The sequence below is a fragment of the Thermobia domestica genome, chromosome 15 (genome assembly GCF_964235325.1).
Source record: "Thermobia domestica chromosome 15, izTheDome1.hap1.1, whole genome shotgun sequence".
Classification (NCBI taxonomy): Eukaryota; Metazoa; Arthropoda; class Insecta; order Zygentoma; family Lepismatidae; genus Thermobia; species Thermobia domestica.
In genome coordinates, this window is record NC_137468.1 from 69,085,361 (window position 1) to 69,212,831 (window position 127,471).

Sequence of the window (127,471 nt, forward strand, 5' to 3'; positions counted from 1 at the left end):
GCGATCGGTAAGGCGAGAAAGTTAGAGTCGTGAGTGCCACTGAGTGGACAACGGCTAACAAGAATCGCCATCTGGAAGGTACAGTTCCTTCAGTGTATACAATGTCTTGGAAGATTTTCAGAATCGGATTGTCACTTCTGGTTAAATATGGATCTCTTACGACTGTTGTAAATGGTAAGGAATGAAACGTAACCAACGTCTAGAATATTGTCGGAAATCTACCCTCTACCCGAAGATGTTGCTACTGTTACTTTGAACGTGATCCATCATGTCTTTCTCCGCTGAGGTAAAACTATCACTGTGGATTTTTATAGTACTGAATTCATTACACTGCAGCATAAATATGTCCGCAAGCATCAATCAATAGTGAACAGACATTACATCCTCATGTTGTATGACAATTCATGTCAGATGTCGCTCAAAGGACGGTACAGACACTTCATTACTTACAATATGCAACTCTTACTGACTCCCAGTATATTGCAATATCCTCTCATATGTGTAAACAATAACATGTGCTTCTCCACGAGGATCGTCAAGCAGCCGATAGAAACCACTTACAAATATGGACACAGAGTCACGGAGGAACCCTACAATCCCCCCCCCCTTCACACACACACACACACAGGCTTAGCCTCCTAAATCGGCTATAAAAGAGCACGTCGAGGGACAGAAGATGTCTCAGCTGATCATTCCTACATTTCTCTTTGCTCTGCTATGAGCGGGAGAGACTCTCTAGCCTATCTTTGCACTGTTCTGGGCAAGAGGTTCCTAACATATATCCGCGCTGCACTGGGCAGGAGACACCATTCCACCTTTGCGTTGCTACGGGCAGGTGGCTCCTAACCATCAGCCTTAAAGACCTCGACACTGCCACGGCAGGAGATCCAATCTCATGGAGAAATGACTGTTACGTAGAGGAAACTACTTATTTGTAGCATAGTGTACAAAGAACTTGTATAGGACTTTTGTAATAAAAATGTGAGGAAAAAGAAATAATCGTGCACCGTCTCTACTATACATTACAATTCTGGTGACATTTCGCCCTTCGACTACCACCTTTTCCGGCATCTCGCACACTTCTTGGGAACGAAAGTGTTCCCTAAATATTGGGCGGTGCAACATGCGATTGAGGACTTTTTCGGATCGCAGACCCCATAATCCTTTTGTCACGTAATTCAATCGTGAGTGGAGCGATGACAAAAGTTCGTTGTTGCACATGGTGACTATTTTTATTGAACTTTTTTTGACTATCGTAATTTATATATATCGTAAACGAAATCAGTATTTCTACATATGCACAAAACTATTTTAGTACCGTTACTAACCATACCTCGTTAAATAAATGGTAGGCAACATTCACTCTTGCTTTAAGCATACAAGTGCTGCTGCATTGCTGGATGTACGTACTTCTTATGTTTCTCATGTATAACCTGCGCACTTATTTTTTTAAATATACTTTCAGAAAACGCGCAGCTTACCAAGAATACGGCGGACCAAGTCATGTCCTACATTTAGTTCGTAAGTTGGCCTAATTTATATTTTAAGTAGGATATTTTCTCTAGATGCAAGGTTGGCCAACTTAGACCACTCTGAACAGTTAAATGTCGGCCGTCGTAATTTCTCCAAATGTCAGTGGAAGTGTGAAGTGAAGTGGATTCAGTCAGAACTATTATTACCTTTAAGCTGATCAATTTAACAAGTTCTGTATTTGCTGTCAGATCGACGACCAAAATATGACAAAACATTAAATATGGTTAAAGAAAAAAAAAACAGAACAACACCAACAGTCGTAAAGTTCGGAATTGTTGGTTCGAATGACAAGTTAGCCCAGAAGTGTAAAAAATATCCATTTCTGTGACAATGTGGCTTATAAATTTATCTGCAGTGTTCGTAGCTTGAAGAAAATTTCCCTAACCTAGGGAAATTTCGTAGGTAAATTAAGCAAAAAGGGATTTTTTTTTTTACAAATCCAGTGAAATTCTCGCACTAAACGATTGACCACTATAAATGCTTAAACTCTTCTTTGTTCTTTAGAAATAAGCCAATACAATAACAACAGTTTGAGTGTATGTGATGAAAGTAGAACATATTGCAACCATAGTAAGCTGTTTTGTTAAAAAAAAAAAAAAAAAAAAAGTGAAGGAGAAAGAAAAAAGTAGAATCAAAAAGTAAATGAATAAACAAATATGGTTGGTATTTCCTTTAATATAGCGAATTAATCTTATTACATAACTTCTGTTATAGGAATTGGACACACAACAAACTAGGGAAAATTTGATGAGAAAAGATAAAATTTTGAGCCAACTGTGGAAAATTTTCTTAAGGAAACCTATGAACACTGCTTATTGACTGGACCCTTTAATATTGTAGTGCCCATGATATACAGAATCAGCCTTCTTACAATTTAAAATCAATTTACAATATGGGAAAATTTTATTAAATTAAAACTATAATAGATAGATTACGAGGTAATCCTTTATTGATATACTTCATATATACATCTCAATGATACAGTTTTAAATCTTGTAGGGCGTTGATTTCTCCGAGATATGAAGTGCTTTTGACTACAAGAGAAAAATAAACATGACCAAAGTTATTTATATAAAATATTCTAGAGCAATATGTAGGCATTTGACACATTTCTTTAGGACTAAATTGTTGCCCCCCTCTTCTAATGAGTGTCTTGTAGCGGAAAGTGTTTCATATGCTGTAGTTCTGGATATAGCAATATTTTTTATTAACCAATTTTTCCTTTTATTTTCTTGTAAAATGCAACAAAAATGGTTAATAAAAATAACCTTTATTTCTATTTTTATTTTACAACATAAAAAATGGCTGGGGGGCGCGGTGGCTCAGTGGTAGAGCGTTCACCTCCGCTGCTTGGGGTCCCTAGTTCGATCTTAGCTCGCGCCGTGTGGACTTTGTGGTGGACAAACACCGTGCTCGTGGGTTTTCTCGGGGCTCTCCCGTTTCCTCCCACTTTCTTCATTCCACCATTTCACACATCTCTCATCATCACCGTCTCCTTTAGCCTAATCGGCATAACTGTGGGACGTAAAACTTAAAGATTTATTTTTAAAAAATGGCTAATAAATATCATAGCTATTTCAAGAACTATATGAAATAGATTTTCAGTAGTAAATCAGTCATTGGACCGTGTAACAACTTAGTCCTGAAGAATTATGTCAAAGGAATGACACATTTTAAACTATTATCAAATAAAATTTTACATTCTGATAACTTTAGTTTATTAAATTAAGGGTTAACGAAATTTCTAACAAAACAATTTTTAAAACTTTTTATCAATACTAGTAATTCTGAAATGTTGAATTGATATAGATATGTTCCACCAATGATTGTTAAGATTGGCATGTCATTAAACACTGTTCAACATCTATTTAAGAGACATGACCATTTCACTAATATCGCTATAAGTTATCGTATTAAGCGTCTTCACCTCAGAGAAATGAAACTATCGCTAATTTTAGAGTTTTTCTGTAATATCTGCAAAACAAATAAAAAGAATATATTCGCAAATCAAAGACATAGTGCACTAGTCAATATTATTTTGCATGTGATACCGTTATCAGAACTCATCTCTTTGCTTTCGATTTGCAACTGTCGATTGATTTAGCATTTTTTTTCGGGTTTTGTAAATAGCTGCACATCAAAAGCAGATATGTGAGTTCTGGTAAAGTAATCACATGCGAAATGATAGTGTCTAGTGAACTACGTGTTTGCTTTTCGATTATTTTTATTTGTGTTGAAGATACTAGAGAAAAACTAAAATTTGCGGTAGTTTAATTTTGCTGTGGTGAAAACTCTTAAGATCATCATCTAGCATAACTTAACGTAACTAATATATGACGTTTAACAAATGATGAAATTAGCAATAAATAAAATTAAAGCAGTAAGGACATCGATAATTAACAGTGCCGAATACTTACGCACGCCATCTTTGCTTTTATCCCATTTATTTCTATGGGAGGGGGGTATTTTTTCTAATTTCTTTGAAATGAACTGGAACATTTTATGGATTTTCGGATTTTTAAGATAAATTTTAGACTTTCAGTCAAGCAACCACTGAACCATCACATATTTATCCTAGGATTTGAGTTCGTGCCTCATTCTCTTCAGAATAAAGCAACCTTCCAAACGGTACCATTCACATGTCCGTATCATATACCGGAGATTCGAAGGAAATGAGGAAGGAGAATTTTCAAAAGTTTACAGTACTCTGTACTGGCTCTATATTAACGTTCACATCTCAAAATCACTTTTTAAAAAAATACTAAATGTTGTTTGCAATTCGCGTGCAAAGTATCTGATACCTTGAAAGCTAAGGAGGGGGAAAATATTCCCCTTAGGCATAACAAAAATAGAACATTAGATAATGCAGAAAACTAAGGAGGGAAAATAATTTCTCCTTGTGATGGTAATTAAAATAAAACATAAAAACATATTCGTCATCATTAACATTTTATCACTAACAGAAAATACTGTATGCTAAACGTAATCAGTTGAACCTTCTTCCTTTCTGTAAGTTTGTGTTTTTACAGAGAGTGAATTTTAAACTGAAGACTAGTGCCTTTAACTCAAAGCAAAAAATGATAAGGAAATTGTACAGAGGAAAGAAGAGAGGAAGAAGGAAAGAAGTCATAACACGTGTACTCTATCTGCTGGTCATATCGACGACGTATATACAAGGGCCACTATTTATATTTTGAGCCTTGGCAACACTGATTGTAGTTAGGTGCTATTTTTTTGTTTGCATAGAAACATTTGACATTGTTGACCATAACGTACTTCAAATGTTTTGTCAATAGCTTTATTTGTGTTGTTTACGTTGACTTGAAGATTGTGTGACGACAGAAAAATGGAATTAACTCGTGAAAATTTTCGTGCGATGATTTGTTACAATTTTCGACGTGGATTATCAAGACAAGATTGCATCGATCAACTTACTTTCACGTTTGGCACTGAAGCCCCATCCTGAACGGTACACAACTATTTGTTTGCCGTAGGTCTTCGGTCAAATACGGAAAACAAAGCGCTGTCGGATCATTCTTCATCAAGACAATGCGAGCTCTCACACATCTCGTCTAACAACCGACTATTTGAACACTCAAAAAATCGAATTGATGGGTCATCCGCCGTACAGTCCTGATTTTGCACCCAGTGACGACTTCTTGTTCCCGAACGCCAAGACTAAATTGCATGGACAACGATTTTCGTAGGCGGAAGAAACTGTTGATGCGTTCAAAAACCATATTATGGAGGTGTCTCAAGAAGATTTGTAAAATGCTTTGACAAATGGTTCGAACGAATGCAAAAGTTTATTGATCATAAAGGAGAATATTTCGAAAAACAATAAATCAATTTTAAATGACAAATTACTGTTTTTCATTGTTGGGTTCAAACTATAAATGGTAGCCCTCGTATTTTTTTCTCGAATCCCATAAAATCTTTCAGACAACATTTACAATAGAATAAAAACCAAATCTTTTTTGTTGTGCTCTTGAAAGCCAAACAGATGACGTTATGACTCCCATCAACTCAACGAGCTGCTTCTCAAAATAAATGTAATCTGTTTCGCAATGCATGTACGACTGAACAAAAAATCCAGCAGTAATAGATGTTAAATAACGTTTTAAAACATTACACACGTATGATATATATATATATATATATATATATATATATATATATATATATATATATAGAGAGAGAGAGAGAGACTATATATATCATAAATCCCAAAGAGATTAATCATGCACTTTTACTGATTTCTTCTTCATGTCTAGTTAAATGTCCCCTCCTTTTTTAAAATGAGTTACATTTTTCCATAGAATACTCCATAGAAATAAATGAGATAAAAATAAAGATAGCATAGGTACTCAACAGCGTTAATTCTTAATAGAAAACCATTTCTACTTAAAATACGAGGTAGGTCCGGAAAGTAAGGTTACAACGGTTAGTATTCATTAAAAAAAAGGAATGTAACAAAATAATTACTAAATCGTATTGTGATACAGGGGTCATTTGTTAACATAATCAAGGCGTTCAGAGCACAAGGAATTCCAGTCGAATTACCAAAGTTGTGATTAAAAAAGATGATAAAGTTTGTATGCCCCGTTTAAATACATGGAAAGTGAACACTATCTTTTGTTCTAATATGAGTTATTTACAATAACTGGACATCAATCTTTCAAGTACTAAAAGGAGTTTCAGGTAGATATCTTAAATATGAAATATCTCCAAAATAACCAAAAGTGGATTGGAATTCCTTGTGCACTGAGCGACCCGATTGTTGCTATTGTCTAAACACTTGTTAAGTCGGAGTACTAGGTTGTGTATCACACAGTCTAGAATTCCAGTGCCTACTGCTGGAGTCGCTTTGTTCTTGATCTCTTCATCGTGGAAGAGTTGTCCAGCAAGATGTTTCCATAAACAGGAACAAGTCCTTTGTGAATATCAACTGAGCACTTACCTTGTGCGTGGATAAAACCTATGATGGAATGTTGAATCGATGTAGCCATTGTACACCGATGCTGCTTACACTAAACTCCACATAGCATTGGAGAACAGCCGCGAGAGGAAAGCAGAAAGCTGTCAATTAAAACCAGTATACCCAACTTAGGCAAGAAAATATTACTTGTCCACCTACAGGGATTGTAACCTTACTTCATGGATATACCTCGTATGTCTAGCTTCTCATCTTTCTTTTCTTTTTTCTTTTTACCTGCTCCTTCATTTCCGTCCTGCATCGTTCATAACCTTCGGCAACCCAAGAAGAGAATTAATAAGCTCCGAATTTCTCTTGTGAGGGCAACCATTTTGATCACCGCGTACTAGCTGTAATAACCACGTTGCCAGATCCTTGTTATACTGTAAAAAGATAACATCTAAGTTGAAAGCTCAGTTCATACGACAAATTTTGTTTACAAACTCAGTTAAGCCACATGAGGATAAGATAAATTATTCATTGGAGATCGTCCATCCCATACACTGAAAGAGATTATTTCGGTCATTGTGGATCAAATAGCATGAAAACATACAGAGTGTAATCAAAGCGCCCGCCAAGTGTGAACTAAGTAATGCAGTTCAATTTCTCCAGGCAGCTACTGAGTTCCATGAAATTCCAAGATCAGCCAGTTTAGAAATTCTAACCTACGTCTTTCACAAACAACATGATTTACTTGCCGCCACAAAATTCCGCCATTGAGTACTCCCGTCGTGTACATCGGTAAGTCTCTCTTTAAATTCTCTGCAGCGCTCGAGTACACAACCATCACGTATGTAGAGTTTTCCGCCGTAAACCTTACTCATAATTGCATCTTGTTATGTCCTTCCGCCTGAAGAAATCGAATTACATTGTAGTTCACATTTGGAGGGCGCTTTGATTCATTAAAGTATTTTTTTCATACTTGCTACTCCACAATGATTGGTTAAACGACAGAATCTGTCTTTCGGTGTGGGAGATGGTCGATGTCCAATGAAAAATTATCCTATCCCCGTTTCATCATCTCATATGGTTCTAATCTGGTAACATAACGGAGACTGAATTGTATATATATAGTGAGAAAGAGAGAGAGAGTTAATATATTACACATTCATGAAAAACATTTTCACTTTTTAAAAAATACCTTAACATGGTCTGAATATTTGCTATAGCATGATTCTGCTCTAAATCTCCGTCGTTTATATACGTATTTCTTGATAAACTTCTATGATCCTATCACATCAAACATATAGAAAATAAGTGTTATCTTATTCGAGGAATATTTTAGGCCAGGGATGGCCAACTACGGGCCCGCTTGCCACATGCGAGGTCTCCTCGTGCGGTCCTCGACAAGATAATTGTTAATATTTTATGTATTTTATTACGTACATAAAAATTTTAAAAATAATTAAAACATAAAGACTTCTATACATGATACATGTTTAGATACATGATCTAAAGTAGATACATGTTTTAGGCGCGGAAACCAAAAATAAATTTAAGGTTAAAATTAGTTAGATTAGTGTTTTATTTCGTTTATTTGGGTGTGTTGGGAATCTAATAATTTAAGCGTGCAATTTTTGTTCACGCTGTAGCGTGAAAAATGAGTGGCTGTGAATATTTTTAAGCGTCAGTACCATTGAGGGTAGGTATATGTTTTTACTTGCGATTTAATATTTTTTTTTTTTCATTTCTTACATATGTTTTCATGTTTGAGAAATTATCCAAGATATTTTCACCCAGCCTTGAGAATGTAAGGGTATTTTTCGAGCAAAAAGAGTTTTATGACTCGTTGAAGGGATTTTGTCGTTGAGAACCTAGTAACTCTGAGCCTGTGTATGAGATTAATGCATTACATCGGCATCCTTCAGAATTGCAAGGTGTTTCCTCAAGAACTAAATTATTTCGTTTTTTTTTTTAAGTCGGTGGCACTTTAGTATGAGTAAGAAAAGGAAAATTAGTGATGGAAACCGAAAATTTTAAGATAAGTGGGAAAGTAAAGTATCATAAGAAGTTGCGGCCCTCGATACATAGAAATTTCTATAATGCGTCCCCTTAGTTAAGAGAAGTTTGCCATCATTTTCTTAGGATACCCAATTAACACACTTCGTCAGACGAAAATCTTCGGCGAAAAATGAATTCCTGTTTCGCCGAAAACTGGTTGAAGGGAATTTATTATACTTAAGAAGGGCTTTTCCGCATTACCTTTCCATTTTTTTGTAATTTGATTTGTGTAGTGTTGACAATTTTCGTGGAACGCTATTCTGATTGACGAAGGTGTTAAGTACTGAATACATTTTTTTCTTTCTACGAAATTTCTAAGTTAAAGATTACTATCTTTGGATTAAGTTTCACCCTTAATTAACTTTCTAGCATCTCATTGCAAATTTACATTTTTATTTTTCTCACTTTTTCTTTTAAAAACAATTTCTCGGATTAAAAAGACAGTTAACAATCAAACAAATTTCGCCGAAGATGGTTAAGTGCTCCAACTTTGTGATAATTAGATAGCCTAAGGAATTCGGCGAAATGGGAATAAACCAGAAAATAAACTTGTATAGAAAAAAAATGAAGAGTAACGTCACAGCTTTGTCCAATGATGCCCGTACTTATCTAGTTGACGCTTACAATTTCGGATCTTACGATTACTCAAGTTTAACCTCACAAAATGAGCACCAGTTCGGATTAATTATCTGAGCGTGAGTTCAACTGTTCGTAATGAAGGATTAGTTTTTAGTTTGATTTTGAAAAATGAAATGAAATCTTTGAGTTTTACGTCCCTCGATTATGCCGGCTAGGCTAAAGGAGACGGTGATGTTGAGTAATGAATGAAGTGGTGGAATGAAGAAATTGGGAGGAAACGGGAGAACCCGAGAAAACCCACGCACACGATATTTGTCCACCATAAAGTTCAATTGGTGGGATCGAACCAGAGACACCATGCACCAGAGGTAAACGCTCTACCACTGAGCCACCACGGTCCCCGGGTTCAATTTGGAGTCTAGCGTCTTTTTCAGCTGGAAGGCTATATAAGACATAGACTTCAGCTCTGACCGGAAATAAAACCGAGGTCTTTCGAACCAAAAGACGCATATGCTAACCATACAGCTAGAGCTCTGTACGGATATGAATATCCTCAGTATATGGTTCTCCGCGGATTTTCTAGTTTGCGGATGGCAGATAAAGTTGAAGGTACTTGTGGAAAGATGACGTATTCATTACCATTCTTCTAAATGCTATTAATCATTTATTGATGAAATGAAATCTTTCAGTTTAACGTCCCACGATTATTACCTTTAGGCTAAGGGAGACGGATGATTAAGGTAAGTGAATGATGGTGGAATAATTGGTGGAACTGAGAATTTGGGAGGAAATGAGAGTACCCGAGAAAACTCACAGACACGATGCTGTCCACCACAATCTTACTTGGTCGGGGATCGAACCAGGGACACCACTCACCAGAGACACTCAATCACTGAGCCAACGTGCCCCCCCCAATTATTTATTGATGCCCTGTATTAAATTGTGCTTTTCTTTTTGGAGCAAATAACCACCAGAGCAAAACCATGTTTTGGTGCATTATCTTTCTTCTTTTCTTTTACTTTGTTCTCAAAACCTAGTAAATATGAAGTGGTAACGTAATATTATATGAGTTTGTTCGGGGTAGCTCACTCGTATTCTTGTTTCTTTTATCTCCATTTCACTTCAGCGTTCTAAACAAAGATGCTTATTTCTTATAAATAATAAGATTAGAGATTTTATTTTTAAAAAGAAAGAAAGAAAGTAAGTAAAAGAAAAGAATTTGTTCCGAAATTAACTAACACATTCGATATTATCAACTTGACAATTTTCTTGTCATAAATATGCTTTCGATGTGATCTTAAATTTGCATGTTTTACATTAATTTCATTGATTTATTTGTACATGAATTTTATTCCATTTTATTTATCATAATTGACTTATAATAGGAAGGAATCTTAATTAAAGTTTATGTTGACATTTGTTGGTATCACATCGTAGGATATATTTACAATTGTTACGCTAGAAACTATTTTTAAAATCATAATTGTGGTCGAACAAAGAAGTTACACGCATTTGTTATCTTGTAATTTGCGGGTGCGGATGCGGATTTAGATAGAAATGTCATGGATACGGGTGCAGATTGAGATGCTGGGCATGCGGATTCAGACAGGGATGTTATGGATGCAGGTGCAGATCGAGATGCTGGGGATGCGGACACAGATAGAGATGTTATGGATGTGGGTGCAGATTGAGATATTGGGGATGCGGATTCAAATAGAGATGTTATGGATGTGGGTGCAGATTCTGCACCCACATCCATACTGCGGATTCAGATCCAGATGTAATGGATGTGGGTGCAGATTGAGATATTTGGGATGCGGATTCAGATAGAGATGTTATGGATGCGGGTGCAGATTGAGATGCTTGGGATGCAGTACGGATGCGGATGCGGATCTTATATCATCGCAGACGTTGGAAACTTTGAATTGAGCGTGATGTAGGATTAAGATGAGTTTGATGTTGGAATGGTGATGTGAGTGTGAGTTCGAAGTGGCGGGAGCGTGAGTTTGAGATAAGCTAAGTCAAAGTGGTTATCTTTCGCTTTATTCCTTCACTCCAGGCATAGACTAGGTCAAACTGGTTATCTTTGGCTTTATTCTTTTCACTGCTAGCATATTTTTCACTAAGGCAATGACAAGTCTTATTAGGAACATGAAAGAACATAGACGATTAAGTATTATATACTTGCATAGGTTTTCTGATTTATTCAAGTTATTTGTTATTATGTTTCCTTAAAGCAAGACTCTCGAGAAAGGGTCCGTGACAAAGTGAAATGAAATGAAAGTCAATGTAATTTTAGGTTGGTTGGGGAAAATTAAATTTAAACTATGTAGCAACTAAAAATATTTTTAAAAAGTAAAATAAATAATACTTATACACAAATAATACGTTTTAATGAAGTATGTGCCCTAAGAGGGTGGTCATTATGGATCAAAACCAAAAAGAAAATTTAAAAATAAAATATATATTTCTGGTATCTAGATCAGCAGTTTTCTAATGCGTAGATTGGTCGGCGAGGTGCTGTAGAATGAACCCCTCCTTCCCCTGACCCAACCCCATTCTGGGATCAAGCAAAGTCTGTTATGTATGCGGTGATAATTAAGGATGTTCAGCGTCTGAAGAAAGAACTTGTAGACGCATGTTTCAACCTTACAGCCGACACTTTGCGCAAGATTTCACATGACTGTTAACTCAGAATGCATCTGTCATCGACCGGAATGGGGAACACATTGAAAAGTCCTGTGACAGTGCGTGCTTCTTGCTGAATGACTAACTTCTTTTGTTGGGGGAACAAGAAAAGAACTGTGAGGACTTTGTAATGCTTAGCGCCAGAGCAAAAAATAACAGTGGCATTCAATTTCCTACGAAAATCTACTATTGAAATGGCATAATAGATGTTATGTTTTCCATTTAAGACAATTGCGTACAATTCAAGATAGAGGACGTCATCATTGTGATGTGCCCGCAAACATTTTCGCTCATCCCAATTTCCCACTCACATTGTTACTTCGGTTGTATTTTGCAGCGTTTATCACTTATTGAGGTGTTTCCACCCTTTTGGATCAATCTGTATATACATATTAGGGTGTCCTATTATCTTGACTTCCCAGCTTTTTGATTCTCATTTCTTAAAATGTTCAATATCAGAACAAAGTAACCCAAGAAAATAATTAGCTCAATCGAGTAATATTAAATGGTGCCCCAAGCTTCCTCAACCTTTCAATGCATTTTCAATATACAAAAAAAGGTACCTTATACGATTCTAACGGTAGAGGAGGTAGGTGTAATATAAGTAGAACCACATCTATTTTTGTATAATTCCATTATGTCAGCCATCTTGGATTCAGGTTCATATTTTTTAATAGGAAGGGACAGAAACGTGCAAAGAAATTTATTTCGCTGAGTACAAATTCAATATGAGGATAAATTATATAAAAATTGCAATATTATCCCTAAAATAAGCTAAATTTAAATTTACAGAAATGTCAGGATTTTGGTCGAGTAATCCGGACCCCCAGAACACATCTTTCTATATATTTTGCAGCGTTTACCACTTATTGAGGAAGTGGGTCATACGATAATCATTTCGGGATAGCTTTTCACAACAAATACCAGTACACGTTATTTCAAACTTATTTTCAATCCTTTAAGGTGCGTTTCCCTCCTATTCTATACTGCAAATGCATTAAAAACTTGAGGTCGATTGGTGCACCATTTAAGACTATTAAATTCAGCTAACTTTTCTCATGGGTTACTTTGGTCTGATATAGAACCATTTTAAGGGGTGGGACTCAAAAAAAAAAATTTGAAAGTCGATAAATAAGGACACTGTTGGCTTTAGCGGACCCAAAAATTTTGTAAAATATATAAACACTAAAAGATACAATAAAGAGTAAATATATTTCCGGTTCCCACTATTTATATTAATAATATAGATAAATATCGCCTGAGACAATTTATTTAACAAATAGCATCAACCACTACTGTCTGTAAAAATAATTTCCTACTGTCATTAATCAATCAAATTTGTGTATGTATCATTTCCCTCCGGTTTTATTCACGCGATTTTTTTTTTATTTTTTGCTTTTTAGTAAATGAAAATGAGGCAAAAGAAGGATCCCTTATTTTACGTCGAATTGCAGACAAAATTTTCTTTCTCATTACTGTATGATATAATTAGATGAAACAGTGCGTGCCTACTTATACAAAAGAAGTAAACAGAACTTCGTTAGCATGTCGTTTCCTTGTAGTATGAGATGTGGCTACCAGATGGCAATGAGTGCCACCTCTGTGCGCTATTTTCGCATTACATGAGGTAGTGCAGTTGATTTGTCAGCCAAGGAAGATTGATATAAGGAAAAGAATGAATAACGAATTTAACACCGATATTATTGCAGAATTTTTGCCAACGATGTGTTGTAACTTGACTTACCTTGTTATTCAAATAATGTATTTCAATTTTTTATTATTATTACATTTTTAATATGATGTAATGAATAATTTCTCTAATGTTCTAATATTAAGAGTTATCTTTGGCAAGAAACTAGACTAAGATAATTCTGTTTGTATGAGTCAAATAACTTTCTTGCCTTGGTATTGGGGGTATGTCAAGTCTATCCTTCAGAAATTATCATCTCATCTGAATGAAGCAAAGAAGCAAAAGTGATTGTAAACTATGAAACGTTAATTAATTAATGTTGTTTAAATTCGTTAATCAGAGCCTATTTCTCAAAACTATCAGTCTTGTAGTCAGGGACATACGGAGGGTGGATACTGGGGATCCGGACTGCCCGAAATCCCGACTGTTTTAAAATTAAGTTTAATAATGAGGGTGATTTTGCAAATTTTAATATAATTTATCCACATAGTGAATTTGAACTTCCCGAAAAGCCTTAGACCTCCAAAACTGTTTTCTACAAATCGTGTAGAAATACCAGAATAGCAGTAGAAGTCATTTCTAAACACTAATGCAGACACCTTCGATTTGTCTTAATTTTATGGTAGCTATATTCAATTATAAAATATTTGATATTGAAAAGTTTTACACTAGTATTACAAAACTAATAGTGTTGAGAAATAGGTCTCAGAAAACACAAATGACATGCCTTTACCCTCCTCGATTCATTGATCCATTTTCTAAATAGTCAAGAATATCAAAGTTCAATATTCAATACTTAATACAATAGTAAATACTTACAGATAGTTATCAAAATAACGGAAATGCCTTAATAAAATGCAATTGACTAATATCTAAGCGTTGCACCACATCTATCCTGTCATACAGATACTTATCAATCAAATGAAAACACGTCAGATATCTGGGTTGACAATAGTCAGGTGGTGTGTTAGGGTAAACTCTGTACTACATAAAGAGCAGTAGAACGGCAGTTTGAAGTGAGCTGAACAGATGATGTTAGTATAACGTGGACGAACTCTCAGATTACCAAAGAGAACAAATTGTTGGGGCTTGACTATGTGATGCGAAAGTAACGAAAGTGACAAGTGTGTTAGGTATGTTGCGAGGGACAGTACCCAAGGTGAAAATGGCCTACAAAACTCACGGCGAAACCTCATCGGCAAAGAGAAATGGTGGTCAGAAGATAACCAACAGTCAGAACCGACGGCGACTGAGGTGCAAGTGACGGAGGAACTCAAGCAGGACCTTCCACAGCTTTGTTGACAATCAAAGTCTGCTGCGAGTTACGTGACATGGACATACATGGTCGGGTTGCAAGAGCGAAATATTTGATAAGGAAACATCACACTTTAGCACGACGACAATGCTACCGCGAATATGGCACATAGACTACTGATGACTGGAAACGCGTAATATGGTGGTATCAGTAATCGTTATCTTTATTTCAAATTACAGTCTGAGTTTATCTGTACCAGACGTCCAAAGAAGCGTACAATCCGCAGTGTCTGTCCAACTGTAAAACATGGCGGTAACTCTGTTATGTCCTGGGCTGCAATATCCCGGTCTTCAGTGCGTCCTGTGTTAGTTCTTACCGCTCGCATCATTGCTTGTCATTATGTAGCCATTTTAGGGCAGGGGATCTTCTACATCCTATGGTTCAGATTTTTACAGGCAACACGTAATATTCCAGGATGATAAAGTGTCCATTGACCCAGCTGGAGCGGTTGCATCATCGTTTGAGGAACATCCAGATGAAATTGGAAACCTCCCATTGCTCACTTAATCTTCAGATCTGAACGTAATTGAACATGTGTGATCCGTTTCAGAAACATGAATCCGCCACAATGTACGCCTCCATCCTCTCTCACGGAACTGAATGATGTACTGCACGCAGAATAGGGTTATATGCCATTTGCTACTATTCACGACTTCTATGATTCCATTTCACTTCGCAACTTGATCCAACGCCGTATTAATTTGGTAAGTTGTACTTTTTTAAATAGATATTTCTGTTAAGTTGTACAAATTAAAGTCAACTTGTATTCATTTCGGGTCTGTAGCATTATAATTTGTTGTATTCAGAGACATAGTGAACTATTGTTCTTGCAGCGCAAGACAGTTGCGTCAGAGATGATGGAAGAAAAAATCTGCGCCTAACTACTGCTCTAACTACTGCTCGATAGAATGCTTCTGGTCACGTAAAATGTCCACTTAATAGCTAGTAGTAGTTACTCCTTTGAGAGAAACAAGAAGGGCAATGGAATGACCTGAAATTGTGACCTACTTCAGTTCATAGGTGCCGCCATATTTAACGGTGGGGAGTAGACAGCCCGGAATTTGTGTCTCTTTGGGCGTGCGTCATGGATAAGTTAGCATTGTTCTTGGAAAACAGGAGAAATATTGCTCGTCTAACCGTATTACAAATTTCAAATCATCGGCGATCCATTTTTTGTTTGTTTATTATTGTTTATTACCCGTGCTATCGCGTTGGTGACGATTATCAGAATTTCGAAACTATAATCCATATGAGGATACTATGCAGCTATTCTTGGACTGTGATTGTCGCACTATTTCTTTCTAAATGTAAATTGAGTTCTGTAGTCAGTTGTGCCACATTAGCTCTATGGTTCTTTGTGACTATCCTGTTTAATATTCGTCAAACTCTTTAACCTAGGATTAGTTTCCATGTACCATTCCTGTTGTCTGACTATGTTTTGCAACAAGTTCTATATGCCTCATCATCTTCAACACTGTTGGTGTGGATACACCTGACATATGGCATCATTGGGTGACACTTGCTCCAACTAATCACATATCCACAAATCGGACTCTTTGAAAATCAGCTATTGCTCACACTAATCCGTACTACTCCACCTCGCACACTACTATCACAACACAATTCTAACACAGGATAGTAGTATTGCACAAATGTTCAGTGTTATCAACTCAGAAATATTACGAGTTGTAATTAATTGGCGCTTCTATTATTTTGGTAACTATCTGTATAATTTTAAAAATGGATATGTTTAAAGTCTCTACAAGTATAATAATAATAATAATAATAATAATAATAATAATAATAATAATAATAATAATAATAATAATAATAATAATAATAATAATAATAATAATAATAATAATAATAATAATAGTGTTGTAGTAGTTAGAATCTTACCTCTCTATCAGCGTATTTTTCTTCATAAAAATCGAGGCAGGTAGCAACTCGCAGAAAATATAGCAGCAAAATGATGCATGTAAAATTTCGCATTCCTAGATGAAGCTGTGGATTAGATAGAAAAAGCATGTTATTAGTTAAAAATAAGAGATTTGGGGAAAATTGTTCCATTTTATTTATTGCTTGTATTATTTGTAATTCAAGGATCAGACATAAATCTTGCAATGTTCTGGTACACAGTATACCAGTACTTATTACACTATAATAAAAGGAGAAAAACATTTAATGTATAATCCTCTAGCGTTGGACTGTCTGCAACCACCATCCTGCCATTTACTTGATTGCAGGTCAATACTACGTTTTGTGTCTAGAAGAGGCAAAGAAATCGGTCATTGCATCGGCACCTTAAAATATAGGACAACGTCTCATAGAGCCTCGGTGCTGAAAACTCCAATAGCCCAACAAACCAACTATCATATTATGTATACAGTAGCCTACTTGTTTGGAGAAGTTTATCAAAAAAAAAAAAAAAAAAGATTAAAGAGCACATGATATGTAATAGATATCGAATTAAAATTAAAACCAACCAAAAAAAATGTCTGCATCAAATTAAAAAAAAAAAAATGCGACAAGTAACGCCGTGCAATTAGGCCACCCAATATACACTTTCTTATCCCATAATCGTGTCAGGTAAAAAGACCCCCTCTCTCTCCGGATAGGTGCTGATTGCCACGGGTGCTGATTGCCACAGCCAATTATTGGTGCTGACTGCCACGACTGTCGCTGATTGCATATATGAAGGTGCTGACTGCCACGACGGCGTGCTGACTGCCACGAGCCTGGGAGAAACTGTATTTGGAAAGAGAGGAATTAATCCCTCATACTAAATTTATGATTATTAATTAATTTAGTAGGGATTAATTTAATAATCATCACAGCAAATCTATGCGGCATTCTATAAGTTACAAAGTTGCTCACTAAGTGGAACGACATACACTTGGATGTTTATAAAGTGATTGTCTTTTCTGTTATATGTACAATTTGCACATTTCATTGTTTATATTAATTGTTTTATTGTATTATTTAATGGATATGATCAGTGGCGTATTTACAATTTTGATTCGGGGAGGCCTTTGCTAACTTTCGGGGGGGGGGGGGCTTTGCCTGAAAATGTGAAAATTCTGCAAGATATTTCATATACTTTGCCATAGTAATTAAGATTTCGAGGGGGCTTAAGCCCGGAAGCCCCCCCTAAATACGCCACTGGATATGATGGTCTGAAACCAGCTGACAAGGGAAGTTTGGGAGAAGCACTCGCCTGCAGAGAAATAAGCATGTCATTTGAAGGACCAATTCATGCTGATTACAACAGGTAATAGAACTCTTGTTCGTTGAGAACTGTTCGAGATATTCAGCTTGGAAATTTATATGAGAAAATGAGTGGATGCACGTTTCAATGCGTTAAGTATTCTCACCCATGGCGAAGCCTGATGGTTTGAACTTGCTATTGCTTGATCACTGGGGTCCATTCACAGACAATTTGTCTATTACAAGTTGCATGACGGATGACAAAGACCTAATGGTTTAGAAGATACCAAAGAATTGCACACGATTTGTGCAACCATTTGATGTGTTTTGATTCCGATCAATCAAAGATTATGGCAGGAGATTTGTACATAGTATGAATCTTCTTCATCTGGACGTTATAATGTACCAACGAAACAATCAAATAAAGTTCGTGTCCATACGAATCACTTCCGATCACCGCTATACATTGGATTGTTTCAGTTTGCGTTCTGCAAGGCAGGTTACGAACAAATTATAGGCCTATAACTTTTGAATCACTTGTCGAATTTGCTTTTTGCTTTGGTTCTGCGAACTGTTCTCTTGACGGATACAACACAATTACACATATAAAATGTTCATGGTGCAAGGGAGTATTTTGCCTGCGTCATTTCTTCATAAAACAGAAGAACAACAGTGATCAATTTTCATCTCTAACGTATGATTATTGTGAACAATGTAATGACTAATTGTATCTAACAAACCCGTTAGTTATTGCGAAACACTTTTTTTCTGTTACTTCCGATAGCTTTCAATTCGTATGTCAATATTCGTTACTAATTACGTTGTACTTAACGTGTATAAATGCGTATATCCTCATTTTCTCATACAAATTTCCAAGTTGAATATCTCGAACCGTTCTCAACCATACAGGAATTTTATTAGCTGTTATAATCAGCATGAATTGGGACTTCAAATGGCATGCTTAGTTACTCTGCAGGCGAGTGCTTTCTCCTGAACTTCCCTTGTGAGGCACAGCCAGCAGTGCTTTTTTGATGGAACTTTCAAGAGCTGCTCGAAACAGTTTGCACGGCTGAACACAATTCATGCTGACATAGGGAGTTCAAGTGAGAATACATAAATCGTACCAATTTTGTACGCTCTGCTCCCTGACAAAACTGAAAGTATACTCATGTCCAAAATTATTGTCGCATATCTATAACTGTCTTCTTGTAAGAATATAATTTGATAATTTTGCAGAGTACTTTTAATACTTATATTATGTGTATAATCAGGAAATTTATATTTGTGATAAACTTCATAGGAAAAGAATTATAAATACGAAAATTATAATGAGTAAAATAAAATGTAACTAAATGGACAAGAAAATTTTATTTTCGTTTTATTGTTCTTATTTACTGCTCTTTTGACATGAAATTTAGCACATACTAGTCTTTGCCGATTATACACATACTAACATTATAAGAAATACCGGGCGAATTCGTTATCAAATTATATTACTAGAACAACATATTTATAATAATATGACAATAATTTTGGACATGAGTGTACATACAGAGACGTGTTTACTTTTGTTAGGTGTTGGTCTGAACAACACGATCCTAAGGATCATCTAGTTTCTTTCATGCTTCTTGGTGTCCGGTAATGTTACATCTAGCAACTTTCTCTCAGGCTCGTGGCAGTCAGCACGCCATCGTGGCAGTCAGCACCCCACCCTCTCTCCTTTCTTCTCTCCCATACTAAAATTAGCTAACAACATGAGCGCAATTCTAATTTCAAACCACACATGTATTACTTTCGATAAAATGAAATAATAAAACCGGGACAAATGAAGACTACGAAAAATTGAAACCAATGGAAGAGATTCAGAAATGAGGCAGAGAGAGAGGGGGAAGAGAAAGAGAGATTGAGAGAAGAGGAGAGAAGAAGGAAACGAAAAGGGAGAACAGATAAAAATGTGGAATTCAAACATAGTAAGAAAAGAACCTAACATTATAAAGTTCCGTTTCCAGAAATCCAACAGTAATATAGAAATAACTTTTGTTTTACATATTTTTTCAGAACTATTCGAATATATAGAGGATGCTTTAAACATTCATTAAGTCACTTTCATAAAGAATAGCATACTCAATTTGCAGTAGAAATGTACATCTCCGAGACACATCTAGGATAATGTTAAAAGTTTAACGCACATGCTTTGTTTCCGCGTGGTTCGATTGCAAATTCGGTAGTGTTAATTGAACGCACTGATCCAAAATACATTCTAATAAACCCAGTAGGTAGCATTGGTCATATCCTCCATTTCAGACTACTAATGCAAACTGAAAAAAAAAAAAACGAAAAGAAAAACAAAGAAAGAAGAGAAAATTGAATGAGTGCTATTTCACTGCTAAATTTCTATCAGAAATACCCTAAATTAAAAGTCCAAACTATATCGTAATGAAAGGTTACAAATGTTCGAAAGGAAAAGCTTATGTTCCTCATAGATGTAGCATGTTTCAAATTTCAACGTGAATAAATAACCTTAGAGGTTACCATTTCCTAGTCTTTTCCGAAGATTTATCTCTTCCGAACATCCAGCATCGATTTCCTCTCTTGCGGATATAACGTAATTTGCACAGATAGAATGAACACGCTAGAGCTCAAACGGTTATCGTGTCAGTCGGATGATGTTTTTTAGGTTATAGACCACCTCTGGGTCGAGGATTCAAACCCGTAGTGATCCGGTAATTCAACTGAGACTCAGTAACTCAGAGGTAGAAAAGAGATTTTACTTATTCCCTTGCGTTTAAACAATATTTCTGTCAGAGGTGACCAGGACTGGAGATGTTATCCCCAGAGCACAAAACACACGTTGCCGGAGTTTCCTATTAATGAGATTTTCTTGCTCCGTTTTAACTTTGGAACACGGAGTGATAGAGAGAGAGAGGAGGGGAGAAGTGAAAAATACAAAGACAGGAAAGGGAAACGTCAAGAAAGAGAGAGGGGAACGAATATAAATATGAAACATACTTATCATGATGTAGAGCGCACACACTGTTTAATCGAATTCGCCAGTGATGCCTTGTTAAGCTCTCCAACAGAAGATGAATCTCTGTTTGCAGCCATTATTTTATGCGAAAAAATTCATACTACTGAGGGGGATTCGAACCAAGATTTTCCGTTTGGAAGTCTAGCACTTTTACCACGACACCACCGATTGCTTTACCCAAACTTTGTTTAACAAGTGATGTAGTGTTTCTTTCTGAGAACGAGAACCCGTAAAGTGTATACCGGTACTGCAGATCAATGATGTGTTTGGAATGTCCTAGTAATTCCCTTGCTCTTTTCCAACCAACATTCGTAAATCGTCTCTATCATGATACAGTTGTTTGCTTCCATATTCTTACGTATTGCTTGTCCAGTATAAGAAGTCGATTCTTCACAATCACTTTGTAAAAAATCAACTTTTTCGTGAACATGATTTGAACCTATACTAGATAGCTGTATTATTCATAAGGCCATTACGTTACCCCTACATTATCATACACCTTAAATTATGAGTCAAATATTACTTACTTTCGACCTGATCTCTGGTGCGAACCGGTTTCTTCCTATAAGGTTATTTGCACCAAAGTACACAACGAAATTCATTTATTCGACGGCCTAGAGAGAAATTAGTGCCCACTAATAAAGGAAAAACATGCAATCCAGGAGACATTACAGAAATAAAAACATATTTGGCAGTAATTTCGCAGTGCAAGTTCAAAAGTACGTGAATAATAATAATAATAATAATAATAATAATAATAATAATAATAATAATAATAATAATAATAATAATAATAATAATAATAATAATAATAAATGTTCACATTCACAGTATAGTTGTCTATTATTATTATTATTATTATTATTATTATTATTATTATTATTATTATTATTATTACTAGCACAAATTAACGCTTCGCTTGGTTAAATTTAGAAAAAAAATAGTAATATATTCAGTTACTCTGTCACCTTTTACTATTACTAAAAGCGCTCTTTGATATCGGTCATTTTCAATGAGTTTTATATCCCCTCTCCACCGTATGTTGTGGGGCACAGCATCTGCAGTGTCATTGTTTATTTTAGCGAGCCGGAAAGCTATTAATTCGACACTCATATTGGTTATTTCGATAATTTTTATGTCTTTCCCCCTCGAAGTTGCGTGGCTGAATTTGAATTTAAACAGCATCAGATGTGTCACTGTTAATCTCAGCGACTCCAAAAATTTTAGATTCGCCACTAATACCGGGCATTTTTCGTTCTTTTTAAAATGTCACTCCCCCTCCCCTTCCCTTAAGTTACACAATGAAATTGACATGATAGAAACGATCTCAGGTTCGAACTTCATCTAGGTTGGAAATTTGATCGAGATTGGATTGGTGATTCAAGAGTCATTAAGTTTTATTTAATTTTTTATGTCTCCCTCACGCATTCCCCTCCCCAACTTCTCCCGTGAAAGTAAAATGATATCTCAGACTTGAACCTCATCTATGTTAAAAATTTGATATTTTTTTTAATGTCCTGGTAATTCCCTTGCCCTTTCCCGACCGACATTCGTAAATCCTCTCTATCACATTAGTGGTGTTTGCTTCCACGTTATTAAGTATTGCTCGTTTAGTATGAGAAGTCGATTCTTCACAATCACTTTGTGACAAAAAAGCAAGTTTGGAGCGAACAGTATTTGAACCTATGTTAGATAGCTGAACTATTCATAGGTTCATTATGTTACCCCTACACTACCATACCACCTGCAACATCAATCCAGAAATTACTTACCCTGCTTATTATTATTATTATTATTATTATTATTATTATTATTATTATTATTATTATTATTATTATTATTATTATTATTATTATTATTATTATTATTATTCACGTACTTTTGAACTTGCACTGCGAAATTACTGCCAAATATGTTTTATTTCTGTAATGTCTCCTGGATTGTATGTTTTACCTTTATTAGTGGGCACTAATTTCTCTCTAGGCCGTGAAATAAATGAATTTCATTGTGCACTTTGGTGCAAATAACCTTACAGGAAGAAGCCGGTTCGTTCCAAAGACCAGGGCTAAAGTAATTAATATTTGGCTTATAATTTAAGGTGTCATGATAATATAGGAGCAACGAAATGGCCTTATGAATAATACAGCTATCTAGTATAGGTTCAAATCATGTTCACGAAAAAGTTGATTTTTTACAAAGTGATTTTGAAGAATCGACTTCTTATATTGGACAAGCAATACGTAAGAATATGGAAGCAAACAACTGTATCATGATAGAGACGATTTACGAATGTTGGTTGGAAAAGAGCAAGGGAATTACTAGGACATTCCAAACACATCATTGATCTGCAGTACCGGTATACACTTTACGGGTTCTCGTTCTCAGAAAGAAATACTACACCACTTGTTAAACAAAGTTTTGGTAAAGCAATCGGTGGTGTAGTGGTAAAATGCTAGACTTCCAAACGGAAAATCTTGGTTCGAATCCCCATCAGTAGTATGAATTTTTTTTGCATAAAATAATGGCTGCAAACAGAGATTCATCTTCTGTTGGAGAATTTACAAAGCCTCACTGGCGAATTCGATTAAACAAGTTGTGCGTTCTACATCATACACTGTAATGATAAGTGTGTTTCATATTTATATTCGTTCCCCTCTCTCTTTCTTGACGTTTCCCTTTCCTGTCTTTGTATTTTTCACTTCTCCCCTCCTCTCTCTCTCTATCACTCCGTGTTCCAAAGTTAAAACGGAGCAAGAAAATCTCATTAATAGGGAACTCCGGCAACGTGTGTTTTGTGCTCTGGGGATAACATCTCCAGTCCTGGTCACCTCTGACAGAAATATTGTTTAAACGCAAGGGAATAAGTAAAATCTCTTTTTTATCCTCTGAGTTACCGAGTCTCAGTTGAATTACCGGATCACTACAGGTTTGAATCCTCGACCCAGTGGTGGTCTATAACCTAAAAAACATCATCCGACTGACACGATGACCGTTTGAGCTCTAGTGTGTTCATTCTATCTGTGCAAATTACGTTATATCCACAAGAGAGGAAATCGATGCTGGATGTTCGGAAGAGATAAATCTTCGGAAAAGACTAGAAAATGGTAACCTCTAAAGTTATTTGAAAACAAAATTTTATTTATACTAGTTCGACACAAAATTTGTTTCCATCCTATAATTGAATGTGTTTTATTCACGTTGAAATTTGAAACATGCTACATCTATGAGGAACGTAAGCTTTTCCTTTTGAACATTTGTAACTTTTCATTACGATATAGTTTGGACTTTTAATTTAGGGTATTTCTGATAGAAATTTAGCAGTGAAATAGCACTCATTCAATTTTCTCTTTCTTTCTTTCTTTTTCTTTTCTTTTCTTTTCTTTTTTTTGTTCAGTTTGCATTAGTAGTTTGAAATGGAGGATATGACCAACGCTACCTACTGGGTTTATTAGAATGGATTTTGGATCGGTACGTTCAATTAACACTACTGAATTTGCAATCGAACCACGCGGAAACAAAGCATGTGCGTTAAACTTTTGACATTATCCTAGATGTGTCTCGGAGATGTACAGTTCTACTGCAAATTGCGTATGCTATTCTTTATGAAAGTGACTTAATGAATGTTTAAAGCATCCCCTATATATTCGAATAGTTCTGAAAAAATATGTAAAACAAAAGTTATTTCTATATTACTGTTGGATTTCTGGAAACGGAACTTTATAATGTTAGGTTCTTTTCTTACTATGTTTGAATTCCACATTTTTATCTGTTCTCCCTTTTCGTTTCCTTCTTCTCTCCTCTTCTCTCAATCTCTCTTTCTCTGCCCCCTCTCTCTCTGCCTCATTTGTGAATCTCTGTGTAATAGACATCCATTGGTTTCAATTTTTCATAGTATGTATTTCAGTTTCTCCCTATATCAACTTATGAATCTTCTTTTGTCCCGGTTTTGTTATTTCATTTTATCGAAAGTAATACATGTGTGGTTTGAAATTAGAATTGCACTAATGTTGTTAACTAATTTTAGTATGGGAGAGAAGAAAGGAGGAGAGAGTTAGAGGGTCTCTTTGCCTGACACGATTATGGGATAAGAAAGTGTATATTGGGTTGCCTAACTGCATGGCGTTAGCTGTCACAATTTTTTTTATGCGGAGTGTAGAAGTGTAGGAAAAAGGAATAACTAAAATAAAAATTAGACTACTAGAATTGATTGTTTTAAAATTAAACTTAAGATAAAAGTCATTCTCTTAGGAATGGTTGTTATTTGCAACTAAAATACAAATAAAAGATACTACTTTTTGGATCAAAAGATCCAATATATTTCAGGCAAAAATGTTCTTGCAGGCCTTATATCTCGAGAACTACATATAGTGTAGTCAAACCAAAACTGACAATTTACTCAGTGTGGTGTTCTTATTCCGTAAAAAAAAAAAAAAAAAAAAAAAAAGAAAAAGAAAAGAAACTCGATTTAAGAACCGTTCAAAAATTCTGTGGCCCCTCATCCAAAAAATTCAATATATTTCATAAATGAAACATTTTCTTGTACGGCTAATATTTTGAGAACTACATATAGTGTAGTCAAACCAAAACTGACAATTTACTCAGTATGGTGTGCTTATTCCGTTAAAAAAAGATATGAAAATTGGATTTACGGTCCGTTTAAAGATAAAAAAAAATCAATATATTCTTTCAATTAAACATTTTCTTGTACGCTTTATATCTGGAGAACTACATATACGTATATAGTGTAGCCAAACCCAAACTGTCACTTAACTCAGTATGATGTGCTTATTCCGTAAAAAAAAAAAAGAAAAAAGAAAAAAAGAAAAAAGAAAAAAGAAAAATAAAAAAAGAAAAGAAAAGAAAAGAACGAAAACCCGATTAGGAGACGTTCCAAACTTTTGTAGGCCCTGATCCAAAAACTAATTATTGGCCAAGATCGCAATCTTTTGATGTATTTTTTGGATCATTCCTAAAATTCTTGTGTGTTTAACCATTAGAAATTATCTTCTCGAATTATTAAATTATTAAACTAAAACTTAATGAAAGTTTTAACAAGTGAGAGTAATAGTTAAATTTTAATTGTTAATTTCCAAGTATGCTGTTCAAACCCTGCTTCCGCCAAGTGAACTTTGTGGGTGGCAAACACCGTGTGCGTGGGTTTTCTCGGGGTTCTCCCGTTTCCTCCCACTTTCTTCATTCCACCATTTCATTCATCTCTCATCTTCACCTTCTCCTTTAGCCTAACCGGCATAACCGTGGGACGTAAAACTCAAAAATTTCATTTCATTTTTCCAAGTATGCTTAAGTATCTCGGCAACATCTCAAGCAACAAAATACTAAAATACTAATTATTTCCAAAATACTAAAATTGATTCATGCACCATCTTTCTTGATTATCGATCATTTTCATATTTTTTTACATTTAATTTACTTTGATATAAAATAATTATTTAATCGCATTACTTATTTAGTGGTGTAGGTGACTGGTTCTTAGATTTACACATGAAGAAAAAAATCTCAATTGAAGTTATGAAAGAAGAGAAGAGGAAAACATACAAGATAAAGGTCATGGATATTTATTTGGTCGTGCTCCTCGGGGCAATAACCGGTCGGACTCAATAGCACAGAAGCAATATACATTAAATTAATCAATAAAGTTGTACATTCTTCAAGGGAATACAATTATCGTATCACATTAAAAGAGAAGAATTTTACCAGGTCTTGTTTTCAGCTTTAAAAGCAATCTTTGAACGATAGTTACTACACTTCCTGGAGCGGCCATTTTTGGTCCTGTGCTTTCTTCAACTTCACCAGAAGCACGATTTATTGTTTGTTAACGTCTTGTCCAATGTTTCTCTTTATCGTCCGTTTTCCCATATTTGGTATAGCCATGTATGTATCTAGCTCATATCAAGAAAAGGGTTTCTAATGCAACATATATTGGATTTTTATTTTTAAAGTTTTCTTTATAATATATCGATAGTGCTTTTTACATTATTACTCTGACCGTATCAATAGAAAGATTGTTTCGGAATGTTGGCCCATTGCATATACTTCCTAAAGGTAACTTTCCACTTATGATGTGTATAAGGATTTAATGTGGATGATGGATTAAATTTATTTCATTGTATAAATACCTTGTAACGATTTGATTCTGTTCTCTGGTATTATTGACCTTTCAGACAAAAATATATACATATGGTCGGAATGTTGGTTGACCCATTGGTTCCTGTTTGGATGTAATTTTCCACTCATTATACTATATTAGTAGGGTATTCTGGACGTATGGGGGAATAAACTCAAAATGTGGTTTATCAGTAACAGTACGTATGCATTTTAAATGATTCTAATTCTTTTATTCCAACGGCAACTTTGACTCTAGTTTCAAGACTATTCTAAACAAAATTTTCCCAGCAATATGTTTAGATTCTTAAGAATGTGACTCTGTAGTAATATGAATCCGAAGTCATAAACATAGGAACACACCAAGTGTGAAAGTAATTATGTTAGTATACTAATACTTTATTATTTCGCCCACCCAGCGAACCTAGTAGCAAGCGCTCGCGCCTTTGGTGCACAGGGTTTCGGATTCGATTCCTGGTGGGAGTATTAGAGTGGTTCGGATTTTACCTGAAATTTTAGATCTACTTTCATTTAGCTTCGGAGTTGTAAAGGGACCCCTAACTTCAACAAACAAAAACAACCAATCATATTCTATTACAGTTCGAAATAAACCAGATTCAGTTCAGTGTTGCCACACTTGGTACAATTGTACCAAATTCAGCCCTTTTTGTCATTCAACGGCCCGTTGGTACCACGCTGGCATTTTCAGCCCCTTTTGTGAAAAAGTTGGTACAATTCTAACCAATTCAGCACTATTTAGCAAATACTTGTCACATTTTCAAAAGTGTCAGTACTATTATCCTCCTTCGGTTCGTGAAATAAGCAAGAATAAGATGCAATAATTTATATTTTAACACACGAACTCGGAGATGATTGACTTGTTCCTCGTTTTATAGGCCTATATATTTTTTTCATATATGACTATAATACCGTTTTGGTTTATTGGTCACTTTGAAATACAGGCGCGTTTGGTTTCCTCACAATACATACCAAAGATGGTAACAGTTTTCCCTTTTAATTTGCGGCCTCTGTTATACTCTCTACATGCGAGAAAAGTTTCATCTACTTCCACGGTTCTTCGGGGTCCTCTTATTTGGATGTTTCTAGAAAGCATTTTTTTGAAAAGAGTAATTTCTTGATTTTGACTCTTGGAGGGGGGGGGGTGAGTGTTCTAGGACTTTATCTCTTTTAGTTTCGTGTTATAAAGAAGCCATGTATTACATTGGTATAAAATAATGAATTCAGCCCTTTTTGTTTCAATTTGGTACTATTTTTCAGCCCACTCCAGACCTAAGACTGTGGCAACACTGATTCAGTTTCACATATTGCCAAGTTTCTAATGGACGTGACACATGGTCGATTTATGGTGGTTGTGTTTGCGAGTACTGGACCACATCACACTTTAAGCAGTACGTCCCTCCTTGTATAGCCTAATGCTGAAAAGTGAGTTAAACGTTAATCAAATCAATCCCATTCTCTAGTGTTTGTACAGTAAAATGATATATACTAGTTTTCTCCTCAAACTTTCGATTCGCTGAACATTTTAAGTTAAAATTGTCCTATTTTGACATAATTAAATTCAAACAACACAGGTTTTAAGTTCCAATTAAATCTGGGTTGTTTGCATGCTAGCACTATATATTGGCGCTAGGCAGATAGCAACACCTATTAGGCCGATTATGAACTATTAGGAATGAGTGTTACACACAGACTGAGACGTTTTTGTATTATAATAAGAATTCCTTAATCAATACGAGAAAAAATTCGTACGTAAATTCATACTCATGTTGGGTTTATTACCGCCGGGAACAACAGTACAAGGATTACCCTTGGTTAATAAATATTACATTTCTTACCAAGAAGAAAACTCTATTCCTGGTTCGAACTCAGGGTATCACCGATTATCTAAATTGTTCGTTTTAGATTAATGTTAATACGATTTTTCTCAAATCGTCCCCTTTATTAAACTTTAATTAAAAAGAGCCTAATTACATATACGAACTATTCCTGATGACTTTCCAATTATCTGATAATATTGAGTGAACCCGTCCACTAAGATTATCCACAAGACGAAATGAAACAGATTTCTCGTGACGAGATACGAGACAAGTGTAGCCCATGATACGCAATGAGACGAAAATAAGATTTTTCACGTCTCATCTCGAATTTTTTCTCGTTTTGTTTTCTAAATTCATCTAGTGTTAGAAGTTATCATAATCCTTCCACGCCATAAAAGATCCGCGGAGAGTGTGATTGAAACCATATTTAGTATTGGAGTGTATTGTATAAGGACTAGAGTATCTTTAAACGTTAAACAATGCTCCACGTTGTGTTCGTACAATATCAATTCATAGTTGTTGTTTTTTTTTTAATACTATGAATCATGTAAAACTAGAACAGTTGGGTGAAACTAATGTTCTCTACGAAAATCGTGAAATTTCTCGTCTCATGGGTAACTATATGAGCAGGGGCGTCATTTAGGGGAGCAGGGAGGGGCAATTTCCCCCCCTGAGATTGAGTTTTATATACATTTTATCAATAGAATAGTAGTAAATCAATGAAAGGCGCGAAATGTTTACTTATATCAAGGGGTCTTAATCTCCCCAAGCAAACTCTGAAATGACGCTCCTGTATATGAGACGAGACAGAGCTCTTTCAATAGAAACAGATACACTTTCCGACATTAGACATCAATTTAATGACATCTTTTTTTCTTTTTCTTTTTATTTTTTTTGTCTCGTTTGCAACCCTAATCTTCACTGGGAATCAAACTCAGCATCAATGATTTAACCATTGAAAATGAAGTGGGATTTTTTTTTATATCCCACAAATTTTCTCTTTACTTAAATAATTAATACTTTTCTGACCAGAGTATATACTTCTTTCTTAAAATTAAAATAAGTCGTAACAGTTTCAATAACTTAACATTATCTTCATCAGACTTTAACTGGCAGAAATATCTTTATACCATTAAATTATTATTGTTGTATAATTTTGTTTTATTTTATAATTTATAATTTTTAATATAATGTAGTGAAAATTTTTGTACTGTACAATTACTACTTAGTAAATACTGAAATTTTTAATATGTAACAATCAGGTATTGTTATAATTTACTGTTTCATTTTAAATTTTGATAACAATTGAATCCGTAACTTCAAAAAATCAATAAAAAACTGAATTTTTGTTGGAAATCTGAACTTGGAAATCAGACTTTTTTTTAAAAAAATACTTACACTTTGCTGAATAACAAATGCCACTAAATAAGTATGAAAAAATTTCTGGATTCCAAGTTCACATTTCCAACAAATATTCAGTTTTTATTGATTTTTCTCAATATTTCTTCAGCTGGACTTGTGTGGTTATGGAAACCATGACTTCAACTTTTATAATCGTTATTTTCACTTTTCTCTTTTATTATTATTATTATTATTTTAATAAATTATTTCAAATATTAGTTAATCTCAATTCAATGTTCTATTATATAGATATAATTTTAGTTTTATTGCTTCGCTTAATAATTTTTCATATCCGTGACTTTTATCCCTCCATTCTTTTTAACAATTTATTCCATAATTCACATATTTGAAGTCCATTTGTACAGTTCATTAATCTTACACTTCTTTCCATGTTCTTATTTTTGTTCTATTCCCTTTTTCTAGACCTTGGACATCTTCCTAAACTATAATATATCCTGTTTCTGTGACATGATTGTATTCGTAGCGTTATTCTCTCTTTTAATTTTCCCTTTAGGTTAGAGGAGCGGATAATTAGTGAAAGTGAAACGTTATAAAAACATTAGTGTAATGACAGTGTAAGAGAAAACGGAAGAGCTTTGAGAAAATTTACGAACATGATGTTCTTCACCAAAAGTTCACAATACTTGGGATTGAACCAGGGACTACTTCCACAAGAAGTTAGCACTCTACTACTGCACTACTGTGCCACCTCACCCTAACCATTTATTACACTATCGATCGATCCCTTGTGAAGTCACATAATAAGGTGCTGAAAACGAATATTTAAACGTAATCAACAATGAATATGCAATTTTCAGTGATGTTTGACTAATGTATTAGTAGCATAAAACTACATTTTTTTCGGTTTCGTTTTTACAGCAAATATATTTCTGCATTATGGTTTATAATTAGTTAATTAATATTCTGTAAATTTAAGGACAAAACAATATATGTAATTAAAATACAATTACCTCATTCTGAAGTTTAAACGCTACATAAAAGACGTTTATGTTTGTAACTGAGATTTAATTAACAGCTGGAGCTCCTCTGTGGCTAAGCGGTTAGCGTACACGCCTTTGGCGTAGGAGACCCGGGTTCGATTCCCGGCGGGAGCTCATGTGGTTCGGATTCCACGTTAATCAGTAGGTCCACGTCTCATATAGCCTCGCTGCTGAAAGAGACGCTAAACTAATCATTAATTAACAGCTTGCTTCTAATGTTGGGAAGTATTTACGTAAAGAGAAAATCTAAGAAAAGAAACAAATGGAAATTTAATATTAATTGTTTGGCCCCACTCTTTTCCTTTAAAATACTTTGTAATGCATGGGTCGTTTCGTTTCCAAGGTTTCCTAAACATAGTTTCGTGACTCCTTGAAAATGTGAATTAAGCAATAACAGCCTATATTTTTTTTGCGCTCTTCTTATGAATACTTTTCTTTTTTAAAAAAACAAAAAAAGAGTTGTAAAATATATAGCAAACTTCGTATTTTAAAGAAATGTGTTGCGAAAAATAAGTTTGTAATTCCTATAAATTTAGAAGTGTCAAATTTCCTATTATTTCATTTTCAAGAACGTAAAAACAGTCATTGTGGTATAGAAAATTTTGCAAAATTCTACGAAACGTTTTTTTTCTTTTATTTATAATCATTCCATTATTGTAAATTGACGTTATTATTGGTTTCAAACATCATACGTTATTTTCGTGGGTGGCTTCTCCTGCTACCAACTGTTTGGTAATCATATTCGCGAAAATATGAATCATCATATTGTGTTTCTTTTGAGGATGAGTTTCGGGAATTTAAAGTTGTCATTACTACATTCTTTTTACAATTACTTTCATGTATTTCCTCCTTTTTTTTAAAAAAAAAATCATAATATAGCAGTCAATATTCATCCTGATATTTAGTCAAATTGGATATTGTAGTTGAGTAGCATGATTTCTTTTTAGAAAAGTAGTAGTTTTTATCTATCATTTGATTTGATTTAGAGTTTAGCGTCTCTTTTAGCAGCGAGGCTATATGAGATGGGATCACGTGGGATCCGAATCATATGAGCTCCCGCCAGGAATTGAACCTGGGTCTCCCATACCAAAGGCGTGTCCGCTAACCACTTAGCTACGAGGGAGCTCTCTCAGTCATTTGAATGGCACTCTTCTGAATAATAACATAGATTGTTTTTTCTTTCAAACATTAAAGATCATCTTTTGAGAGACATGATACACCACTATTTCAAAAATTTGCTTGTGTTTGTTGCAATTTTCCCTAAAGGCAGTGATGACCAAATGGTGGAAATATGTATGATTTGTTCCTTCCTTTTATAATTCCACGAGTAACAGGAGGAGTTTAGTTGGCCACTGTAATATATTCGAATCGAAATTTGACTTTGTGTGAAAATATTTTATTTAACCTTTTCGTTACCAAGTATATTCTGCAAGGTAAAACCGTTGGTAGTTGGTACTAGGTAGATTTATTATTATTATTATTATTATTATTATTATTATTATTATTATTATTATTATTATTATTATTATTATTATTATTATTATTATTATTATTATTATTAAACGTAGAATTCGTAGTTATTTCCGCAGCAGAATTCATAGCTTAGACCTGATTGGCGTAAACCCACGAAACACGAAGCAGGATACATAGACTGGAACAGAAATTCAGAAAATGTATAGCGAACTATCGCCTCAGGAAGGATGGGAAGAGAAAATGGCCTCCCAAGTATGATTCTTATTTCCCTCTGGCTCAGAGTGCATTACAAGTTGGTCATCAATTCTCCGTGGTGTATATATATTTTTTTTTTTCTTAAGAGGAAATGTCTGTTGATTCTCCGTCTTCTTTTTCAATCATGTGTTAGAAAGCAAATGTTAATTATTATGATGATGGTTACTTCCTGTTTCACAGAATGCCTTATCAGTGTGCAACGTTGCCAAGTTTACTCGTTCCTGTTTCGCAGAATTGCTTGAAAACTTTGGGTAGCATCTCAATATTAGAAGTATTTGGTGATAGGAACAAAATACCAACATGAATCTAAAGAAGTGCAGCTCGCAATAGAGCCTTGTCGCACTAGTGCAATCGTGATTTATTGCAACAAGAACAAATTACAAACACTGAACAATAATAGCATGGACCTTAATACATTTAGAATACAGGTGCGACTCTTAATATCACCTTGTCTTGATTGGATTGTAATTTAAATATCCAAACGAATGGAATGAGATACTACAATAAAGTACGGAATAAGGCCAACCTCGCCACATCTAAATCTACTCTTAAGAACCCGAGTACGACTGCCTAAAAGTCTCCACAATCTTCTCCGCAAAGTCGTATTGCCTATTTCCAGCAGTCGCATTCTCGGACTGTTCTTGCTTCGAAAGTAGAATGACTCTGTTCTATAGGAATGATTTATGTCTACTTCCTATTAGACTTTAAATGCTAAACCTCGGCATTGTTCGTGCTTTTTTTCCGCTATTGTTGTCAAATTTGTTTCTTATTGCCCTGAAACTATTACACTAGTACAAGGTAAGGAGTCAAATAACAATCCAATAAAAAAGTAAACTTTTAAATATTGCTGTTTTTACGGGTGGAAGGTTGTATTCAGTTTGCCAACATAGGTATCCAGCAAGTACTGGTACTCTAGGAAAACTTGTGCCTAAGAGATCTAGGATGGAGCCATTATACGCCATATATATATATCTGATATGTTCAATTGCTTCTGTTATGTCTCCGCGTTTTTCATCCGGTATTTCTTGCTTTAGTATGTATTTACAGTAGTTTCGGGTTCATATCACTTCTAAAAGGCTATCGTAAATCTTTCTTTTTCGGAAGAGTCCAGTTTCCTTGAGCCAGGCATTTGGTTGCCTATGTCCGGAGAGTTCTTTTTCTTTCCATTTCCTATGCTTTTGTTATTATTATTATTCGACGGTAATGATTCATATACTGAAAACATATATAGTTTCAAACCATAAGTAGCCCTATAGGTGTTTAAATACACATTAAAGGGAGGGGCGCGGTGGCTCATTAGTTGAACGCTTACTTCCGGTGCTTGGGGTTTCTGGTTCGATCCCAGCTCGTGCCGTGTGGACCTTGTGCTGGACAAACACCGTGCTCGTGGGTTTTCTCGGGGTTCTCCAGTTTTTCTCTCACTTTCTTTATTCCACCATTTCACTCATCATTACCATCTCCTTTAACCTAACCGGCATAACCGTGGAACGTAAAACTTAAAGATTTCATTTTCATTTTACACACTAAGTTAAATTGATTTATATATTATGAGGTACAGAAGAAAGTAGAAGTTGGTATTTAGCGTTACTATTAAATAGAGGTAATCTTAACCTAAAAATAGAAAGTGTTTGATTTGTAAAACAGTCAGAACGGTTTCTGCTTAACTAGCTTTAGTAAATTTTATTAAACTGATGTGTATTGAAAAAAAAAGAAGAAGAAGAAGAAATTTCCAGGAGGGAATGCTCGCAGACACACCTCCTTAACTTTAAGACAGTATAGTCCATTGTAAACCATAGAGAAAAATCATGTTGATACCTTAAAAATAAATGAATGGTGTAACATCTCAATTGACAAACCTTACGCTTTTAATGAGCAAAATATATATATATATATATATATATATATATATATATATATATATATATATATATATATATATATATATATATATTACGGAAATTGCCGAAGTCCTTTACATTTCAAATACTTACGATCTGAGCAAAATCCAATTAAGATGGTCTGTTGCGAGAATCGAACCCGGGTGTCCTGGTTGCAAAATGAGAGAGTGCTAACCGTTCACCTACATCAACGAAATAATTGGACTAAATTATTGTAATTTTTCTTGCCATTTAAGGCAAAACAGGAGATTCAAAGTGACTCACTCTTGGTGATGGTGAAAGAGTTTCATGGCCAGTGTAATCACAAGTAGACCTATTGCCAACGAGACAAGACTATACAGAGTAGGACACAAGACTGAGGTTTTGAAATAGAAACACATATACTTTTTTGAGACGACACAGCACTTTCACATCTTTTCGAGACGAGACAGTCCCAAATCTCGTTTCATGGGCAACACTAGCGATCACATATGATTCCAAGAGCCATAGGAATCATCCACATAGGAACCAACAAGCAATGTTGGAAGGATATGTCACATTAAAAAATGTTTTGAATAATTTACAGAGGCAAGAAAAATTTAGACGAGGCAGATGGTTTAGCTATTGTAATGTAATTTCAAACACAAGAATGTATATTAAAACTTCTGAAATTAAAAATAAAATTTACAAGCTGAATTTCCATAAACAAGTTCACTTTCAAGGAAGTGAAATCAAAAGAGAAAGTGAAAATGACAAAAATACAAAAAACAAAACAGGGGACTTATACAGGTGGAAAGCCAAAACAAGAGATATTTAAACAAAACAATAGGTAAACAAATGGTCAGAACACGCAGAGTTGTCAATAGCGCCGCAATAGTCAAGTTAGTCGACGATTAGGTTGGAAACCTTGTCAAGATGAAACTCAGCTTGTATATTTTATTTTTAATTTCAAAAGTTTTAAATGCACATTCTTGTGTTTGAAATTGCATTACACTATAGAGCGCTTAGCTCTAGTGAGAGTTATTTGTAGTTCAATCCCAGGTTATGTTAGTTTGTGGTGCAGAACATCGTGTCGTAGATTTTCTCGGGGTTCTCCCATTTCAGTTCCTTTTGTTATCAACTCACCATGTTTTTCATAATCACCAGGGCCCGGATCTTGTTGACCTAAAATTTTGTAAAAAGTGACCTATAAAATGACACTAAAATTCCACTAAAATGACCCTAAAATTCACAAAAAATGACCTTAAAATTTGTTTTTTAAAACGTTTATTTCCTTAAACATTGTCATTTTTAATATCTATTAGATTTTTTTACAGTTTCTGACTCATTCTCAAGTTTTGTTTCAGTTGCAGTCTATTGATCAGTCCATTGTACGTACTGAAAGCATCAATTCACTCCCGAATTGAAACTAGGAAACACACTTAAAGAATAGAAGTTCGCAAGTGTAGACTGTATACATGAGAATAATAGATAAAAACTCCGTTTAAAATCTTTGTACGTCTTCTAATCCATTGTTAGTTATTCACGTGATCACATCCTTTGTGGTCAATGATCTAAAATCATCTGTTTGGCCACCATCAACCCCTACCCCTACTCAACCAGCTACAGCTTAGTGTTCATTAGCTTCTTAGGAATGCAGTTTTCTACCCCAATAATCAGGAAGTATAAAAAACATAAGTGACCTGGAAGTTAAAACATTAAAAAATGACCTGAAACTTCAAGACGGCAAAAAGTGACCAAAAGTTGACCCTAAAACAATATACTTTGAGAATCTTGAGTTGACGGATAACGTTTTTACTTGAAGTTGCCTAGTCCTATGCGTAAGAGAAAAAAGTTGACTTGTCAATAAGATCCGGGCCCTGATAATCACTCACTTCGATTAATCATCTGTTTTCTTTGCGTATAGCCTAAATGGTATAATCGTGGAATATAAAACTAGACATTTTACTTTATTTCAAGAAAAAGTTAGGAAAGCATACTTTATAAAGATTCCTTGACTACAGATCTGTGCAATTGAAACTCAAGTTAAACCGAAGGTCCTGTCTTACATAGACTCGATACTGAAAGGAAAAATTAAAGCCCAAGTCAAATTCAAAACAATGATTTAATTCTTGCTCTCACTGAACGATTAACGTTCCTCCTCCGCATAACGAATGTCTTGAATTCGGATACCTCTTATTACAATTTTCGAAGATTTTCCATATTCATGCAAGGCATTGTAAGGTATACAAATGAAACGATTTCCTTCTATGTATTTCTTTCCAATACCATCGCTAATATTTTCAGTGTAAAATTTGGTGCTGGTTTACTTTTGACGCACCACATTTTGGAAGATTTACATGTAATATTCAATACTTTCCATGAAAAGACATAGTATTTATAAAGAACAAATTTCTACAGGTGATAGCATTAAATACAAAGTAATACACCAGTATTTTAGGTTTACAAGTATATAGCTACTAGTGTAAAATCATTACAAGTACTTTTCGACGGATAAAATAAATGTGTATATATGAAAGATGACTGTATTAGATACTATTTTCCACCGGCATTGTATTTATGCACACTGTATAAAAGCTGTATTTCATGTATACGAGTGGAACGCTACTAGTATGAAACCATGACAAGTGCCATTGAAACTCGTATCATTGTCAAAACCTACTTGTTTTCACTACCCTCGTTTACGCGTATGCGTACCGTCGCTGACGTGCTAGCTATCTTCGAACCCACCCTTCGCTGACGCTAGGGCCCCCTATCTTCGCCCTGCTCTGACTTAGATGGCATTCGTGCTTTTTAATGATCACCTCGCACAGATTGGTTTGTGTTTTTCGACCGTAGTTTTTATGTTACAGATCCGGAATTCGTATTTATACGCAAATCGTAAATGAATAGTAAATTTTCAACAACTACTTGTGGTGACCAGTTTTAATTTTATCTATGCCAAGTGAGATATTTTTATGTAGCCCAGCAGAAACCTTTTAGGGGACAGTAAGGAGGAAATTAGTGAACGGATTACAATTAGTTTTTCAGCAATTCTTTCTAGTAGTGCGCCAAAAGTAAACGAGAACTTAAAATTTGATATTAACTCCCTCTAGAACTCTGTTAATTAATATTTAAAAAATAACTAATATTAAAATATATAATAAACCAGTCTAAGAGAAGTTGATCTCAATTGTATAGCACTTTGTCCGCCCACTCATCCATGCTACCACTTACTTGGCTATTTACTGATGACAGTTAAGTCTGAATAAAATATAACTTTAGTTAAAAACTCTTGATTGATAACAGATTCTACAAATAAATTAAGATACGTGTGAGGCTTAAGTTATATTCATTAATTAGAGTATTCGTGTGATCCACATTTGAATAACATTATTCCAGCTTGACAAGTTAATTAAAACAAGATGGGAGAAGAAAAACATGGTGAATATCAATAGTACATATCCACTTAGTTTTGAATTAAGAAGGCGTTTGAACGGAATGCTGTTCTACGTGAAATGAGAATCAGAAAACTCGTGTCTGAAGATTTTTATTTTTTAAACTGGGCTCAAAGTGTGAACACATATATCTTTCAAACTATGGATAATCTAAATATTTCAACCAGTCTTTTTAAATCCCTCTTACTTTACGATTAAATTCAACAGGAGGTCTTTACCTAATTTAGAAAGTGAGTTTTTGTGTACCTTTTTTTTATTTCTTGAACTTCTAGTGTAATTTGAATACCATAAGACTATTAAGGATACATAGTGAAGAAAAAGATAACATTCTTGAACATATATTTTTTTTAATTATTATTTTCTTTAGCTAGCAATTTAATTTCCGGATTATTTTAGATTTTGATTTTCTCCTATACTAGCATATATTACCCGCTTCGCTGGGTTGAAATGAAAATTTAAATGCACAAATCCGTATCTCATGTGTTTAGTACCCGCGAAATATGCTGTTTTCGTTTTGAATGGCATCGATTTAAAAGGCATCGGAAAGATCATTGATCATGTCGGCGACCCCGAAAATCATGAATTCGACACTATTATTGGTCATTTCGAATCATTTTATTATATCCCCCTCTCCCAAGTTGCGGGGCTGAATAATTTGGTTTTAAACAGGATCGGAAGTGTCACTCTTCATCTCAGCGACCCTAAACACTACGGATCAGACACTAATATCGGCCATTTTGATCATTTTTATATATCTCATCCTCCTCCTCTACCATGTTGAGCGGCACGGCATCAGATGTGTCACCGGTCATCTCAGCGACCTCGGAAACTATGGATTCGACACTAACATGGGTTATTTTTGATCAGTTTTATGTATTTCCCTTTCCCCCTCCCCCAAGATGCGGGTCTGTATTTGGACTTAAACAGCATCACAAGTGTCACTGTTCATCTCGGCGACCCCAACAACTATAGATTCAACACTAATATCGGTCATTTTCAACCATTTCTATCCTTGTACGTAAAGGATATAAACTCTCTGTTTTTTTTTTTTTTTTTTTTTTAAGTTTGTTGTAAACAGAGCCGGCTTGTCCATATAGACAACCTAGGCGGCTGCTTAGAGCGGAAACGTTTAGGGGCGGAATGGCAGCCATTTTTCTTACGTGTGGTTTAACAGCGTGAACCAAAACGTACATGCGCCAGAGCGCTACTCAGGTTAAAGACAAAGGCAATTTCCCAAGGTTTTTGAAAAATAGAACATTTTCTGATGTTCATTACAAAAGACTTCCGGAATGGAGAAGAAGCATACCGTGAGTACCTTCAATATGCAAGATCAACAGATAAAGTATTCTGCTTTTGTTGCAAGGTTTGTGGTATCAATGTTTCCTCTGCATTAGCACAAAGTTGTAATGATTGGTACGTTTCAGCGTCTCTTGACCAACACGAAACACCTGTTGAGCATCTAAATAACTTTCAGAAATGGAAAATGTTGAAGAGGGTTCAATCATTGACCATGTACATGAAAGGAAAATAAAAGAAGAAGAAACCTATTGGCAGCAAATTTTGGAGCGGGTAATGGCTCTTCTTAGAACTCTTTGCTCACAAAACTTGACATTTCGAGGTAGAACTGAAAAACTGGATGCTCATGATAACAAACTTTTTCAAAATTATTGAATATTTGGCACTGTTTGATCCAATTATGAATGAGCATCTATAAAGAATCAGAACTGATGATAAAAGACATTACCTGGGGGAAAATATACAAAATAAATTGATGCAATTGTTAGCTAGTGCCATAAATAGAGAGATATTGTTCTCAATTCAAAAAGCTAAATATTTTTCAGTCATATTGGACTGAACCCCATACGTTAGTCACACAGAGCAAATTACTATGGTCATTAGATTCGTGCAAATAATTTCTTCTGAGGTAACGTCAAAAAATGAATCTGAATTTAATCAAGTTCTGGTGAAAGAGCAATTTTTTAGGGTTTATGTCCCTGCAAGAAGGTACTGGAGCGTCTATGACTGAGGTAATTCTTGAAAAGATAAAAGGTATGTCATTACCTGTCGAGAATATTCGAAGACAAGGTTACGACAATGGCAGTAATATTAAAGGAAAGGAAAGTGGTGTTCAGGAAAGGATTTTGGGTATTAATTGATGTGCATGTTGCTCACATACTCTAAACCTCGTGGTCAATGACGCAGCTTCATGCTGTTTGAAAGTGATCATCTTTATTGATGTGATCCAACTAATTTATGTGTTCTTTTCAGCATCGGCATGTAAATTGGAGATTTCACGCCGTCACATACTATCTTCGACTGTAAAACCCTGAGTGATACTCGATGGTCCAGTCGAATTAATGCACTTACGCCTCTGTGTTATTAGTTTTCAAGTACAAGGTCTGTCCCAAAAATTAATTCCCCCATTGCTGCTTGCACGGAAGGGTGGGTGGAGTCTTGGGAACACAGTGCGACCAGTGCCAGTCGGCTCCGAGCTCCTGAAGAGTCACAATGCCTGTTTCAGTGAACTCTTGTGTGAGTGCTCGGTTGAAATGTTGTAAGTGGTGACGAATCTTGGATCTTCGAATACGACCCAGAAACAAAAAGGTAGAGCGTAGAGTGGCACACGACGTGTCCACACGCCCGAAAAGGCAAGAATGAGTAAATCGAAGGTCAAAGCGATGCTCATTGTTTTTTTTTTCGATTCCAAGGAAGTGGTCCATTTTGAATTTGTTCCACCTGGCCAACCAGTCAACGCCAAATTCTACGTCGAAGTACTAAGAGGCTAAGACAACGGGTTAACCGCGTCAGGCGCGAGATCAAGAATTCCTTGAAGTTGCAACATGGCAATGTTCCCAGCTACACCGCCTTTAAGACGACTGACTACCTGACCAAAGCCGGCAAGGTCCCAGCGCTCAACGCTCCCCCAGCCGCCTTACAGTCCTGACTTGTCCCCGCCCGACTTCTTTTTGTTTCTGAAGATTAAAAAAACCCTCAAAGAATATCATTTGGGGACCCTGGAGAACATCAAGGCGGCTACGACGAGGTTACTAAAGGCCATCCCTGTGACGGACTTCCAGGACGCATATAAAACATGGAAATCGCATTGAAACAAGTGTGTTGAAGAAGGAGGGATGTATTTTTTCTCCATGTAATATTCAGTATTTGTACGAATATTAATATTGAGTAATTGTGCGAATCGGTTCAATAACTTTCTTAAAATAAAAATGGGCGCATTATATTCGGGACAGACCTTGTATGTGTGATGCTTTCGAAGAAATATCTGCAGATACCTCTCTTACAGGCTCCAATGGCATTAGAACAAGGCAGAAGCACTTGGGTTACTTAGAAACCTTTCAGACTTCAAGTTTGTGGTTGCTTTAGTCACATGGCACAACATTTTGATTCAAGTCAATTTAGTCAGTAACAAAGTATAAGAAAAGGATTTGTCTCTCCAAAGAGCAGTTAGTCACCTGAAAAGAACAGAACAGTATTTAATCAGTGCTAGAAGTGATTTCGAATTCTAGAGAACTCTGGTTGATACTCGTGAAGTAGCAGAAGAAGCTGGAATAGAACCATTTTTTGAGAAAGAGAAGGCCCGTATTCGAAATAAGAAGACAATGTTTGACTATGAATCAATAGATGAATCTCCAAATGTTGCTGACCTCGTGGAAAATTTCAAGAGGTACATTTTTATTTTGCTGTTTTAGACACGGTTGTGAATGCAGTCAAAGAAAGATTCTCCCAGTTAAATGGTGTGTGTGTGTGTTATCTTCGGATTTTTGTACAACATTCATAATCTCAAAAACAAAAAAAAAAAAAAAAAACACAGCAGAGATGGAACTGTTGTGTGAAAACTTGGAAATGGCCTTAATAGTTGAAAATAAAGGTGTGAAGGAATGTGATATTAACGTTTTAGGACTGTGTTTTGAGTTCAGAGGTATTTGTCATCATCTTAATGACTCAGTATCAACTCCTGAGGAAGTTCTAAGCTACATTTACCACCATGGTCTTGAAAATGAATTTCCTAACGTATGTGTACCTCTTCGTATTTTGCTCACGTTGCCAATGTCTGTGGCTAATGCAGAACGAAGTTTTTCCAAATTAAACCTTATTAAAATATCTTCGTTCTACAATGTGCCAGAAAAGACTAGTAGGTCTAGCCACAATTTCTATTGAAAGTGAGTTAGCAAGACAGACCCAACAACCCTAGTGAAAGAGTTTACAAGTATGAAATCAAGGAAAGTACCCTTAAATAAAGGTTATAAATGCTGTTGATCAGTTTATCTCAAACAGTGAGTGAGAGACATATATAAATATTAAAGTGTACTATCCCAACATCACGAACTTCATGTTGTATTTTACATTGGTGCAAACAGAACTGATTTTTCTGTTATATTTGTTGAATGTAGATAAAGGTACTCCAATCAAAAATTACATGTGATGTAAGAATAAAGTTTCTATTGCTTTAGTTGGGCAGCTAAATAATCGTTCAGAATCAAGCACAATTACTATTAAACTTACACTGGTAGTGACATCTTGTGTTGGAGATAAGAACTATTTGCATAATGTTTTGCGAACCATTCGGAGCGAGAGGTATTCAAAACTAAAAGATGTAATTTAATATATGAACCGCTTGGATGCCACATGGTCCAACTCCAAAATTGAAAATTTTCAGGAGTGAAATCTGGAGTTAAACATCTCACGAGCAGATCATATTTTTCTTAATTTGAAGTCAAAACAATAACTTTGTAGTTTACTACCGCAAAGAAGACGCAACCTTCTAACGGTTGCTGGCTTATCGCCAGCATTGGGAACGAAAAAATTGTAGTTTATGGTCCTGTAATTTACTGTTTATAAAAATCTTCTATACAGTAATTTACCATCTTTAAAAGTGAATAAAGGCATTAGCCCATTTTTATTTATTTTATTTTATTTTAGTTATGCCACTTGGCATTCAAGCGGTCCATATATTACGTAGTGAGCCTAAACTCGGACGGGATTCAATGCTAGATTATCATCAGAAATAAGCACGCAATTATTTTCTTTCTTATTGAGATCGATGGAAAACAGTAAGAAACTGATTCAAAAAAATAACAGAACAAAATAGAAGGACCAGGTCACCGCACTCAACTTTCTCTCTTTCTCTCTCTTTCATTTCTTAAATTACCCCAAGTCATGTCATGCTGCAGTCAATTCTGAAGTATTTATTTGTGAAATATGAACAGAATCATCTGAGTAGTTTTCGAGCAAATTGTCCGAAAATAAACTTATCCCTACTAATAAACTGTCCCATGAGGATTTTTCAGGAGAAATGGCTTAAGACTTAGTCCATATCGTTGGGTTGTTAAAGAAACATTTATTTATAAAGTATGATCCAAATCTTTTCGATAAAACGTCCCAAGACCATGTCCTTTAGGCTAAGGGGATTAAGGAAAGTGTCTGACGATGCAAAAATTGGTGGAATGAAATGTGAGAGGAAACGGAAGTACTCCTAGAAAACTCACGGACACGAGGTTGTCCAATACTTGAATTGGGATCGAACCAGGGACCCCATGCCCCAGAGGTAAGTGCTTTTACCTCTGAGCCACCGTGTCCTCTGGGGGTATGATCCAAATCGCCTGAGTCATCTGTGAGAAAAATATTCGGAAAGGACTTAACTTCAAGAGCAAACCACCTCCTTTGAGTTTTACTTAGAAAAATTACTCATAACATTTTATAGTGCTGCTAATGAATTAGGACTATTATTTGAATTTTGAAATATAAATGAAGTCGTTAGTCACTTTCAATCGTTAGAGTCTCTTTTGAACCTAATAAATTACCCTTATTTTTGGAGGTAGGAAGAAAATGAAAAACAGAAAAAACAGACAGAAAGAAAATACAGAATATCATAAAACATTAAGTTCAAAACTTGGACCGGATACGATGAACGATATGACCTTCTTGAAGTGTATGCAGATATTGGAATGAATGGATGGGCGAACAGACGTCCAAGAGTCACTTTTCAAACAAGGAAGGGCTAAAACCTGTTCAAATCTCAATTCTATTTCTCCGCGATTACCATTTTCCCCCCTCCCATGGTTGCTCAAAAGTAAAAACAGAGAATAAAATAAAAATACAATTATTTTTGACGTAATTGGAGCATAGAGTTTAAGAAAAATTGAATAAAATTTTATTCTTATAAAAGAGATAAGCAAGCAGCATCCAAGACAAAAAGAAAATCGTTAGGGTTTGAGATGGGGTGGGGTCAGAAACAGACAAAATAATGTAATGGAACTGGGATTACATACAAGTATTACTTGTATTTGATTTGCATATATATATATATATATATATAATTAGCAATGTTCATAATCATGTCTAAAACTATAGAAGTGAATTTAGCAGAACTTTTAGAATAATCCAAAGAAGGTTTTGAGCATAGCAGTTTCAAGACTTTGTCCGGTGGTGTTAGACTGTAAAGGGGTTATTAACGAATACTCTTTTTGCTTTCGAGCCACGATAGGAAAGGAATTAATGTAATCCTTTAAAAAAAAACAATTCGAGGTTTCAACGGATTTAGATGGTGCATGGCTTCTACATACCGATGTGATTTCTGGATTCTATATGTGTTCATCCGTCCGTTCATCCTAAAGTACGTGAATTCGCTATATCTTTCAACTGTCCAGTCTAAATTCTAAAGTTAATATGTATATATAGTAATAAATGTAATTTATTTGAGGGTGAAAATCGTTAATTGAATTATTTATTGCATCACATATGGTGATAGGTTGAAATGTTCATTTGGACCATGTTTGTACGGGCTACATCGCGCATTGCTGTTTCAACCCAAAAGCAAGTTTCCTTGAGGACTGTCAGTGCTGGATTTACGTTTGGTGGGGCCCTAAGCTACTGAAGGTAATGGGGCCCTTTATGTGTCCAGATGAACGTAGGCGTCCTATATACAGAAATGAAGAAACTAGTGATATTTTAAATAAAATAGGCTAGCAATAGGAGGCCCATTACTTACACAACACGAAGCACTGTTGCTATATGTAGATTTTTATCTTATTTACTTTTCTCATATATTTTGGAAATGTAAATTCTTTATTTTGGGGGGCCTCCAAGAGAGTAGGGCCCTAAGCTATAGCTTGTTTACCTTATATGTAAACCTGTGCGTAGACGACCACTTCTTGAAACCTGTAATTTCACTACCATCTACCAACCGCACAGTAAACTTATTACTAATATTCACTTCTCTGACAGTGTATATTCTGCCCTTTTTCATGAGAGCTCTTTTTTCTACCCCAAAAACACTCCGTTACATGGTAGATAAGAGTGTCCCCGAATAGGATACAAGTGCGTGATTCTTATTCTGATTCGAGAAGTTTTCATAGAATAGAAATAATGTTTTTACATTCTTGGAAACAGTGCATTTTCTCTTTCGAGCATTCCGCTCACGATACAACTAAACCATTAGTGGTTTGTTTTTCAAATTATAAATGAAGAAAACAGAAACTGATAGCTGCAAAATAGTTCCTGCACAGAAACATGTGGGAGTTAAAAATTTTGCACAGTGGCGTAACTAAAGACTTGGGGAGCCTTCCCGCAGAAAGCGTGGAGTGGGGCCACTTCTCTATGTCCCACTTCACGATTTTGGGCCACCCTGATAGCTTGGGCAACTTAGCAATGCGGGGTCTGCGGGACCCTTATTTACGCCCCTGATTTTTCATGAAGTCAATACATACAGGGTTTGTATGATAAGTAATGAGACCAGGTCTGGAAACATTGTTTTATTGATCTGATCTGTACAGGGACTTAAAAGCTTTCGAAGTACTCTCCTCTTGCGTCGATGCACTTCTGCAATCGATGTTTCCACGCTGCAAACGCCCCCTGGAAGTCAGCAGCCGGCATGTCCTTTAGAAATGTGGTCACGGCTGCTTGGATGGCTGTGACGTCTGCAAAACGGGTTCCTTTCAAGCGTGGCTTCAGCTTCGGGAAGAGGAAGAAGTCGGCCGGGCTCACATCTGGGCTGTAGGGTGGTTGTGGAAGGACTTCCACCCCAATCCGGGTCAAAAAGGAGGTCACTAAGAAGGCGGTGTGGGCAGGGGCATTGTCGTGATGCAACTTCCACCGGCTAGCGATCGCCGGTCTTTTCCGCTTGACGCTCCTGTGCAGTCTCTCAAGGACTTGTTTGTAGAAGGCGGCGTTGACGGCTTGTCCTTGGGGTACAAACTCCTTGTGGACCACCCCCACATTGTCAAAAAAAACAATCAACATTGTTTTCACCTTTGACTTCGACATTCTGGCCTTCTTGGGGCGCGGGGACGCAGGAGTGTGCCACTCCGCGCTTTGACGTTTCGTTTCAGGGTCGTACTGGAACACCCACGACTCGTCACCTGTTATGACGTCATCTTCAAAGTTAGGGTCACTGTTCATGAGGTTCAACAGTTCCTGACAACAATCAACACGTCGTTGCTTTTGTTCGTCAGTCAACACTCGCGGCACCAGTTTCGCACAGATTTTTCTCATTCCCAATTGTTCCGTCACAATCTTGTGCACTGTTGTGTGGTTCATATCGAGTTCATCAGCAATCAATCTCAACGATAATCGACGGTCTGAGTTCAGGAGATCCCTCACTTTTGCCACAGTTTCGTCCGTAGTCACTGTTGTCGGGCGTCCAGCCCTCTCCAGATCCTCAACGCTTTCCCGGCCGTTCCGGAACGCACTGTGCCAACGAAACACCTGGGCTTTGGATAGGGCTTCCTCTTTGTAGGCCTCCGTGATGAGAGAAAGCGTCTGAGTAGCCGTTTTCCCCAGGCGAACGCAAAATTTGATCGCATAACGCTGTTCGATGGAACCCTCCATGTTTGTTGATTTTCCGCCGTGACAAGAATGTTCACAAGGGCTTTGTCCAAGGCTTGTCCGCGCTCCACTAAGGCTCGGAGCCAACTGACGCGCGGTGCGTTGCTTTGCTCGGACCCCCCCCTACATCCTCCATCACCGACAAACCCGCTCCAGCGACACGCGCGCCGCGGCGCGGCGAGTCTCATTACTTATCATACAGACCTTGTAAACCTGTAGTGTCATTTTTATTTGTGGCTGGATTTTTCGTGATTCAACACCTTTATAAAAGTGGACCCTGTGTAGCATAGTCACCAACGCTCTTCCCTTTGATGTTTGGGTTTTCGTTACTCACATCAGGCAAATGCCAGGATTACACCAAACATACAGGTCCCAGGCCGATTCCTCCCTTTTCTTTCTTCCTCTCCAATTCCCTGGGCAATGTGATCGCCGAGGGCCGTCATCCCTCATACGTGACGGTCTAACATGGGTATAGATGCCAAAAGCCTAGAAATCCACTTCCCAAGGGCTCCGACTTCTCTGTAAATTGGGGGGGGGGGGGGGCATTCAGATGCAGAAGGTATATATATGAAGATTTTAAGACAAATTGTACTCAAATTATGACAAATATTGTATATTCATAAATACAAGAGGGGGCCCACATGAGCTTTGGGGGGCCATGGCCCACTTGGCCCCCCAGGGTCGGCGCCCTTGCTACTTTCTAATCCTAATTCTAGATTTATAAATCTTTTTTCGCTTTCCCTGTGTGGATAACATTTTCTACATAAGCTAATCGTCAAAAACACAATTCAGTGAGTACAGATCAGCCAACTGCAGCGCCCTCAGTGCAGGCAACTGTTTCAGATTGAGAGCAAGAACAACTGTAGTCCTCCTGGACTTCGGGTGTTTTTGCACAAAACAAAATCAGTTGAGAATGCTCCAAGAGCATTGCCAAAACGAACTCAACCCTAAAATACATTTTGATGCCAATTGGCATCATACTGAATCATTAACAATAACATTAATAATGACATTCTTAAATTATGTAAATTAGCGAATAGGGCACGCCGATGCCATGTGGCACCAACAGAGTTAAGATCTCTACCATACAGTTTTCATCTAGTGGCATAGGTCGGACAGAATGTGTCAGGAGAGCGTCAGAAAGCATATAGAAAGCACAAAATGTGCACATTTCTTACTTGTAAATTTTTTCACAAAACTTTTTTTTGTTCTCTTAACATTAAAAAAATAATTGTTTCACAATCTTCCATACCACATGGCTTCTGCTGATATTGACACTAAACTGTTTTCATTAGTATAATACAACCATGACATCTATCCTGTAACTTGACACCCCAGAAGTAAAAAAATAAAAATAATATTATTGGATATTATTTACATTTATTTACGTAATGCATAAAGAAAGAAAGAAGAAAAATAATTTCTATACGACCAAAATTAATTCCTGCAATAAAGGGTTAAAAAGAATTAACTTTTCTTATTAACTTCTACAGACTTTATACTAATTGTTCTATACACTTTATTATTATACTCATTAAACAATTCTTCCATTTATAATTTCCTTCAGTACTATTTTTTTCCCACATGTTTTGTTTAATAGTTCTGTTAATATGTTCTACAATATGTTGTTTTACGAAGACATGCTCAAAATGGGGAGCTTAAAATTGAAAAATTAGCAAAATATAATATCCATATGACATAAGTACGGTTCCTGAGATATGGCTCTCTAAATCTCCTGAAATCCGAACTTTTTTGGCCAATATCTCTTTGGGAACGGTAAGAGTAACGCGAAAAATTCTGTCACTTCTTTAGATAGTTTTTGATGCTCTATCGAATGGAGGATTCAAAATTGAAAAATTCACAAATAACACTCACAAACATAGAGAATTCAGCAACGAACTTTTAAAGTTCGTTGAAAATCGTATGTTGAATTTGACGACAGGGAATCGTAAGTTTGGTTACTTTTTGTGGTTAAACTTGTTCATTAATACCAGAATTCTTTATCGTTCAGAATTTCAATTTGACCAAAAGTGGACTTAAGTTGTTTTTGCAATAAATAATTCAATTAACGATTTTCACCCTCTAATAAATTACACTTATTACTATGCATACACATTAACTTTAGAATTTAGACTGGACAGTTGAAAGGTATGGCGAATTCGCGTACTTTATGGAACACCTAAATCCGTTGAAACCTCGAATTGGATTTTTTTTTTTTTTTTAAGGATTACATTAATTCCTTTCCTATCGTCGATCGAAAGTAAAAGGAGTACCGGTATCCGTTAATAACTCCTTTACTGTCTAACACCACCGGACAAAGTCTCCTTGAAACTGCTACGCTCAAAACCTTCTTTGGTTTATTCTGAAAGTTCTGCTAAATTCAGTCCTATAGTTCTAGACATGATTATGAACATTGCTACTTATATATACAGTATATACGTATAATTATTATATATACCCCTAAGTTTTGGAACCTACGATATTGCGGAACGTGAATATATACGGAATGTTCCGAGAGGAAACCGATAAAAAAAATCGCATACATGTTCTTCACATCAAAACTAGAAGAAAAGTTTGTCTTCTCCTTTACTCAGACGCATAGTTACTCAGCTATGGACACAGAGATTTCTGTTGGCCGAATACATTATCTTAAAAAAAAAAAAAAAAAAAAAAAAAAAACTAACCGAGAGGAAATCAATAAAGTTTGGAGACATATTACTTACACCAAACTAATATATATAATATAATATCTACGTGTTTACGTGACTATACCTGTATCTGCGCGAGAGGTGCGTTGGTACAAAAAAAAAAAAAAAAAAAAAAAACTTTTTACACATGTTGCTCGCATCAAAACAAGAAAATTAATTTCATATCGCACTTTGCTGAGAGAGTATAGTTATGGAGATATGAGTAAGCGAAACAGTGAGATTAGTTTTCAAGATTATGCATTACTTAATTGGCATAATTATTGATTATGTTCTTCCAATAAAAATAAGATACACTTTCTAAGTCGAGTTGCACGAGTCTTTTTCGAGAAAAGACAGCCTTCGCTCTTGTCTCCTAGGTAAACCTATTCACTTATAGCTTCCCAACTATACATCCCTCTGCAAAGATGAAAGATAACATGATGTGAGAAGTATGTATGGAAAGTTTTCGATTTGCTCTCTCGGAATACTCTGTATTTATTTACGTTCCGTTTATATCATTGGTTGCAAAGTCATGGGGTGCATATAAAAGAATACTATACTTAAGAAAAATGTGATTCTCACAATTTTATGATTACTAATATACACACCCAACTACTATATATATACACCCCGTTTTGTGCGGAACAGGCCGGGTTCAAGGCTATTGTACTGATATTCCGCCGGTTTACGCTTTGTCCCGGTTTCCAGTCGTGACAATCTTTTCACCTTTTTTTTTTTTCTTTTTTGTCGAGCTATCTTCATTGCATTATTCTAAAAAAAATATTTTTGGTATTATATGCAATAGGGAACTACGCAGGGTAGCTGGGTCCGGACCCCCTCCCAGATCCCGACTTTTCTGTAAATTTATTATAATTTTAGGAATAATGTTACAAATTTTAATATAATTTATCCTCATATGGAATTTGGACACCCTCGAAAAGATTTGGATCCTTCGAAATAAATTCCTGCGTAAGTCCCTACTTGTATTAACAGCTACAAATTAAACTTAATTTATAGTACGTTTGATAATTGGTAACACGTGCCACGTCACGGCATACAGTTCATTATAATCTTTGGGAAAAATTGAAATGAAATCTTTAAGTTTTATTTCCCACGATTATGCCAGCTTGGCTAAAGGAGACAGTGATGATGAGAAATGAATGAAATGGTGGAATGAAGAAAGTGGGAGGAAACGGGAGAACCCCGAGAAAACCCACGAGCACGGTGTTTGTCCACCACAAAGTTCACTTGGCGGGGGCTGGGATCGAACCCGGGACCCCAAGCACCAGAGGTGAACGCTCTACCACTGAGCCACCGCGCCCCCCTAGAGATTATATTTGTGTTGATCAATACCTAACAGGATGATGAACATTTTGGTAACCGGTGGCCAGGGTTGATTAACCCATCTGGAGGCTCGGGGCTAGAAAAAAATATGTGGCCCCTGCTGATTTCACCTAATACATTTCTGTGAAAGTATAGTAGGAAAGTTAAATAATTATGTTTCATATTTTTGATCATATTATATTTTATGATGATGATTGAATCTTCCTGATCCTTTTTTAGATAGCCAGTTGAGATTTTGATCAGAGTGGAGGCCCTGGGCTATACCCCCCTAAGCCCTGCTTAATCCGGCCCTGCCGGTAGCCACAGGATATATCTGCATTTTCAGTATATATACGGTGATAAAAAGTGACAGCTCAATATAGCTAATTCAATAGATTCCCCAACACACAGGTTGCAAATATGTAAGTGTGTTATCTATTGAATTTAATCAAATATATTTAATATATATTTTCATATAAGTTTCGAAAAAAAAAAATAATTCTTTCTAATTTCGTTTTGGCAATGCTTTTCGAGCATTCTCAACTGGTTGATTATGAAAATGTATTGGGAATCTGTTTTTACATTTTTTTTTGATACGATTAAAAATATAGTTATCGATTATGTTTAAGCGATTAGTCATAACTTACCTTATTAAATGTCTTCGCGCAGAAGGTGTATATAACTAAAGTGTTGAATCAGAGCCCTGTTGAAAGTGAACTAGCTGGAGGTAAGGAAGCGTCTTAAGTACCTGATAAACAGACCACATTATTCGAAACAAACCAAGTGAAACTAAGAAGAGAGGCCAGGAGGGGAGATATTTTAATAAGAATGAACATTTTCCCAGTTAGTTGACAACATAGCTCTGGATCATATTTTAACGGCAATTCAACTGTAAACAAAACAGCGGGAGACAGTCATGTTTCATCGACAGCAAAATCGATTTTGTAAGAAGGAGGTGGCATTTTCATCTGCTTATTCAGGATTCACACGTGACGTAATTTCTCATTCCTTTTCTTTCTTCTTTTGTCTACATTGTTCATTTGCTTTCCTATGAGCTTCCTTTCGTCTAGTGTTGCCATCCTTAACATAAAACTGCTAACCTTAGTACTATTTCCTAACTGTAAGAAAGTTATGTCCACTTTGAAGTTGGATGAACAATTAGGGCAATTGAAATGTGAGGTAAATATATAAATACAAAATGGTAGGAAAAAAAAGCACAATTTTAGGGCAGTTTTCCCTCCTATTCCAAACTAATTTCAGAGGAGGAAAAAATGTCGATGTGAAGATAAACGAAAGCATAACAGTAAAGAAAGTGGAATGGAATGCTAAATTATTTCCTGTCCAAGTGGCCTTTCTAGCTCTTCCTTTTCTCTCTCTCTCTCTCTCTCTCTTTCTTTCTTTCTTTTTCACTAGCGGCTCATGAGGGAAGTCAGCACATCGGTAGAAACTAAAGTTATATTGCTAAGTCTCGTCTCGTTTCGTGGGTAATACTACATATAATGTCCCCCAGAAATCCTACAACAAAGGCGTGTATGCTAATCATGGAAGGAACTTATATTTTTTTTTTTATTTTGTGTGGTGAAAAAGTGTATTAAAGACAAACATAAAAGAGCATAAATAGGGTGTCTATCAGCCACGAAAGTCACAAAATAGTCAAGATATTAGAAAACGGTCATGAAAGTCAAGAAAAAGACACGAAATTTAGCCTTCAGGTCACGATTTTTTTATCTGTACAAATATAAGTAGAGACTGGAAAATTTTGTTCTATAAAACGTCAAAATTCACCACAAAAATGTCTATGGTCGGATTTAGACGCTACCAAATCGCAAGCAAAGCACGCTTCTATTGTATGCATGAAAACTCGGTCTAATTCGCACCCAAATTTGCTCTTGAGATTGTCTTTCGGCTGTCATCATTGAGCAGTGGCGATGCAAATGGCATCGGAAAGTCTAAACCACCTACGTGTCTAACCACTTCATTCAGGTGTAAGAAGACACCGATCTTTTATCGTTCCAGGGAACAAACATCCTTTGAAAGTAGAGAGAAGATATATATAAATGATCAAGGATAGAAGGTACTGTTATTACTTATTAGTTTTTGAATGTTACGAAATTCTACGGTTTTGTAAACAAAAGGTTACGAACAAATCACGAAATTTCAACTTGGAATTTTAGTAGACTCACTGAGAAAAAATGTAGGTGGCGCACTTAAAAAGGTAGGTTACATGCGTAATTCCTGTAGTTTTTGGATTAAACGTACAACAGACGTATAACTGAAAACACATATTTTATAATACTTTCCGTATAAGTGTTCCATCTATACATACTTTCAATATGAAACAATATAGGCGGTCAGGATCTCAACACAAATGGACGTATATAACATTTAACTGAGGAATATAACATAAGTATAGGTGTATGAATGTGACATACGGAAAATTGTTAGATGTCAGTCATCCTGCAAGGGCATGATGTAACATTTAAATGCAGTGCGTATGTAGCATATGGATAACGTATGCACCATACTGATTTCTTTAGTAAACAAGAGAATTCCGTATATTTGTACAATATACCGCTGTCCGGAGAACGGATTTTTCTCAGTGCACTCTGATAAAATCGCTGAGAGTGGAATGCATAAACCAATGGGGTACACATAATTTCGTCAAGGAGGGGTTCAAACCCGAAGATTAATATCGCTTCAGGATCCTATGCACGATTTTTGAATTCATATCTTATCATGGTAGATATTTATCTTACCGTAATATATTGTAAAGGTGGAATTGAAATCTCATAACTCCCCATTCGCGTACTCCACTGACGGAAACTAATACACAGAAAAAGATATCGATAATGTCAGAAAATTTCCCCTGCTACCTTTCAAAGGAAATTTGGTAGAAACAATAGTTACTATTTTATCTGGTAAAATCTTCTAAGCTTTTAATTCACCTTGGGCACCAAGAATTACTTTCTAGAAAGAGAAATGGATATAAAAAAAGGGATGACCAATCTGTTTCTCTCCCTTCACATACAAAGATATTTAGACACTCATTTGATAGCATTGGTTTTTATCTCTTTGCAACTCTCATCAAATTTCGTCTACATAAACATCCAGTTATAGTTTACTATCAGTGTCCTCTAGAGGTAGAAGGCAGTAGGGCCTACTATTAAAATTATTTGAATATTTGTTAATTGAATATGTCTCATCTAGTCTTGATTGTTAGTTCAAGCAATTATTCATTATTTGAATATTATTTATTACTTGAATGTTCGAATTATTATTTGAAATTTAACAGCACTTATAGAAATCCCAGCTTATCATAGATTCGTGCTCTGGTAGATGTAACGAATGTGTTCTGAAGGATAGCAAAAACTGCATAATTTTCGTGCTTGTAATTAATTATTATTTTTCTCCTAATATAAAACGATTTGCAATAGTTGGCAATCCTGTTATATAGTATCAAGTGTGTGTCTAGGTTACCAGTGTGTCGTCTGTTTTGTGCGTAATTCATTGAATCTCTAACAAAGAACATCTTGTAAGATTGGAATGGATTTTCTTCGTTATTTCTTTAGAATTTATATCACTCTATACGTTGACTTGCGATTGTTCCCTATTGCATAATTCGAAAGAAGGATTCTTTTATATTATTTTTCATCTTCTCAGTGTGATTCTTAGATGTAATATCCACATAGGGAGAGACAACTGAACCATGCTGTGTGGAAGAAGAAAGCGACAAAATTAGAACACAAATACGAGTATTTGGGTATTGATATTGTAGATGAGAAACAGTAGTTTCATTCAAGATCTCTTAGGGTATAAGTACTCTATGCTATTCAATTATTTCAAAATACGATATGGATTAAACTCTATTTTGGTTGCTGAGCTCCCTCGTGGCTAAGTGGTTAGCGTATGCGCCTTTGGCGTGGGGGATTTGAGTACAATTCCCATAGCGGAGCTTGTGTGGTTCGGATTCCACGTTAAGCTGTAGGTTTACATCTCATATAGCCTCTCTCCTGGAAGGGGCGCTAAATTCAAAATCACAATCCAATTTGGTTGGTTGGTTGGATTATAGCTTATCCTCCGTTTCAGCACTGAGGCTATATGCAGAGATAGCGTGGGGTCAATGAAAACTTAACCCATAACCCAGTGACTTACACTGAGAAAAAAATTGTAGGTGGCGTACTTAAAACGGTAGGTTACATGCGTAGGTTTTGGACTTAACGTACAGCAGACGTATATAACTGAAAACGCATGTTTTAAAATATATTCCGTATAAGTGTTCCAGCTATACGTACTTTCCGTATGAAACAATATAGGCGGTCAGGATCTCACATACAAATAGATGTATATAACATATAGCTGACGAATGTAACACAAGTATATGCATGTGATATACGGAAAACTGTTAGATGTCAGCCATCCAGCAACGGCATGATGTAACATCTAAGGGCAGTGCGTATGTAGCATATGGACAACGTATGCTCCGTACTGATTTCTGTAGTAAGCAAGAGGATTCAGTACAGTATTTGTACAATACACCGCTTTCCGCAGAACGGATTTTTCTCAGTGTACTACCCACAGTGACCCACTACCCACCGTAACTCACTCTGACCGATGACCCACTATGATCCATTCTGACTCACCACCCACCATGACACTCTGACCCAGTGTAACCCACTCCGACCCACCACCCACTATGATCCACTCTGACCCACCACCCACCAAAACCCATCGTTATCGACTCTGGCCAATGACCCACGCCCTTCTCTCAACTGAATAGAGTTATCACTGTGAAATTATCACTAATCGGAGTTTGAATTTCTACGGTCAATCGCTCAAACACCGATCTGGATCTCACCTTCATTATATAAAATGGTAAAGTTTGGTCAAGGGCCATATTACGATGAATTTTAATTTAATTTTCATATGTAATTATTTCATTGTTGAACTTCTCAATGGAAATTCGAAAGTCTCAAAGCAAAAAATGAAATGAAATGAAATCTTTAAGTTTTACGTCCCACGGTTATGCCGGTTAGGCTAAAGGAGACTGTGATGATGAGAGATGAGTGAAATGGTGGAATGAAGAAAGTGGGAGGAAACGGGAGAACCCCAAGAAAACCCACGAGCACGGTGTTTGTCCACCACAAAGTTCACTTGGTGGCTGGGATCGAACCCGGGACCCCAAGCACCAGAGGTGAACGCTCTACCACTGAGCCACTGCGCCCCCTCTCAAATCAAAGTAAAATAGACCAACGTAAAGAAAAAATAGTGTAAAATTCGACTGTGTCTCGTAAGCCAAGTAGCAGGGCCGGCGCAAGGAAGGGGTCGAGCCGTGCCACCACCCAGGGCCGCAAGTCTAGTGGGCGGCAAAATTTGAAAAAGAAAAGAATACTATAAAAATATAATGCTTTATAATAGGCCCACATGGAAAAATAAAATTGTGTTCACCTGAGAATGTAATTGAACTTCACTCACATTCAGGATAATACTCACTCAGGAAATTCAGAGCATTCCCTCTCATTTTCAATTATCAAACTACTAGCCACAGGCATCTCGTGCCCCTGTAGCGGCGTAGATAAGATTTTCAGCTAGGGTGGATAAGATTATCGAGGTGTCTTTTATATTTTATGTATTCAGCAGTGTTCTAACACTCCACTCCAAGTACGCAAAAGATACGTACGTAAGTCGCCGTTACTCGTTAAGTTGTTAACGGATTTACTCCAATAACGGAGCCGGGATAGTCGCTTTAGGTATCTATTGCAAAGAAAACAATTCAAAGATTCGCTTCCGTTCAAGCGTTATAAATAATACAATATTACGTGTAAGTCCCAATAGCATGATTCTAATAATCCTAACTTAAAAGTTTGGTACAGGACAGAATCTGACAAGGAGCTTTGTGTGTGTGTGTGTGTGTGTGTGTGTGCGTGTGTGTGTGTGTGTGTGTGTGTGTGTGGTGAATATTCTGGTTAAGTCGTCATAAGGTTTTTAACGATGATTACTGTTAAGGGACTTGTTAGAAGTTAAACGAGTACGTACTGATTGTGAGGAAGTAGCTTGCGAAGTTTATATTGGCAGATTCGTAACCACTGAAAGTTTAAATGAGAATAAGATAATAAGATAGAAGGAAATCGAGAGGAGGTTTGAATTGCACTGCATATTTTGTCAAATGTGTTTCGTTAGTTGGCGCTATTTTGTAGCAGCTTGTCTGATTTGAAGTAGAAGTCGATGTACGCGTAGAATATTATTGTACTCGGCTTCTGGTCATTAACAAAAATTAAAAAAAAAAAAAGATCCATTCTTTCAATAAACCAAACACAGTGGTTTCCAGCTTTGTTGATCTGGCGCCCCATTACGTAAACTCTGTTTACTTCACGCCCACCCTACTCCTTGCTGTTCACTGGTCTGATCCCTTTGGCGATTTCAGATGCAACATTGAGTTCTCAAATCTCCAATAACAAACTTACTAATTTATATTTATTCGCAGCAATACTTTTTCATACCATTGGACTGGGTTATTGTTATTATTATTACCAGTTTTGTTCTTAATAGATCCATAGTTCTACTCAATATTCTTTTGTATTCATACGATATTTAATGTAACGCCTCTTTGTTACATTTGTAATATTTGTAATTATGAATGCAGTTTATTTCTATCGGTAGTAATCGAAAATACCACAAACGTACAGAGGTAATACAATGCATAGAACAGCACCGCACAGAAATGAAGTATCGCACGAGCCACCGGTGACGGCGAGCACGAGTAGAGTATTTGCACACGTCCCCGGCAATGCCGGATCCGGCACCGACAATGCCGGAACCGGAACCGGGGCTGCTTTGCACACGCAGCCGGCAAAACCGGAGCCGGATCCGGCAATGTCGGTGCCGGCGCTGCTTTGCACACACATCCGAATGCCGGTGCCGAAAGGTAGTTTGAGTTTGAACGTGAAGGAGAGAACATGAGTCCGTTTTATACATTATATGAAAAGCTGCGTACACATGCTTCGAATTTTTTTTTATTAATTACTTTCGCATGTCTAAACAATCGTTCGATTTCTTAGTACAACGAATTAGTAATCATATTCAGTGCTCTTCAGTATTTTTTTTTTTTTTTTTTTTTTTTTTTTTTTGCAAGAGCCGTGTAATATTACAGACTGACTTGAATAAATGGAAGGGTCGTTCAATATCTGAGAAATAGCTCAATGCAAAGAACAAGGTTAATTGTATTACGTCAATCAAGTGACGTAGGAGCATTAACGTCTAAATCCCCAAATATCTTAGGTATACTTTTCTTTAGTACACAAAGGTATATTTGCTCTTTGTGTGTGTGGATGTGTGCGCATGAGGTATATGGCCTTCTTTTGGTTTCTTTCTCTTTTTTTCACTTTTGTTGCCATAATTTTAACATCTATTTAAATTTCTCAAAATTGAAACGCTGAGATCAAGCTATTTAAAATAATAATAATAATAATAATAATAATAATAATAATAATAATAATAATAATAATAATAAGCTCTACAAAGGCAACATTGCGGCTGCCTATTCACTCAGTATACAATCGTTCTATGGAACAAATACCAGACAAGACAGAGTACATATTTTTATTACGATCTATAAGGTAAAACAGTATGCAACCACAAGAATAGAAATTTTCTTGTTCTGTTTGTGCATTTTCAGTTCTTTTTGTAGCTGTGTTGTAGTTTTTATTTACTTTGATTTTATTTACAACCTTTGTTATGCTTGAAAATGTCTACTTCTACGATTATGATGGATATTTATACCGTACATACTGGGTTGCATAATTAACAGGATAAGCACTGGACAACTATCCTAGATTCATAATTTCTTCGTATCTCCATTTTGTTCATTTCCGCCAAGTTGATTTTTTAAAAATTATGACTTCATATATGCTAAGACATATTCTCTATCAAAACGAATCCAACGACTCCTTTGTTTAAATCGTTTAAGTAAGTTTCAGCTGTAGAAGATAACAAATTAATATACATACATACATGTGTGAAACTCACTTTACGCGTTGCCGTAACAAATTAATATACATACATACATGTGTGAAACTCACTTTACGCGTTGCCGTAGTTGGATAATTCAAACAAGATCTGAATTTCCCTTGCTGAGAATTTATGTAAATAGTAAGCCACTATATCTGTGGTACCTCACAGCCATTTTTATTATTTCATTCTTCATTATATATTAATATGATGTGAAAAAAAGAAAATAACAAAAAACCTGAAGTAAACAAAAAATCCAAATACAGGAAAAGAAACAAGAATACACAACGCCTTGCCACTCACTCACTGTAGCTAGATTGAAGAAACCTATCAACAAGCCGGCTCCGTCTTTGCCGGCTGCGTGTGCATCTACGCATAATAAAACATTGCCGCCGACAAAACCGGAGCCGGAGCCGGCACCGACATGTCGGCGGCTAGTCCGGCTGCATTTGCCGGAGCCGGGAGTTCCACCGGCTTTTTTGCCGGGTCGGAAAGCGTGTGCCAGCTACCATTTGATTACATTGCCGCCGACTCCATCGCCGGCATTGTCGGAACCGGATCCGGCATTGCCGGGGACGTGTGCAAACGCTGTAACGCAGCGAACGTGTTGATCTGTAGGTCCATGTCTCATATAGACCCAGTGCTGAAAAAGACGTTAAATTTCAACCCAACTAACTCACTCAAGCAAAATAAAACTTAAACTACTTTGTTTTGACGACTAAAATGCTTATTATTATTATTATTATTATTATTATTATTATTATTATTATTATTATTATTATTATTATTATTATTATTATTATTATTATTATTATTATTATTATATGCAGAAACAATATTTTATGAAAGCTATTTGCTCGCAAAACTATATATAATACCTTTCCTTTTAGCTTCTTAACGAAAAAATTTCGTTCATATTGTATTAGAAGGCATATCGCCAATGCATATTTCTCAAGGTCTCCGTTATTATGGACATGCAACTATACCATTAAAATATACTTAAGTTGCACGAGCATCATTACATAGTGCAGAAAAACAGTAGGTGTAATTACTGGTTATGACACATTTTATGATGAAAATTGTTACTTATTAAACTGTTTACATTTGTCTTTATATGTAATTCAATTTACATTCTTATGATAACAGCGCTTATATATATATATATATATATATATATATATATATATATATATATATATATATATATATATATATATATATATATATATCGAGAGAGAGAGAGAGAGAGAGAGAGAAGGAAAAGAACAAGTGGAACCACTTTGTAAAATTTGGTATCTGAAATACTTGAACAAAAGTTTCAATTTTTTTTTTTTTGATAATATACTAGTTTAGTGATTGCAGACTCGTTTATTTTGCAATCTTTGTCACTTAGAGCAATAATGTAGAGCTCTCAGTAGTCACACAGAGTGTGTGCAGTGTGTTTGGAGAAAAATTTAGCAATTTTTCTTTTTTTTAAATAAACGGTGACAAAATTTAGCTAATAATGGAAAGGGAAACTTTAACGCAAAATGCTGAAATCCAGCGAAATAGTTGCATTGATTTGGTACTGATTTTATGATTTCCATTTAAGCAGCTACCGCCCCACTTTTTGCTACTTTTACCAAAAATTCTACATCATTTGTGCATGCAAAGCTGGCGTTTGTAACACAAAGCAATTTTAAGATATTCAAAAATTAATATGGAGGTACTAAGTGGCAGCCACCTACTTTCGCTGACTGGCCCAAGGATAGTCTCAATCGTTAGTGCATCGTTTCTGCACAACCGGAAGTGTGTGAGATATTGGAGTATCTAGTTTAGGCGCCAGCTACCCCATTAACGCCGATTGGCGCGAAAATTGTCTCAATCGTTAGTGTATCGTTTGTGTACGAAATGACTATGAGATTTTTACGCATGTCTAGGCTATTTGGACACCAATTTCCCCAACCTACGGATTTGGGTAAAAATGGTTTTGGTTACGTCTCTGGCTCTTGAAAAAAAATGAAATCTTTAAGTTTTACGTCCCACGGTTATGCTGGCTAGGCTAAAGGAAACGATGATGATGAGAGATGAGTGAAATGGTGGAATGAATAAAGTGGGAGGAAACGGGAGAACCCCAAGAAAACCCACGAGTATGGTGTTTGTCCACCCCAAAGTCCACACGGCGCGAGCTGGGATCGAACCAGGGACCCCAAGCACCGGAGGTGAACGTTCTACCACTGAGCCACCAAAGGCAAGAGAGCAACTACGCAAACCTGGGCCACAAGAAGAAAGAAGGAGTGTAAGCATGTTATCTGGTTCTCTGTTTTCCTGTTCATAAAATAGTATGTGGCATGGTTATATAGCATGATGAGAATGAGTCACTTATACATATTACGAGATTTCAGCCTATATGCAATGGGTGGAGTGGAATAATGAAGCGACTGGAGAATAAAAATACGTGTGAATAAATTACAGGGATCATCAATCATACATTTTCAACTTCCAGATCTGCAATAAAAGAAAATTGTAATACAAATAATATATAACCTAAGGCTGAGTTTTAGAATTACATAGAATAGATATGGTCTTTAAGGTAAATGAGCGGATAAATTTAATGTAGTAATAATTCTCACACATCAGTAAAGTTAAGGTGTTCATGACCTTAAATTACCAAGAATCGTGTGTAAAATTAATTTGGTTGGAATGTGAACATCTTAAAAGTTAAGAAAATTACCCTAATCATTATACTTTGCTTCTGGTATCTCGTTTGTGAGTTAATAAATTTATTTAATTTTAGTGGTTCAAAAAACATTTTCCTTTTTTCTTTTTCTTTTTTTTTATATACCAGAGCGATTATTCAGTACTAAATACTTCAGCTGCAGATTTATGTTCGGTTATTTACTCTGAATTGTTACCTGGAGGATATGTGTAATGTATTGTAGAGAAACGTAAGCAAGAGAGAGAATGAAGGAAAATGCACATCGAACCTTACACTGATAGTCAATGCTTGTTTAAGGCAATAGTAGTTCCCAATCTTTATTTTAACTGGTGGTACACTTTTACGGAACACTCACTACACGGAGATACATTAGCTTTTTATTAATTAATCTATATGTATAAAATAGTAATTTTTTTGCTTACTAACTGAATTCCTGATCCTCCGAAATTAATATCCATAAAGTCTTGATTTATTAATGATATAAATGTGATTCCTCCACCATAGCTGGAGATAAGGCGAGATTTTGCAACATACGCTCTTTAAAGACAAGGAAGGTGAGCTTTAGTTACAACAGGTCATAACTTACCGTGGCTAAAGAATTTGGGTGTATATTGATAACGTAACTAGTTGGCCAAATTCTTCAAATAGTCCTTTCAGAACGAGGAAATTTATTTCAAGAACTTGACAGAATCGATATCATAACTTAACTTGACTGAAGAATTTGATTGTATTGATAACGTAACTAGCTGACCAAGTTCTGCGAAAACTTTCAGAATGAGGAAATTTAATTCAAGAGCTTGGCTGAATTGATATCATAACTTACATTACCTTTGCTGAAGAATTTGGTTGTGTTGGTAATTTTACTTTTTTGCACTCGTTCGGAACTTGATTTCTTTTTAACACGGAGTGTTCTGGATTGGCTTTTTTTTTTTTCTTCTAAGTCGGTAGTCACACAATTTTCCCACGTCTTCTTTGTCACTCTCCTTTTTCACCCACTCACTCCTTTGCCGACATAATCATAATTTCTTCTCATAACATGGCCCTACACTATAATCTTCTCTTTTGTATTCTCTCCGACATTTCAGTTACTTTAACACTGTCTCTTATTCTTTCGTTTCTGAACTTACCCAACCTGGTTACATTACACATCAACTGAGGATTCTCATTTCGGCCACTGAGCATTGTCATTCTCGACCATTTTAATTTCTGAACATTATCTTGGAGTTACTAATTTAAAAATAAAAGTTGTGAGGAACATAGGAATAACCTTTAAACTTTCTCTACATTGATCTGAACACATCACTGCCCTCAGTGACAACATCTGGTTGGTTTTCCATTCAACATAAAAGCCATTTGGTAATCTTCAGCTGCCGATAGAGGTCTACACTGGCTCGGGCCGGACTCAGGCCTACAAAGCATATATCACTTTGGGTCCGGGCTGGGTAGCATATTTTTAAATATACAACTATATATCTCGGGCCTTTTCGGGCTTAACTTTGTAATACTGTACTACGATATTTATTGGACCGTTTTTTATGAAGAACTTTTAAAGCACAACTGCAAAATTAAACCCCTAATTGCTGCAAATAAAAGTACAATTTTGTGTTAATTATTAAGTTTCTGTAATTCGAGCTAATTTCGGGCTCATTTGATTATCACATGAGCTCGGGCCTAAATTCTAAAACAAATTACGGACTCGGGTCTGGCCCCACATTATAAATTCACGGAACACATAGACTCTTTTTAGAATGCACTTACGTGTAGGAGGATACTTTTAAATCTTTATAACTGTTTTGGTATTTTAATTTACTACCGGTATAATCAGCCCAATTTGATCACTAGTCTTGTTATATCTCGTGGCCAGCACTAGAGGCGGCTCAAATAAATAATTTAGCTGACTTCTCATACTCATACTTGTTTCTTACTGAAACTTCAAACGTAAATTGAGATAGTAGAATTGGCAAGTTGCAAATCGTAGACGTTTTCTATTGAAAACTAACTTCAAAACAGTGACGACGCCAGCTTTAAGTTCTTAGGGGGGCAAAGGAGGGGCAGATACATTTTCGGGGGGGCGGGTATTTGCCATACCAAAAATGACATATGAAATATTTTTCAATAAAACTTTTGAAGCCTAAACATAAATTGAATTACTTTCGCGTATGCTACAAGTAACACATTCGTCTAGTACTATATGCTACGTATCTCTCTCTCTCTCTCTCTCTCTCTCTCTCTCTCTCTATATATATATATATATATATATATATATATATATATATATATATATATATATATATATATATATATATATATATACAGAGAGAGAGAGAGAGAATTTACGAGGAACTGCTGAAAATGTCGTAGTCCAATCCAGAAGGAGTGTAGGTACTAGGTAGAAAAATGAAACCGTAGTTTAGAAAAACATATCTCTGTATGTACAAATACAAATTTTCATATTAATAATGAAATTCTTATTGTTTCTCAGGCCTCTGAAGTAATTATGTGTGCCCAAACAGCGAATTTCACGAACATCCAGATCCTAACTGTTATAACATTTTTGTTCCGCCAAAGAAAGTCACCGAAGTAAATTAATTAGGAAATCAGTGAAACACCACGGGACTCTCCTCCGTTATAATACAGTGGTGAAGAAGTAAGTGGCTTACAAGGGAACCTTCCGAAAATGATAGTTGCAGTGAAAGATGTGACCTATGCCAATTAAAAGAGCTGTAACAGAGATGTTCATTCCCAAAAAATTAGCTGCCCATAGCAATAGGTTCAAGAAATATAAAGGGTGGAAGTTCGGGAAACAGCAAGGTTGGACAAGGGGGAAAAGTGCAAATTCCGCAAAAAAGGGGGACACGGCAAAATACAATGCTGACAGATGATGTATAGAAAGAGACTTGTCACAATAGGGAACAAATGAAGGCCACCAGTGGGGTTAACAGTGTTGCCAACTGCAATGAAAAGTACATGTTTTGCAAAGAGCACTATATGAAGTGAGTGCAATATTCAGGGTCAACCTGTCATGTAGAATACAAGATATGGCGTGTATAATCAGTGGTACAATCTAATAAAAGAAAATAGAAAACACAGAAGTACAAAAAATACGGGAAAGACGGAGTTGGCCATAATGTGCCACATTTGATCACGAGCTGTGCATATTAGAATGAACAAAACAAGAATGCACCGACTATGCAGGAAACCGACGTACCGTACCTAGAGTCGAAAAGAAAAACGAGTTCCAAAGTTGGCAACACTGACCATGAAAATCCAGACAATTCTAATGTAGTTAGGCCACTCGCTTCACAAAAAGAAAATTCCGGCAACAGTCATCACTCGGAATGCATCAATGCTAGAGTGATTGAGGCAATGTCAAGTCGGGGAACTTGAAATGGTTGGGTTGAGCCAACAACCGATAATAGAAGTAGTGAACATTATGTCATGGTTGGGTCGTATGTGGGAATATACAGGGTGTCCCACCAAACTTTGTGACCTGAAAGATTTGCGAAAGGAACAAAAATGTGACGGATCCAGTTGTGCAGGAATGTACCAATGACAGGGGGTAATAAAAGTCTGTGAGAAGCAAGTGCCCCAGGATCCCCATCATAGGGCCCCAGAAGGCAACTTCAAACTTTCAAATGGCAACAGGGACCGAGTGGTAACTCTCTCGATAGATCATGGAATGTGCAACAACACCTATAGGAAACATTTGCTATATGAAGCATGTTTTTCAAAATGGCCGCCACAAATATATGTTGTGTCTTAACATGGCATCGAACATTGTGATCTCGAATTGCTGCGAAGCGATAATAGATGTTGCAAATCCAATTGCACAGGAATGTACTCATGTCGAGGGCCAAGAAAACTTTGTAAGAAGCAAGTCCCCAGGGCCCCCATCATAAGGCTTGAGCGGTCAACCGCAACATTTCAAATGAGAACAGGGGGCGGATGATATTTCTCTGGATAGATACAACACCACCTATAAGAAACATTTACTATATGAAGCACGGGTTTCAAAATGACCGCCAAAAATGCACGTTGTTCTTGTCACCGAGCAGATATTTTGGCGGCCATTTTGAAATCCCATATAGTAAATATTTCTGATATGCGTTGTTGCATATTCCAAGATTTATCGAAAGAAATATAACTTGACCGATGGTGCTATTTGAAATTTTGAAGTTGGCCCCTGGGACCCTATGATGGGGAACTTGGGGGTACTTAAGTCTCACAGAAGTTTGTCGCCCGCTGACATGGGTACATTCCTGCACAACTGGGTGTGTCACATTTTTTCGCTTTGAAACTATTTCAGTAGCAGAGTTAGGTGGGACGCTCTCGATATATCATATAGGCGGTGATAGTACTGCAGACAGCAACACACAGCAGATCAAGCCTTTGATTATGTTTGCTTTCTACAGGTGTGTATATGTGATAGAAAGACTACAAAAGGTTCCGACACCTCTAGAGTACTGTTTCGAGACATTCACAGGCGATCATTGTACCATGTGTGACGGATTAGCAGTATTCCGCTGTGCTCACTGCAAATGTATCATCTGTTTGGACCATTGTCTCATCGAACAATTGCACGTACAATGTGGAGGAGCATGTACAAATGATGCGAAGGCTAATGCCTGTTGCCGGAATTTTCTTTTTGTGAAGCGAGTGGCCTAACTAAATTAGAATTGTCTGGATTTTCATGGCCATTTTTGCCAACTTTGGAACTCGTTTTTCTTTTCGACTCTAGGTACGTCGGTTTCTTGCATAGTTGGTGCATTCTTGTTTTGTTCATTCTAATATGCACAGCTCGTGATCAAATGTGGCGCATTATGGCCAACTCCGTCTTTTCCGTATTTTTCGTACTTCTGTGTTTTCTATTCTCTTTTGTTAGATTGTACCACTGATTATACACGCCATATCTTATGTTCTACATGACAGATTGACCCTGAATATTGCACTCACTTCATATAGTGCTCTTTGCAAAACATGTACTTTTCATTGCAGTTGGCAACACTGTTAACCCCACTGGTGGCCTTCATTTGTTCTCTATTGTGACAAGTCTCTTTTTATACATCAATTGTCAGCATTGTATTTTGCCGTGTCCCCCTTTTTTGCGGAATTTGCACTTTTCGCCCTTGTCCAACCTTGCTGTTTCCCAAACTTCCACCCCTTATATTTCTTGAACCTATTGCTATGGGCAGCTAATTTTTTGGGAATGAAAATCTCTGTTACAGCTCTTTCAATTGGCATAGGTCACATCTTTCACTGCAACTATCATTTTCGGAAGGTTCCCTTGTTAGTATAAACGTGGCGATTTCTCAACAAATTATGGTTTACATCCAGGATGATTAAAAGCAATGACTCTTCCCGAAATCACGGATGCAATTTGTGACATTATTCTTGAAAATTGCAGCATTTCAGTCAATGGTGAATATAGCCCGGGGCCGGAGGGCCTAGGCCACCCCAGTGTTTGAGTGACAAAAATAATTCAAGCTATTATTTTTATAGTTTTTAAAGTGTATAGTAAACTCACGATATATTTATTATGGTCTGAGGTCTGGCTGCACCCCGCTTTCTCAGTTTTTACCTTCTCAGCAAAACTTGTGTCAGGGATTATGGGCATTTCTTTGGAACTCGTCGGTAACATAATTCAGAATGGCTTGGATATGCGCAAGTTCTCGGCATAATGGGTTCCCAAAATATCTGTCAGGAGAATAAAAGAGTGACAGCATTAAGAGAAGTCTTCTTCCAATTTGATCGTAATGCTGATCAATTTCGCTCACGAATAGTAACCATAGATGAAATATGGTTGTACCACTATGATCCTGAATCGAAACAACAGTCAATGGAGTAGTAGCACTCATTTCTCCATCACCCTAAGATATTCAAGACACAGAAGTAGGTTGAAAATCTGTTTGCAACATTCTTCTGGAATAAGTATGGAGTGGTACTCATAGACTACCCCCGCAACGGTCAGATATTTAATGCAGAATCTCTATATTACTTACAAAACTGAAAGAAAAATTCAAAGTTCAACGCCGTGGAAAATGAAAAGAAAGGAATTATGTTCCTTCACGAGAATATACCTGTCCATCAAGCCCCTGCGAACACAACTGACATTGCATAATCTAGGATTTCAATGTCTAGATCATCATTCTTATTCCGCAGATTTAGCTCCGTCTAACTATTACGTGTATTTATTTCCCAAACTTAAATAACACTTGAAAGGACGCCATTTTAGATCTGGTAGGGGTATGTTACGAACAGTGGTGTGAGGAAATCTTCAGATTTTTTAACTTTTCTGCAAAAACTGGAGCACTGTATAAGGTAATATATTGAGTATCGGGGGAAGTGTAGAGGAAGTAAAACTTCATCATTCCACGTGCACTCCTTCTGGATTGGGCTACGATTTTTTCAGCAGTTCCTCGTCAATATGGTAGACATCACGTCAGTACTTTGAAACAAAATAAGTAAGGGAGCACTAGTAAATACCAATTGCTAACGAAAGATCAGCACTCTGACAATACGTTTTATTGGGAATCAATTTAATTCCATAAATTTATTATTATCATTTGCAGGAAGGGAAAACACAAGTCTTTTTATCCCCTTCAAAAAATTAAGCCTTGGTAATTGCAAACTAAGCTGTTATAAGCACATCTTCTGAATATTGAAAGCCGAGAATAATGTTTCAGAAAAAAGAAGTATAGAACCTTTAAATAAAACAAAATATGAAACTGAAAACTTCAAACCTGAATAAATACAAACAAGTTACGTAACTGGTTTTACCTTTCTTTTGTTTCCAATCGAAGTTGATCCAATGAGAAGAAAACAAGTCGACAAAATCTACTAATGTTCGCTAGGCACAATAATTAAAAATCATAAGAAAGAAGTATAACTAAAATTTACCTCAAAAGGCGCTAAATTAGAAAACAGAAATATGCGTTCATACAAAGACGCTCAAAGAAGAAAGCTTGAGGACTGATTTGCCACATAGTAAATGCATAGAAAGTAGACTACAATTTGACAATGAGTTTGGTTATGATACTGATATAAAATACTACATGTAGAATGTTTAAAGATTGTAGGAGTCTGGGGGGGGCAGTCTAGGTGGCAGTCAGGGGGGCAGAAGTAGCTACTAGGGGGGCGCTCGCCCCCCTTGCCCCCCCTCTGGCGTCGTCACTGCTTCAAAAGATCAAAATAACCTAGTAATAGTGTTGGCTTGTAATCTTGATAACTATATAGTGAATAGCAAACTTACTTGCTCAGGAATAACTTTTATAGTTCTGCTTATAATCTAATGCAGCTCGAATTAAAATATCAAAAATAGGCCAGGAAAGGTTAAGATTGTTGCATTGCTTCTTCTGTTCTTATTTGAAACTTGACTCAAAATTTTCATTTCGCTTGAAATGACAATTAATTGTGTTTATCGGTGTGATATGATGTTGAACAGACAAGAATGATTTACGTGCATAAAGTTTTGCTAATCAGATTCAAATCTGGCCGGTTTTTCAATAGAATAATAGGCTCTTATGCGATTATAGGCTTCTTAAATTCAACCACGCCTGTGAACAGAAACCAGCAGCATTCGTCTCAAAGAGCGATTCAAGATTGCTACGGCACACCTTCAGACAGAGATATTGCTTGCGTCATTAGAATAATAATTCATTAGGTACACATGCATACGTATTACGATTTCTTTGCCAGGCTCAAGTGTCAACTTCAATTGCATTAATTACGTCTTATTTAAAGAATGTAGTAATTACGGATTTGAACGAAATGAATTTAATAGTTAATGATTTGCAAGAATTATAAGGAAAGAACTGATACACTGAAACCTTCTTTAATGGACACCAAGAGAAATATGTATTGTTGCAGGACAGAACTCTCTTTTACGGACACGGACGTTTTAGTAACCTCTTCAAACCGACAGGGATTATTCTCTCTTCATACGTATTTAGCACAATAAATCTCTTGTTCACAATCATAAGTCAATGGTCGTGATGAATCGTCACACAGAACAGTTGCAAGCACAAATTGGTTAGTTGGAGTTTAACTTGACCTTTTCAGCACCGAGACTATATGAGACATGGACCTACAGCTTAAGATAGAATCCAAATTTTCGTAATGCATTTAAATTTTACGGTTCTTCCACCGTGAATCGAAGCCGGGACTCTGTGTTGACCAACAGACCAATGGGGAACTTGACGATGCATGCTCTTATTACTTTACTTTTATTTTTAGAGCAGTCAGTATGTCAATTTAGGGATTTTTAAAGAGGGATAACATGCACGTGAGAAGAAAATTGCCAAACATACAGTAGATTTTGTAGTATTTGTCTATACATAAATATATCCCCCAGCGATGTTTTTGTTTCTTTACAGAGGGAGATTTTCCCTTCACCCTCGAGTAGACCTAATTCAAACACTCAGTACAGTGTTTCAGTATTAGCCTATATTTACATTAAAAACAAATATTTTTATCATATGCAATGCATAAAATCATAAACACCGTGTGCGTGGGTTTTCTCGGGGTTCTCCCGTTTCCTCCCACTTCCTTCATTCCACCATTTCATTCATTACTCATCATCACCGTCTCCTTTAGCCTAACCGGCATAAGCGTGGGACGTAAAACTCAAAGATTTCATTTCATTTCCATTTTTCATAAAATCATTGCATGAGCTAGAGTAATCGAAATTTCTGTAACCTCTTTGTAATGGGCTGATCACCTCTCATGTACGGAAAAACAATCACCTATCGATGTACATTATTTAGAGGTTTTACTGTATGTAGTTTTAACAGTAGGGTTTTAACGATTTTCCAAGCTTAGAATGAAACATTGATTATTCCTTCTTTTTCTCCCTTCCTGCTTAGGCCATGTTAATTTTCTTATCCATCCACCCCTTAGAAATAGAATTTCCGAACACTCATGTCCAAATGTCCACATATCTATAACTGTCTTCTTGTAAGAATATAATTTGATAATAATAGGGTACTTTTGCAGGGATTTTGGAGGGTACTTTTAATACTGATACTACGAGTTTAATCGGGAAATGTATATTTATGGTAAGTTTCATAGGAAAAGAATTATAAATACGAAAATTAGAAAGAGTAAAACAAACTGTTGCTAAATGAACAAGAAAGTTTTATTTCCGTTTTATTGTTCTTATTTAGTGCTCTTTTGACATGAAATTTGCCACATACATGTCTTTGCCGATTATACACATACTAACATTATAAGAAATACCAGACGAATTCGTTATCAAATTATACTCCTACAACAACATATTTATAGACATGCGACAATAATTTTGGACATGAGTATACATGAATGTGATGCTCTTCTACTCCATATCAAAGTACCCAAAATTATAAGTTACATGTTTATTCATCCAGCTTTTCAAACACAGTCACATATCCCCTGCCGATTCTTATAAGTGAATGATACAGAAATATTTGTATTCCTTTGTATGGAACACTCCCCCATATTAGTTTTATGGTTTTATATTTAATGATTCAGAAAAAAACTTTCCTAGCTTTGTCCACCATTTTGAATTAACTTCCGAATTTCCGAGATTCGTATCCTGCATTTTGGAAAGCCTGTTCAAAGCGGCATGTCACTGAACAGTTTATATCCGATCGATTTTGCAACAGTACTGTCATTTGTATGGTCGCGCAAATATGAAACTGATGTCATTATCAGTGTGCTGTCTCAGTTTGCAGATTCCCGAGTTTTGTGGTACCTCCAGTGACATGCCGCCAAAAGTGAGACATTATTGCGAATAGCACATAATCTCTTTCCACGCACATTTCTTTTATATACAACTAAACAGTGAAACATTGTCGAAAAATCGTTTAATTATCGGCTTATACAGTAACAGATACAGTAACATAAATGAGGCCATGCAGGAACATTGGCCAATAAAAGGGGCCCATTCGTAGGTTACCAGGGAAAGTGACGTCTGAGGTGCTTCATGGAATTCGTTGACTGGCAGGCCAGGAGAATCCACCAAACCAATGTGACATGGTCCAGAGATTGAATCTAGTCAAGTCGAATATAACCACAACCTCCGCAGGTTCACATCCTCAGATGCTACATTTCTGAACATAAGACAAGCTGCCCTACTATATTAAAGAGAAACTATCCTGGGTTAAAGTCAAAGGTAGTTGTCATATTGGATGAAGTTTATGTTTATTTCACGCGTAATTGTAGTATTCGTCAGGGACACTTCTCGTTAGGGGCATAATGGATTTTACGTCTAGTGCAGAGTTGCATGGAAACGTGATTGTCACGTAATACATTTACGAGGGGATACGTAAAGTGGAGTTAAATGTGAAAGTAAATACTATCTACATGCCAACAATCCATCATGACCTCAATCTATAAGAAAGATCCCTCATTTGAACGGATTAACAAGAACCAGGCGGAGACCTACATGAAGCGTCTGCCCATTCCCTCGAATTTTATCATGATATGTATATGATCCAAGAAACGGGAATTCGTGTTATCCCCTTTGATGGCGTTCCTATTAAAAGTCCTGACGCCAGCCCAATTGAATTCTTTGCTTTTGGATTGCTAAAACGACATATATAACATCGTCCTCACTGCAGATAGAAAACATGCAGGGAGCAATGGAGTGAAATTCTTATGCCTGTGCTCGAACGCATTTAGTTCCATACTAGAACGCACAAACTTACGATGATAATCATGCCCATGAGCTTTCTGGGAATTTTCCAGTACTATTATCGAACTACTTTACACATTAACAATACTATTTCATCGTCGTTTTCTTTAGCCAATGGAACATACTCGTAAATCGTTTATATTAATTTAGATATCCATATAATGATATAATTGGTAGCTTGGTAAGTAGTGGTCCATGTGAAAATTTTCAGATCGATTGAAATGCTTTGAACACGTCAGTTAACATTTAAAAAACATATATGATAGCACAGTAATGGTAACAAACTACTTCCAATTGGCTGACTATTGAATGAAATGAATTGAAATTTCTAGTTTCATGTCCCGTAGGGAAAGAGAAACGAATAATTACTGAAAGTGAATGGTTATAAAATAATTGGTGGAATGGTCATGTGGGAGGAAATATTAGAACCACGAGAAAACTCACTGATACGATGTTGTCCATCCCAAACTCAAATGACCTGGAGTCATGAACTCCTCGCATCAGAGGTGAGCGCTCCATCACTCATTCACCGAATCCCCTGATTACTGAATCAGTACGAAGGTTTGTAATATGTTTTGTAATATATCAGTAATATACATTATAGATATATTATCCTCCAGTTAGTGAAACAATATAGGCTAAGAGAAACCAACTTATACTGACGAGACTTAAACAAAGGGCTAAACATGTAATTTTCCAGGCACGTAGCCAAGGGGGGGGGTCCGGGGGGTCCGGACCCCCCCCTTCGAGACCAGAAATGAAAAAATTAAGGAAGGATAAAACAAAATGAAATGACAAAAAGAAGATCAGTGTTAAAAATTAAAAAGGAAACTACAGGAAGCTTTTGCTTACTCTTTCTTATGAGGAGATTTGTATTACTTGCAATATGGTGGCGAGGTAAGCGGGTATTCTGGAAGAGTCAGGGAATTTGAAATTTCAAGAAAAGTTATGGAATTCTCAGAATTCCTGCTACTAGTCAGGGAGATTTCAAGCTTTCGAAAGCATAAGCTTCTAACAGCGTGGACATTTTTAATCATAACTTTTCGTCATCGCATCCTTGCAGTATCAAATATGTTATTTCAAGGACAATTTTCTGTTGCTCCTTTAACCTGTCATTTCGAACCGACACTAGTTGACGGAATAATAAAAACAAAAAAACAAATATGTTGAAAGAAAGTTCTGTTAGCATTTGATTCAACAGAGAAAGGAACGTATATATTGTAAAACTAGTTGAATATACACATGCTTCGCACAGGGGCTGTATTTGGAAGTCAACGCCTGTGGGAGTATCACCATTGATCTCAGGGGCCGCGAAAACTATGGATTTAATATTAATATCGGTCATTTTGGGCTATTTTTACATGTCTCGGTATCCACCCCCCGCTGACTACCGGCCCGCATGCTTGCAAGTCATCGCTAATCTAAGTGTCACCATTGATTTCAGCGACCGCGAAAATATGGATTCGACACTAATAGCTCAAGTGGTAGAGCGTTGGCTTCGCATTCGGGAGGTCGTGGCTTCGAATCCCACTGCCTACCATCCTGACTGAGGTTTTCCTGGGTTTCCCTCAGTCCTACCAGGCAAATGCCGGGATGGCACCTACTAAACAGACTCTGGCCGATACCTTCCAAATCCTTTCCATTGTTAATGTTGTTGGATATCCAATGTAAAATGGCCTCTGAGCTGTATCTGGCGATTGTTAAATAAATAAATATCGGTCATTTTCTACTACTTTTACATGTCTCGGTAAACGCCCCCCTTGAGACTCCCCTGGTTCGAATTTCGAGCGTTTCACTCTGGTCTGGAGCCTGGACCAAGGTATTCGTGACTAAAATTTGGTAACTCTCGGTCAATTTGTCTGGTTCCCAAGCCGGTTCCCGTAAACGCCCCCCTGAGACCCCACTGTTTCGAAATTTGAAAAAAAAAAACGCTTCGTCTTGATCTGGGGCCTGGGCCAAGGTACCCGTGACCAAAATTTGGTAACTCTCGGTCCACTCGTCTGGTCCCCAGGCCGCACACAGACAGACAAACACACAAACAAACTCTTTATTTTATTTATATTAGAAGATAGTTTACAAGACAGTATTCAGTATGTACTTTTTATAATAATTGAGGTCATAACGAAAGGAAAATTGTTATATTTGAACAAACAGGAGAAGGACGTAAATATTGCAAAATCTTTCTCAATACTTTTTTTTATCATTATTATGCTCGAAATTTCTTCATAGTTTGTTATTAAAATACCTGCCAACATATCCTCATTTTATTGTCCTAACAAACCAATATATGCTGATAGTAAAGTAGTTTAGATTGATCGAGCTCCTGGGCCTTCACAATTTCATGTCACTCTCCCCCCCCCCCCGTTACGAAATCCTGGCTAAACAAACCAATATATGTTACAGTAAAATAGTTTAGAGTGATCGAGCACCTTTTGTGATGACCACAGTATTTCATGTCACGGACCCCCCCCTTCACGAAATCCTGGCTACGTGCCTGTATATATATATATATATATCTTTGTGGAGCTCAGAAAATGTACAAAACCAAAAATTTTCACATTTTAATCTTTTACAAGTGTACCGCCATATACAAAACATTACTCACACTCAGAACTAACGAGAAATACGTACGTTTTCATAAGAGAAATATGTATAAATACGCATGTTCATATGCTCAAAACACTATTTCGCAGTGGCGTAACTAAAGCCTTGGGGGCTCCCCCGCAAACAGAGTGTAGTAGGGCCCCTTCTCTACGTCCCACTTCACGATTTGGGGGCCCCCTGATGGCTTGGGCTCCCCGCGATGCGAGGTCTGCGCGGCTCTTATTTACGCCCCTGCTATTTTGTGTGTGGTTATCGGAAAGAAAACGTTTAAGTTTCAAAATAATAATACACGTAAGACATAATGAATTTCTGCTAACATTCCTCTTATTTAGGCTCGAAAAACCATGGGTGCCAGAGGCCCATGTATCAAATTTTATTTGTATTATTATGGTGTCTAGTTTTGAGAATTGGCGTCCATCTTAAAAGAAAAATTTTCGAGTAATGCTCTTGTTTATGATGATGTTGTTTCGACAGCCTAACCAGCTGTATTTCTAGTCTACCTCTGGTTCACTATAACTTATTTCAATTCTAAAACACCGCGGAGACCATAAAAGCATTTTTTCTTGTAAAGCAGTAAAGACGCTTTGTAATACTAGTTATTCTGGTGTAAAGATAGGAATAGCTGTAGCAATGGCGTGTGGTGACCCATTGCTAATATGCATAGTAAATAGTGGAAACAATGTCAAGCATGTACTAGAATAGGAATTTCTGTAAAGTTATTAGTAGCTTTTAGGTGCAGAAAGTGCTATATTTGTGGCCGTTGTATAATAGCATGAAGATTCACTGCATTAATAATATGTATGCCAACAAATTTTAACCCTCCATCGGTCGAGGGGTGAGCGCAGCGCTCACTTAGATATTTCTGGGGCTACTATTGGTCGTTGTAACATTCTACTGACCTGTGGTGCCATCTAGCTGATAGTTGTAATGTTACGAACGGAATTTAGTAGATACGAGGTTTGGCGCCAAGAATCAGTGTGAATTATACTGTGTTTTGTATTGAACTGTTACATGAGTGAGCTAGAGACCTGCACGGGCCGAATTTTTCGGCCCGAGCCCGATCCAGCCAGAACGTACCTAGGCCCGGCCCAGCCCGGGCCCGAAAAGTTTTGGAGATTTTCGGCCCGAGCCCGGCCCGGCCCGATAAGATTTTCAAATTCTTGGGCCAAGCCCGGCCCGGGCCCGATAAATTTTAAAAGTTTTTGGCCCGACCCCGGCCCGATAATTTTTAAAAAAAATTAGCTCGAACCTGAATCTTTCTCAAAATTTAGTACTAAATTTGACCTAACCCTCAGAAACATTTTCTAAACTCTGGTTCACAACCTGACGCTTGCCTCCCAAATGGTATCATTGCCTCCTAGAACTTTGCCTGTCATCGAGAGAACAAAAACTCCATTCTTTGTAACAAAAATCTAACTTAATTGATTTTTTAGCATAAAGTAAAGATGGCAATATTGTTTAGCGACAGGCAAAACATTCCCACCCCTTCTTGTTATATTTTGAGTTCAGTGAAGGTCAAGATCAGAGCTTAATTTACCGCATAATGCCTGGAATCCTCTATAGTGAAAGTGGAGCCGCTAAGGAACACAAACTGTAAATAGCTATTGCATTCGTTGTAACATTTTCCACGGCCACACTTCTTCAACGTTTGGCTTTATTCCAATTATCATTTAACGAAAGTCTATAATTATTAAAGAATTGCAATTGATCGGCCCCAGCCCGGCCCGACCTGAAGAGAAATCAGTGTCAGCTAGCCCAAGCCCGGCCCGGCCAAAATGCAGAGTCGGCTCCCCAAGCCCGGCCCGTGCAGGTCTCTAGAATGAGCGCTATGCTCATATCTCGACCGATTGTGTCAGTGAAATTTCATTAGACACTTTACCTGAAACGCAGTTCAGTTAGTTTCAACTTCTATATTGAAAAGTACGTATGGTCTGAATTGTGTCTATTGAAGCCTTACGTAACATATTTATAGCATGGATCCCTCAGAAATACAAATTAATGAATGGTTATTAGAAGAAACTGATGATGATATTGATGTTGTTTTATCCGATGACTCGGCTGATTCAGATGCTGAAGAGCCATGTAACAGTGATCGAGACAGCGAAAGTGAACTATTTGGAAATGAGGCTGATGTAAATGAAGAACTCACAGCTCCTTGTGAACAGTATTTAGGGAGAAACCAGACGACTATTTGAAATGCTCAGCCGCCACGACAACAATAGCGTAGGGGGTGCAGAAACATAGTCATCCATCCATCAGGAGCAAAGGAATCTACTGCAACAAACGCAGTGATGGTTCTGGATGCATAGAAACCTATTTTTCCTGATGTGATTGAAGAAATAATGAAGAACACAAATGACCATCTACGTACAATGCGAGCTAAATACAGGAGAAAGAGTGACCTTGTAGTTACGAATTCTGAAGAAATAAGTTGAAAAATAGAGATATTTTTTCATGACTGCTATCAAATTTAATAAAGCAAAACACAAACACAGTATGAAAAATCGAAATAAAACAAAAAGTAACTTGATAAGCCCAAAATTTTTTATTATCTTCAGATGAGCGCCGCGCTCACCTCTCAACCGATGACGTGACCGAAGTAGGCTCGACCGATGAAGGGTTAAATGTGTACAATTAAGAGTTGGAGAAATGTATAGGCGCTAGTAGAATATGAACTTCCGAAGCACTGGAAGCTGAATTTTGAAAATAAAGAAAAGATATATTTGTACCTGTAGTATGGTGAATAACTGTATATTCTCAATTTGCGTGTGATTTAGTTTTAATTTGAATTGATGTAGTAGTTAGTAGTAGCTCCCAATGTTTCTGGCCTAATACAATAACAAAACAATCCTGCTAATATACATCTAAAATATTTGAAATGATAGAAATTTCAGATAACTTTCAGTGTATTTTAAACTGGGGGAATAGGTCTTATTAAAACATTATTTTTACATACAGTAAGTATTTTACTTATTTTATCACTTTCCTTTCACTATTTCACGGAAGTGATTCGGAATTTTCATTAAGAATGTACAATCTAAATGCATTTCCTCAAGCCTTCAATACGGTTCAGAGATAGGAACCGATATATGACGTCACACCAAAACAGCTTGTTTCTGCTTTCGTGACGTAAGCGGCGCATTTTTGCGCTGTTTGAAGCTATGCATTTCCGTAACTAATAAAAATGTTTCCAAGATTTTTGGTATGTGCTATATTGAAGACTAGTTCCACTCAATGGAATCATTAAATTAAAATGCTGGTCAGAAAGGAAATGTCTATTACAATATATTTGTTGTAAAATCTCGAAAGAGATGTAACACACTCAAACACACGATCAACCTGTAAGGTATACAATGTGGCAACGTCACAGGATGACAGACATCTTGTTCACATGGTGTAACGGATTGTACAGTACCATCCACATCGTTAGCTTAAAGTTGAAAGCATGTAATCGGGTCGATTTGTCTGCGTTAACGATTCTACGTACTGAACTGGCTGTACACGTGCCTTCGCGTCGGGCTTTACTTACCCAGAACCCAAATCCCTCAGAATACAATAAATGCGTGAAAACCGTCACTGGTGTAGTGAGAAACAGTCACGTTTTCGGCGGACGAAGGCTCGCTACAGCTTGTCCTATAATGATGGATGCATACACTTTAAACAGGGGTGCCCACAAGGGGGGGCTATGACGCAAAGTGCGTCATTGAAACATTTGGGGGGGGTAAAAATCTGTATAAATATGTTTGACGGAATGTAAAAATTAATCGAAAAGAAAATTTTTTTCATGGAAGAACACCTACGGGTAGACAATTTGGGGGGGGGGTGCGTCATGGACATAAGGGGGGGCACCACTGCTTTAAACGTTATCGTGGGGAACACAATCTGCCAGCGTGTATTTTCAAATGGCATAATAGCGAAACGTCAGGTGTGTATTTGCTTTTAGCGGTTCCTTTCGGTAGCAAGACTATGTAAGACGTGAACCTTCAGCTTAATGTGCGATCCGAACCACATGAGTTTTCACCGAGAGTCGAACAGGGTCTCCTGCGCCAAAGACGCGTACGCTAGCCTTATAGCTACGAAGGAGCTTGTGAATACTTCACGCTTATGAATACTTCACGTAGTTATTTATAAAGCCGTTGTACAGTTAAGCCACATTGCCACATTAGAAGAACTTGTAGCTGTCATTAAAAAAATCTTGAAACCCAACCATATTTCACCGTGTACACATAGTCTTGAAAGGGTCATAAAACATTTTTTCCATCTTGCAAGGAGTTGAACAATGCGCAACTTTCTGGGATTAGGGATGCACACGAGTCGAGTCGAGTCGAGATTTAAGCCTGTCTCGACTCGTCTCGAGAAAATGTTGTCTCGACTCGAAAATATGTTGCTGTCTCGACTCGTGTCTCGACTCGACAGTCTCTGTCTCGACTCGACTCGAATTCGAGTCGAGACAAAATGTACGAGTTAAAATATACGCACACATCAGCCAGACCATTATGACTACCTACCTAATTATCAGTATGTCGACCTTTGGAACGGATAACAACGGCGACGTGTCTTGGCATGGACGCAATGATCCTTGGTGGGTCGCCGGAGAGAGTTGACACCACATATGCACACACAGGTCACCTAATTCCCGTAAATTCCGGGGAAGGGGCAATGCGCCGTGACGTCACGTTCAATCACATTCCAGATGTGTTCGATTGTGTTCAGATCCGGCGAGTCGGGGGGGGGGGCAGCAAATCACTTGGAACTCGTTTCTGTGTTCCTAGAACCACTCCATCACATTCCTAGCATTGTGACATGGTGCATTTTCTTGTCGAAAAATCTACTACCGTTGGGAAACATGATCGTCATGAAGGGGTGTCCGTAGTCTGCAAGCAGTGTGCGATACGCCTCGGCCGTCATGATGCCTTGCTCAAGCTCCAATAGACTCATGGATGCTCACGTGAATGTTCCCCGGATAATAATTAAGCCGCAGCCCGCATGTCTCCGTCTTGCAGTACAAGTGTCAAGGAGCTGTTCCCTTGGAATACGACGGATTCGCACCCTCCCATCGTCATGATGAAGAAGGTATCGGGATTCATCAGATAATGCAACGCTCTGCCACTGTGCCAAGGTCCAGTGGCGATGGTCACGTGTTCATTTCAGTAGTAGTTGCCGATGTCGTGGTGTTAACATTCGCACATGAATGGGTCATCGACTGCGGAGGTCCATCGTTAGGAGTGTTCGGTGCAATGTGTGTTCAGATTAGTGTTGTGAAGGCCTGGGAAAAAACGGAAATTTTGGGTTTAAAAGAACAATCGTTTTACGGTTCTCCCGAGCTTTGAAAAAAAAAACGGAAAATTTGGGTAAAATTGAAATTTTCGATTATGTTATTATATTATGCTTTCAAAATTAAAAGTGTTTTATATTTACTAGTTTAGAGTTAAGAGAATTGAGTACTTATGTTTCTTGTATTAGAATAGGGAAAGTTTGTGCACAACTCATCCAAACACTTCAAAGTTAGCACCGTGATAGAATGGAGTTATGGCTACAAAAGAAACTAAAATATAATCATATTTAGCTTAATTAGTATAGACGCATTAAAATTATCTTGAGCAATATTATGAAGTTCCCCCTTGATGGCAGGGAAGTGTTAAAATAATGGGGCCAGAATCATTTTAGTTAATATGTTAAATCAAACATATATTTTATAGAGATATCTTCCTCGTTTGTAAAATTTCCTGAAATTTTGAATCCATTAGAAAAAAATTGTTCGGAAATATTGGCAAAAACAGGAAAATATAGTTCAAAACTATTTTTTGGCCTGATGCTTGTAATCTTACTTGCTGTAATATGTCTGTAGCATATACAGTAGGAAGTCGAAAATCCGAACTAATTGGGACCACAGGTCTGCCGTGTCGCGACAAAACGCTGTAACTTTGGCGGTGCAGTTTTGCGAAAAAGAGCCGTAAAGTTTTCATCAGAAAATGTGATCTGTATCGTGTAGAACCAGTGTATCTTGACTTTGGAAACACGTGGTTACATGTAATGTTACGTAAATGCATGTTGTGTGATTAAATTTGGTGTAAATTGATTGGTTGACCATTATTGCCTAGTTACACTGGTTCTACACGATACAGATCACATTTTCGGATGAAAAGCTTACGGCTCATTTTCGCAAAACTTCTCCGCCAAAGTTACAGCGTTTTGTCACGACACGGCAGAGGTAGTTCGGATTTTCTAAAATGACAAAAAAAAAATCCATTTAGGCTTACATATACTGTACGGTATGTTCTTCAATCGATACAGTGGTTATTCAGTACATTCAGTAATTACAATACCGAACGTAGGACTGCTTACATTTAATGTTTCTGAAGAACCTACTCGTACACTAAATTACACTGATCTTGTAAGTCACACTTAAATCTTATAGGCCTAAGAGAAAATAAAAATAAAAATATGTATGACAAACAATTACATATGAATGAACTTTTGTAAAAAATACTGACTTCACACAACGTCGACGGACACACTATTGTTTGTTTATCGCTAGCGTTAAGACAAAATGTAAAAAGCTTCTAGAGATCGGGTTCGGATTTTTGACGTTCGGATTATCGACGTCCTACTGTATGTACAATGTATTTCGCTAACGGAAAAATACTTAAAGCAACAGGTTTTAATTCTACTTTTTAGTTTTCTGATTTCTGGTAAAATCCCTCTTTATTCTTTCTATATTTTTCGAAAAACTCAAAAAGAGAGAGAATTTTATTTACACATACACACATACACCGCACAAGTGAGTGAATTTGAGCAGCGAGAGATATATTAAAGGGTTGAGTATGTGAAACTTCCGTTCGTTATTATTACAGACTAACAGAATACCCGTTCTTCGCACGGGGTGAATACGTTTCATTTTGGACACAAAGAGCACAAAACTGTCACTAATGAACTTATGGAGCCCCAAAACTATGAATTCGACATTAATATCGGTAATTTTCAATTATCTTTACATGTCACCATCCCCCCTTAGAGTACTAATGGAACTGAATTTCGATTTAAACGGCCGGAAGTGTCACTGTGCATCTCAGCGACCCCGAAATTTATGGATTCGACAGTAATATCGGTCATTTTCAATACTTTTTGTATATCTTCTCCCTCCTCCAAGTTGTGAGGCCGAATTTTGATTTAAAGGGCATCGGAAGTGTCATTGTTCATTTCAGCGACCCCGAAAATTATGGATTCGACACTAATATATGTCATTTTCCCTTCTCCCCTTCCCTCAAGTTTCACCTTCAAAGTGAAATAATAAAAACCACCCGGAACCTCATTTATGTTGAAAATTTTATCAAGGTCGGTAAAATTTCCAAAAATTTTGAACCCATTAATAAAAAAATAATTTGTTTGGAAATATTAGCAAAAACTGGAAAATATAATTTAAAAACTATTTCTTCGTCGATACTAGTAATCTTACTTGCTCTAACATGTTTACTTTTTAGTTTCCTAATTTCTGGTAAAATCTTCCCTCTTTATTATTTGTGTGTTTTTGGAATAACTTAAAAAGAGAAATGATCTTATTTACACATATACACATATACCGCACAAGTGAGTAAATTTGAGCAGCGACAAATATATTAAAGGGTTGAATATGTGAATGTTCCGTTCGTTATTATTTCAGACTAGACTTGCACGGGGAGAATGCGTTTCATTTTGGACATAAAGGGCACCAAAACTGTCACTAACGAAATTATAGAGCCCCAAAATTATGAATTCGACACTACTGTCGGTAATTTGCAATTACCTTTACATGTTCCCGTTCCCCTTTAGGAGTACTAACGGGGCTGAATTTGTGGATTTAAACGGCATCTTCTGTTCATCTCAGGGACCCCGAAAAGTATGGATTCGACGGCCATTTTCGATCATGTATTTCTCTCTCTCTCTCTCTATGAATTTGGATTTAAACGATTGGAAGAGTCCCTGTTCATCTCAGCGACCCCGAAAACTATGGATTCGACAGCAGTATCGGTCATTTTCAATAATTTTATATATCTTCTCCCTCCTCCAAGTTGTGGGGCCAAGTTTTGATTTAAACGGCATCGGAAGTGTCATTGTTCATTTCAGCGACCCCGAAAATTATGGATTCGACACTAATATCTGTCATTTCCCCCTCTCCCCTTCCCGAAAGTTGCACCTTCAAAGTGAAATGATAAAAATCATCCCGAACCTCATCTATGTTGAAAATTTTATCAATGTCGGTCTGATGATTCAGGAGTTATTAAGTTAGAAACATAGTCACTTTCATTTTGATTGTAATAGAAAATCTGTCGCACTAGAAAACATGTTTGTTTACATACAGTGTTTGGGATTATTTGTGTATTTAACAGTGTGTGTGCCTTTAGCTGGCAATAGTGTTCAAGTTGCTTAACGCTTTTCTATTGTTTTGTGAAGTGTGTGAATGTGGAGGCAGCAAGAGCATACAGTTTGGTGGACCATATATCATGGTAGAACATCGTACAATATATCACAAACAGTAAGCCATCGAATTACAATCATTTACAACTAAAGTCCTTGTGAACATGTTTATTCTCGTGTATTATTTTTCTGTGCAAATTGTAGTTGTAATCATTAAATACAGTGAATTTATATTGGGTTGTATTCATGTGGTGTACGAATCAAGCCTTACAGTCCACTAGTATGAATATTGTTTTTAGCATTGTTATTGTACTTTAGTGAAGTTACAAATATTTACATTCATATTGTACATTGGTCCTCCGGGCCGGATGAGTGCAAAGCTTTCTAACAATTGTGAGAATTGTTCTGTGCTGTTATGAAGAGAAATGTGTTTGTGTCGGCCTATATGTGGTGCTATCACGTACGTTGGACAATCAGCACGTTTTCTGTGTAGGCGGACAGCTGTTGTACCAGGACCACGCTTCTGGAGTATATTTCATAGGTAAAAGAAAACAAAAAACATCATCATCAGGTCAGTAGTTTTTTATTCTTCATATTTCTGCGTAGCATTTAATCATGGCTGAATCACACCAGCGTCTTTTAAGGCAAAGATCTGCATACAGAGGCCAGTTAACAAGAATAAACACTTTTGTTCAGGCCTTTGATCCAAATGAAGGCAATATAGAAGAAATACGTGCACGCTTAAAACATCTAAATAACGTCTGGTCAAAATTGCAGGAGGTGCAAGATACTATTGAAATTGATCAAATCGAACCCGAAGCGGAAGCAGTTAACGCTCGTGCAGAAATTGAAAATGTGTATTTTTCTTTAGAGGCTCAAATGCAAGCACTTGTTTTAAAGCATGGAAATAAAGAATCAGCTGTTAATAATAGCACTAGCAGTAGCGCACAAGTTAAATTACCGGTCATACAGTTGCCTGCATTTGACGGAAACTGTAAACATTGGTTATCATATAAGGACACCTTTACATCTCTTATTCACGAGAATAAAGACATTTCCACAGTACAGAAGTTTCAGTACCTCCGAACTTCTCTTAAGGGCGAAGCGTTAAACCTAATTGAAAATTTACCAATTACCGAAAGAAATTATTCAGTAGCATGGCAATTACTCGTTGACAGGTATTCAAATAAAAAGCTAATTGCTTCTTCTTACATTCACGAAATATTACAAATTAAGCCAGTGTATAAAGAAAATGTAAGTGAACTTCGCGCTTTTATAAATACAGCTACTAGTAATATAAATGCGCTACAAGCACTTGAGCCAAACGTAACCTCACAGACGTAATTTTGACCCAACACTTTGTATCAAAATTAGACGCAACTACTAGAAAGTCATGGGAGCTTCAAAATACGAATTCTAATTTTCCTGCTTTATCAGAATTCTTTTCGTTTCTCGAGAAACGTTGTCAGGTGCTTGAGAACATGAGAACTAGTATTGATGGTGTGAAGCAGGGTAGTAGCGTACAAAACAAGCAAGTAAAAGGTATTCAGTCATCAAAGACTTATTTATCAACATTTTCAAATGCATGCGAATTTTGTAATAGCCAGCATCCCTTATATTCTTGTTCGTCTTTTGTGAATGCGGCACACAGCCAAAAGTTAGAGTGCATTCGTAAAAATAAATTATGCATGAATTGTTTGAAAAGTAATCATTTTTTGAAGAATTGTAAATCGAGAGGTTGTAAAAAGTGTTCCAAAAAGCACAATACATTATTGCATGTAGACGTAACAAAGGACAAATCAGTGCGGTTTCCAAGTGTAAGCAGTGCTACGGTGCAAGAGCGTAGTAACAGCTCAGATTCCAGTGAAAATTTAGGGCAAGTGTCATATTGTGCATTAAAGGCTAGGCCCAACGCAAGAGTGTTGTTATCTACTGCAATAGTAAAAGTAAGGGATAATAAGGGAAATTTGGTTCCTTGTCGCGCGCTTCTAGACAGTGCTAGTCAGACCAATTTCGTAACAGAGAATTTGGTGCAACAATTGAACATCAAACGGTATAGACAGTATACTCCAATTCAAGGTATAAATCAAGCGATATCTAATACAAAGTACTCTGTAAATATTTGTGTCAATTCATGTGTTAACACATTTTCATTGAATATAAGTTGTTCAGTTCTCCCTCACATTACAAGTAAACTACCGGAAGAAAGAATTAATTATGACGATTGGAACATTCCCAAGGACACTGTTCTAGCAGATCCTACTTTTAATACGCCTGGAGACATAGATATTCTTTTAGGTGCGGAAGTATTCTACATAATTATGAAGTCAGGACACAAAACACGGCCAGGTGATTTTCCAGTGCTTCAGGAGACAGAATTGGGATGGATCGTGGCAGGACGCATTCCTCAAGAACGTGACCCCCATATTCCATTAACAACATGTTTTGTGAAGACAAATATAGATCTACAGCAACAACTTCAAAAATTTTGGGAACTAGAAGAAATTACTGTTACACCTAGATCAAGCGAAGAGCTTGCATGTGAGCGACATTTCGTTCAGAATACAACAAGAGATCATACAGGGCGTTTCATTGTACGATTGCCTTTGCTTGAAGACCGTACAGTTTTAGGCGATTCTTATCAGCAGGCATTGGTTAGATTAAAGCAATTGGAAAGAAGATTCGATCAACACCCGGATTTTGAAGCTAAATATACAGAATTCATGCAAGAATATGAAGATCTTGGTCACATGGTAAGGATAGATGAGCGTAAAAAGGAGGACGTCAGCGTTGCATACTATTTGCCACATCATGCAGTTTTTAAGCCTACAAGCTCTACAACGAAGCTCCGTGTGGTGTTTGATGCTTCAGCAAAATCTGACAGCGGAAAAAGCCTCAACGACATTCTCTTAGTTGGTCCTACAATACAGCAAGATTTATTTTCTATCATTTTGCGTTTCAGAACTCATTCGATAGTATTCACTGCAGATATCGCTAAGATGTATCGCATGGTCAATGTTCATCCAGAAGACACGCCATTACAACGTATATTGTGGAGAAGATCTAGAAATGAACCGATTCAAGTTTTTGAGTTGAAAACACTAACGTATGGTACGGTATGTGCTTCATTTGTGGCCACAAGATGCCTACAGCAATTAGCAGACGAAGAAGAGCATAATTACCCTGTAGCAGCAGAAATATTACGTCGAGATTTCTATATTGACGATGTTTGTAGTGGCATGAGCGACATACAGCAAGCTTTAGAGGTCCAGAAGCAATTGATAGAGTTACTGGGAAAGGGAGGTTTTATACTTAGGAAATGGAGTTCGAATGATCCAAGGTTATTGGAATCCATCTCGCCAGAGCTTCGAGAAGTGCAACGTCCAATCCAGTTCCACGAAGGCCAAGGCGTCAAGGCATTAGGATTGTCATGGCATCCAGACAAGGATATATTTCTCGTTGAAAGCAAGACGTCACCAATGAAGGTTCAAGAGTGCATCACTAAACGCCAGATTGCTTCCATCATTGCCACTATATTCGATCCATTAGGAATAATTTCACCAGTTGTCATTTCATACAAAATATTTTTGCAAGAATTGTGGCGGCAAAGGGTTCAATGGGACGACAGTGTACCGATGGAATTAGCAAAGAAATGGACTAAATTGTACAAGCAACTTCCACTAATCAATCAGATTAAATTCGACAGATATGTACTCGTTGAAGGAAACATAGCGGAGATTCAGATCCATGGTTTTTCAGATGCTTCTCAAAGAGCATATGGAGCTTGCATTTATATGCGATCGATCAATCAACAAGGAAAAATATCAGTTAAGTTATTATGTGCTAAATCACGTGTGGCCCCAGTCAAGAAAATCACTCTCCCACGTCTGGAGTTATGCGCAGCAGTTGTTTTGGCAAAATTAGTTCACAAGATTTTACCAATTTTAAAATTGAATATAAGTAGCGTCCATTTATGGACCGACTCCCAAATCGTGTTGGCATGGCTAGCTTCTCCGTGCAACAAATGGAAACCTTTCGTGGCCAACAGAGTAGCTCAAATTCAAGACTTAACTGACGTTAGCTGTTGGAAACATGTAACTTCTTCAGACAACCCTGGAGACTTGATTTCAAGAGGAATAGATGCAGTTTCCATAAAGGACAATTCATTATGGTGGCACGGTCCACAATGGCTTTTAGTTTAGAATCTAATTGGTCAGTGACAAGTAAGGATTCATTGCAACCAGATCAAGTTCCAGAGAGTAAGGGAACCATAACATTGACAGTCACTTTAGACAATTGGTGCAATGAAACCATAACAAGATTCTCAAAATTGTCAAGGTTAGTTAGGACAATAGCATATTGTAGACGTTTTGTTCATAACATCAGACACAAGCAAAACAAACTAACAGAAGGTCTTTCAGTACAAGAACTCCATACAGCGCTCCATGTTTGCATCAAATGGACACAAGAAATTGGATTTCACAGCGAATTACAGCATCTTCGTGATGGAAACATTGTTCCGCCAAGAAGTAAGCTGAACAATTTACATCCATTTTTAGATAGTGAAGGCATGATCCGAGTTGGAGGAAGATTGGAGAATAGTCAGCTTCCGTTTGACGCCAAACATCAAATAGTTCTGCCTTCAAACCAACACTTAACAAAACTTATAGTTGAAGCAGAACACTTAAGATTACTTCATGCTGGACCCCAATTATTAATATCATCACTACGCCAGAAATATTGGATCATCAGGTGCAAACAGGTAGTAAAACAAGTGATCCATCATTGCTTCACATGTTTCAAGTTAAAGGCCAGTGGTTCAAAACAACTTATGGGACAGTTGCCAGCAGCTCGTGTGCAGCAAGCCAGACCATTCCTAAACGTAGGCGTGGACTACGCGGGAGCGTTTTACATAAAATCAGGAGCAGTTAGAAATAGATCTGTACGTAAGGCATATGTTGCGTTATTTGTTTGTTTATCCACCAAGGCTATACATCTGGAATTGGTAACAGATCTTAGTGCGCAGTCATTCATAGCAGCTTTACGCAGATTCATAGCCAGACGAGGAAGATGTCTCAATATATACAGCGACAATGGCACAAATTTCGTTGGAGCCAACAACGAATTGAAAGAATTGTATCAGCTGTTTTCATCAGATCCTTTTAGTTCTCAAGTTCATGATTTTGCATCGACCGAAGGAATTCAGTGGCACTTCATACCACCAAATTCGCCGCATTTTGGAGGACTATGGGAAGCCGGTATAAAATCAATGAAATACCATCTATTTCGTATTACAAAAGGTGCAGTGTTAACATATGAAGAGTTTGCAACATTACTCACACAGATTGAGGCCTGCCTCAACTCTCGACCACTTACAGTGCTATCAAGTGAGCCTAACGACATCAGTGTTCTCACCCCTGGACATTTTTTAATTGGAGAAGCACTTACAGCTTTACCAGAGCCTAACCTCACCGATCTACCATACAACCGCTTATCTCGTTGGCAGAAGATACAACAACTAAAACAACACATTTGGAAGAGATGGTCCCGAGATTATTTACATGGTCTTCAACAACGCTCTAAGACAACTTCACCGCAACACAATCTCAAGGTCGGAGATGTAGTTTTGCTGATTGAAGACAACATTCCTGCATTGCAGTGGAAATTGGGCATCATTGAAAAGGTGTTCCCAGGAAAGGATTTCTTAGTTCGTGTAGTGACAGTTCGTACTACAACTGGAACATATAAACGTTCCATCAAGAAACTAGTTGCATTACCATATAACAAGGATTAGAATTGAGATTTGAGTAATAAAAAATAAGTACAGTTGTAACATTGCTTCAAGTTTTGTGTTCGTTTCGTTTTTTATGTGTATCATTTTGTTTTATTTGGTCAGACCTTAGCTGACCAACAGGGGGGAGTATGTTTGGGATTATTTGTGTATTTAACAGTGTGTGTGCCTTTAGCTGGCAACAGTGTTCAAGTTGCTTAACGCTTTTCTATTGTTTTGTGAAGTGTGTGAATGTGGAGGCAGCAAGAGCATACAGTTTGGTGGACCATATATCATGGTAGAACATCGTACAATATATCACAAACAGTAAGCCATCGAATTACAATCATTTACAACTAAAGTCCTTGTGAACATGTTTATTCTCGTGTATTATTTTTCTGTGCAAATTGTAGTTGTAATCATTAAATACAGTGAATTTATATTGGGTTGCATTCATGTGGTGTACGAATCAAGCCTTACAGTCCACTAGTATGAATATTGTTTTTAGCATTGTTATTGTACTTTAGTGAAGTTACAAATATTTACATTCATATTGTACATACAGAATTTTGTACATAAAGTTTATATAAGTGTCTATATTAAAATATTAAATAATAGTAATTATATGTTTTAGGGCATGAGTATTAGTGAATTCTGCCACTGCTCTTTCTCTTAAGAAGTGATTTGGTTAAAATTAACAAAACTTCACTAGATCAAAGAGCAAGAACTTAGTTTCATTCAAGAGACCTATTTGTTGCAACAGAAACACTTCATGTTGGTAGGCTTGTGTGTAAGTGTAAAAGTTCTGTAATTAATGCACATAAACGAACAAATGACATTATCTATAGAAATAAGTGCAGACTATTAATTTTCAGCTAGCTGAACCTGCGCTCTCTACAAAGCGCATCATGCACATATGAACATGAATCTCCTTGTCATTCCTCATATCTGTACATGTCCCTTTACAGATTCAAGTGTAGGACGTCTTCATAAAAATCGGCAAGGGGTATCATAAATGGGAATTTTTTTCGATTATTTTTTTTAATATTTCGCACCGTTTGCAAGATTTGAGCCCACTTACAGTTGGAATTTCTAATTCATATATGAGCAGTGTTTCCTTTCTTTTTGCATCCATTATGTAATAAGTAAATAAATTACACACACAATTAATTATGTCAGAAATATACGGAGTTCATTGTTTAAAAAAATCTCCCCAAACAATGAAGATTCATCTTAGACTGGAGAAATGGTTATCCTTCGTTTTCTTATAATTTGGCCACGAAATAAACGTCTGAGGGATGTACAACCCCTATATACAACTATGCGATGTTGGAATATATAACTCATAGGGTAGGATGCTTTACTTTTTCAAAAATTTTAGTACTTCCACTGTACCCCTAAAAATGTAATAAAGAACTAATGGCCGTGCTTTTTTTTAAACATTCAACTAGAACTGGACAATTTACACAAAATTTGGAATCGGCCAATGAAAACGGCACGTTTCTAGCACTTGTGGGTTCAAGATCTCATTGTCGAAAGGACTGGAGACAAACATATAAACTTTTCTGTGGGGTCAAACATATACGCGTAAATCTAGTATTTTAATATATACATAATGACTGGAACAGTTTTATTTTCGAGTGCTATTTTTTTATATTCGCAATATTGAAATTTTTGAACTTACATTTTTCACGCGTTTGAAAAAAGAAGATATGATTACTAGTAAAGTTAACCTAATACAAATACTTTTATTTTTTCAATTTTTCCAATTTTTCAAGAAAGAAATCGAAAAAAAAACTTTTTTTACCAATATGTTCAAAATTTCAGGAAATTTTACAACACTAGTTCAGATACACTTGTACTTTGCCCACCATTAAACTCTGATGTTAGTTCCGTCTCAGTTCGCTGCCAGTCCAGTTTTACCAGTCTGCCCAGGCTACGACGTCGGACAAATGTAATCAGGTGGGGGGGGCGCCCAACCCCTCGACGTTTGGACGTAGTTTTCCCTTAGTTTCGCCACTTATTGAAGACACTCACCACAACACTCCTCGAACACCTAACAAGTCCTGCAGTTTCCGAAATTCTCGTGTCGAGTGTTTCTGAATGAGTATTTTCTTCAAAATAATATTAAAAGTTATAGAAAGATTTTCGAGACATTCGAGTCGAGTCGAGATTTTTAGGAGCTGTCTCGACTCGACTCGAAAATTCGAGTCGAGAAATACGTTTGTCTCGAATTTTACAAAGTGTATCTCGACTCGAATCTCGACTCGAATTCGAGTCGAGTCGAGTCGAGATTCGAGACATGTCTCGACACGTGCGCATCCCTATCTGGGACGTCATGCTTGCTACCTGCTATCGCCCTCCCGCTGACATAAAAGAAAAACTAGTTTCGCCGCTTCCGAAACAACGCATTCTTTTGGGCAGGGAGGGGAAGTGCGCCAAAATACAAGTTCTTAATGAGGAGATTCACTGTTTGTCCACTACAGTGCAGTGCTGCATGTGTGGAGAAACTTTTCTTGCTTTCAAGAAGTTGTAACATGTAACGACTAAATAGAAAGATCGGATTGCAAGTTTTTTTTTTTTTTTTTTTTTTTTTACTACAGCTACAAGATTCATTTAATGTGGCAATGTGGCTTTACTGAAGTTGCAATCATTCAGTTCCACTTATACATGTATTTTTTGGGGTGAAAATTGCAGTATTGGAGACGGCAGTGTGGATATACGTATAATTGTGTGTTTCAACTTGAATTATTATTAGAATTACATCTTAGAAGTTAATTCAAGTTGAAACACGGAATTTTCAGTCACATGGGCGAAGAAACTATCGATGTGAAGATAAGTATTCAGTTTGTCTTCCATTTCTTGGCTTCGTTTGAGACACGGATATTGCCAGTGACACATCGAACAAATGGAAATTTTCCACTTCACTGTATCTAGGACTAAGTTTTGCAAATGATTACTTTTTTTCAGTTCATTTTTTGTCCTTCCCGTTCCTCCATTCTCTTTCTTTTTCGTTTCTTTGTTGCGGAAATTGTCAAAAAAATATATATAGTTCACTGGAATATTCAATTATTATTCTTTATCTCTCTCTCTCTCCCTTTCTCTCTCTCTCTCCCTTTCTCTCTCTCTCTTTCATCTGAATCCAAGAAATGCTAACTATCATTATTGTTATTATTTTTGTGAACACTAATTACCAAACTGTAATTGAATGGTAAATACATTGCAGTGAAGAATCTTCGTTTTTAAGAAAAGACATGAAAATGAAATTATATTACTACAGTATATGGCGCGTTCAGTGCACAAGGGAACACTGGCGAAAATCCCGGGAGGATGAGGAGGACATGTCCTCTCCAATCTTGGAACTGAGGGAGACTGTCCCCCCAATAATCAGATTTGAAATGTTTTTTTTTTTTTTGGCGGGGCTGATGATTTGTGTCCGATTGCCACAAAGGAAAGGGAGGTGAAATTGATGTCCCTTAAGAATAAGCCTAAAATTTGCCTGCCTCCCAATATTGAAGACAATTCTCTTCCTCTGAACCTCCATAGCATTGTTTTTCAACTACATAAATATTTTGAACATCGCTTAAAAAAATATGGGAACGATCTTACCCGTTCCCCTCCCTTCCCATTTTGAAGACAGATTTGCGCCGCTGCAAGGGAATCAAGTTCACTTTTTTTGTCCATTTTAGACCTAATTCAATTTGAAGATTTCTATCCGAAATTCCTTTCTGAATTTAATAGATTCATGTGCAGATATTGTAAATAACTCATAGATCTAATATAAAAAAAATGTTAACTTTCATGTACTTAAGCATATCGTACGAACTTAATGTCTCTTATTTTTCTCACAAGTTAATAGGGGCGCAACCACTTGGGTGTCCAGCGGGCAGGCCCGCAACCAGAAGGGGGCTAGGGGGACCTGGCCCCCCTAAACTTTTCGTGGCCACTCCAGACCTCAATACAAAAGCACAAGTATTTGTAAGAGAATTTTTAATGACTTGGCCTCCCCTAACGTCTTCATGCCCCCTCCCAAACCTCTGTGGCTGTAGGGATGCGAAGCGGTAAGATTTGCGGCTGTCTCGTCTCGAAAATGTGCTGTAAAAGTAATGTCTCGACTCGAAAAATGTATATTTCATTATTGGAAGAGCCGTGTCTCGACTCGAATTTTGTCAGGAAAATCCTGTCTCGGCTCGTCTCGTGCGCATCCCTATGTGACTGCTTTCGGGCCTGCCAGCGGGTCTGGACCCTGTTCCAAAAAAGAAAAAAAAAAGCTGTGAAACTTAACTTACATTTGAACACTTTCTTAATAAAACTATATTCGTTTAGTAGAGAAATGACTGATGCAGCATAAAGATTTGAGCATACACTTCATCTTTACTCTTTCTTTGCATATATGTAAGAACAAAATGTAGTTTTATCATTTTTTCCTGAGAATATACGTGGCAATACTAAACAACTACTTATTACTAAACAATTACAATTATTCTATATCTTACGGATATAGTATAACACTTGTTTAATGCTACATACATGTAGTATCTTGTATTATTGGACCCCAAAAAACTTTGGATCCCACATAACAAAAATATCTGGGTGCGCGCTTAGAAATTGAACTTGATTCCCTTGGGGTTTGAACGTCCCATATAGGAAGTACAATGTATACGGCCATAGGCACCGACTACGTGGATGCTCCGGGACTCAAGCACCCGTTGGAGGTATTTAATGGATGCTGAGAACTCATTGAAATTTTCCGTTGGAATTAACTTCGAAATTACACTTTCACGCGGTGAATAATACAAATAAATTATAGCGCATGTGATCCCAGGTTAAATTTTAGATACGGATGCATACACTTTATATTAGTATATGCTAATTAATCATTTTCATTACTTATTTTAAGACTTCAGGCTTACGGCATATCGAGGATCGAGTAATATAACATTACAATGATAAGAATAATAATCCGTGAGTGTAATTTTGTATAATTATTTCTTTAAAGTACTTGATGTTTGATGTTGATATTTTTAAAATGCAAAATTCTTTACGTAAATTACAAGACAGTTGAATCATTTTTAAAAAATATTTTCACTCAAAATTATCCTCAAATGTTGTAAAGGTTTGACTGTAATCATTATTATTTTAATAATGTTCTCTCTCTCTCTCTCTCTCTCCTTATTTTAGCCAATAGTGCTAAAACAAAATCTTAATTTTTACAATTTTGTTCAATATAAAATTTAGGAAATCGTGCTAATTAGTTTTTTTTAACCTTTGTCATTTAAAAATCATTCCAAGGTTCTTTTCATTTCAGCAGCTGTTGATAATCTTTCTCAGCTCTCAGGAAGAATTTCGAAACCATTGGTCTATTGGATATACTAAAAAAAGATAATAAAGGTAATAAAAGATAATTTCGGACGCAGCGAAGTCTGAGTACTCATTGAGAAGCTTAAAAGTCAGCGTCTATGTATACGGCTATTGAAATTTTCATATTTGACGACATTTAATGTAAGAAAGAATTCTCGCTAAAACGTTTCTGCTTTATGGAGATCAATATTCAAACAGAAAGTTGAATTGAATTTCTACAACACTTGGTTTTAATGAAAGATAAGGCCGGAAATGGAATATATTCTCGACTCACTGAACCCATTCCAGAAAATCACTTTACGCTATAGATTATCATTTTTGCTCTATGAGACTTTCTGAACCTATTTCCTATTACGACTCTCTCTCTCTCTCTTTTTTTTTCTTATCACACTCTATTGCCAACAACTCTCGTAAATAATTTCCGGTTTGTACTAATAAGGTTTTCGATTATCGCTGCTTATCACTTATAGTTGGACTTCGATACCTCGAAACTCGAGAACTCGAATTCCTTGATATCTCGATTTTTTTTTCACATTCCCTTGAACTCTCATTAACACACAATGTTAAAATAACCTCTGTAAGTCGAATGTTTAAAAATTACAACCTCGATAAGTCTAATTTTAAGAGTTTCATAATCATACTTAAACACCTCGGTAACTCGAACTTTCGTATCTGCGAAGTCCTATGAGTCGACGTTTATCTGTATAAGTCGAATTTCTTTTGATGTGACCTCGATAGCTCGATAGCTCGAAGCTCCCTAACAGCACAAGATGTGCTAGGCATGTGCCATTTAGGTCTTCTATCTACTTTTTAGGTAACGAACACTTGGCACATATGATATTCATGTGCTAAGTATGTACTTCAGCTACCTACAGTTTTAGTTACTTGTTACACCTAATTGATATTTGCAACTATGTACCACAAATATAGCATTTATATACCTGGCTCAGTTTCGCACTCTAACGGTCATTTGTTTTTATATCGTCACTTGGAACATATATCTGTCGTGTTCTACGTACATCCTTTAGATACATATTGTTTCAGATTGCCTCAAGGTGTGCTAGGCATTCGTCATTTAGGTGTTCTAAATTCATCTCCCACATTTGGTGCATTTGTTGCTTCTTTTTCTAAGCGATTGTGTACTAGAAGCAATAAACGTATCAACTTTATTAGATGGCAACTGTCGCCGATCATTTGAAAGTGAATACGGAAGAACCATAAAATAAAGTAAATAGACACTCGTCAATTTGTTATAAAATTACATGGCGAGCAGATTTTATCTGATCTCAAACGGTTACAGTCAAATATATGCGGTTAAAGGAGCACTCTGATTAGCCGAATGCAAAAGACCTCAATAATTTATCCCTCTACAAGCGATGTTTTCTTTACCGCCTCTAAGGCCAAGTTGGAAGAGCACGCGGCTAGTAATCCAAAGGTTGGTAGTTCGCGCCACCCTAGGGTGGCCCTAAATTTTTTTTTAAAGTGTTGTTTAGACTCGCCTTAATGTAAACACATTACGCATATAGGCGATTTAACATATTTTTGGGGAGTAATTTTGTGGTTCATTGACCCTTACGGCATGGGGAACATACCTAGAACATACTAGGCACGTTCCCCAGGTACATGTTAGCCATGTGCTTAGACTGTGACTATCACTTGCCAGCCATGTGTTTTCTTTCTCGGAAGTATATAAGGCACATACTGGACACATTCCCATGTACCCGAGGGAACATGATAGGCATATTGCCTGTTATGTAACTGTGCTGTTAGGGCTATAGTTATGCTTTAACGTAATTGCCATTACTGCTAGTTCTGTCATTATTGCTAATGCGTACTGTTATTGTGTTTTACTGATGTCAAGTATGTTGTTTTTACTAGTCATCTTATTTAATTTAAGGAACGTTTCACAACTTCAAATTATAGAGGTTGAATGAATAAAACTTCGAGTTATAGAGCTTGTATAGTCATTTTTCATGAGAAGCCTGGAACCTCGATAACTCGAATTTTTGTTGTGGCCACCTAGATAACTCGAACCTGATTACACGAAAAACTCGATAACTTGAATTTTTATCTATTCCCTTCAGATTCAAGTTATCGATGTTCCACTATAGGCCTATATGTTTGTAAGCCTTATATAGGAATAAGAATAACAGTGTAACAATAAGTATAGAAATCAAAACATGTAGGCCTTTAGCAAAATAAAAAATTCAAAACATTTAAAAATATTGTTTCCGCTACTGAATTCTAATTACATTTATCTTTTTCACTTCTCTTCACGACACTCAGGTTGAGAAACTCGGCTTTATGGTGATCAAAGTTGAAGCCAAAACTGGTTAATTTCTACTTCCAGTTAGAATAAAGGGTTAAAGGAGGAGGTGGAATATATCCTTGGGCTGATGAATCGATCTTAAAAAATCATTTTTTCTATATCTCTTACCGTTTTTGCTCTGACACCAGTCGATAGACGGACGGACGGACGGAAGGACATTGGCATTCTGCAAGCTTTTCATACTTAAGCATAGGTTAGTTCGGAAGTCTAATAAAAATATACATATAATCTTTGCTAGAAATTGGTCTTTCATAAATTTAGGACATACTAACAAACGTGGAAATATCCCGGTAATACAGTAAATTACATTCTGCTGTGAATGATGTGTAAATAAATAATTTGTATGTTCGAACTCGAAATATTTCTCTGCATTCTTGGGATGATTCAGATTAAACTGTCACATCAGCATAAATGTTCATATGATGTCTTTTTGTTTATCATTATCCACTTTGCATATATACTTACAATGTATTTGCTACACATGCTTTTACTAAAGAAGTGATTCCGCGTTATTCTTTTGTAGTTTCATCAAGAAAGTTAGTCATAAGAATTGAATTTAACGTTGTCAAATACGTTTTTTTTTTTTTTTTCGGATTGAATATGAGTGATTTATTAAAAATGAAGATATTTGCCGTTGTGGATTCCAAAAGGTAAGTTAATACATTATGTTCTATTTTAGACATGACAAGCATTGTTCACTTCGGATAATCACTTAAATATGATCGTTTAACTTTTATTATAGCCTAATAGAAGAGTTTAAAAATAACAAAATTAAAGTGTAAGCTTTTCATCCCACATAGAGCAGTAGTCTTCCAAATGGTTCTATTGGATAGTATATGGTGTGATGAGCACATTGATTGGGCTTTCTTGCTACAGTCTACTCACCTTTCACATTTCTCTATGTAAGAAATACGGTATCTCAATTGCTTCACGATGCGCGGCTATAATAGCAACATCAATTTTCTGACCGAGTAATCGTATGGGACACTCAATGTCGTGGGTCTGTTCCGGTCACTCTGGTTCCAGTGGTGGACCTAGAAGGTAAGAACTGGAGGGGGGGGGGGAGCCAGAACCCAGACTATGATAAGTATATCATGAGTTCATTATCCACTTTCAAAAATATATAAATAATACCATAAATTATTTTTGTCGCTCAAAAAACTGGGGGCTAGGCCCCTCCAGCCCCAGGCTAGATCCTCCACTGTCCAGATCATGGATTCATTCGGGTCACTCCAGGTCATTAGCCTATCCGGGTCAGACTGAATCGCTGTAAGTCATTGGGTCACTCCGACTTATAGGTCTGTTTAGGTTATCGGACTGGTTGTCATGGTCGGCTGCCTCTGGTCCTCCGGTTCATAAATCATGAAGTTCTTGAACCGTTCCGTCGCTATAAAAATACAATATATCGTTTTACTTCAAAGATGGCACCGTTAAAATTCTTTCCTTTTTAAAGAAAATCTCAAATGTTAACGTTGGGCAAAAATCAGTATATCGTCGTGTTTTAAGACACACACTAAATTCGAACTAGACACTCTTTACCACCTGGATGTAAATCATATTCATTTTTACAAGATACCGGTATACGGTATTTTAATCCAATATGCCCCAGCACGTTTTGTTTGCTCCTGTTTTCGATTACATAATTTCTTTTCCAATTAAATCTTTGGCCTAACGTTTCTTGCTAATGTCCTGTAGCCTGAAGGAGAGATTGATAAATCGTAAAAGTGAGTGGCTATAGAAATAGTAGTAGTGGAATGAGAATGTTGGAAAAATGGAAGAATTCGACAAAACCTATCATCACGATGTTGTCCACTACAAATTCATATATTCTGTGATCGAATCAAAGATGGGTACTCTATTACTGAACCACTGCGCTACCTTTTCTTTAGGATTAGGATTAGGAATTAGATTTCTGGGCTTTGGACATCTATGGCCATGCTAGCCCATTACGTATGAGGGATGATGTCCCTCGGTGATACTATCCGGGGAAAGGAAGGGGATGAAGCGGCCTGGGACCTATATGTGAGGTACCACCCCGGCATTTGCCTGGTGTAAATAAGGAAAACCTCATTCAGGATGGCTAGCCTGAAAAGCTTTTGACACTTTTTCGACCTAGTGCCCTCACCGGGAATCGAACCCAGGACCGCTCGCACCGAAGACCTTTTCTTTAGCGTTGGAAAAAGTACTTAGTACTGACACTTCATAATTTAACAGTTCGCATCTTGATCGAGCAACGTTTGCATTAAATCCATTTAGTATATATGGTAAAATGTGGGATGAAAATGATTTCTTAGTCACGATATGAAGGCAAGGATTCCGGCATCTTTACTTCCGAGGAAAAAATGCTGGAGGTCGCGGTGGCTCAGTAGAAGTGTGCTCGCCTGTAGTGTGTAGGGTCCGTGGTTCGATCCCAGCTTCCGCTAAATGGACTTTGTGGTGAACAAATCCCGTGGGCGAGAGTTTTCTCTCGTTTTCCCTTTTTTCCACTTTCTTCATTCCATCTTTATCATTCATCTCATCATCACCGACTCCCTTAGCCTCGGCGCATAAACGTTGCACGTTAAAAAAAAGCCCTGTTCATATATCCTTATTGTAATAGTAATGCTCCTCAGACTGTGAGTAACGATAATACGCAAACCTCAAAACATATAAGAGTGTTACTGGTTGCATAAACATCTAGGCAAAAATATTTAGATAGTCATAAAAGCAAGTCTGCCAGTTACGCTAATTCCTAAAAATTTGAAGTCAGATTAATACTTGCCGCAAGCTGTGCTGGCTCCTACCTGACGCCAGATAGCGCTATAGTACAGTCAATTTGCAGAAAAGCAGAATGTCCAGGATAACAACTAGCATAGTAATAAATACGTTGATAAAACCGTCTACAAAATCGTTGATAAAACCATTGATAATACGTCTACAAAACAAATTTAATGAATGACTGGATTTGAACAATGTAAATAAGTGTAGTCAAATTTACATCTCTTTGTATACTACTTTTCTCTTGAATTCAATGTTAATTTACCTACATCTGCATTATTTGAATTCAAGAATTTTATATACGCGTGTATATATAGCTAAAATATTCATATTGCATAAGGGAATTGGACCATCAGCGAAAGGGAAAATCTTTAAGAACTTGTTTCTTAATGAAGCATTTTTTTTTCCTTGCATCAAAATATTTCTCCAATTTCTCTTTTTAGCTAGTAAAAGTTTCTTGCTTATCATGTTTCCAATATTGATTAGTAAGCTTGATGCTTGAACAGACGATGATATTTTTATAAGGGAACGTGAGAAAAGAACTTTTCGATTGTCCGTCCGTTTGAGAAAATAAAATAAAAAGTTGCTACCCGTCATCATGAAACGAGAAAGAAGAAATACCGGTTCTGGTTATGAGCCAAGGACCTGTTCAAAGTCATGGATAAAATGTGGCCAGTGCCCTTCTGTTTGGGAAACTCCAGAATGCGTGATCTCTCGTATTTCAAGCTGAAGCAAAAATAAAGAAGAAGAAGAACTGCCGAAGTTTTGCATAAAATTCAGAACGATAGAAACTACGATCATATGCAACAAAATTGCAATTGCTCGCAAATGCATTTGGGTTTCTGTGTGTATTGAATATGTATCTGGGATTAATATTTTAGATGCACACATTTTCTGTTTTTAGAGCAAACACTGTCTCTTGGGAAGTACTCAAATCGGGAGCAGATATAATTTTCACAGACTATTTTCCTGGTGCCTTTGTCTCCTTAATCTGTAATAATTTTCTTTTCCCTTCTTTTATTGTTTTTTTTTAATTATTTTCTCCGAATTTTACGGTCATCGTGAATTGAATGTGCCATTCCCTATGCGAATATATTGACAATATCACACAATTCGTGGTTTCTTGAGTGCTAACGACGTAGGTGCAATTTTCAAGGCGCACCTACTTCTTCAGCCAGAGAAAACTCTTGTCTTTCAAATAACTATCTTGTGTTTACATCATCATCATCATCATAGGTAATCTGCCATTATTGGCAGATCACTTGCTGCAACTAAGAAGCTTCCATGCTCCACGGTCTTCCACTAACCTCTTCACCTTCACGCACGATTTCTGGTTTGATATCATCCATTAATTGGAGTCTCCTTCGCCATTTCCCTTTCTTTCCTACCACCATATCCTCTTGCACGTCTCTCATGATACAGTTCCTTCTTACTACATATATTCTTTATTACTAATAAAACTCCAACTGACCAAAGCAGTATATATATTTTAAGATTATATATTTGTGTTACAGTTTCGACTATGTAACATAGCCTTCCTCAGACACATTATGAGCGAAATATCCAATTTTGACAGCTTATATACAATCTGGATGCAAGACACGCCCACTTTCTCTTTACAAAACATAACTTTTAATTGGCTCAAAAAGTAAATTTTTAATTACTGTAGATACTTTCTCTTTTTGCGCACCTGTTATGAAACTCTCAATTAGGTGTTTGTCACTTACACTTTCTATTCGCTATTGCCCATCTGTTGTTCTCCATATTACACCTGCTCCAACAGCTCCTGTTGATCTTTTTAATTCTCTCTTTCTATTTTGTCTATCATCTTAATCCCATCAATCTATCATCAATCTATCCCATAATTCATGTATTATAAGTCCACTAGACCAATTCATCAACTTCTCCTTCCCATATTTCTTAATCCACTGAGCTTCTTTCCACTTTCTTATCACACTCCTTTTCTCCCTTTCTAATCCTTTTATTCCTTCCCAATCTATCTCAAGTCCCGTTTCTTTAATGTGTGTATATATTGCGTTGTTCTCTCTTTTTAGTCTAGCATCGTCCTTATGTTGTTTTATCCTTTGTTCTAATCTCTTTCCTGTTTCTCCTATATATTTCATATCGCACTCTTTACAATTAACCTGCTACACTACTCATTCCTCTTCTGATCTTACCTCCTTTTCTTTTTTTCTCCCTCACTAAGTCTATTATCCTCTTTCCTCCTTTCCTGTAAGTTTTAATTCCTTCCTTCCTCAACAGGTTCTTCAGGATCTTCGTTTTCTCGCTCAAACTTTCAATACCAAACCATCTTTTTCCTTCTTTCTCTGCTTCTTCCTCTTTTTCTTTCTTCTAAATCTTCTCTTCTGTATTCGTTTCCCTTTATTAACTGGCACAGTATTTCTATGTTTTCTTTCCTTCTTTCTTCGTTGCTATCTATAATTTCTATTCTCTTTTTCATGTTCTGTATAAAATTCTTCCTAGTTCCCACGTCTACGTTACTCCTCTTCTGGCAGTATATCCCGGCATCGCATTCTTTCCTGTACCATCTCGTTTCGAATTTTCCTCCCATTTTCTCTATAGTCATGTCCATGAAGTTGATTTTCCTCTCTTCTTCTATCTCCATTTCTAGCCTAATCCCTTTTTCTTCGTCCTCAATTATTTTAACAAATTTCTCTAACTGTGTCTTAGTTCCTTTCCATATTCCAAGGCAATCATCTACATATCTAGAAAATATTATAAGATTTTGTCCTACTTCTTTAACTTTCTGTTCCTACCTGTTCATTACAATCTCTGCTAGTACCGGACTCAGTCTTGAACCTATGCTTAGCCCCTCTTTTATTCTCACCAATTTTTCACCAATTATACATACACTATTCTCCCATATCAGTTTTAGGGCCTTCAACACCTTTTCCTTTTTCCATTTTCTTATAATGTTATTTTCCATTTCTTCTTCTGTTTTTAACACGTACTCCCTCTTGATGCTCGGAAACATTGCCTTTACATCAATACTGAACAATATGATTCTCTCTCTTCTGTCTCCCACTCGTTTTAGGGCACTTTTTTTTTTACCTCCTCTGTGTTTTTAACTCTGCTACTCTTCTGTCCTTCTCTTATCTCTTTCTCAAACTGTTTTATTTCTTCTTCCAGTGATTCGAAAATGTTGTTCCTACAATCTATCACTGGTGTTAATTTCATTTCTTTTTATGTGTTTTTGGGAAACCTTTCATATTCGATATTATTCCTGTTTTATTGATTAATTTCATGAAACCTTATTTTTCTCCCTCCTCAATTATTTTGATTCTTATATCATCTTTCACATCTTTATGTCCCACTACTTCATACGGTCATCCCATAGTTCTTTCAGTTTCTTTTTGTAAAATTTCTTCTCCATTACCACTGTTATCCCTCCTTTATGTGCCTGTTCTACCACGATGTCCTTTCTCCTCCTTAACTTTCTTAATCCTTCTTTCTCTTCTTTCTTAAGGTTTCCCTGCTTTTCCCTTAATTCTTTCCCTCTGCTCTGGTTCTTTTATTTCAATAATTGCTTGTTTTACTGTAAATACTACCTCTTTTACTTCTGTCACTTTAAACTTGTAGCCTAATTCCAAACATTTCTTTTCTTGGTCTGTTAATATATTCTCTCTCTGCTGTCAGCAAACTACGTAAAAATAGAGTGGTGGTTTTCCGCTGACTTCCACTTCGCAGCATCCAAGCCGTTAAAGTCACTCTGAGCGCGCTTGGAACTAATGTCCAAGTTGCAGTACCAATCAGCATGATTTCCGCCAACTTGGCTACTGGAAGAACTGCTGGCTACTCCATTTAGTCTAATTCGGCAGGAGTGGCCCTTCTGGTACGTAGATCAAAATTTCACTGTAGCATCCGACATTAGTGTCTTTGTAAAGATGATGTTTCTCGGGTGGCAGCCATTAAAAGCTAAGAACGACAATACCTGGGAAAAAACTGTAGTGAACTATCTACCTTTGTGAACAAACAGTATAATTAGTTTGTCGAAGAAACGGTCGAAGTTAGTCTTTAGAAAAATCCAGATGTAGAAAAATATCACTAAAACTTCTGCATCTGGTGTACACGTGACACTGCTTCTTCTTAGATATGGCAAATGATTTGCGTTCGATTTTAGCTCCTAACCATAGTGACATGATATTTTTTTAAATAAAATTATGACCTATAAAACAGTGCTAATAAGGAACAAACTATACGAGGTATAATTTATTACAATACAACAGAAGAAGCTGTTCTATGGACTACATCAAAATGATTACATTGAATTTCTTCCTTGTAAAGCACGTCAGGGGATACAGACTTTTTATAGACAACTATTTTCCATTATCTTTGGTATATGTAAGTGTCAGCCATAAAAAGACATGCTATTCTGTTCTTTAATAACCAATTTTTTGTATTTCTGTCTGATTAACAGAATGACAGTTTAATATAACCTTTGTCTTGCTTATCAACAAACTTTATTTAGGTATCGTGTCAGAATAATTAAAAAAAATAAATATTGGGATGCAACTTGGACGCAGCATTCTTATGCAATGAGAGTAATGCATCGATAATACTGTATGCACTTGTTTCGTTGATTTCTTCAGAGATAATAATACTTTAAAATTTCTTGTATTTCATAACGAGTTATTGTTTAGCTAACCATTTAATTTTAGTTACTTTCAATTAGGAAGTTGAGATTAGAAACAGTTAATAAGCATCGCTGATATAATAATACACGTCCGCCAGTAATTGAAAATCTCCGAGTACATGTACCTATTAGTAGCTCTGTTGTAAATTGTGATTGAGTAAGCGCAATCTAACAAGTTCCGTGTCCTCTTATATACGTATTTTGCATTACATAGTGCTACAATAATAGCAAGTGTAGTTTAGTGGTTTTAATTTAATATGTGAGAATAAAATTAAAGTTCGAAAATCACGCGTTAACATCATACAGGAATGCAACAATATAGTAGTATTTCATTTTTTAAAAAAGACAGTACAATGAAATTCTTAAGGTAAATGTGAAAGCTCGACTATCGGCAACAGATGGCAATACATTTCCTCTATCATTCCAATGGATTTTGAGTTGAGTTGAATTGTAGTTTAGCGTCCCTTTCAGTAGCTAGGCTATATGAAACGGGACCTATTGATTAATGTAGAATCCGAAACACATGAGTCCCGCCGGGAATCGAAGCCAGGTCTCCCACTCCAAAAGCGTCCAATGGTTTTTGTAGGGGGTGACAATAATTGAATCAATTTCAAGACATGATTTCAAACTTTGTCCAAAGTGAAATTGAAAAAAAAATGAGATCTTTGAGTTTTACGTCCCACGGTTATGTCGGTTAGGCTAAAGGAGACGGTGATGATGAGTAATGAATAAAATGGTGGAATGAAGAAAGTGGGAGGAAACGGGAGAACCCCGAGAAAACCCACGCACATGGTGTTTGTCCACCACAAAGTTCACTTGGCCAAAGTGAAATTGAATCATCAATTAGAGAATAATCTATGATTTTTTATTATTATTATTATGATTACTAGCAGTTTGCCTGTTCTTCGCACGGAAAAAATACGTTTCATTTTGGACATAAAGGGCAATGCGATCTGAATTTGGATTTAATCAGCATAGAAGCAGGAGCGTCATTTCACATTTCACTTGAGGGGGGCAAGAGCACCACTGACGTAAGACTTTCAAGTTTTGTACTAATATATTAGTAGACAATCGATTAAAGTATACGTAAACCGCAAACGCTTGGGGGGGGCAATTGCCCCCTCCTGCCCTCCCTAAATGACGCCCCTGCATCGAAGTGTCATTGTTCATCTCAGCGACCCCGAAAACTATGGATTCGACACTAATAACGACTATTTTCGATCATTTTAAAATATCTTTCCCCTGCACCTCCCGTACGTTGCATGTTCAAAATCAAATAATAAAAACCATCCCAGACCCTAACCTCATTTATGTTGAAAATTTGATCGAGATCGGATGGATGGTACAAGAGGTATGAAGTCACAAACATAGTCACATTCAATTTTCAAAAACACTTAAAAAGTTCGTTACTGAATTCTCTAGTCTGTCTGTCTATCCGTTGTCTGTTATTTGTAAATTTTTCAATTTTGAACCCTGAATTCGATAGATCATCAAAACCTATTAGAGAAAGTAATTACGTTTTTCGCGTCATTCTACCGTTCCCGAGATATTGGCCAAAAAATAACCGATTTCCAGAGATTTAAGAAGCCATATCTAGGAGAACTGTAAGTCATAGAGAGATCATATTGGCTTACTCGTTTTTTGCTATAACAAATCTAGACTTTATTTGTTTATGAATTGTATATGTAAAAAAGAAAAGCTACGAAGCAAATTGTATTTATTACTATTTGTCTTCTCCTAACCATGATAAACACATACTGTTAACGAGGATGCAGGGCCGGATTAAGGGAGGGGTCTTAGGAGGGCTATAGCCCCGGGCCTCCAAGTAGACAGGGGCCTCCACTCTGATCAAAATCTCAACTGGCTATCTAAAAAGAAACATGAAGATACAATCACCATCTTAAAATAAAATATGAACAAAAATATGAATCATATTCCCTTAATTTTCGTACTGTACTTTCACAGAAAAATATCAGGTGGAGTCAGCAGGGGCCATATATTTTTTTCGAGTCCCGGGCCTCCAGATAAATTAATCCAGCCCTGCTAGGATACATGTAAATAAAAGTTCCTTTAGGATGACAGTGCCTATTAGCCGGCTTATGATACTCAGATAACTTTTGGTCAGCACATCGAATACTGTCTTTCTCGCCCCTCGCCTTTAATATTGTCTTTCTATAAAGATACCGGTAACTAAGAAAGTTCTGCCGCTTTTTGTAGAGGTCTGTGTTCAATTGGCTCCCACACCGCGAGTTGAATTCGATTGGAGATAAGGCGAAGGTTAGTTGTTGGTGTGGGTATATCCAACATACTACCTGGTTGTGGCAGTTCAGTTACATCGTGAACATGCGTAAGGACCTCCGCACCTCAGGTGAACATGGAACCTCCACAGAACCTCCATGGAGCGTCATAAGGGCGTGTATACTGTACGAGTTCAAACTGGAGTCAATCGCAGCTGCAGCGGGGCGAAAGATATGCCAGGCCTTTGGTGAGGGTGTCGTGAGAGCGAGGACAGTGCAGCGGTGGTTTAACAAGTTTAAGGACGGTGACGAAACATTCGAAGACGCACCACGTACCGGAAGACAAACACATGTACAAAATGAAGATCTTCAGGTAGCAAATGAGGCTAACAGTGGCCAGACATGTGAGGAACTGGGACTACAATTCCGTGTGAGTGGAGAAGGCATTCGGCAGCTCCTCCATCAACTTGGGAAGCACTAGAAGTTGGATCTCACATGATTTGACTTCAGGCCAGAAGGCAACGCAAGCAGACACCTGTGTTTCTTTGGCGTTTTGTCTGAGGAAGGAGCCATTTCTGGACAGGCTGTCGTTATGTGATGAGAAGTGGGTCCTGTACGAAGCTCCACGGCGCGCCATCATTGGTCAGAATCCCATGAACCGGTTCCAAAACAATATAAACTAGCACTGCACCAGAAGAAGGTCCTCCTGTGTGTTTGGTGGACTGTCGCGGCATCGTGCATTGGGAACTACTACCAGCTGGTAAGAGCATCTATGCAACTATGTACTGTCAGCAGTTGAGCCGTGTTCCAGAAAAACTCAAAACTGTGGAGCCAGCACTTCTGAATCCCAGGACAACGTGGCTAGGATGACCCGGGACACCATTCTACGCCTTGGATGGGAAACACTATTGCATCCACCACATTCCGCGGACATTGCGCCGTCCGATTATCACCTGTTCCATTTCTTGGACAATCACCTTAGAGGACGCCAGTTCAAATCCCTAGTAAAGGTGCAAAATGCATTTGATACCTTCTTCGCTTTACGGCCCACCAAGTTCTACCGCAATGGAATTCATGGCCTTCCAGAAGGTGGTCGATGCTGATGGGGACTATTTTTTATTTTCCAGGTATGTCTTAGGTGACATATCGATGTTCGAAAGTGGTGAGTGAAAAAGCGAGAGAACTTTCTTGGGTAACTTTATAGATCAGAGATCGGAAATTCTTAATTTCAAGTAACTTCCCAATTACTTTTACGGCATTAAGCAAATGCTGCAGTGCCAACATTATCTGGTGGGTAATCACATACCTTTCCTCCGGCCGGTCTCAGCACTGCTCGACTTCACTTTAGTTACGAGAAGCAGTATATTCCAGTGCTCAGGTAGACTGTAAGCAACGATGATATACATACTACTTGTAAATGAACTTATATTCTTCAAATTAGAAATGTTGAACAAATATTCTATTCAATAAATAGGATCTAAATAACTTTTAAATAACCACCATTCGTATTAATTGATTGTAATATACCATTACAGTTGAAAGTAATGGCAATTTTTTTTTACGCACCCTGTACCTAGCAATTTTTTTTTTAATTCAATTTCGGTTTAGTTACACAATTTACTTACTCTCTTTACTTCGAATTAAATATAATAAACCCAAAGGTTTTGTTAGTAACCATATTCCCACTGTATAATATATTTATTTATATTTTGATTGAGTGTAAATCCCATTTACGGATATATAACTTGAATAGTTACAAGGTTTACCATTCTGACGTCATACCAAAACATAGTTCCGTTATTGGATATAAATCTCCTTAATTTCAGACCAATGTAGATTTTGGCCAGGTACCTAATCTTTCCCTCACCCCCTCTCACTAGTCCATAGTCACTTTCAGATCCGGTTATATCTGGATTTGCCAAATTTCCATTCGCTTTGTAATTTCCGCGGCTAAAGTTTTCTTTCTGATTGGAGGAATTCTCTTACCTCTGGCTTTTTCGGCGCAATGTTATCAGAATAATAGAAGACACCTTACGATACGCAGCTTATATTTTCGCCTACCTATCTGCGTTAAAAGAACTAGGATTTTAATAGAATTCAGGTAAAAATATGATTTAATTTCATAATTGAACACTGAAGGCTGTGTAGGAGCCCCCAAAACAGTGAAAAAAGCTACATTTTCCGTAAAGAAACAATAAGTTAGTGAAGCATCCAGTTCTGTTTTTCTAGGAAGCCATGTTTGCTGCCCAGCTATAATAGCAGAAGTGAAAGAGTGACTTTATTTTTTTTGTTATTCCAAATTCAATTAGGGATTAGGGACATTACGACCTGATTAGTGCATGTTGGTCGTGTATACAGTAAATGTGATTTATCATTATTTATTTCGTAATTGCATGTATGTAGTAGGTTTGATAGTACTGTAAATAATCATAATGGCAGCTTAAGTTAGTTCAAAAGGGCTCCTATCCCCTTTTCCAAATTGAACCAGTTCTAGCGGGGGAATGGGTTAGTTATTGTTCGTTTTAGGGCCTTTTCCCCTTTCAGGGGAAGGGTCCCTCCATAAACCTCGTTAAGGTGCCCCCCGGGCATCAATTTTTGGCAATCATCATGTAAACAATTGGTCAGGTCAATTAGACCTAGTGTTACCTTTTTCATTTTTGACCCCCTTTAAATTAAATAGAGCCGACTATGTATATATCGACGAGGGAGTAATGTATTCTAAATCTAATGTGTTAGGTTATTTTCGTCAACGTGCATGTAACTAAATGGTGCATGTTTAGTTTAGTTAGTTGTCTTTATGTATAGTACTAACAGTGGTGTATGTAGTTAGTAGTTTTGTGTGAGTGTGTGAATTTTCGATTTGGACAGTGTATAAATATGCTTTAATTTAGTACCATTTTGCTAACATAAATAAACCAGAGTAAATATTAAATTTCTGATTAATAAGTACAAGTATAGATTTCAGTACACGGTAAATTATGCCTCCACTACAGCGCCATAGCGTCAGTTTTCGGTAGTCAATTGTTTGTTGACAGTACGACATCGCATGACTTAGTGATTTAGATTGTTTGATTTTGGACAGTTATTCTCAAATTACTTCCCGTGGACATGGTTTTCGGTTCGGATGAGTATACCTTCATATAAGATAGCATGAGATCTTACTGTACTGAAAATTTCAGTTTGCTAGGTCCAATAGAAAATGAATAATCCGCTGAAATAAAGAACACCTATTTTCTTAATAGAAGTAAAACCCATATGCTGTTACTGTTTGTTTAAAAATGTAGTATTAAATTCTTTTTCTTTCCCGTGGCTGTAGAAAATTCCATTGTTGCTTCAGTTTTATCAACAAATCAGAAATAGATTAATCGTTGACAATTTAACTTTCCGTAAATACATGTATGATTTTTTTTTTAAACCTGCAAAGTAAATACAATTTGGGTGCTTCGAAATAAAGAGTACGTGGTTCGATGAATGTGATCGTGTGGTGGTTTGAGCGTGATAGATTGTGATAATTATATATATATATATTTATTACTGCGTAATGTAAATATGTGTATGGCCTGCGTGAAAATGTACGAAATAGGGTGTTTATAAAATATTATTTCGTGCGAAAATTAGTATATAATGAATGAATGTAATGAAATGTTAATAATATGATATATAATGTGAACGAGATGATGACCCCTATAGTTAAATGAATAGGCCTAGTGAATTTTATATAGTGAAGATACGAATGTGTTTACGAAGAAAAAAAAAATATCTCTCGCGTTTAGACTTCTACACCGGTGCATTCATCCAACCGAGTTTGCTACTTGGATAGTAAATTATAGTTGGGAATTGTGTGTTACTTTGCATTTATGTACCTCCTAACAACAGCCCCAGATCTTAAGCCTTTCAATAGATAGAGTAGCATCATGTGGGAATTACTTCTAAAGGTTGACAGAAATGATAATTAAGAAAACCAACTGCTATATCCTGTGATCATCGAAAAGTACAGGTTTCGGTCATTTGTACCTTTAGCATTCATTGCCTCTCCGAGATTTTTTTTTTTGTTGCTTACCTTATTTATTTATTGTGCAGTGTTCATATAACTCAGTTCGGACTATCCGATTAAATTAACTGCTACTAAATATAGCGTACCCGGACGTCGACCCCTAGTCCCCTTAAGTATTTTCATGTCTTTTCTTAGTTTAATTAGATGAGGGAAATTAACGACGTCCCAGACGGTGGCATGTCTGCGCTGGGTAGCCATCGGTGATGTTTCGGTAATTGAAATCACCGATCCAAAATTCAGTTTATTTATTTAATTTTTTTTTAATTCTGGCAAATCACTAATTAGGGATACCTTAGCTATTACTCTAATTTCATCCCTATTCTGGAATCTTCTAGTTTCCAAGAGGTCGGATGATTTTTTTTTTCTTGAAATTCTAAATTAGCGCCTTCTCTAACCTTCCGGACGATATCCGGGAACCTGCTGGTTTGGGCCGGATACGGGGATCGGATTTCAATCTTACAACCAAATTCTTGTGGGATTGGGATCTGATGGACACAGAACTTGCATCCTTGGCAGCAGGGCGTTCCTTGAGTCTACGTATTTGAGTAGACCACCCTTTTGGCATGTTAAGAATATTTTGGCTATGGATTTGTTGAGATAGAAATTCGACTTTCGTCTTTGTAGCGTTAGTTACTTCTCACTTAAGTCTTTGGCGCCACTATTCTTCGTCTTCCTTCTTCTCTATCTCTCTCTGTCTTCATTACTTCGAGATTTTTTTTTTTAATTTTTCAACCTTGCCCCCCCCCCCGATTTCTGAAACTCATGAAAATGTACAATATTCCATATCACTTATTTCGATCGTATGTACTAACTGAGACATCGAAGGATGCAATTCGTGGAGGTATTGCAGCACAACTCAGGACCATTTTCGCGATATTCAATCCACCACGGGAGAAATTGACGGGAAGGTACACTATGCTTTCAGATTCCTAGAAACCTTCGTTATTCATTGATCATACAACTTATATCAATTGATTACTGATTTCTGGTTTTTATTTCTATTGATTGGTCATATAGTGTGTATGTATTAATAGTTTGGGCCCACTAGTTTTGAATAACATTGATTTTTTTTTTATATACATATATATATGTACTTACATAGTTTTAAGAGTTACGTGCCTGCTCTATTTGTTGCATTTTCCATCTCTTATATCAACTCATTAAATAACACCAGCTATTTTTTTTTGTATATATACGCGGATCTTTAGTAAATTGAAAATGATTATTGATTATCGGGTTTATACATAGAAAGTACAATGTTGCAACCTTATGAGAGAAAAAAGTGAATTTTGATAGTCAGGGTTTTTGTTTTGTCTTTGAGCCAATAAAATATAAACATTTATAAAATATGAATACTTGTCGAATATGAACGGTTATGTAGAATTTAAACGTCGACGAAATATTAAAGTGAAATTTATTGTATGGATTAATATGAATACATATATATATATGCGAGTATGTATGTAATGGGCTCGATATTTACCCTGGTCTTGTTAGGTTGCCATAGATTTTTGACACTCGGTATTAATTAACTATTTGTGATATATAGTATTCCCGCGTAAATTGTCATAAATTACTTTTGTTGAGTTGTTATTAATTTTTGTAACTATTAAAGTGGAATATAATGTTAACTACTGCATGTGAATAAAACAAGTAGCGGGTCGTAAGATAAATAAGAATAACCCTAATCCTTACCCAAATTTACTTTGCGAGTGAAATTAGCAATCTACGAAACAGTGCGCCTCTCCAACGACTTTTTCCATCAGTAAAACATGGAACAAATCCTTCCCCTACGATCGGACACCAAACTATTCAGTATCTAGAATTTTTGACTACAAGATCTATACTAGGGAAAAATTTAGTGATCTTAAATTCAACGAACTAAAATCTGTTTAATAAGTTAATGAGAATACCGGAATATGGAAATATGTTCCCAATATCTGTGACTGGATTTGATAAGTTTTCCTTAATATTGACAAACTTTGAAATTTTAGATAAAGTGCGTCGAGTGACGAAATGAGAAATATAAATATATATGTGATATGAAGCGACTATTTGTCTATAGCTAAAACAAAAACAATTAAACACTCTCATGGACACAAACCACAGTGCGAAAAGAGAGTTGGAAAAAGGAGCTATTATCGATGTGAGAACAAAGACTCATAAAATCGTCGAAATGTCTCCTCTTGGGACAGAGACCTAATAAAATGTTACTAAAGTGTTTTTTTTTTAAGAATGATTAACCAATTATATATATATATATATATATATATATATTTTTTTATTTTTTCTTTCTTTTTCCGCAACGATATATATAGATTCATTACACTGAATCCTAAATGTATTGATCTTTGAATTTTTTTTTATTTTTTGTCTTTCATTTTTTTTCTTTTCCTTTTGTCAAATTCTCTTTTATGTAATGCAACTTTTAATATATATATAGGAAGAGAAATGTGTTATTTGGTCTTGATAAAATTAGCGAATTTCTATGCATGTTAATGAAACATTCTTTCCATGTATTAAATTTTTTCCCTGTTATGTCCAACTAATTTTGCTTTTATTGAAATGTAATAAATGTATATAGTAATGTAGTTAGGTTAGTTTAATTTAACTAAATACAACCCGAAGTATACATTGTCCTGTATGAATGTGTGTGTGAGTGAAATGTAGGTTTAGTATTAAGTGCATCCATTATTTTGACATATATGTGTGATTTAATATAATTAATGGTAGTTATCAATTAAACTCATTGAATGTTAATACTAACTTAAGTTGGCTCTATGAAGGAAGTAAAAAGGACTGAAGTAGCCTGAACGAATGATCATCATGAGAGAACTGTGAAAGTCAAAATCTTCGACACATATGTGATACTCTGATTTTTTTTTTCCTGTGGTCGTTTCTAACATGCCATCAACTTCGTCGTTCATTTTTCAAATATTGAGTATTAGTCTAGAACTTCTGGAAATATTGAAAAAACGGTAAACTTAAACTTTCTCATCTATCTCCGAGCTAGATTGGGATAATTTGGTAGTTTGGGTTAAATGGATCTAGATCGGGGATGTATGGGTTAACATGTGTCTACCGTTGATCACCTTAATACCAGACATTCACCCAATAGCTATTGGAAATGATCACAATTAGATAATTATTCACTTTCCTTTACCATATTCCTTAAAATATCTAGTAACAGCTTCCCCTTTATCACCTTCTTACTTTACATCTTTCCTCTTCTATCTTCTTTTTCTTTTCTTCATCTTCTTCTTCTATTTTTAATAAAACTGGAAGGGGGGTCGTGACTGGGAATTCTATATGTAATAAACACGGTCATGTATTTATTTATTTTATTTTATTTTATTTAGAAGTCCGATAAAAGTTTTCTCGTTGCAATCGAACCTAGTATGTTCGAAATAAGAAATGGAAATTATATTCCAATGTAATTAGGCATAAGCTGATAGCTTCATGAACATCCCCACCAGGGGTGAAGGGTTCCCACTAACGACTTATTTCTGTGCATCACTTTTGTTGCAGATTTTTTTTTTCCAATCAGTTGTAGATTGACGCGCAGCGACAGGATTCGTTGTTATGGCAACGGTGGTTGGCTGTGGCAACGGCCCCTCTCCCCTTTTATGCCAGTTTTAGAATGGCGACACGTGACAAGACTGTTGCCATGGTAACGCATGTTTACTGTGGTAACGGATCTGAAAATGCTTATTGAATAATACCAGTTATCATGCCAATCAGTTTGAATTGGTGAACCGCGACAAGAATGGTTGTCATGGCAACGCTTGTTCCCATGGCAACGGATCTCCGTTTAAATGGCGACCGATAGATTTGAAATTTTTTAAGAATGTTAAAGAGTGAGGTTGAAGGCATGTTGAATTGATTACAACATTGAAATTAATACGAGAAATTTTATAGTGAAACAAGTAGAGTCGTTGGCTACTTTGTCATTTTTGTTTCCTTTTCTAAGGGGGAAAAAGAGAAGGAGTGTCAAAATTTTTCTAAAATAGAACTAAACGCTAGAAGGGTGTCAAGGAAGGAAAGAGAATGGGAGTCCTTTAATTTATGAATAATACTTGTCTGGATAGCGAATAAGTATTTTATAGTATATGTGTATTTCTGATATATATATCTTGTCTTTTGTAAAGTGTAAAGTGTCTCAAAACTATGGCAACAAAAAAGGTTGTTGTGTCACAGGACGAGTGTGATGTCACGTGCACTCAATGCACATTAAACGAAAAAGAGAAAAGATCTCGCGCCCCGCGGAGACTTATAAGATGTACCGGTTGTGGACTAAAATGGATCCACTTTGCTTGCTCCAATTTGGACGATACTGCTGAAAATGCAGAAAAAGTTCAAACCGGCGAAATAGAAAAATATTGTGAGGACTGTGAAAAGGACCGAGGCCAAATATCTCCAGCGGAGATATCTGACCTCGACGATGAGGAAAAGAGTGGAAATCAAAGTGATTCTCGGGATCAGACGGCAAACCCGAAGGAAGGAATGTCATCTCGAGGGTCTGATACGTCTGCATTAATTCGCCAGATGATGGAGATGATGAACGAAAGATTCACTAACATGGAACAAAATAATACAGAAATGAGGCGTGAGAATACAGAAATGAGGCGTGAGATAAATGAAAAGTTAGACCAGAATAGTGAAAACTTAAGGCGTGAAATAAATGAGAAGTTTGATACCTCGAAACGAGAGACCGACGCTCGATTCGAGGTATTAAACAATAAAATTGACCAGATCTGTTTAGACTTTGCTTCTTCGATGAGCAAATTGAAAGAGCAAACATCTACTGAACTGGAGCAGGTTAGATACCGGGCCCAACAGTCCACCGAGCAGCTCAGAGACGAAACAAATGAGAAATTCAATGAAATAGATATAAGGTTTGAGAGTACAAACAAAAGATTTGGTGACATCGAACAAAAAGTTGAACAGCAGCAGGCTGAAATAAGTAGATTGAATGTTGTAATATCCGACCTATCAATAGAATCTAAACTAGAGTCGGTTGACCAAAGAATTAGTCGAATTCAAACCGAAGTAGACAGTATTAAGGGGAATATTACTAAATTGCAAATCGCCAAGTCTGATATTTCCTATCCTTTTCCTGATGGCGATTCTCCAGGGAAAATTCTCCCCGAAACAAGTAACGTCCTCCCGGGTAAGAGTCAAGTGTTGCCTGATGCACGGGACACAGCAATGTATTGCCCCCCGCATCAGCCAACCTCGAAATCATGGTTGAGTAATTTTGATGTACCGATGCAGTCGAGTGTTGTGACTACAACAGTCACTAGCGTAAATGCTCACTCTACCTTTGGAATGGTACAATCGTACAGCGTGCTGCCAGGAGGGGAAAGGAGACGTGCCGGACCGTCGGTTACTACCGTGGTGGGTCCTAAGTTTGAACCTTACATGGTCAACACAAATTACAAAACCTCTCTTGGTCATATGGGAGCGTTCAGTTCAGTGACCACTCCGTCGGTGGCAAATCCGGTGACAACCCCAACTGCTCAGGATAACGCGTTGATTCCACTGGATTCTTTTCCTGCCCCGCATAGTATGAGCTCTAAAGTTTCCCTCCGGGATATTGAACGTTTTCCCACTTTCGATGGGAACATTACTAACGGGTTACCTCGAGTTTTCCTGCGGAGACTGCAGCAATATTTAGACATGTATAAACTTACTGATGGGGAACGCCTGCAGATAGTTGAAAAATGTTTGATCGCCGCTTCGGGCGCATGGTTTGCTTCGGTTAAATACCAAATCCGAACGTTTAGTGATTTTTTGATTCTTTTTAAAGAAGAATATTGTAATGAGCACATCGAACGGCTCCAAAAGAGAAACTTACAATCACTCCGGTATGATCGCTCCAAGTATGGGTCCCTCTTGGACTATGCTTGGAAAATTATCGAACTATATTATCAGATAGCTGAACATCCCTCTCAGGCTGAACTTGTAGATATTATAGTTAACGCTCTTCCACCCGATGAGTCCCGGGCCATAGCGTCCCACTTGTGCCAAACGGTGCGAGAAGTCACCTCACGTTTAGCTGCCTTGTGCGGTAAGGAAGTTGGTGGTCCACCAAAACGATACTTCGCCCGACAGGCAAAAATTCTAAAACCGACGAAGACGAAGGTAACGGCAAGTTGCCAGACAGATTTCCTGAGTTATACCCAAGCTGGATCTCGTTATCCTAGTGGGTACGGCTCAGAAAACAACAATAATGGCCGGCGACTATTTAGGAATCGGCCCATGTTCAACAATCGCCGGAGTTATCGTCCCTATGACCGTACCAACATGGCATCGAACCCGGATAGGGGCGATAACACCAGGAGGAATTTTAACAGGGCGTACGGAAGAAGGGAGAACGGTAATAGTCAGAATAATAGTAACAATAATGTAAATCGACCCCAGAATTCAGTCCCTTCGCAAGTGCGTGGTAACGGTGAGCCTAGAACAATATTAAATGGGAGTGATAGTCGCGAAACGGCGGTAAAGTCGACAAACTAACGCCGCAGTTACCTGATGAAATGGGGGAGGATAACTGCGGGTACATACACCCCATTAACTACAAAACGCAATATCCTAATAATAATAAATCCGAGTTTCAGATACAAGAATACCCCTCATCGAATTCCTTAGAATTTATAATAAAATTCGTAATCGATGAAGAGCCATTTGCGGTGGGGGAAGAGCGTTATTTCTCGGCATCTCCCAGCCTAAAAGGAAGTATCGGTGGCGTTGAACTTGTTGCTACCATTGATAGTGGTTCAGAGCTCTGCCTAATGGACTGGGAGGTGTGGAGAAGATTGAAACAGCGCTTCCCTTCTGCAAAATTAAGGCCGTACACGGGTCTTACACTGGGTGCATTTGCTGGGAAGGAAAGTTTTTCAGTTCAAGGGGTTCAAAATTTCAATCTTAATATTCAAGACCATATTTTTGAAATAGCTATTTTTGTTATTAAGTACTTGCGAACGGATTTAATCTTGGGTTGCCCATTCTTAGATAAGTTTCATTGTATCATCGACCGTGAAAAGAAAGAAATTCGTATGAAAGATAGTCTCGGGAATGCAGTTACTGTTTCAACTAATAAGCCAAATGTAATGTTAGTGGGAATACCGGAAAGAGAGATTGCAATCGGTGAGTCAGGGCGGCCAGTGATGGATCAGCCCATGCTTGACCCCAGGTATATCTGTCAAGCTGCCTGTGTAGCGACACCTCTCAATGGGGGAGAGGTTAACAGGGACGATCAGCTGGATCCATTCCTGAATGCCGAATGCAATGTCTCTCCACAAGACATCGACACTTACATTACTACTCGGGATGATTTACCACCACCAATTAGATCAGGTCTCCGTAAACTATTATTACAGTACAGATCTCTCTTCTCCGAGTACCCACGTCGTGTTAATGCGCCTCCATACAAAATTCAACTAAAAGATAACGAACCAGTTGTGGGACCTTGCTATTCTGTCCCACAAGCAATGCAACCCGAGTTTGAGGCCGAATTAAATAAATGGTTACGGTTAGGAATTGCTATAGAACAGATGTCCCCATACAGAAATCCTATTCATGTTGTCAGAAAGGCCTCTGGGGGCGTACGTCCCGTTTTGGACCTCAGGGCTACCAACTCAAAAATTATTTCTCCACAAGCACAGGTTGAACCGATAGACGATTTATTACATCGTGTTTCACAAGCCACTTGGTTCTCATCTTTTGATGCGTCTAGTGCCTATTATGGGATCAGTTTACACAAAGAATCATATCAATGTACTAGCTTCGTGTATAAAGGAAGGCAATATTGCCTTACCGTTTTGCCACAGGGATTGAAGAGTAGTCCTGCTGTTTTTCAATCCGTTATGACTAATTTTTTCAACGACTCAACTCGTTCTTTTGTAGTTTTATACCTTGATGATGTTATGGTAAAATCGGTCACGGAAGAAGAACACTTATCTCATTTAGAAAGAACCTTTGAAATTTTCAAGAGGGCAAATTTTTCCTTAAATTTTCAAAAATGTAAGTTCTTCGCACGGGAGATAAAATTTTTAGGTCATATTATTAGTGGCAAAACGATAAGGGTCGACCCTAAATTAAACGAACCCATTCGTTGTTTCCCGGTTCCGAAATCAAAGAAGGCATTACAAAAGTTCCTAGGCCTCATAGGGTGGAGGAGAAAGTTCGTACCAAACTTTTCTGGACTTACCGCTAAATTATATCAACTACTAAAAAAGGATCAAAAATTCACATGGAACGATGAAACATTGGAAACTTTCCATAAGTTAAAAGAGCTTATTAGCAATCCGCCTGCTCTAAGTCAGCCAGATTTCTCCTTGCCATTTCACATACACAGTGATGCGTGTATGGAAAATCTGGCTGGCTATCTTGCACAATATCCCCCAGGTCAAGAAAATCCTAATGTCATCGGATATGCTAGTCGACGGGTAAAGCCTTACGAGTTGTCTCTGTCGATCTCTCAGTTAGAACTACTGTCCGTTCTGTTCCTATGTGAGCACTTTGAACAATATATTATGGGTCGTATCACGTATGTTCATACCGACAATGCAGCAGTTACTCATGCTTTCACTCAGAAGAACCTTGAACCAAGAACCACCAGGATCCTACTTAAATTACAAAAATTTGACTTAACATTTCAGCACTGTCCAGGCCGCGAGAACAATATCGCCGATACACTTAGTAGGTATCCGCCCGAGGTATTGCTTGAACCCGAAACCCATTATGTGCATTTCCTAACGAAAACACAATATGCTGACATTGATTTAAATCATATCAAGAAAAAATCAAGAAACGGATGAATTATGTCAAACGTTCTTAAGGCAATTTGAAAATAGTGGTAATCAGAATAGAATCGCAATGCATTGTGGGTTAATGTACATAAAACCGTTGCGAGTTCAAAAATGGCTTTTAGTAATACCTCAGGCTTGTATTCACCAAATTATCAGTATTGTTCACTCCACAGGTCATTTTGGAGTTCAAAAATGTTATCGCTTTTGTCGCGCAATCTTTTATTGGAAAAATCAAAAAGCTACCATAAAAAATTTCATCCGAAACTGTATCCAATGTGCGGAAACAAAGTTCGCAAACCGAACCATAGCTCAGCAAGAATATCACATAAGAGCAAATGTACCCCATGAGACTCTGGGGGTGGACCTTATTGGGAAATTACCACCTAGCCAGGGATACTATTATATTTTATCACTAATAGATATTTACTCTCGTTTTGTTACTTTTCTTCCGCTCAGAAAAGCACATACTAAAGAAATAATAACGGTACTAGAGAGAAGATATTTTCACCTTTTACCATATCCTCAAGAATTCTTAAGCGACAGGGGCCCACAGTTCCAGTCCAAACTGTGGCAGGATTTCTGTGCTAAGTATAAAATTAAACACAAGAAAACAGCTAGCTATTCTCCTCAGGGTAACAGCATAACAGAGCGCAGCCATAAAGAGCTCAATAGGTTAGTTCGGTTATGGTGTAATGAAGATCAAACCACCTGGTATAGATATCTTGTAAAAATACAGGACCTTCTTAATAATTCTTATTGCTCAAGTATTGGTTGCACGCCGGCGGAACGCTTTCTGAGTTACTCTGCTGTTGACAACTACCGGAAGGTGTTCCCATGGCCAAAACAATTAGATTCCGTTGAAAATAGGTTTAAATTTACGGAGATAGATATAAATTCACGAAATTCTAGTAAACGGTCAACACATTCTGTTACTCTGGAAGAAGGTCAATTAGTAATGCTGAAATTACACAACTTATCGTCAATAATAAAGCAGGAATCCGCCAAATGGATGAAAATTTTCACTGGCCCGTTTATCGTGAAAAAATTATTAAAAAACTGCGCTGTTTTGTATAATCTCAAAGGTGAAAGTATCGGAACTCACAATTTCCGAAATTTAAAGATTTTCAATTGTACAGAAGATAAACGTAGTGAATTACTTGCGCAATACCCCAAGTAGATATAATATACTGTCCTAGAGTGACTGGTAACGTTTGAATGGGATGAATGAGTGTGTTAACTTAACAAGCATCATTAGTTGGTATTCCCAATTAGCAAAATTTTGTTATTCTAACAAAATTTTGTTAATGGGCCGGGGAAAACTGTAATATACCATTACAGTTGAAAGTAATGGCAATTTTTTTTTACGCACCCTGTACCTAGCAATTTTTTTTTTAATTCAATTTCGGTTTAGTTACACAATTTACTTACTCTCTTTACTTCGAATTAAATATAATAAACCCAAAGGTTTTGTTAGTAACCATATTCCCACTGTATAATATATTTATTTATATTTTGATTGAGTGTAAATCCCATTTACGGATATATAACTTGAATAGTTACAAGGTTTACCATTCTGACGTCATACCAAAACATAGTTCCGTTATTGGATATAAATCTCCTTAATTTCAGACCAATGTAGATTTTGGCCAGGTACCTAATCTTTCCCTCACCCCCTCTCACTAGTCCATAGTCACTTTCAGATCCGGTTATATCTGGATTTGCCAAATTTCCATTCGCTTTGTAATTTCCGCGGCTAAAGTTTTCTTTCTGATTGGAGGAATTCTCTTACCTCTGGCTTTTTCGGCGCAATGTTATCAGAATAATAGAAGACACCTTACGATACGCAGCTTATATTTTCGCCTACCTATCTGCGTTAAAAGAACTAGGATTTTAATAGAATTCAGGTAAAAATATGATTTAATTTCATAATTGAACACTGAAGGCTGTGTAGGAGCCCCCAAAACAGTGAAAAAAGCTACATTTTCCGTAAAGAAACAATAAGTTAGTGAAGCATCCAGTTCTGTTTTTCTAGGAAGCCATGTTTGCTGCCCAGCTATAATAGCAGAAGTGAAAGAGTGACTTTATTTTTTTTGTTATTCCAAATTCAATTAGGGATTAGGGACATTACGACCTGATTAGTGCATGTTGGTCGTGTATACAGTAAATGTGATTTATCATTATTTATTTCGTAATTGCATGTATGTAGTAGGTTTGATAGTACTGTAAATAATCATAATGGCAGCTTAAGTTAGTTCAAAAGGGCTCCTATCCCCTTTTCCAAATTGAACCAGTTCTAGCGGGGGAATGGGTTAGTTATTGTTCGTTTTAGGGCCTTTTCCCCTTTCAGGGGAAGGGTCCCTCCATAAACCTCGTTAAGGTGCCCCCCGGGCATCAATTTTTGGCAATCATCATGTAAACAATTGGTCAGGTCAATTAGACCTAGTGTTACCTTTTTCATTTTTGACCCCCTTTAAATTAAATAGAGCCGACTATGTATATATCGACGAGGGAGTAATGTATTCTAAATCTAATGTGTTAGGTTATTTTCGTCAACGTGCATGTAACTAAATGGTGCATGTTTAGTTTAGTTAGTTGTCTTTATGTATAGTACTAACAGTGGTGTATGTAGTTAGTAGTTTTGTGTGAGTGTGTGAATTTTCGATTTGGACAGTGTATAAATATGCTTTAATTTAGTACCATTTTGCTAACATAAATAAACCAGAGTAAATATTAAATTTCTGATTAATAAGTACAAGTATAGATTTCAGTACACGGTAAATTATGCCTCCACTACAGCGCCATAGCGTCAGTTTTCGGTAGTCAATTGTTTGTTGACAGTACGACATCGCATGACTTAGTGATTTAGATTGTTTGATTTTGGACAGTTATTCTCAAATTACTTCCCGTGGACATGGTTTTCGGTTCGGATGAGTATACCTTCATATAAGATAGCATGAGATCTTACTGTACTGAAAATTTCAGTTTGCTAGGTCCAATAGAAAATGAATAATCCGCTGAAATAAAGAACACCTATTTTCTTAATAGAAGTAAAACCCATATGCTGTTACTGTTTGTTTAAAAATGTAGTATTAAATTCTTTTTCTTTCCCGTGGCTGTAGAAAATTCCATTGTTGCTTCAGTTTTATCAACAAATCAGAAATAGATTAATCGTTGACAATTTAACTTTCCGTAAATACATGTATGATTTTTTTTTTTAAACCTGCAAAGTAAATACAATTTGGGTGCTTCGAAATAAAGAGTACGTGGTTCGATGAATGTGATCGTGTGGTGGTTTGAGCGTGATAGATTGTGATAATTATATATATATATATTTATTACTGCGTAATGTAAATATGTGTATGGCCTGCGTGAAAATGTACGAAATAGGGTGTTTATAAAATATTATTTCGTGCGAAAATTAGTATATAATGAATGAATGTAATGAAATGTTAATAATATGATATATAATGTGAACGAGATGATGACCCCTATAGTTAAATGAATAGGCCTAGTGAATTTTATATAGTGAAGATACGAATGTGTTTACGAAGAAAAAAAAAATATCTCTCGCGTTTAGACTTCTACACCGGTGCATTCATCCAACCGAGTTTGCTACTTGGATAGTAAATTATAGTTGGGAATTGTGTGTTACTTTGCATTTATGTACCTCCTAACAACAGCCCCAGATCTTAAGCCTTTCAATAGATAGAGTAGCATCATGTGGGAATTACTTCTAAAGGTTGACAGAAATGATAATTAAGAAAACCAACTGCTATATCCTGTGATCATCGAAAAGTACAGGTTTCGGTCATTTGTACCTTTAGCATTCATTGCCTCTCCGAGATTTTTTTTTTTTTGTTGCTTACCTTATTTATTTATTGTGCAGTGTTCATATAACTCAGTTCGGACTATCCGATTAAATTAACTGCTACTAAATATAGCGTACCCGGACGTCGACCCCTAGTCCCCTTAAGTATTTTCATGTCTTTTCTTAGTTTAATTAGATGAGGGAAATTAACGACGTCCCAGACGGTGGCATGTCTGCGCTGGGTAGCCATCGGTGATGTTTCGGTAATTGAAATCACCGATCCAAAATTCAGTTTATTTATTTAATTTTTTTTTAATTCTGGCAAATCACTAATTAGGGATACCTTAGCTATTACTCTAATTTCATCCCTATTCTGGAATCTTCTAGTTTCCAAGAGGTCGGATGATTTTTTTTTTCTTGAAATTCTAAATTAGCGCCTTCTCTAACCTTCCGGACGATATCCGGGAACCTGCTGGTTTGGGCCGGATACGGGGATCGGATTTCAATCTTACAACCAAATTCTTGTGGGATTGGGATCTGATGGACACAGAACTTGCATCCTTGGCAGCAGGGCGTTCCTTGAGTCTACGTATTTGAGTAGACCACCCTTTTGGCATGTTAAGAATATTTTGGCTATGGATTTGTTGAGATAGATATTCGACTTTCGTCTTTGTAGCGTTAGTTACTTCTCACTTAAGTCTTTGGCGCCACTATTCTTCGTCTTCCTTCTTCTCTATCTCTCTCTGTCTTCATTACTTCGAGATTTTTTTTTTTAATTTTTCAACCTTGCCCCCCCCCGATTTCTGAAACTCATGAAAATGTACAATATTCCATATCACTTATTTCGATCGTATGTACTAACTGAGACATCGAAGGATGCAATTCGTGGAGGTATTGCAGCACAACTCAGGACCATTTTCGCGATATTCAATCCACCACGGGAGAAATTGACGGGAAGGTACACTATGCTTTCAGATTCCTAGAAACCTTCGTTATTCATTGATCATACAACTTATATCAATTGATTACTGATTTCTGGTTTTTATTTCTATTGATTGGTCATATAGTGTGTATGTATTAATAGTTTGGGCCCACTAGTTTTGAATAACATTGATTTTTTTTTATATACATATATATATGTACTTACATAGTTTTAAGAGTTACGTGCCTGCTCTATTTGTTGCATTTTCCATCTCTTATATCAACTCATTAAATAACACCAGCTATTTTTTTTTGTATATATACGCGGATCTTTAGTAAATTGAAAATGATTATTGATTATCGGGTTTATACATAGAAAGTACAATGTTGCAACCTTATGAGAGAAAAAAGTGAATTTTGATAGTCAGGGTTTTTGTTTTGTCTTTGAGCCAATAAAATATAAACATTTATAAAATATGAATACTTGTCGAATATGAACGGTTATGTAGAATTTAAACGTCGACGAAATATTAAAGTGAAATTTATTGTATGGATTAATATGAATACATATATATATATGCGAGTATGTATGTAATGGGCTCGATATTTACCCTGGTCTTGTTAGGTTGCCATAGATTTTTGACACTCGGTATTAATTAACTATTTGTGATATATAGTATTCCCGCGTAAATTGTCATAAATTACTTTTGTTGAGTTGTTATTAATTTTTGTAACTATTAAAGTGGAATATAATGTTAACTACTGCATGTGAATAAAACAAGTAGCGGGTCGTAAGATAAATAAGAATAACCCTAATCCTTACCCAAATTTACTTTGCGAGTGAAATTAGCAATCTACGAAACAGTGCGCCTCTCCAACGACTTTTTCCATCAGTAAAACATGGAACAAATCCTTCCCCTACGATCGGACACCAAACTATTCAGTATCTAGAATTTTTGACTACAAGATCTATACTAGGGAAAAATTTAGTGATCTTAAATTCAACGAACTAAAATCTGTTTAATAAGTTAATGAGAATACCGGAATATGGAAATATGTTCCCAATATCTGTGACTGGATTTGATAAGTTTTCCTTAATATTGACAAACTTTGAAATTTTAGATAAAGTGCGTCGAGTGACGAAATGAGAAATATAAATATATATGTGATATGAAGCGACTATTTGTCTATAGCTAAAACAAAAACAATTAAACACTCTCATGGACACAAACCACAGTGCGAAAAGAGAGTTGGAAAAAGGAGCTATTATCGATGTGAGAACAAAGACTCATAAAATCGTCGAAATGTCTCCTCTTGGGACAGAGACCTAATAAAATGTTACTAAAGTGTTTTTTTTTTTAAGAATGATTAACCAATTATATATATATATATATATATATATATATTTTTTATTTTTTCTTTCTTTTTCCGCAACGATATATATAGATTCATTACACTGAATCCTAAATGTATTGATCTTTGAATTTTTTTTTATTTTTTGTCTTTCATTTTTTTTCTTTTCCTTTTGTCAAATTCTCTTTTATGTAATGCAACTTTTAATATATATATAGGAAGAGAAATGTGTTATTTGGTCTTGATAAAATTAGCGAATTTCTATGCATGTTAATGAAACATTCTTTCCATGTATTAAATTTTTTCCCTGTTATGTCCAACTAATTTTGCTTTTATTGAAATGTAATAAATGTATATAGTAATGTAGTTAGGTTAGTTTAATTTAACTAAATACAACCCGAAGTATACATTGTCCTGTATGAATGTGTGTGTGAGTGAAATGTAGGTTTAGTATTAAGTGCATCCATTATTTTGACATATATGTGTGATTTAATATAATTAATGGTAGTTATCAATTAAACTCATTGAATGTTAATACTAACTTAAGTTGGCTCTATGAAGGAAGTAAAAAGGACTGAAGTAGCCTGAACGAATGATCATCATGAGAGAACTGTGAAAGTCAAAATCTTCGACACATATGTGATACTCTGATTTTTTTTTTTTCCTGTGGTCGTTTCTAACATGCCATCAACTTCGTCGTTCATTTTTCAAATATTGAGTATTAGTCTAGAACTTCTGGAAATATTGAAAAAACGGTAAACTTAAACTTTCTCATCTATCTCCGAGCTAGATTGGGATAATTTGGTAGTTTGGGTTAAATGGATCTAGATCGGGGATGTATGGGTTAACATGTGTCTACCGTTGATCACCTTAATACCAGACATTCACCCAATAGCTATTGGAAATGATCACAATTAGATAATTATTCACTTTCCTTTACCATATTCCTTAAAATATCTAGTAACAGCTTCCCCTTTATCACCTTCTTACTTTACATCTTTCCTCTTCTATCTTCTTTTTCTTTTCTTCATCTTCTTCTTCTATTTTTAATAAAACTGGAAGGGGGGTCGTGACTGGGAATTCTATATGTAATAAACACGGTCATGTATTTATTTATTTTATTTTATTTTATTTAGAAGTCCGATAAAAGTTTTCTCGTTGCAATCGAACCTAGTATGTTCGAAATAAGAAATGGAAATTATATTCCAATGTAATTAGGCATAAGCTGATAGCTTCATGAACATCCCCACCAGGGGTGAAGGGTTCCCACTAACGACTTATTTCTGTGCATCACTTTTGTTGCAGATTTTTTTTTTCCAATCAGTTGTAGATTGACGCGCAGCGACAGGATTCGTTGTTATGGCAACGGTGGTTGGCTGTGGCAACGGCCCCTCTCCCCTTTTATGCCAGTTTTATGATAGTAAATAACTTTCACAATTATTTGAATAATGTTGACATCATTAACTGAAGTTTTTATTTAATAATGCAATACTAAAGTTCGTATTACATTTTAGTGGGAAAATTCACTGAGTGTTTTACATTCACGGAAATGTTGCACTGATAATGAATCCAGTTCACATTCCTACAATTAGCTTCTGGTCTAAAAGGCCAATCTTAACACGAATTAATTCTTGAGATTGTTTGTTTGTATCGAACAAACTAAGTGCACACGCCTGGCTATATTTAGCTTTATGATCAAATAATAATTAAATAAATATCAGAGCTGTGTCTGAAACTATATATATATATATATATATATATATATATATA

General features: G+C 36.6%; 3 protein-coding genes across 3 annotated transcripts; 2 read left to right on the forward strand and 1 right to left on the reverse strand.

The window, feature by feature from the left end:
- Positions 1-2,198: 2,198 nt before the first annotated feature.
- Pdf (Pigment-dispersing factor) lies at positions 2,199-52,048 on the reverse strand. Its single transcript, XM_081741086.1, has 4 exons — positions 51,920-52,048; positions 16,681-16,785; positions 6,746-6,891; positions 2,199-2,567 (listed from the first exon to the last, which is right to left on the reverse strand). The coding sequence occupies exons 2-3, from the start codon at positions 16,771-16,773 to the stop codon at positions 6,754-6,756; spliced, it is 231 nt and encodes a 76-aa protein (XP_081597212.1). The 5' UTR covers positions 16,774-16,785; positions 51,920-52,048; the 3' UTR covers positions 2,199-2,567; positions 6,746-6,753.
- A 25,175-nt stretch (positions 52,049-77,223) lies between these two features.
- On the forward strand, positions 77,224-87,846 carry LOC145671520 (uncharacterized). Its single transcript, XM_081740708.1, has 2 exons — positions 77,224-77,407; positions 85,427-87,846. Exons 1-2 carry the CDS (start codon positions 77,224-77,226, stop codon positions 87,844-87,846), a joined length of 2,604 nt encoding a protein of 867 aa, XP_081596834.1.
- Positions 87,847-88,214: 368 nt separating this feature from the next.
- LOC145671521 (uncharacterized) lies at positions 88,215-89,438 on the forward strand. The gene has a single exon (XM_081740710.1). It carries the CDS (start codon positions 88,215-88,217, stop codon positions 89,436-89,438), a length of 1,224 nt encoding a protein of 407 aa, XP_081596836.1.
- The last annotated feature ends 38,033 nt before the right edge of the window (positions 89,439-127,471 follow it).

Bases quoted from the DNA above. Each gene is read 5' to 3' on its own strand.
- Pdf (XM_081741086.1), bottom strand. From the start codon at position 16,773: ATGCGAAATTTTACATGCATCATTTTGCTGCTATATTTTCTGCGAGTT. The intron at 6,892-16,680 runs GTAAGATTCTAA...ATCTTTTTACAG, and splicing joins AAAAATACGCTGATAGAGAG to TATAACAAGGATCTGGCAAC.
- LOC145671520 (XM_081740708.1), top strand. From the start codon at position 77,224: ATGGATCCCTCAGAAATACAAATTAATGAATGGTTATTAGAAGAAACT. The intron at 77,408-85,426 runs GTGAACAGTATT...TATTGCATGTAG, and splicing joins TGAAGAACTCACAGCTCCTT to ACGTAACAAAGGACAAATCA.
- LOC145671521 (XM_081740710.1), top strand. From the start codon at position 88,215: ATGATCCGAGTTGGAGGAAGATTGGAGAATAGTCAGCTTCCGTTTGAC.